Genomic DNA, 121,142 nt, shown 5'->3' with positions numbered 1-121,142 from the left:
AGTTAATGGGGTTCCATTTGGGCACTATGATGGGGATAGGGTTCCATTTGGGCACTATGAAGGGGATAGGGTTCCATTTTGGCACTGTGAAGTTAATGGGGTTCCATTTGGGCACTGTGAAGGTGATAGGGTTCCATTTGGGCACTATGAAGGTAATGGGGTTCCATTTGGGCACTGTGAAGGTGATAGGGTTCCATTTGGGCACTGTGAAGGTGATAGGGTTCCATTTGGGCACTGAAGGTAGTAGGGTTCCGTTTGGGCACTGTGAAGGTAGTAGGGTTCATTTTGGGCACTGTGAAGGTAGTAGGGTTCATTTTGGGCACTGTGAAGGTAGTAGGGTTCATTTTGGGCACTGTGAAGGTAGTAGGGTTCCGTTTGGGCACTATGAAGTTAATGGTGTTCCATTTGGGCAATATGATGGGGATAGGGTTCCATTTGGGCACTATGAAGGTAGTAGGGTTCCATTTGGGCACTATGAAGGTAGTAGGGTTCCATTTGGGCACTATGAAGGTGATGGGGTTCCATTTGGGCACTATGAAGGTGTTAGGGTTCCATTTGGGCACTATGAAGGTAGTGGGGTTCCATTTGGGCACTATGAAGGTAGTAGGGTTCCATTTGGGCACTATGAAGGTGATGGGGTTCCATTTGGGCACTATGAAGGTGATGGGGTTCCATTTGGCACTATGAAGGGGATGGGGTTCCATTTGGGCACTATGAAGGTAATGGGTTCCGTTTGGGCACTATGAAGGTAGTAGGGTTCCATTTGGGCACTATGAAGGGGATAGGGTTCCATTTGGGCACTATGAAGGGAATGGGGTTCCATTTGGGCACTATGAAGGTAATGGGTTCCGTTTGGGCACTATGAAGGTAGTAGGGTTCCATTTGGGCACTATGAAGGGGATAGGGTTCCATTTGGGCACTATGAAGGGAATGGGGTTCCATTTGGGCACTATGAAGGTGATGGGGTTCCATTGGGCACTATGAAGGTGATGGGGTTCCATTTGGGCACTATGAAGGTGATGGGGTTCCATTTGGGCACTATGAAGGTAGTAGGGTTCCATTTGGGCACTATGAAGGTGATGGGGTTCCATTTGGGCACTATGAAGGTGATGGGGTTCCATTTGGGCACTATGAACGTGATGGGGTTCCATTTGGGCACAATGAAGATAATGGGGTTCCATTTGGGCACAATGAAGATAATGGGGTTCCATTTGGGCACAATGAAGATAATGGGGTTCCATTTGGGCACTGTGAAGGTAGTAGGGTTCCATTTGGGCACTATGAAGGTGATGGGGTTCCATTTGGGCACTGTGAAGGTGATAGGGTTCCATTTGGGCACTGTGAAGGTGATAGGGTTCCATTTGGGCACTGTGAAGGTGATAGGGTTCCATTTGGGCACTGTGAAGGTGATAGGGTTCAATTTGGGCACTGTGAAGGTGATAGGGTTCCATTTGGGCACTGTGAAGGTGATAGGGTTCCATTTGGGCACTGAAGGTAGTAGGGTTCAGTTTGGGCACTGTGAAGGTAGTAGGGTTCCGTTTGGGCACTGTGAAGGTAATGGGGTTCCATTTGGGCACTATGAAGTTAATGGTGTTCCATTTGGGCAATATGATGGGGATAGGGTTCCATTTGGGCACTATGAAGGTAATGGGGTTCCATTTGGGCACTGTGAAGGTGATAGGGTTCCATTTGGGCACTGTGAAGGTGATAGGGTTCCATTTGGGCACTGAAGGTAGTAGGGTTCCGTTTGGGCACTGTGAAGGTAGTAGGGTTCTGTTTGGGCACTGTGAAGGTAGTAGGGTTCATTTTGGGCACTGTGAAGGTAGTAGGGTTCCGTTTGGGCACTATGAAGTTAATGGTGTTCCATTTGGGCAATATGATGGGGATAGGGTTCCATTTGGGCACTATGAAGGTAGTAGGGTTCCATTTGGGCACTATGAAGGTAGTAGGGTTCCATTTGGGCACTATGAAGGTGATGGGGTTCCATTTGGGCACTATGAAGGCGATGGAGTTCCATTTGGGCACTATGAAGGTAGTAGAGTTCCATTTCGGCACTATGAAGGTGATGGGGTTCCATTTGGGCACTATGAAGGTGTTAGGGTTCCATTTGGGCACTATGAAGGTAGTGGGGTTCCATTTGGGCACTATGAAGGTAGTAGGGTTCCATTTGGGCACTATGAAGGTGATGGGGTTCCATTTGGGCACTATGAAGGTGATGGGGTTCCATTTGGCACTATGAAGGGGATGGGGTTCCATTTGGGCACTATGAAGGTAATGGGTTCCGTTTGGGCACTATGAAGGTAGTAGGGTTCCATTTGGGCACTATGAAGGGGATAGGGTTCCATTTGGGCACTATGAAGGGAATGGGGTTCCATTTGGGCACTATGAAGGTGATGGGGTTCCATTGGGCACTATGAAGGTGATGGGGTTCCATTTGGGCACTATGAAGGTGATGGGGTTCCATTTGGGCACTATGAAGGTAGTAGGGTTCCATTTGGGCACTATGAAGGTGATGGGGTTCCATTTGGGCACTATGAAGGTGATGGGGTTCCATTGGGCACTATGAAGGTGATGGGGTTCCATTTGGGCACTATGAAGGTGATGGGGTTCCATTTGGGCACTATGAAGGTAGTAGGGTTCCATTTGGGCACTATGAAGGTGATGGGGTTCCATTTGGGCACTATGAACGTGATGGGGTTCCATTTGGGCACAATGAAGATAATGGGGTTCCATTTGGGCACAATGAAGATAATGGGGTTCCATTTGGGCGCAATGAACATAATGGGGTTCCATTTGGGCACTGTGAAGGTAGTAGGGTTCCATTTGGGCACTATGAAGGTGATGGGGTTCCATTTGGGCACTGTGAAGGTGATAGGGTTCCATTTGGGCACTGTGAAGGTGATAGGGTTCCATTTGGGCACTGTGAAGGTGATAGGGTTCCATTTGGGCACTGAAGGTAGTAGGGTTCAGTTTGGGCACTGTGAAGGTAGTAGGGTTCCGTTTGGGCACTGTGAAGGTAATGGGGTTCCATTTGGGCACTATGAAGTTAATGGTGTTCCATTTGGGCAATATGATGGGGATAGGGTTCCATTTGGGCACTATGAAGGTAGTAGTGTTCCATTTGGGCACTATGAAGGTAGTAGGGTTCCATTTGGGCACTATGAAGGTGATGGGGTTCCATTTGGGCACTATGAAGGTAATGGGGTTCCATTTGGGCACTATGAAGGTGATGGGGTTCCATTTGGGCACTATGAAGGTGATGGGGTTCCATTTGGGCACTATGAAGGTGATGGGGTTCCATTTGGGCACTATGAAGGTGATGGGGTTCCATTTGGGCACTATGAAGGTGATGGGGTTCCATTTGGGCACTATGAAGGTGATGGGGTTCCATTTGGGCACTATGAAGGGGATAGGGTTCCATTTGGGCACTATGAAGGGGATAGGGTTCCATTTGGGCACTATGAATGTAATGGGGTTCCATTTGGGCACTATGAAGGTGATGGGGTTCCATTTGGGCACTATGAAGGTGATGGGGTTCCATTTGGGCACTATGAAGGTAGTAGGGTTCCATTTGGGCACTATGAAGGTAGTAGGGTTCCATTTGGGCACTATGAAGGTAGTAGGGTTCCATTTGGGCACTATGAACGTGATGGGGTTCCATTTGGGCACTATGAACGTGATGGGGTTCCATTTGGGCACTATGAACGTGATGGGGTTCCATTTGGGCACTATGACGATGATGGGGTTCCATTTGGGCACTGTGAAGGTAATGGGGTTCCATTTGGGCACTGTGAAGGTGATAGGGTTCCATTTGAGCACTGTGAAGGTGATAGGGTTCCATTTGGGCACTGTGAAGGTTATAGGGTTCCATTTGGGCACTGTGAAGGTTATAGTGTTCCATTTGGGCACTGTGAAGGTGATAGGGTTCCATTTGGGCACTGTGAAGGTGATAGGGTTCCATTTGGGCACTGTGAAGGTGATAGGGTTCCATTTGGGCACTGAAGGTAGTAGGGTTCAGTTTGGGCACTGTGAAGGTAGTAGGGTTCCGTTTGGGCACTGTGAAGGTAATGGGGTTCCATTTGGGCACTATGAAGTTAATGGTGTTCCATTTGGGCAATATGATGGGGATAGGGTTCCATTTGGGCACTATGAAGGTAGTAGGGTTCCATTTGGGCACTATGAAGGTAGTAGGGTTCCATTTGGGCACTATGAAGGTAGTAGGGTTCCATTTGGGCACTATGAAGGTGATGGGGTTCCATTTGGGCACTATGAAGGTGATGGGGTTCCATTTGGGCACTATGAAGGTGATGGGGTTCCATTTGGGCACTATGAAGGTGATGGGGTTCCATTTGGGCACTATGAAGGGGATAGGGTTCCATTTGGGCACTATGAAGGGGATAGGGTTCCATTTGGGCACTATGAAGGTAATGGGGTTCCATTTGGGCACTATGAAGGTGATGGGGTTCCATTGGGCACTATGAAGGTGATGGGGTTCCATTGGGCACTATGAAGGTGATGGGGTTCCATTTGGGCACTATGAAGGTGATGGGGTTCCATTTGGGCACTATGAAGGTGATGGGGTTCCATTTGGGCACTATGAAGGTAGTAGGGTTCCATTTGGGCACTATGAAGGTAGTAGGGTTCCATTTGGGCACTATGAAGGTAGTAGGGTTCCATTTGGGCACTATGAACGTGATGGGGTTCCATTTGGGCACTATGAACGTGATGGGGTTCCATTTGGGCACTATGAACGTGATGGGGTTCCATTTGGGCACTATGACGATGATGGGGTTCCATTTGGGCACTATGAAGGTAATGGGGTTCCATTTGGTCACTGTGAAGGTGATAGGGTTCCATTTGAGCACTGTGAAGGTGATAGGGTTCCATTTGGGCACTGTGAAGGTAATGGGGTTCCATTTGGGCACTATGATGGGGATAGGGTTCCATTTGGGCACTATGATGGGGATAGGGTTCCATTTGGGCACTATGAAGGTAGTAGGGTTCCATTTGGGCACTGTGAAGTTAATGGGGTTCCATTTGGGCACTGTGAAGGTGATTGGGTTCCATTTGGGCACTATGAAGGTAATGGGGTTCCATTTGAGCACTGTGAAGGTGATAGGGTTCCATTTGGGCACTGTGAAGGTGAGGGGTTCCATTTGGGCACTGTGAAGGTGATAGGGTTCCATTTGGGCACTGTGAAGGTAATAGGGTTCCATTTAGGCACTGTGAAGGTAATAGGGTTCCATTTGGGCACTATGAAGGTAGTAGGGTTCCATGATGTTATGCAGGAGGTGGCAATCTTTATATGAGAAGAAATCATTAGAATGCTCTTCCTGTGGCCACTCCTATGTTCTCTATTCTTTAAACAAGGTCACTGCAGTACAGTAGACACATCATTTGGACAGATTATTATTATTCATTTTCATTATCACTCCTACTTGGAATAACGTCTCTGATCTCTCAAACAACAGAATAGAGAAGTGACTTTGCTGTGGGCACTGGGAAAAGGAGACTGGGGCCTTACTTGAACATGAGAGTGCTCATTGAAGCTGTCAGAAGAGAGGCTTTCAAAAGAGGAAGGGAGACTGCAGAGAGTTGGAGCACCTTTGCAGATGTTTGTCTTGAAAATAAATCTCCAAGCGTGTGTGTGTTTAAGGACGTGACCGTATTCTAATGAGTCCTGCGTTGTTCTGCAGAGCTCTTGAAGTGTGTCAGTGAAGCTGGGGAACAGATGTCCCCTGGGATTCCTCCACTGCCTCTCCCCTGAGCCGCCAGCAACACAAGTAAGGGCCTCCACTTTCTTCTCCCTGTTGGGCTATTCTATTGCATAGAGTTTTGGCACACAATACAATGTACAGGGACTATATATAACCCTTTAAATATTATTGCAGTTGTGCATCCTTTAACCTTTATGAAATGCAGACAGTATTTAGCATAATTACAGACAGATGATGAATCTTTTTGTAGGGAGGATCGTGTAACATGCAAGGTTGCCATAGAACACAACTAACTGTCAGATTTGAAACCAGCCCAGTTAGATACCCATGTTCACCCCATCCAATCTGTCTTTTCACTTTTCCACCATAGTGGGGGTTTAACTGCCTATACCCTATGAATTGAGAATGCTTTTGAATGCGCACTGATGTTTGCTGTCCTATCACTGAAGGCAAGTTTGAGGGAGGTAGTCGTTGAATTCCATGAGAGAGGCCCTTTTGAAAGCCCTCAGTCGAGGTAGAACACGAAGGTGTAATTTACACCTTTAGAAATGTGGTTGTACACTGATGGTTAATTAGCCCATGAACTAACATGTTTTTTATTGCTAATTTTGTTTAGCGGCCAGCTATCTAAACTTGTTATCATGGTCGAATTACTGTCTGGGGGGCCCCATTGATTAATGTTAGGCAGTCTCACTCAGATATATTAAAAACTGGAAACATTTCTCGGAGTTGTTGCAGGAAATCATCTGTAAAACAGTTCATTTTCCTCATTTTCCGCCCCATGCAAATTAGTAGAATTGCATGAAATGAGTTATAAAATTGCTAAATATTCTCTGCACCCCATGGCAAAACTCTACACCCCCCCCCCAAGTTGCCCATCCCTGAGATTAAAAAGTAGCTATAGTGTGTTTGGGGATAATGTGCACAGTAAAATGGAATCACAATCAGGAATGTAAAAAACAATGGCATCTGAATGTTGTTTACAATTCAGGAGCTTAATAATGTATTTGATAAGCAGATAAAAGTGATAAAAGATGGCATGCTCACTACAATTTCCATTTTGCCTAATGTATTATTAGTCAAATGTCGCCATCTAGTGGTTAATTGTAATACAGTGACGGGTACTGCACACATTCTGTGGTCATAGGTCATACGGTCATTGTCATTTGTTTATGACAGTGTTATACAGGATTTAGGACGGGAGATTCATGAAAAATGTTGTGATAATGGGAAACTAACCATTGCCTTGTTTTGCTATGACAAAACTGCTTGTTTTGTCAACACGTATTTTTGTTATTTTAGGGTGTATAAATCATTGTGACAAGTAAACTAGTTGCGTTCCTTTCATTGCCAAACAATTATTTTTTTATGACAAATCCCACCCAATTGTTGTGGTTTTTAACAATGCCGCTCGCACAACAATTTAAATTGTTCCCAAACATTCCATGACGGTTTGTTTATCGTAACAACCAACAATCAATCAGTAGTTTTTTGGGGGGTTGATGTCTACCACAAAGGTTTTCTCTCAAATTGAGCTAGCTTGGTAATATTCGCAACAATGGATAAGCATCCCAAGCGAAGAGCTCAAATGACATTCAAGAAAAGTGAACAAAGTAAAAACAAAGATGACAGTAAGAAAAATGCCAGTCAAAGCAAGGGCCCTGCATCTTCAGCAGTGAAGCATCGAGGTGATGGAGAACAGAAGAGACCGGTGGGTAGGCCTAAAGGCAGTGGGAGTTCTGGAAATAGTGAAGCGCTTCAGGTCAGGCCTAAAGTTATTTCCAAAGCTGATAAATGAGTGGGTGATGGGTATCTAATGCCCACAAGTTCAACACACCTCAAGGAAGACATTCAAGGTCGACCAGTTACATTTGAAAAGGAGAGGGCATCATCATCAGTCATTAAACAGAGTAAAGCCAAATCTGATCATCCCATGAACTCTCAAGTGCAGGTCATCAAGGGGGAGATCCTCACACCTGCTCCAGGTCAGGCCAAGCTAAAAGTTGTTTGAGAACCAACAACGCATTGTCAAGGATGTCCACCTGCGGCTCCCACTGTAGACTTTTCCAAACGGATCCATGTTGTCCACGAAAATGGGATGACCTTCACAGTATTGGATGGCAAAGCCATAACGCTCAGCAAAGTTCCATATGAGTGTTCGTTCATGTGAGTGTTCCACCACCTCCAGTAAAGAAGGTGAACAATAGAGGGATGGATCTCACCATGCCACTATCAGACACAGGTATGAATACGAACTTACCTAAGTTATACATACGGATGTTTTATACTTTTCAGCACATCATTGTCACCTATTGAGTTCATTCACAAACCAATAATCTATGTGAACATTTTCCTTCTAGAAAATCTGGAAGTAACATGGAGAATAGACAGAAATGGCTATATCAAGAGGCCTATGAATGTGTTCATGGTCTGGGTGAGAATCCACAGGCCTGTCCAAGTCCAACCCAACAGCCAACAATGCAGACATCAGTGTGCAGCTAGGAGCAGAGTGGAGCAAGCTCACTGAGGAAGAGAAGAGGCCCTACTATGAGAGAGCACGTCAACATAGGGCAGGCTGTCTACTTACTCACACCATTCAAGTCCATTTAAACATGTAGAATTATTGTTTCATATATTTATCATATTTCAAAATTCATATAACTGACCTTTACTTACATCTGAATTGTGTATTCCCAATCTTCACCCATAATCATCACAGGTTGGATCTATCAGCCCAGACCTGGGAAAGGAAAGTGCTACGCTTCTGTGATGTCCTTCACCCCTCAACCGTCCTGCTGCTCTGCAGGGACAAGTGTTCCTGGGGCGGAGTCTTGTCCCATGACCGTGATGACAATGGTCACCAATACCACCAGCTCCTCTGTTGCATACACATGGGCTGCAGATAAAGCAATAGCTCACTGTCTGGCTATCCCTCAGCAGACACACTTTCATTTAGTGCACAAGTATAAAAAAACATAAACGTACAGATTTTAGTCTCTCCATACAACTTACACAGACTACAAAAACACACTTTTATCAACATGACAAATCTAAAACTACAGTTCATGTTTTAATAGAGATGGATGGCATTATTTTAAAAATAAACATTTTGTTGGACCTTTATTTAACTAGGCAAGTCAGTTAATAACATTGTTATTACCCCAGACGATGCTGGGCCAATTGTGTGCCACCCTATGGGACTCCCAAACACGGCAGGATGTGATACAGCCTTGATTTGAACCAGGGACTGTAATCACACCTCTTGCACTGAGATGCAGTGCTTTAGACCGCTGCGCCACTCAGGAGCCACAGTAGCTGCTATAACAGTAAACTGGAATAATACATTGCAGTATGAAGCTTAATACAGTAGTTGTTTTGGTTTGGTCTTCCCCCAGGCTCTAATGTCCAGGGTGATACAGCAGCAGCCTCTCAGAGTACTAGCCCAGTCTCCATATTCTTCCAGACTACCGCCTGCCCACATCCCCACCCAACAGCCACTACCTCTGGTGGTAAGCCTGGAGAACGCAAGCGTGAAGCCAGACACTCTGGCAGCAACCTTGAAGAAGCTCTCAAACCCAGGAAAATCAGCAATTCTGCCAGTGTGATTCCCTCTACAATCATGCCATCCAGCTCCAGATGTCTCCAAATACCACTCTCTAACCCGGCTTACCCAGACATGTATCCTCCATCTCCCATGCCACATCCGGTGGGCCTCTTCCCCACCCCTCGCTTCCCATTTGCTCTGCCCTACTTCATGTCTGGACCCCAGTTTTATCCACCAGGGTAAGCAGTGCATGCTGTTTCATGTTGAATACTAATTAAGTACTACAGTATGTAAGTATGCTGTTTGATGTTTTATAATTGTGCAGGTTAGTGGTGAAAATTGAACTATGGTCATTTGAAACGCCATCATCCCGAGATTCTTTTTTCTTCCAGATCTTACCCACATGGCCCACACGACCCACATGGCCCACTCGACCCACACGGCCCATACTCCTACCCAGTTCTCCAACCCCAGGAGTTCTCAAACCCCATGACTAATCCTATGTCTACTCTGGGCTACCCCTATGATGACAACTACGATCAGCATGAGTCCACGTTCTCCCTTCCCAACAGAGACTAACCGTTTCGGCAGAGAGGGGAGGGGGGGTAGAGAGGTCAAGGGTACGCCCCCACTACCTCTGAGTTCCTGGGTTAGGTCCCACCACTGGATGTGCATGACCTGGAGAACGTCTTCACCAATTCTGCGCCAGAGAACCCTGCCAGTGTCTAAGAGGTCCAAGTCACCAATGACGAGGAAGAAGTACGCGTGATGAGATTCTCTAGGATCAAACCAAAGTGACATCCTTTAGTAAAATCCCTGATAGAGACGATTTGTTGATTCAGTGAATCAGTACTTTGTGTTGTATATAAACACCCAAAAAAGTTTTGATCTAAAAATAAATTAATAGTTACTGTCATTGTTTTTTAAAGATAAATACTGTTTTATGAGATCGATCTCTACTCTGTACAAAATTACATATTGCAGTATTTTAAGATGTTTGATAGGAAGTCTTTATTTATGCCTGTTTTGTTCTACAAATACCTAGTTTATAAGGAGAAAGGGGTGCTTTGCTGGTTTTATGCAGACTGAGAGTCCAGGCATAAACATAGGTACTACTGGCCTATTCGGAGTACTGCGCTCTTTGTATAGAAATCAGATACAAATGCCAATGAGCCAATAATACATGCTGAGTGGTCATTTTTACACAAGTACAGCAAATACTGTACATCCAATGTTGTTAATAACTTTCATGTAACTATGCAATGATGTATTTTTCTTAGTAAATGTAAATGAGGTTATGGTACAGTTGCCTGTCTGGCCATCTGTTTTGAAATTGTTGACCATGAATAGTTAGGAAAGTCCTAACTGAACAAAGACATCACAGTTGGCTGGACGGGGAGCCCTCTGGGCAGACGATGGCGACTATTTTGTCATCCAATCAGATGTTCTAAATGACGGGCGTATAGTATGATCGACAGGGCATTTGGCCAATGTTGTGTAAAAGTTTGTGTGCGGAGGCGTTTCCAGGAAGAGTCGTTTCATTTTTCTGTAATGGCGGACCACGGAGACGGTGAAAGTATTGTGTTTAACGACAACAGGTGAGGTGATAGCGAATAAAGCCAAGTGAATCATATTTTTCAGAAGTACTGTTTTCTACGGTTGTTAGTTAGTTTGACATGAATGTGAACGTGTCCTCCCAATGTCTGATTTGTTACATTCGGTGCTGACTATTCAATGTGGCCACGCTAGCAGCTAACATTAGCTAGACTCCCCCCTGACTCGTGGATTTTTCTAAACTATGATGCTATTTAGCTAGCTGCGCGTCGATTTTAAATTGCATAACATTAGCAGCCTAGCTAGTTATCATTACTAGCGTTACATTAGGGAGCTAACTAACTAGTGTACACATTCGCTAGCTACCCTTACTGTGTTTATGTGCGTATTACCAGTACACATTTGCTAACTACGGTTAGTGTGTTCATGTGGGTATTAGCAGTTTATGTAGGTAGCTAGCTAAAGTTAGTCAGTGAGACTGTCAAATTGAACTAACTTAGGATCATAACTTCCTTGCATCGTTTGATCCCAACAAGTAATGTATAGCTAGTTAGACTGTAACATCATTTAGCTAGCTAACGTTAGCCTGATAACATGAATCATGATTTTGTGTGGGGTCGCTAACGTTATCCTGTGTTGCAAACAATCAGCTGGGAACGGGGAAGATAGCAAGCGAGTAGATATAGCAACTAGATGTTGTGTAGTTCGATCGTTATTTTGATTTGGTTCATGAGCCAGGTCCATTTGTTTTGTTTCTAGGATGGCGCAGCAGCAAACGCTGCGTTTCCGCGGCCCTGCTCCTCCTCCAACCCCAGTGATGCGTGGTCCACCCCCACTGCTCAGACCCCCACCTCCCCCCTTCGGTATGATGAGAGGGCCTCCACCACGGGGGCCACTGTTTGGGCGTCCGCCGTTTGACCCCAGCATGCCACCCATACCCCCACCAGGAGGCATGCCTCCACCACTCGGACCTCCTCACCTACAGGTACACCTGTCAGAGATGAAAGGAATCATTTCTGCTATTGGATCCATCCATCTTTTCTATAGAATGCGACTGTTAGACATTTGGTTTGTCAGAGGTATGAATGCATTGAGAGCCTGAAACTCTTAGACTGCATTGCAAGTATTAAAGGCTTGGTATTTGAATGCATTTTTTTTTTGTATTTCAGAGACCTCCTTTTATGCCCCCGCCGATGGGCAGCATGCCCCCACCCCCAGGGATGCTATTCCCCCCTGGGATGCCCCCAGTTCCTGCGGCTGGAGCTCATACTCTGCCGCCTACTGAGGAGATCTGGGTGGAGAACAAGACACCTGAGGGAAAGGTAGAGAATGGCCTCTTACTTAAAGAAAAGATTGACCCATTTGAATGTTATATTGTTTTTGTGCATCTCCTAGTGATTTCATGTTTTCATGTGTATTGGAGCTATTGCCGTTCAAGCAAGCCCGTATGTCTAGTTTTGCATCCCGGCTGTATTTCTGCCTGCTTGAACGGCCAATAGATAATCACTTAGAGATGCACAGAAACTATATAACATTCACAATGGGTTCATTTTTCCTTTAATTGAGATGTTACGGTAGTTCTCTATTCGAACCTATCTGAATGAATATTTTCCTGTTTCCCCCTAGGCGTACTACTACAACGCCAGGACTCGAGAGTCAGCCTGGAGCAAACCTGAAGGGGTGAAGGTGATACAGCAGTCAGAACTCAACCCTATGATGGTGACCCCGGCTGGAACAGGAGCCTCCTCCAATAGCAGCACTGCAGCCAGCACTACAGCTGCCACACCCTCCCCAGTGTCCACACAGGCACCTTCCCAGTCCCATACCATGAGTACCAGCCCAGACACCAACACCACCTCTTCTTTGTCCCAGACCATCACTAGTGAGTACAGCACTGGGAAAGGGACATCTGGGTCTTGTTTTAGTTCTCTGGACAGGTCTGATGGTTAGAAATCCTCATGGTATGACAATATAAGACTGATTTAGTGAAGATCACAAAGTTGGAAATTAGTCGTTTTCTGCTTGTCTATTGTTAGTTTTACTATATGTCCAGACTATGTTGTAACACTCCGCTGGTCTTTGTCCAGCTTCTGCTGCTACAGATCTGCAGCCTGTGGCTTCCGTCCCCTCGAGTGTTGGAGTGACCCCGATGGCAGTGGTCAGTGTAACCACAGTGCCATCCTCAGTGACACCAGTCCAGACTATGTCCCTGTTGCCCCAAAGTCTCCCGACTGGCCTGCCCCACCACACCATGTCGCAGCCTCACACCACGGCCACTATCCCAGGCTTCCCCCCAGGGGTCATGCACCCCTTCAGGGTGCCTCTACCAGGCATGCATATCCCACTGCCCGGTAAGACATGGTCTGCTCTCTCCTCATCCCAAACCTCTGTACCTCCCTTAACATTACTGACCCTCCACCCCTTTTCATACTGTCATTAGTCATCTCTTCGTTTGTTTGTCATCTTAACGTTAGGTCTCTTATTTTTATTCCCTGTACATTTGATATTTTAGTCATTTAGCAGACACTCTTATCCAGAGCGACTTACAGTAGTGAGTGCATTCAGTTGAATCTATTAAAAGTAATAGATTAAACTAATCATTGTAGAGGTAGAATGGTCTCGGTCATGGTTGGAGAGAGAAATAAGCAAATCAGTTGAACTTGTATTATTTTATGTTTTCTTAACTTATTCCACACAACTCCACATTCAGCTCTTTGACATTTTGTTTATTATTGCACTGTAGTTATTGGAGAAACAAGTCACTTTTAGTCCTGTAGATAGATGGCAGTATTGCCCATGTTCAGAAAAGGGTCAGCTCATCTTCTGGAGAAAACAAAATGCAGGAGAAAATTAAAATGCCTTTGAGACGCTGTCCTATAAAGAAAGAGGACGTTTTTGTTGACTCACTTGCAGTTTTTATTAATTTAAAGGTGCACTATGCAGAAAACCCTCCCGCCATTTCCTGGTTGCTAAAATTCTAATAGTTTGCCTAATTTCAGTTTGTGACAAAACAAGCAATGTATAGTTCAGAGTCAATGTTTTTTATTTCACCTTTATTTAACCAGGTAGGCAAGTTGAGAACAAGTTCTCATTTACAATTGCGACCTGGTCAAGATAAAGCAAAGCAGTTCGACACATTCAACAACACAGAGTTACACATGGAGTAAAACAAACATACAGTCAATAATACAGTAGAAAAATAAGTCTGTATACAATGTGAGCAAATGTACCATCTAAACACTGAAATGTCTTTTCAGTAACCCAAAATATTGTATTTTCAGCTGTTTGAAACTGGTGTTCAAAAGTAAAAGGCGCAAAAACCAAACTTAAGAACGGGAAGCATAGAAATAGCACACAGAACAGATCTACTGCTTCTTTGACTTGCTTTCAATGAGAATTTTAGATCTATATCTCACATTTCTATGAATTTGGTTGGGTCGTCCAAAAAGTTACATATTGCAGCTTTAAATGTTTCGTATATAATATATATTATTTTAATTCAGTACTCTGCACATCTACATAACCTAATCAGCACTTTATTCATCCATCTGGTTGTTACCAGGAAGATAATACTACATGTTATCAAAGTGATAGTGGTTGTGGGCCTAGTTTTAATGTGTTGTTGATCTGTGTCTGATCTGCCCTGGCAGCTTGCACCTCTCTCCTCCTGTGTCCAACACAATGCTTGCTTGTCCGTTCTTGCAGGTGTAGCAATGATGCAGATAGTAGGCGGTCCCTATATAAAGACAGTCTCCCCCAACCATAACGGTAATTCTTTCAAACATCTCCACTCAGTATTCTGTTAGATGACATGTTCAATTCTGCTTAGAATTTTTTGGCCTCTTTTGGCACTGCCAAACAATGTGGAGTATTACTGTTGATTTTTTTTCATAGTTTTATTTCTTCAACATTAGTGAGTTAGACATTTTAGGACTTTCTGTCTTGTGTTAAATGCTTTTTTTAAAGAGGAGATTTGGGAAGGAGGCATTTTGGTCCTTGTATAGTGTTGAACAACCAATAGCTGTTTGGACATAACCGTAATGTGGACATAACCGTAATGTGGACATAACCGTAATGTGGACTTGCGTCAGTACTGTCTCCGTTATACTGTTTTTAGCTAGTTTACTTTTTGCAGGGTTCGATTTTTGAGTGGTAATTTAGTCACTGGTGTATATAGGTCCTTGTTTTGACAGGCAACACACCTATTTTAGGTTAGGTTATTTTCCCTTTAGTACAGGAAATTCACATTTTATTAATGTTGTATGGTCATTTGATAATCATTTTCTTCTTGTGGCATGCCTTGGTGTGTTTTTGTTAACATCTCAGTGGCTCAGTTTTAGATGTTACTTGTGTACTCATGGCTAAGCAGAGAAGGCCCTTGATTTACAATTTGAAAATTAGGTCTAACTGTTGGAACTAAGACCTTTATAGTTCAGGTGAATTGTTATGGGCTCTAAACTACATACAGCGCATTCTGAAAGTATTCAGACCCCTTTTACTTTAACACATTTTGTTACATTACAGCCTTATTCTAAAATGTATACAAAAAAATAATTCCTCAATCTACACACACTACCCCATAATGACAAACAAAAACAGGTTTTCAGAAAATATTGCTTAAAGGAAATATCACATTTACACATCATGCTACAAGCTTGTCACACCTGTATTTGGGAAGTTTCTCCCATTCTTCTCTGCAGATCCTCTCAAGCTCTGTCAGGTTGGATGGGAAGCGTTGCCGCACAGCTATTTTCAGGTCTCTCCGGAGATGTTCGATCCGGCTCAAGTCCGGGCTCTGGCCGGGCTACTCAAGGACATTGAGACTTGTCCTGAAGCCACTCCTGTGTTGTCTTAGCTGTGTGCCTAGGGTCGTTGTCCTGTTGGAAGGTGAACCTTCACCCCAGTCTGAGGTCCTGATTGCTCTGGAGCAGGTTTTCATCAAGGATCTCTCTGTACTTTGCTCTGTTCATCTTTCCCTCGATCCTGACTAGTCTCCCAGTCCCTGCCACTGAAAACATCCCCACAGCATGATGCTGCCACCACCATGCTTCACCGTAGGGATGGTGCCAGGTTTCCTCCAGATGTGACACTTGGCATTCAGGCCAAAGAGTTCAATCTTGGTTTCATCAGACCAGAGAATCTTGTTTCTCATGGTCTGAGCATCTTGAGGTGCCTTTTGGCAAACTCCAAGTGGGCTGTCATGCCTTTTACTGAGGAGTGGCTTGCATCTGATTGGTGGAGTGCTGCAGAGATGGTTTTCCTTCTGGAAGGTTTTCCCATCTCCACAGAGGAACTCTGGAGCTTTGTCAGAGTGACCATGGGGTTCTTGGTCACCTCCCTGACCAAGGCCCGTCTCCCCTGATTGCTCAGTTTGGCCGGGCGGCCAGCTCTAGGAAGAGTCTTGGTGGTTCTAAACTTCTTCTATTTAAGAATGATGGAGGCCACTGTGTTCTTGGGAATCTTCAACACCGAAGAAATGTTTTGGTACCCTTCCCCAGATCTGTGCCTCGACACAATCCTGTCTCGGAGCTCTACGGACAATTTCTTCGACCTCATGGTTTGTTTCTTGCGCTGACATGCAACTGTGGGACTATATATAGACAGGTGTGCCTTTCCAAATAATGTCCAATCAATTGAATTTACCACAGGTGGACTCCCAAGTTGTAGAAACATCTCAAGGAGGATTAATGGAAACAGGATGCACCTGAGCTCAATTTCAGTTCTCATAACAGTGTCTGAATACTTATGTAAATAATGTCATTTGCAAACATTTCTTAACCTGTTTTCACTTTGTCATTATGGGGTATTGTGTGTAGATTGCAAAAAAAAAAAAAAAAAAAAATATATATATATATATATATTAAATACATTTTAGAATAAGACTAACGTAACAAAATGTGGAAAAAGTCAAGGGGTCTGAATACTTTCTGATGGCACTGTACATCCTCAGGACTTTAAAAAACGAGAGACACAAGCTCTAGAAAAAGTGTCAACACAGCATCTTTTTCCTTTTGGACCCTTTTACCCAAATGGAAGTAGATGCCCTGCCCGTCCCCTGCTTCATGGCTGGCTTTGGTTACATGTGCAGTAGAATGGCTTTATCAGACAGGAATGTGTCTTAAGAAGTATTCTGTGTGTATTTCACCTTCCACAGGTATGCTGCCTGGCATGGGCCCTCCTCTTGTTCCCATGATGCACCACCCTCAGTTGGCCCTGGCGGCACCCGCCTTGTCAGGCCTCCAGTTCCCGGAGTGGTCTGAGTACAAAACGGCCGACGGGAAAACCTACTACTACAACAACCGCACACTGGAGTCCACCTGGGACAAACCCCAGGAACTACGGGACAAAGGTTGTTCTACTTAAAGCTTTGGATCTCTCCAACCAGCTAGCATTCATGCTCGACTGGTTAAGTGAGGTTTTAGATGTTGCATATCTAATATGTGTGAATTTTTCCTCTCCGGTAGAGAAAGAGGCAGAGAAGGCCAAAGAGAGACAGCAGGCCCTGGAGGAGGAGGCTATGGAGATGGAGGATGAACAGCCTAAAATAGAGCTTCCTAAGGAGGTGAAGGAGGTGAGAGGAGAGCTGGGGCCGTCTACTAGTCACATCATTCTGGCCTGCATTTTATCATTTGAAACGGTGTATTATTAATGTCATCTACCTTAATAAAAGTTGTGTTCCTTTCATTGAGCAGGTTAAGGAGGAGGAGATGACTGAAGAGGAGAAAGCAGCACAGAAAGCCAAGCCTGTGGCCACTAACCCAATACCTGGCACTCCCTGGTATGTAACAGAAAACTAATCCCATGGCCACTAACCCAATACCTGGCACTCCCTGGTATGTAACAGAAAGCTAATCCCATGGCCACTAACCCAATACCTGGCACTCCCTGGTATGTAACAGAAAACTAATCCCATGGCCACTAACCCAATACCTGGTACTCCCTGGTATGTAACAGAAAGCTAATCCCATGGCCACTAACCCAATACCTGGTACTCCCTGGTATGTAACAGAAAGCTAATCCCATGGCCACTAACCCAATACCTGGCACTCCCTGGTATGTAACAGAAAGCTAATCCCATGGCTACTAACCCAATACCTGGTACTCCCTGGTATGTAACAGAAAGCTAATCCCGTGGCCACTAACCCAATACCTGGTACTCCCTGGTATGTAACAGAAAGCTAATCCCGTGGCTACTAACCCAATACCTGGTACTCCCTGGTATGTGCCACTGATGGTAACAGAGCTATGTGCCACTGATGGTAACAGAGCTATGTGCCACTGATGGTAACAGAGCTATGTGCCACTGATGGTAACAGAGCTATGTGCCACTGATGGTAACAGAGCTATGTGCCACTGATGGTAACAGAGCTATGTGCCACTGATGGTAACAGAGCTATGTGCCACTGATGGTAACAGAGCTATGTGCCACTGATGGTAACAGAGCTATGTGCCACTGATGGTAACAGAGCTATGTGCCACTGATGGTAACAGAGCTATGTGCCACTGATGGTAACAGAGCTATGTGCCACTGATGGTAACAGAGCTATGTGCCACTGATGGTAACAGAGCTATGTGCCACTGATGGTAACAGAGCTATGTGCCACTGATGGTAACAGAGCTATGTGCCACTGATGGTAACAGAGCTATGTGCCACTGATGGTAACAGAGCTATGTGCCACTGATGGTAACAGAGCTATGTGCCACTGATGGTAACAGAGCTATGTGCCACTGATGGTAACAGAGCTATGTGCCACTGATGGTAACAGAGCTATGTGCTGTTGTATGGAGGCTGAACTTGCATCAGTCACGCCCTGGTGCCCTATTGAACTTGTGTGTGTGTGTGTGTGTGTAGGTGTATTGTGTGGACCGGTGACGAGCGGGTGTTCTACTACAACCCCACCACGCGTCTCTCCATGTGGGACCGGCCAGAGGAGCTGGTGGGACGGGCCGATGTTGACAAGAACATCCAGGAACCACCTCATAAGAGAGGCCTGGAGGACGCCACCAGGAAGCTGGGTACGGTCACACACAGGCACACTCTCATCCTGCCTCTGTAGGTGTTCATGACGATGGCCTCATCACTTCTCTCCCTCAGGAATCAGCAAAGAGGAGCTGGAGCAGGCAGCAGAGGAAGCTCTGGAGGATGAGCCTGTGAAGGCCAAGAAGAGGAAGTAAGTCCCCAGTCCTCTCCACCCAAGGGCCCAGCACACTTTACTAGGGGCCAGTAACAGCATGACGAGGCACTCAGTCATTCTTCATCGCCTGAACAGATAAAACAGCATGTACAAATTGAAATCAACCCATGATGTACTCTGGCTAAAAATATCTCAGTTCTTAGTTTAAGGTTAAGTTAGGTTGTTTGGTCGTGAAGCCTAAATTGCTTGATTTTTGTATTTTCCTCTGGGGGTGAAGGGACTGAGTCTTTCTGTGGGAAGTCGTTTTTAACCCAGCTTGTACTGACTTAGTAAAGCCTATGATGTCTTCACTGGTTCTGTTAAAGTGGTCAATCGATGGTCACTGTCCAGGTTACCCAATCAGTCACTGTTTCCCATCAGTGCCCTCCAAGCCTGCCTCTCCCGCTACCCTAAACACTGGTCCCGTTGCACAAGAGACTATTGTTCAGGGAAAAGGCCTGTAGAACACATGGTGATGCCAACGTGGGCCTCCAAGGTAACCCACCTTGCTTGACCTCCTTCTTCTAGAACTACTGCTTTAGGAACCCCAATGAGCAAATGAAGACGTCCACCTCCCTGCCCTGTCTCACCATAGCTATATGTGATAATGGAACACTGAATACAAATCCAACACCGTCAATATCAGTGGTCAGGTATTTGACAAATCCTCCCTCTCTCTTTGTAACCTGTAGGACCTGTGCAAGACCCAACTTATATCATTTGGAGTCCACTCATTTGGTAGAGATGGCTGATAATTGATCAGTCAAGTATAGCAGAACACCTGGGTAGAGAACATAGAAGAACACTGTATCATTCTCCCCCGGTCTATCACTAACCCTCCCCTGTGCCTGGGCCTTGACATCTTCCCTCTGCTTGCAGGAAGGAGGAAGTGATGAAAGAGGCGGACTCTGAGAAAGAGGCAGCCATGGAGGCAGAGCTGAAGGCGGCCCGAGAGCGGGCCATCGTGCCCCTGGAGAAGCGCATGACACAGTTCAGGGACATGCTGCTGAAGAGAGGGGTAAAACACTTCAATCCAACGCAATACTGTAACGTTAGACACATTAATCTGAATGGAAGCCCACCAAGGTACACTCTTAAGTTAATTCTCCTTGTCTTTGGTGTACTGTTTTATTCCTGTTCTTCCTGCCTCTATCCCTGACCTCTATCTTATGCCCAGTTGATTGACAAGTACATTTCTGCTTATGTTTTGGTAATACTTCAAAAAATACATTCATAAAAGTTAGTTAAACATGTTATGTACACATCTATAATAGTGTTGAATTGTAATGATAGACTAACAATTTAACATTTCACTATTCTATGTAGGGAAGAAATTATTTAATATCTATTTATTGTACATAATGGTGACTTTTTAAAAATGATATCTATTTGTTGAAAATGCCATATGCACATGCTGTACTGGAGTTGATCAGTGTTTGGTTTTTCCAGTACATTCATCAGATCTATATGTCTCCAGGCCTACCCTGCCAATGGCGGTCTTTATGTTCCTTGTTTACAAACTGGCATGCAGAGCTAGCTTGATGTCATTATGTTGTCATCTCCTCTAATTTGGGATCAGCTTTCATGTGTTCAGCTTCCTGTTTCTGTATTACATGAATTATGTATCAACTTCTCTATCCTAGTTGTTCAGACCCAAAAGAGGCATATTGCAACTCTGACGCATCCAAAGCAGAGATTAAAAACTAATTGGATTGTAAAATGTATTAAACTTCCCTAGCAGGGGAGTTATTGGTGCTGCCTGGCTGCTCTCTGGAGCCTTTTCCGAGAGTACCACCAGGCATGATGAAGACCTTTATTGCATTGTTCCTTTGGGTGTCACTAGTTTGAGGAGTAGAGCGTGACTCATTCCAACCCTTTTAGATTTGAGGGGGATTGATTGGGCCGACGGGGGATTATTTTCCCTCGAAGGAAATCGATTTGACTGAAAGTGTTATGTGAATGTTGTTGAAGCCCACCTTGATTGGCCTGGTCTCACGCCCTTTAACCCCATGCCCACAGGTCTCAGCATTCTCTACATGGGAGAAAGAGCTGCACAAGATAGTTTTTGATCCTCGATACCTGCTGCTTAACCCCAAAGAGAGAAAGCAGGTATTGTAAACTAACAGAAGTCATTTATCAATTAAGTTTTTATTTGTTTCCATATTCAGTTATTTTATGAGCTGTGTTTCCCTTTGAGGAAAGATCAGAGCTCTGCAATCAGGTAATATATATGTATTTCCCAAGGGGTTATCTGCCAGTCCTGTCTTTATTTATGCTAACTGTTGTTCCATGCGTGTCTGCTGATCCTGTGCAGGTGTTTGACCAGTATGTGAAGACCCGAGCTGAGGAGGAGAGGAAAGAGAAGAAGAATAAACTGATGCAGTCTAAGGACGAGTTCAGGAAGATGATGGAGGAGGCCAAGCTCACTGCCAGGTCAGACCTCACTACAAACACTAGTTAATACGTTACCAGTCAGGCGGTGTAGTTGACGCGAGGCCGGTCGGGCGGTGTAGTTGACGCGGGGCCGGTCGGGCGGTGTAGTTGACGCGGAGCCGGTCGGGCGGTGTAGTTGACGCGGGACCAGTCGGGCGGTGTAGTTGACGCGGGACCGGTCGGGCGGTGTAGTTGACGCGGGACCGGTCGGGCGGTGTAGTTGACGCGAGGCCGGTCGGGCGGTGTAGTTGACGCGAGGCCGGTCGGGCGGTGTAGTTGACGCGGGACCGGTCGGGCGGTGTAGTTGACGCGGGACCGGTCGGGCGGTGTAGTTGACGCGGGACCGGTCGGGCGGTGTAGTTGACGCGGGACCGGTCGGGCGGTGTAGTTGACGCGGGACCGGTCGGGCGGTGTAGTTGACGCGGGACCGGTCGGGCGGTGTAGTTGACGCGGGACCGGTCGGGCGGTGTAGTTGACGCGAGGCCGGTCGGGCGGTGTAGTTGACGCGGGGCCGGTCGGGCGGTGTAGTTGACGCGGGACCGGTCGGGCGGTGTAGTTGACGCGAGGCCGGTCGGGCGGTGTAGTTGACGCGGGGCCGGTCGGGCGGTGTAGTTGACGCGGGGCCGGTCGGGCGGTGTAGTTGACGCGGGGCCGGTCGGGCGGTGTAGTTGACGCGAGGCCGGTCGGGCGGTGTAGTTGACGCGAGGCCGGTCGGGCGGTGTAGTTGACGCGGGGCCGGTCGGCCGGTGTAGTTGACGCGGGGCCGGTGTAGTTGACGCGGGGCCGGTGTAGTTGACGCGGGGCCGGTCGGGCGGTGTAGTTGACGCGGGGCGGTGTAGTTGACGCGGGGCCGGTCGGGCGGTGTAGTTGGCGCGGGGACGGGTCGGGCGGTGTAGTTGACGCGGGGACGGGTCGGGCGGTGTAGTTGACGCGGGACCGGGTCGGGCGGTGTAGTTGACGCGGGGCCGGTGTAGTTGACGCGGGGCCGGTCGGGCGGTGTAGTTGACGCGGGGCCGGTGTAGTTGACGCGGGGGCGGTGTAGTTGACGCGGGGGCGGTGTAGTTGACGCGGGGGCGGTGTAGTTGACGCGGGGACGGGTCGGGCGGTGTAGTTGACGCGGGGACGGGTCGGGAGGCTAGTGTCTCTCAGGGAACTAAAAGTTGCTGTGTTTGTTTCAGGACAACGTTCAGTGAGTTTGCCTCCAAGCACGCCAAGGACCCACGGTTCAAGGCCATAGAGAAGATGAAGGACCGGGAGGCCATATTTATCGAGTTCATGACCGCTCTCAAGAAGAAAGAGAAGGAGGACTCCAAGAACAGAGGAGAGAAGGTGAGCGCTGGACTGGAAACCTCCATGGCCACTGAAAACTGGACAAGTAGCTACCTACCTGGATGGTGTGCTTAGTGAAACCTGGAAACGTTTGGAATATCTGATCGTGTCTATGTTCCTTTTGTAAACCTGGTCTCTGTTCCAGGTGAAGCAGGACTTCTTTGAGTTGCTTGGTGACCACCAGCTGGACGGAGGGCAGCGCTGGAGCAAGGTGAAGGACAGGCTGGAGGGAGACCCTCGCTACAAGGCTGTGGAGAGCTCCAACACCAGAGAGGAACTCTACAAGCAGTATGTGGACAAGCAGGCCAAGGTGGGAGGAACAGGATACTGCCCTTAAGGCTCATATACTCACTGACTCCAGCATGTCATCAGACATTTAACCCCATTCAGTGTCACGCTCTGAGATGCTGTTTAGCTTGTTGACGCGATGGGTGTCATGACGCCTGTGATGATTGCATGCCTCTGTGTATATGATGCTGCCAGAACATGTTTTTGATGGTGTCTCTCTGCTGCCAGAACATGGACTCTGATAAGGAGAAGGAGCTGGAGCGCGCCGCCAGGATAGAGGCCAGTCTGAGGGAGAGGGAGCGCGAGGTCCAGAAGGCCCGCTCTGAGCAGACCAAGGAGATCGACAGAGAACGGGAGCAGCATAAGAGGGAGGAAGCCATCCAGCACTTCAGAGCCCTCATGTCAGATATGGTGAGCTCACACCATCCGCTGAAGTTGGTTTACCCAATAAGGCACCGACAGGACTACATTTGTAGCTGAGAACTTGGGTGAATCAAACATTTATTTAGATTAAACCCAGTTTGATATGGCCACTGGAAGATCACCTCAGCCAGGCAGATCAGAGACAAGAAAGGAAACTTTGTTTTTAGATTGACCTTGTTAATGACCAGACTTGTACACTGATTTGTATTATGTGGACGAAGAACCATGTGCCAGGTCTTAATGCTGCTGGTGTTTGTTGTGATCAGGTGAGGTCGTCTGACGCGTCGTGGTCAGACACCCGGCGTAACCTGCGTAAGGACCACCGCTGGGAGTCGGCCTCTCTGTTGGAGAGAGACGAGAAGGAGAAACTGTTCAACGAACACGTTGAGGCACTCTCCAAGAAGAAGAAGGAGAACTTCAGACAGCTACTGGACGAGACCGTCATGGTGAGAGACAACGTTTGGGCTGGTGTTACGCTCTCATTACAGGGCATATATGTACACCGACACAGCTGCATTCAATGCTAACTCGCCGCAGTCCATCTGTATTAACCTGCTGCTGATATAAAGGTGGTACTGTAAACCTCAAGTCATATACTGTGTGCATGTCATTCAGAGAGCGTATTATCCTGTGATGGATTACTTGGTAGTACGTGCTTTGATTGAGTGTTCGCCACAGATCACGCTGACCACCACATGGAAGGAGGTGAAGAAGATCATTAAAGAGGATCCTCGCTGTATCAAGTTCTCCAGTAGTGACAGAGTAAGACCTTTCTCCTTTACCTTGCTGTGTTCTACTGGTTGTGTCAGACACCCATGTACTCTGTGTTCTACTGGTTGTGTCAGACACCCATGTACTCTGTGTTCTACTGGTTGTGTCAGACACCCATGTACTCTGTTAACACCAGGCAAAGACTCTGAGCGGTTCGTCTTCTTTTGGTTTGTAGAAAAAACAGAGGGAGTTTGAAGACTACATCAAAGACAAGTACATCACAGCCAAAGCTGACTTCAGAACGCTTCTGAAAGAGACCAAGTTCATCACATACAGGTGAGTACAGCAACACGGGCTGGATTGTGACATTCTCACACTGGTAGCTGGGTGAATATGTATCACAGGTTGGTTCATTTTAATGGCGTTTATACTTGTGTAAATTAGGTGTATTTAAGACTGGAGAGTTTTAAACAATTATTAGATTGATTGAGTCAGTAGGAGGTGCTATTGGTCCATCTGCATTGCCTCTTTACTGACCCCCTTCCCCCCCCCCCATGTTGTCGTCCTCTCAGGTCGCGGAAGTTGCTCCAGGAGTCTGACCAGCATCTGAAGGATGTGGAGAAGGTTCTGCAGAATGACAAGCGTTACCTGGTGCTGGACTGTGTCCCGGATGAGAGGAGAAAACTCCTCATGTTCTACATTGAGGATCTGGACCGCCGGGGTCCCCCTCCTCCCCCCACCGCCTCGGAGCCCACGCGCCGCTCCACCAAGTGACCAGAGACTGCTAGGAAACCTGAGCATGAACCAGCCCTTCACCTGTTCTAGTGCAGTATTAAACTGTAATGTCCTAATGTGGTAAACCTGGAACATCCCTGTATTAGTGGCTCTCCTCCTGCCTACAGGGCCTGATGATGTGCCACTGCTCTAACCCCTGACCTTTGGCTCAGCTGAGGTCAAAGGGATCGGCGTAGTAATACATCTGCAGCCACCTATGACATGTTAGACGACAACTGTAAATGATGAACTCTGCTGTTTCTGTGACTCAAGGCATTGCAGCCTTAGTAACTGTTTTTAGGGTGTCGTTGACATCGACCAACTCACAGTACAGTTTGAATGTTAACATTTCTTCTCAGTGGTTTCATTTTGATGCGTTGCTTTTTCTGTACATGTTTACTGGAATAAAGGCAACTTTTCTTTTTTTAACAATGCAGTCCTGTGATATGTTAATAGTTCATCTAAAATGTTTAAACTCGGTTCCTGGGATCACTGAGCCCATAATAAAGACATGAATATTTAATGGACCTATTTTTTTATTAGACATTTTGTAAAGTTCTTTAAAAAATTGGAACAAAAAGCTTGCTACATTTGTTTTAATCAATACTACCCAGTAACATCGGTTCCTCTGCATGTTTTAAAACCTTGACGAAGATAAATAATAAATGAAACGGAAGGGGCAGGAGAGGTCAAAGGGCGTCAAGCGCACACCATCTCAGTAGTGTCTAGGCATGTCATCTCAGAGATGCAAAGGTGATGAGTTGTGGAGCCAGTCTCAGTTCATCTCCCCAATGCAAAGCTTCTAAAGGAACAAAAAAGTATCATCCCTGCATTTATGTGCATAACCTTAAATTACAGCAACAACTTAGAGGGGGAACATTTTAAAATGGACAAGCAAAAATGTTGACAGCCATCGATCTTCAGTGTTCTGGATGCAACAGAAGGCAACCCTAGATTTACAACATGGATGCAAGTCTCTGAGATGGAGCGAAAAAAGAGAGCTGCAAAGCTGTCAGTGTCTCTTCACAAGTTGCAGTGCGGCCAGAGATTCCCAGGTGAGTGTGATCAGCCAGTCAGGGGGTGCTGTGCTGCTCTCCGTCCATCCATCATTAGTTGACCTTGTCTTGGAATATGTAGAGGTTGTTGGTGGCGGCCACGGCGATGATGTTCTCAGAAGGGTGCCAGGCGCTGTGCAGGATCTTCTTGCTGAAGTCCAGGCTGTCCACGCTGATCTCGTCCTTGCGTCTCTTGCCCCCTACACACACCTTCCTGGGCTTCAGGATGGCCCGGGGCTTGCTGTTCTCCCTCGACGCCTCCAGGGTCACGTCACGCTTGGTGTTGCGGTCGAACATGCGGAAGAAGTTGTTGTACGAGCCGGTCATGATCACACTGTGGAGAGAGGGGGGACACATCAATCCCATTTATCCAACCTTAGCTATTCATACATAGATGTGAACTATGAATACATCCAGTCACACCGATCCTAATACAGTGGCTGCGACTGACCTGTCAGACCCATTCCAGACACATTCAAACTTGTCGAAGATGCAGTCGTTCTCATACAGGGAGCACAGCTTACTTCTCAGGTAGTCATGAACCTGGAAGAGAAAGTCCATTGAGATGTATGTTCAGATACATATATGGTTCTGGTAGTTTCCAATGCATCATTTCTTTGGTGCCCAGCAAGAATGTGCAGAAATCATTCAAAACGATGTGATCTATGGCGTATCAAGGTCTTGGCACTTAGAGAGAAAAGTGAGGAGAGAGTCCTATACTCTACCTGGTAGGTCTCCAGAGGTTTGCTCTCCATGTTGAGATCCCACACCTTGACCGTGAGGTAGTCCCGTGTTATCAGGTAGCGCCCGCTGTGGCTGAACTTGACGTCTGAGATGGACGATATGATCTCGGAGAAGAAGGAGCGGTTACTGGGGTCCTCTGGCTCCTCGAACACTGCAGGGGGAACAGACACAGGACCAGGCCGTGTTAACATCTGGCCCAAAAACAATGGAGGAGCAACTTTCTCTGGCTTCCAGCTTCATGATGGATCACTTTCATACTGTACGCCATTGGCTGGCTCTGCTAAACAACTGCTCAATATGCAAAGTGAAAGAGAGAAATGATGGGTGTAAATAGTTGCAGAGAACCATTTCTCAGGTTAGCAGACATTTATTCCTCAGTAATAAAGTCATTAATGGTCATATTTTTCAATGCAAACACATTAATACATCATTATTCACTTATGGTAACTGATAATCCATGTTTCTTATTTACGAGTCGACCCATCCATATCCACTAGGGCCTCTCAAAAAGGCTGACGCGATAGTTGAACACACGATCTTATGGAAGATATTAAATGCAAGACATGTACCACTGAATATTTCTAATAAGGCTGTGTGTTTGTTCCCTGTATAAACCCCTGTCTGTCTATGATCTGGCAATGTGTTCAGCAGGGTGGAAAATGAGGATTTGGGGTTTAGGGACGGTGCCTTGACTGACCTTGAAACATCAATATCACTGTGGGTGTGTGTGTGTGTACCGGTGGGGATTTGGATCAACTCAGAGCCATGAAGGAATGCACACTGCCTCCTGTGGACTTTTGGTCCACCATTTAAATAGAACTAGTCCATGGAAAGATGGCAAAAACCACTGGAGGAAAAAAAATAGATCAAATCCCCCTTGGCCTTAATGCGCTCCCTGTTTCCCTCCATTTCCACCTCAACAATCTTATTTTCCAATAATGTCTTACAGAAACAAGTCCACCTGCAGCTTAATATCAGTTCAAATAAATATAACATGCAAGACATTAGGTTCCCAACCACTGTGCCAGGACTCACCTGGGTCCCATCACACACATACTCATTAGATCACTGTGAGGCAAATGACTAAGTGGAACAGTAGCAATTAAAAGAAGTAGCCCCGGGGGCTTCAGAGTCTACGATAGACCCTTAGGGCTAGGAGTTTTTCTGATCATGTGACCTGACCAGTACAGGGACAACTCGGGTCCAGAGGTGTTCCTAGTCAACTAAACACTCCTGGCTGGTAATTTTCAGTATATGAGTGGTTTGGGATGTGGCTGAAGCAGCCTTACATTTGGAGTGGTTGTCACACAGTGCTGAGGCCCTCATGTCACACAGTCGGATGGAGCCCTTGCTACTGCTGTAAACGAAGGTGTTACACTGGTTGGGTTGGAACTCTGCTGCTGTGATCACCTCTGTCAGCATCTCCATGTTAGCCGGCTTGATGTCCACGATGTCTGAGGTGTTGGGGTGAAGGAACTCAACCACATACAGGAGTACTGATGCAATTCACAGCTTACAATTTGAGACTTTAAAGTAACTATTGGACAAGAGAAGGAAAGGAGAAAAACATAGCAACCCATTAGAAGCAAAAAACGAAAGAAATTAAAACAAAACAGCTTGAGAAAAATGAACAGCAAAATACAGCGCTGGTCCGAGTGAGGGAAATGACAGCAGGTCCCTCAGTGAGACCTGAGGAGAGGCTGGTTAGCCAGCAGCACTGTGATTGATAGAGTAACGAGGCTCAGTAAATAAGAAGCTCAATATGTGCCCAGGGCCCCACAGCTCAGTCATCCAATCTGCAGTCCATAGGGCATCTCATCTGTGATCCACAGGGAACCTTAAAGTGGAAATCAATGTTGATCGATGGGGGATGTGTTCTTGTTTTAAGATGCCCTCGTTGGCGTCTGGGAGGGGATGCAGATGACAGACAGACAGACTCTTAATACGAGCTCCTTAGACATCAGTCTATGTTTGTTGAGAGAAGGATACTGAAACTTCGGTTGGTGATCTCCAGGTTCCACAGGTTAATTCTCAGGTCATCTGTGGACATGTAGGTCTCGTAGTCACTGTTCACAGAGATGGAGTTGATGTGGTACGTGTGGGCATTGGAGAATACTCGCCTGGGAGTGGCTTCCACCATCAGGTCCATGGGCTGCAGCACTGGTACCTGAGAGAGAGAGAGAGAGAGAGAGAGAGAGAGAGAGAGAGAGAGAGAGAGAGAGAGAGAGAGAGAGAGAGAGAGAGAGAGAGAGAGAGAGAGAGAGAGAGAGAGAGAGAGAGAGAGAGAGAGAGAGAGAGAGAGAGAGAGAGAGAGAGAGAGAGAGAGAGAGAGAGAGAGAGAGAGAGAGAGAGAGAGAGAGAGAGAGAGAGAGAGAGAGAGAGAGAGAGAGAGAGAGAGAGAGAGAGAGAGAGAGAGAGAGAGAGAGAGAGAGAGAGAGAGAGAGAGAGAGAGAGAGAGAGAGAGAGAGAGAGAGAGAGAGAGAGAGAGAGAGAGAGAGAGAGAGAGAGAGAGAGAGAGAGAGAGAGAGAGAGAGAGAGAAAACATCAAATCAGCCATGTATTTCAGTATGGGCTGTTCATGTCTCAGACTGAGCTCCTACAGCCACACACATGGCAGGGGCCCCCACAGAGACCCAGACGCGCAGTGCCTCGTCTGCCACACTCACACAGTTCATGGGCTCATTCCTCTACAAATGTTCCAGACTTTTCCTCGAATGCTCCTCGCAATTTAGACTAATGTAACGCCAACTCAGGGGAATCAGCAGGAGGCTTGATGCCACATGATCCTTATCTCTCTATGTGAGGACTCAACCATATACGCATCAGCAAGCACAGCTAAGGAAGTCAGTCTGTTTTGGAATACACTGGTCCTGAACATCTCTAAAACTAAGAGCATTGTATTTGGGACAAATCATTCCTTAAGTGCTAGACCTCTGGTAATGAATGGTAATGAATGGTGTGGCTGTTGAACAAGTTGAGGAGACTAAATTACTTGGTGTTACCTTAGACTGTAAACTGTCATGGTCAAAACATATAGATTCAATGGTTGTAAAGATGTGGAGAGGTCTGTTCATAATAAAGAGATGCTCTGCTTTTTTGACACCACACTCCAAAAAGCAAGTTCTGCAGGCTCTAGTTTTGTCTCATCTTGATTATTGTCCAGTCATATGGTCCAGTGCTGCAAGGAAAGTCCTAGTTAAGCTGCAGCTGGCCCAGAACAGAGCGGCACGTCTTGCTCTTAATTGTAATCAGAAGGCTGATATAAATACTATGCATGTCAGTCTCTCTTGGCTAAGAGTTGAGGAGAGACTGACTGCATCACTTCTTCTTTTCATAAGAAACATTCATGTGTTGAAAATCCCAAATTGTTTGCATAGTCAACTTACACACAGCTCTGATACACACATCTATCCCACCAGACATGCCACCAGGGGTCTTTTCATAGTCCCCAAATCCAAAACAAATTCAAGAAAGCGTACAGTATTATATAGAGCTCTTATTGCATGGAACTTCCTTCCATCTCATATTGCTCAAATAAACAGCAAATCTGGTTTAAAAAAACAGATAAAGCAACACCTCACGGCACAACGCCTCTCCCCTATTTGACCTAGATAGTTTGTGTGTATACATTGATATGTAAGCTACGTGTGCCTTTTTAAAAATATTTGTAGTTTTGTCCTTGAGCTGTTCTTGTCTATTGATGTTCTGTATTATGTCATTCTGTATTATGTTTCATGTTTTGTGTGGACCCCAGGAAGAGTAGCTGCTGCTTTTGCAACAGCTAATGGGGATCCTAATAAAACACTAAATAAAAGAGCATTAGGGTTTTCCGGTGGATGGTGATTGCAGGATATAGGAAACCTTGTGGCTGTTAACATGTTCACATTTTTTATATAGGCATGCAGCCATATCTACAGCCATATTGGCAAAAAAAACTAATCAGCTTCAAATAACTATATATACAAAAGTATGTGGACACCCCTTCAAATGAGTGGATTTGGCTATTTCAGCCACACCCGTTGCTGACAGTTACAGTTGAAGTCGAAAGTTTACATACACCTTAGCCAAATACATTTTAACTCAGTTTTTCACAATTCCTGACATTTAATCCTTGTAAAATTCCCTGTCTTAGGTCAGTTAGGATCACCACTTTATTTTAAGAATGTGAAATGTCAGAATAATAGTAGAGAGAATAATTTATTTCAGCTTTTATTTCTTCCATCACATTCCCAGTGGGTCAGAAGTTTACATACACTCAATTAGTATTTGGTAGCATTGCCTTTAAATTGTTTAACTTGGGTCAAACGTTTCATGCAGCCTTCCACAAGCTTCCCACAATAAGTTGGGTGAATTTTGGCCCATTCATCCTGACAGAGCTGGTGTAACTGAGTCAGGTTTGTAGGCCTCCTTGCTCGCAACTGTTTTTCAGTTCTGCCCACAAATGTTCTATAGGATTGAGGTCAGGGCTTTGTGATGGCCACTCCAATACCTTGACTTTGTTGTCCTTAAGCCATTTTGCCACAACTTTGGAAGTATGCTTGGGGTCATTGTCCATCTGGAAGACCCATTTGCAACCAAGCTTTAACTTCCTGTCAGATGTCTTGAGATGTTGCTTCAATATATCCACCAAATTCTCCTGCCTTATGATGCCATCTATTTTGTTAAGTGCGCCAGTCCCTCCTGCAGCAAAGCACCCCCACAACATGATGCTGCCACCCCCGTGCTTCACGGTTGGGATGGTGTTCTTCGGCTTGCAAGCCTCCCCCTTTTTCCTCCAAACATAACGATGGTCATTATGGCCAAACAGTTCTATTTTTGTTTCATCAGACCAGAGAAAATGTATCTAAAAAGTATGATCTTTGTCCCCATGTGCAGTTGCAAACCGTAGTGTATGTAACCGTAGTGTAGTGTATGTAAACGTCTTACCCACTGGAATTGTGATACAGTGAATTATAAGTGAAATAATCTGTCTGTAAACAATTGTTGGAAAAATGACTTGTGTCATGCACAAAGTAGATGTCCTAACTGACTTGCCAAAACAATAGTTTGTTAACATGAAATTTGTGGAGTAGTTGAAAAATGAGCTTTAATGACTCCAACCTAAGTGTACGTAAACTTCCGAATACAACTGTATATAAAATCGAGCACACCGCCATGCAATCTCCATATACAAACATTGTCAGTAGAATGGCCTTACTGAAGAGCTTAGTGACTTTCAACATGGCACCTTTCCAACAAGTCAGTTCATCAAATTTCTGCCCTGCTAGAGCTGCCCTGGTCAACTGTAAGTGCTATTATTGTGAAGTGGAAACGTCTAGGAGCAACAATAGCTCAGCCGCAAAGTGGCAGGCCACACAAGCTCACAGAACGGGGCCGCCGAGTGCTGAAGCGCGTACAAATCATCTGTCCTCGGGTGCAACGCTCACTAGCGAGTACCAAACTGCCTCTGGAAGCAACGTCAGCACAATAACTGTTCGTTGGGAGCTTCATAGATTGGGTTTCCATGGCCGAGCAGCTGCACACAAGCCCAAGATCACCCTGCGCAATGCCAAACGTTGGCTAGAGTGGTGTAAAACTCGCCGCCATTGGATTCTGGAGCAGTGGAAACGTGTTCTCTGGAGTGATGAATCACGCTTCACCATCTGGCAGTACGACGGACAAATCTGGGTTTGGCGGATGCCAGGAGAATGCTACCTGCCCCAATGCATAGTGCCAACTGTAAAGTTTAGTGGAGGAGGAATAATGGTCTGGGGCTGTTTTTCATGGTTCAGGCTACTTAGGTCCAGTGAAGGGAAATCTTAACATACAATCATCAAATCAAATCAAATGTATTTATATAGCCCTTCTTACATCAGCTGATATCACAAAGTGCTCTACAGAAACCCAGCCTAAAACCCTAAACAGCAAGCAATGCAGGTGTAGAAGCACGGTGGATAGGAAAAACTCCCTAGAAAGGCCAAAACCTAGGAAGAAACCTAGAGAGGAACCAGGCTATGAGGGGTGGCCAGTCCTCTTCTGACTGTGCCGGCTAGAGATTATAACAGAACATGGCCAAGATGCTCAAATGTTCATAAATGACCAACATGGTCAAATAATAATAATCACAGCAGTTGTCAAGGGTGCAACAGGTCAGCACCTCAGGAGTAAATGTCAGTTGGCTTTTCGTAGCCGATCATTGAGAGTATCTCTACCGCTCCTGCTGTCTCTAGAGAGCTGAAAGCAGCAGGTCTGGGACAGGTAGCACGTCCGGTGAACAGGTCGGGGTTCCAGCAGGTCTGGGACAGCAGGTCTGGGACAGGTAGCACGTCCGGTGAACAGGTCAGGGTTCCAGCAGGTCTGGGACAGCAGGTCTGGGACAGGTAGACGTCCGGTGAACAGGTCAGGGTTCCAGCAGGTCTGGGACAGCAGGTCTGGGACAGGTTGACGTCCGGTGACAGGTCAGGGTTCCAGCAGGTCTGGGACAGGTAGAAGTCCGGTGAACAGGTCAGGGTTCCAGCAGGTCTGGGACAGCAGGTCTGGGACAGGTAGCACGTCCGGTGACAGGTCAGGGTTCCAGCAGGTCTGGGACAGGTAGCACGTCCGGTGACAGGTCAGGGTTCCAGCAGGTCTGGGACAGCAGGTCTGGGACAGGTAGCACGTCCGGTGAACAGGTCAGGGTTCCAGCAGGTCTGGGACAGGTAGCACGTCCGGTGAACAGGTCAGGGTTCCAGCAGGTCTGGGACAGGTAGCACGTCCGGTGACAGGTCAGGGTTCCAGCAGGTCTGGGACAGGTAGCACGTCCGGTGACAGGTCAGGGTTCCAGCAGGTCTGGGACAGCAGGTCTGGGACAGGTAGCACAACCGGTGACAGGTCAGGGTTCCAGCAGGTCTGGGACAGCAGGTCTGGGACAGGTAGCACGTCCGGTGACAGGTCAGGGTTCCAGCAGGTCTGGGACAGGTAGCACGTCCGGTGAACAGGTCAGGGTTCCAGCAGGTCTGGGACAGCAGGTCTGGGACAGGTAGCACGTCCGGTGAACAGGTCAGGGTTCCAGCAGGTCTGGGACAGCAGGTCTGGGACAGGTAGACGTCCGGTGAACAGGTCAGGGTTCCAGCAGGTCTGGGACAGCAGGTCTGGGACAGGTTGACGTCCGGTGACAGGTCAGGGTTCCAGCAGGTCTGGGACAGGTAGAAGTCCCGTGAACAGGTCAGGGTTCCAGCAGGTCTGGGACAGGTAGCACGTCCGGTGACAGGTCAGGGTTCCAGCAGGTCTGGGACAGGTAGCACGTCCGGTGACAGGTCAGGGTTCCAGCAGGTCTGGGACAGCAGGTCTGGGACAGGTAGCACGTCCGGTGAACAGGTCAGGGTTCCAGCAGGTCTGGGACAGGTAGCACGTCCGGTGACAGGTCAGGGTTCCAGCAGGTCTGGGACAGGTAGCACGTCCGGTGACAGGTCAGGGTTCCAGCAGGTCTGGGACAGCAGGTCTGGGACAGGTAGCACGACCGGTGACAGGTCAGGGTTCCAGCAGGTCTGGGACAGCAGGTCTGGGACAGGTAGCACGTCCGGTGACAGGTCAGGGTTCCAGCAGGTCTGGGACAGGTAGCACGTCCGGTGACAGGTCAGGGTTCCAGCAGGTCTGGGACAGGTAGCACGTCCGGTGACAGGTCAGGGTTCCAGCAGGTCTGGGACAGCAGGTCTGGGACAGGTAGTACGTCCTGTGAACAGGTCAGGGTTCCAGCAGGTCTGGGACAGGTAGCACGTCCGGTGAACAGGTCAGGGTTCCATAGCCGCAGGCAGAACAGTTGAAACTGGAACAGCAGCACAATGACACTCTAGACGATTATGTGCTTCCACTGTGTGGCAACAGTTTGGGGAAGGCCCTTTCCTGTTTCAGCATGACAATGCCCCGTGCACAAAGCGAGTGTGGAAGAACTTGACTAGCCTGTACAGAGCCCTGACCTCAACACCATCAAACACCTTTGGGATAAATTGGAACGCCGACTACAAGCCAGGCCTAATCTCCTAACATCAGTGCCTGACCTCACTAATGCTCTTGTGGCTGAATGGAAGCAAGTCCCTGCAGCAAGGTTCCAACATCTAGTGGAAGCCTTCCCTGAAGAGTGGAGGCTGTTATAGCAGCAATGTCCCAACATCTAGTGGAAAACCTTCCCAGAAGAGTGGAGGCTGTTATAGCAGCAAAGGGGGGGACCAACTCCATATTAATACCGATGATTTAGGAATGAGATGTTCGACGAGCAGGTGTCCATATACTTTTGGTCATGTAGTGTATCTTGATACCAAAATAAGGTTTGTAATGTATACAGATCAACCAGTAGCACTGACTACTCCTTAATTTGTGTGGAGCTGGCAGGTGTTGCGTGTGTTATTGACAGAGACCCTCCCCTGTCTCTCAGTCATTCCCCTGTCTCTCTGTGATTCCCCTGTCTCTCAGTCATTCCCCTGTCTCTCTGTGATTCCCCTGTCTCTCTGTGATTCCCCTGTCTCTCTGTGATTCCCCTGTCTCTCTGTGATTCCCCTGTCTCTCTGTGATTCCCCTGTCTCTCTGTGATCCCCCTGTCTCTCTGTGATTCCCCTGTCTCTCTGTGATTCACCTGTCTCTCAGTCATTCCCCTGTCTCTCTGTGATCCCCCTGTCTCTCTGTGATTCCCCTGTCTCTCTGTGATTCCCCTGTCTCTCTGTGATTCACCTGTCTCTCAGTCATTCCCCTGTCTCTCTGTGATCCCCCTGTCTCTCTGTGATTCCCCTGTCTCTCTGTGATTCCCCTGTCTCTCTGTGATCCCCCTGTCTCTCTGTGATTCCCGTCTCTGTGATTCACCTGTCTCTCTGTGATTCACCTGTCTCTCTGTGATCCCCCTGTCTCTCTGTGATTCCCGTCTCTGTGATTCACCTGTCTCTCTGTGATTCACCTGTCTCTCTGTGATTCACATTCACCTGTCTCTCTGTGATTCACCTGTCTCTCTGTGATTCACCTGTCTCTGTGATTCCCGTCTCTGTGATTCCCCTGTCTCTCTGTGATTCACATTCACCTGTCTCTCTGTGATTCACCTGTCTCTCTGTGATTCACCTGTCTCTGTGATTCACCTGTCTCTCTGTGATTCACCTGTCTCTGTGATTCACCTGTCCGTGCTGCTAGAGCATTAGAAGCAGGGAGCTGGTAAACGACCCTCACAGAGCATACAGGAGAAGCAGCTGTAGCCTGCAGCCCCCTGCCAGGGAACCCCCACACACACCCCTACCTTCACTAAGACTGGCCCTCACACACACACACACACACACACACACACACACACACACACACACACGCACACGCACACGCACACGCACACACACGCACACGCACACGCACACGCACACGCACACACGCACACGCACACACACATTTTACACTTGGAATGAGATTTCTACAGTTCTCAGCCATAATCCCTCATTCTCTAATGGTCTATAGGCTCAGCACAGAGAAGGGGAAAGCAAAATATTCAGCGGAGAGAGAGACAGAGAGAGAGAAACAGGGAGAGAGACAGCGAGAGAGACAGAGACAGATAGAGATAGAGACAGGGAGAGAAACAGGGAGAGAGACAGCGAGGGAGACAGAGACAGAGACAGAGACAGAGAGAGAAACAGGGAGAGAGACAGCGAGAGAGACAGAGACAGATAGAGATAGAGACAGAGAGAGAAACAGGGAGAGAGACAGCGAGAGAGACAGAGACAGATAGAGATAGAGACAGGGAGAGAAACAGGGAGAGAGACAGCGAGGGAGACAGAGACAGATAGAGACAGAGAGAGAAACAGGGAGAGAGACAGAGAGACAGAGAGAGAAACAGGGAGAGAGACAGCGAGGGAGACAGAGACAGAGACAGATAGAGACAGAGAGAGAAACAGGGAGAGAGACAGCGAGAGAGACAGAGACAGATAGAGACAGAGAGAGAAACAGGGAGAGAGACAGCGAGAGAGACAGAGACAGACAGAGACAGAGACAGATAGAGACAGAGAGAGAAACAGGGAGAGAGACAGCGAGAGAGACAGAGACAGATAGAGACAGAGAGAGAAACAGGGAGAGAGACAGAGAGACAGAGAGAGAAACAGGGAGAGAGACAGCGAGAGAGACAGATAGAGATAGAGACAGATTGAGATAGAGACAGGGAGAGAGACAGCGAGAGAGACAGATAGAGATAGAGACAGAGAGAGAAACAGGGAGAGAGACAGAGACAGATAGAGATAGAGACAGAGAGAGAAACAGGAAGAGAGACAGCGAGAGAGATACAGAGATAGAGATAGACAGACAGAGAGAGATAGAGACAGAGAGAGACATAGACAGAGAGAGACATAGACAGACAGAGACAGAGAGAGAGAGAGGGAGAGAGAAGAGTGATATCTTGTGACAGAGAGGGGGAGTGGGACATGTCCACTGATTTACACTCACTGCGAGGCGAATGCTTGGCTGACCATTATCGGGTATCTGTCTGATAGGGATCACAAACCATCTGTCAACGCCCCAGACACACACACACACACACACACACACACACACACACACACACACACACACACACACACACACACACACACACACACACACACACACACACACACACACACACACACACACACACACACACACACACACACACACACACACACACACACACACACACACACACACACACACACACACACAGGCAGGGCACAGCCTGGCACAGCACAGCCAATGTGATTATCAGATATGAGTCTGCTAGCATGATGAGTGTCTCTCAGCACCACGTTCACAACATCACACAGCGGAGGTGGAGGAGGAGCATGTTGCAGAGACTGCTGAGGTCATCAACTCATACATCAATGTCTGTTCGTCAGATGAAGCAGCCAGCGCTGAGAGGAGCTGCTTCCGTCTACAATTATTACTCAATAGAAAGAACTGGACGTGAATCAAACCAAGCGGGTGATATGTTTACTTAAGGTAGGATAGGAGACGCATAGCGAACCCAGCGGCAGGTAGCCTAGTGGTTAGAGCATTGGGCCACTAACCAAAAGGTTGCTGGATCAAATCCCCGACCTGACAAGATGGAAATCTGTCGTTCTGCCCCTGTGCAAGCCAGTTAACCCATTGTTCCCCGGGTGCCGAAAATGTTGATTATGGCAGCCCCCCGTACCTCTGATTCAGAGGGGTTGGATTAAATGTGGAAGACACATTTCAGTTGAAGGCGTTCAGTTGTACAACTGACTAGGTATCCCCCTTTCCCTCAACCCAAATTGATAATAAATCCTCCTTCAAGTGTACCGTCTCACCCTAAACCCACAGTGGTTCTGAGGAAGAGGATTCACTGTGGACAGTTTCAATAACATTGATCCCGTATTGGGGTCACTTAGGGTTAAGTGTAGTCAGTAAGGTCCCCTGCAGGCCAGGGCAATGGGACAGACTGACAGTGAATTCTGCATCCTCTCTGATGGGTGACATCATGTTTTCTCTCAGTGACTGACAGCCAGGAGTCCCAATCATCTGTGAACCTGGGAGTCTCTAACTGACCAGTCCTGGAACACTGTCCCTCCCTCCCACCAGCTTGTTCCCATTCCATTATGTTTCACAATCCCATCTCTCAGGCATCATGTGATTCCTATTGATTTCCAAAGGCTGTGTTGTGTAAGGGTCAATTTGGGTCCAGAGCGGAAAATAAGAGCATGAAGAGATAAGGATGATTGGGGCGAGCCAGGGGTCCAAATATTGATATGGTTTCTGCACCGCTCACTTTTCTAAATCAATCTAATATTTACTGAGGAAGACTGAGGACTATGAGCTCTTGAACAAAGGAAAATGTGTCAATTTCATTTTTTTTTGATCTATGAGAGAGTGGTGAAGAAAAGGGAGATGATGGTTGTTCTAGGTTGTTCTTTCACGTATCACGAGGATGATGAAATGGGTAAAAAGAACAGAAAACAAGCAGCAGATATAACCTGTATGGTATCATGGTCTTATCATCTTAACGCTGTCAGTAGAGCTGATACCAACATGTAACTAACATCAGGATGGCTGTGTTTCCATGGAGATGGGGGCGATACGGCCTAAAACACATACCTTCAAGCTTATGGGCGATTCACAATATATATCTAGATTTGTTTTAATGTTTTTTTTTTCTAAATAAGCTTTGTTGTACAATTGAATGTTAAAAAAACACAGCATTTGAAAATGTCAGCAATGACCTAATGAATTCAGAGTTTGTGTAATTATACCTAGGCTGAATATGAGCCTTACACAACTATAAAACCCACTAATCATTTCATTATTCTATCAAAAATAGTTTAACCTGCTGTTTTTGCAATAATCACTGATCTGGCTTTCAGGTCTGTCTATAAAAATGCCCTTTTTGTTATAAATAGAAGCAGAACCATGAATAATCAGTAATAATGTAGCAGCCATTATAGAAAATGAACACTGGTCTCATAAACAACCTCTCAAGCACAAGCCCACGTGCTAGTGAGTAGCCAGCTAATCTTTAAATGTCAAGTTTAGCCAACTTGGATCTAGGTATAATTTCACAAGCTCTGAATTCAGTTAACAAGGCAAAACAGTTGAATTGTTATGAACACAACCTTCTGTCGGTCTCCAACTGTTTAAACAGCATGCTAGCCTGTCCACTTTGCTCAGATGTTGAAATCAAGTGGCCTACCTCAGAATGGGAACGGGTTGTCAATTCCTTATAATTGTTTTATGCTTATTGCACATTTATAAAACACATACACTAAACAGCTAGTATAACAATCTTTATTTGACTAAAATGCTGCTAGCAATACGTGGTACCATAATGCTCGCATGACAAACTGAGCATTCATTTTCCAGAATGAATATTCATTGGTGTCACGCCTACTCCCGGGACCCCGGCTTTCGACGTCACCGGTCTACTAACCACCGGTCCTGGCAATCATTATTACGCACACCTGGACCTCATCATTACGCACACCTGGTCCCCATCATTACGCACACCTGGACCTCATCATCACCTTGATTACTCTCCCTTTACTTAGCCCTCAGTAGCCTCAGTCATTTGCCAGTATTGGTTTTATTTACGTTCTGTACGCTTCTCCTGTTTTGTTTATCTTCATGCTTCTTACTATTAAACTAACCTTCTGCACCTGCTTCCTGACTACAATCGGTACATCCGTTTTAGTAGTGTCTGCTCTGCTCGAAATGTGAGGAGTTGAAACATAAACAGGGTATGGTTTGAAAGGTTAACTTCTCTAGTAAAGTAAAATAATGTCTCCATGTGTTTTGGTGTTCATATGACCCATTCTGTTGGACCAAACCACAAATGCAAATAGTGAGTTGAAGTCCTTTGTCAGAGAGGAAAAAGGGATCACTGATCTTTGTTGTTGTGAGTGCTAGGGGGAGGGGCTTGTGAGAAAGACGAGAAGCCGGAGGTTTCATTCTCACCAAAATCTGTCCAAAATAAGCCCAATGCATTTCTATGCGCTTATTTTGAACCTAAGGTTGTCGCCTGCCTTCCCGCCTTTGGGACAACAACTCCCATTGTTAGGGCGGAGACATTAGCATCTCATCATTATATACAGATCTCTGGTGTAAATGGGAAGGTGCACAGCACAGAAGGAGCGAACGAGACGAGACCAAAAAGACAATGAGAACAAGAGGACGCTCATAAAAACGAAAAATACAAAAAACAATACAGGCATTTGGAATATCACGTAAAAACATACATTTGAATGAATCAAATGTATTTGATATATCGCCCAGCCCTATATTTGACCCCATGCTGACCCCTGGGTACAAGCTGGTGTAGACAGATGGGTCACCGCAGGACCTGGCTAATGTGTGGTCAGCAGCATTGGTGCCTGGTGTCACACCCCCATCTAAGAACCCGACAACCCCCTCCCCACCCCCACACTGACAGACACGTGCATTTGGCAAGATATGAAACCAGGCCAGTTTCTTCAATCCCTCGGTGGCACTAGGAGAGATGCAGGCTTAGGCTGCCATAGGGAGTGATAATGTCACAGGTTGCCAGAGGAAGGAGAATACACGCATTCAAATTCTGTATGTAGCATTGCAAATGTGGGCACAGAGATGACCGGGCAGGCTGTGGTAACACTGTAGTGGGGGAAGGATTGGCATCTTACCCGCAGGGCGGTGATGGTGGTGGGGTCTCGGATCCTCCCTTCCTCATCCTTCAGGTTGTAGCCCTCCGGTCTCTTGTCCCGCTCACTGACCTTCCACAGCTTCACTGTTTTATCTGCAGGGAGGAGAGGAGGAGGAGGAGGAGAAAGAGGGTGGAGGAGAAGGAGGGGAGGGAGGGGTGGATGAGGGGAGAGAGGGATGAGTAACAGCAGGCTTGGGATTGGCTAAAGGAAAGGTGTGATGGCCTGGCTGGCTGGCTGGCTGGCTGGCTGGCTGGCTGGCTGGCTGGCTGGCTGGCTGGCTGGCTGGCTGGCTGGGGGAGATAGCTAGCTGTACTAAGGAGAGGAGGGGGACTCAGTAGTCTGCTGTGCTGCTACAGTATTGGAAGCAGGCCACTGCTGAGGGTTGGCATGACATAAATAGATAAGAAATATATCAGCCTCCAATTAACCTGATCAAAGTTCCTGATGCCAGCCTAGCTTGTTCTACTGATGTCCAGCCTAGCTTGTCCAGCCTAGCTTGTCCAGCCTAGCTTGTTCTACTGATGTCCAGCCTAGCTTGTCCAGCCTAGCTTGTTCTACTGATGTCCAGCCTAGCTTATCCAGCCTAGCTTGTTCTACTGATGTCCAGCCTAGCTTGTCCAGTCTAGCTTGTCCAGCCTAGCTTGTTCTACTGATATCCAGCCTAGCTTGTCCAGCCTAGCTTGTTCTACTGATGTCCAGCCTAGCTTGTCCAGCCTAGCTTGTTCTACTGATGTCCAGCCTAGCTTGTCCAGCCTAGCTTGTCCAGCCTAGCTTGTTCTACTGATGTCCAGCCTAGCTTGTCCAGCCTAGCTTGTCCAGCCTAGCTTGTTCTACTGATGTCCAGCCTAGCTTGTCCAGTCTAGCTTGTCCAGCCTAGCTTGTTCTACTGATGTCCAGCCTAGCTTATCCAGCCTAGCTTGTCCAGCCTAGCTTGTCCAGCCTAGCTTGTTCTACTGATGTCCAGGAGTCAGTCTGCTGATTCAAGTTCCCCGTCTAATACATTTACTGAAAGGCGAAAGGAAGGGTACTGCAGTATTGTAAAGGTCACTTCCTGCCTCTGGTGGCACTTAATTCAACATAAAACAGCTGCTTGGCTAACGTCAATGGGCCTTACAATACAATAAATAATGTAATGGCGGTAATGGAACCATTCAGAAACATCGACTGGTCTAGTGAGCAGTTAGACATGGTAATGTCACTAGAACAAACAGGAGTAGAAGGTGCGCCACCAACGTGAAACCAAAAAATAGTGTGAGCATTTTAGAACGAATAGGCACCACTCTGCTCACATAACGCCTGTTCCTTCCTAGATTTCACTAGGACTAGCAGTGTGGCTTGCCATTGGTGGAGAGGAGGAAGTGGCTCACCATTGGTGGAGAGAAGGAAGTAGGCAGCGTTCTGTTGAGGCAGCCACCGTATCTTGTTGATCTTCTCCTCGATCTCCAGGCTCTTCAGGTAGTCAAACTCAGGCTCGTGGCTCTGGAAGGTGCTGTAAACATTATACTCCCCTCTCCTGTGGGGCTGGTTCTTACTCTGAAACAACAACAAGCATGTTTGAGTTTGTGGAAGATGTTCTGCTATTATTCAGCTATTAAGACATGCACTGTGTGACCTAGTCACTACCCACTTTCTGTCTGTAAAAACAGTGTACATCCAGTCCATTATTACTACTACTTGTTATGTTTCACTATTTTATTGTTAATATTGTTATTGACTAATGTGTTGCATTGTTGAGGGAGCTAGTACATTTTGCTGCACCTTTTATACCTGCTGTAAACTGTATGTGACTAATACAACTTGATTAGATGTATTTGATAGGCCAGTGTTTCAGCATGAGGATACAGGGAGGGATACAGAGAGTGGGGATCGTCCTATTTGCAATGAATAGACAACATTTAGGAAACAGCAACCCAAGACTTGCACAGCAGCAAATGTGTTGATGGCCTGGTTTCTGCTTTCTACATCAAGCATACATACAGGAGGGGGCTGTCAAAATCCCAGGAACCAACAAAGCATGGGGATTGTAGTATGTGGACCAGTCACCAAAATCCGTCTCCGGTATCATACGGGTTGACATAACCGCTGACATTGTACAGCCATTTTGCCTCCACATGGTAGAAATTCAAGAACTCAGGCAAAAGCGGGTTAAATCTATTGTAAGGTTGTCAAGGTGTGTAGTCAGAGTGGTTAGAGATAGCTCAATGGGAACCCAGCAACCTAGCTTCAGCTCAGCCAACACGGCAGGTCAGAATCAATAGAGCCAAATCAGATGACCAAACAGGAGGGGAGGGTATTAATGGAAACAGATTTGCCTTCTGCGGGGGTAAAGACAGGGGAAGGGGGAAAGGAGGGGGGAGACGGGAGAAAGGAGCGCCTCTGGTGTGGGGATTAGTGGATACTATGGAGCGCCTTGAAATCAGCCGGAAAGAAAAAGAAGGGAAAGGAGGAGGAGGAAGAAAGTGGGATTCAGTCAGTCAGTCCCTGACAGGGGGATTATGTTAGTCAGTCCCTGAAAGGGGGATTCAGTCAGTCAGTCCCTGAAAGGGGGATTCAGTCAGTCCCTGAAAGGGGGATTCAGTCAGTCCCTGACAGGGGGATTCAGTCAGTCAGTCCCTGAAAGGGGGATTCAGTCAGTCCCTGAAAGGGGGATTCAGTCAGTCCCTGACAGGGGGATTCAGTCAGTCAGTCCCTGAAAGGGGGATTCAGTCAGTCCCTGAAAGGGGGATTCAGTCAGTCCCTGAAAGGGGGATTCAGTCAGTCTCTAACAGGGGGATTCAGTCAGTCCCTGAAAGTGGGATTCAGTCAGTCCCTGACAGGGGGATTCAGTCAGTCAGTCCCTGACAGGGGGATTCAGTCAGTCAGTCCCTAACAGGGGGATTCAGTCAGTCAGTCCCTGACAGGGGGATTCAGTCAGTCAGTCCCTAACAGGGGGATTCAGTCAGTCAGTCCCTGAAAGTGGGATTCAGTCAGTCCCTGAAAGGGGGATTCAGTCAGTCAGTCCCTGAAAGGGGGATTCAGTCAGTCAGTCCCTGAAAGTGGGATTCAGTCAGTCCCTGACAGGGGGATTCAGTCAGTCAGTCCCTGAAAGTGGGATTCAGTCAGTCCCTGACAGGGGGATTCAGTCAGTCAGTCCCTAACAGGGGGATTCAGTCAGTCAGTCCCTGAAAGGGGGATTCAGTCAGTCAGTCCCTGACAGGGGGATTCAGTAAGTCAGTCCCTAACAGGGGGATTCAGTCAGTCAGTCCCTGAAAGTGGGATTCAGTCAGTCCCTGAAAGGGGGATTCAGTCAGTCCCTGAAAGGGGATTCAGTCAGTCAGTCCCTGAAAGTGGGATTCAGTCAGTCCCTGACAGGGGGATTCAGTCAGTCAGTCCCTGAAAGTGGGATTCAGTCAGTCCCTGACAGGGGGATTCAGTCAGTCAGTCCCTAACAGGGGGATTCAGTCAGTCAGTCCCTGAAAGTGGGATTCAGTCAGTCCCTGACAGGGGGATTCAGTCAGTCAGTCCCTAACAGGGGGATTCAGTCAGTCAGTCCCTTACAGGGGGATTCAGTCAGTCCCTGACAGGGGGATTCAGTAAGTCAGTCCCTGACATTCATATTTTCACCACAGCCAGACAGAAGATTCAGACGCTGTCTAGTCCTTCCATCCAGCTACCACAGGAAATGCTATAGGCCTCCCAGAGTCAACCGTAATCTCTCCATAATACCTCCTACCACCACTGAATAAACATCCACAGCCTTTCAACACCACTACTACTACACAGCAACCCAGGGAATGTAACTGGAACACCATCAATGAATGGTAACGAATGTGGCGATGATGTTATGTCATTAAAGGTTCTGTATAGGTTCATTGGATGCAGGTTCATTAGCAAGATCAGTGTTTCCCAAACTCGGTCCTCAGGACCCCAAAGTGTGCACGTTGTGGTTTTTGCCCTAGCACTACATGGCTGATTCAATTGATCAAAGCTTGATGATTAATTGATTATTTGAATCAGCTGCGTAGTGTTAGGGCAAAAACCAAAACGTGCATCCCTTGGGTCCCCAGGACCAAGGGTAGCACTCCAACCCTGTTCCTGGAGAGCTACCCTCCTGTAGGTTTTAACTCCAACCCTGTTTCTGGAGAGCTACCCTCCTGTAGGTTTTAACTCCAGCTCTGTTCCTGTAGGTTTTAACTCCAACCCTGTTCCTGGAGAGATACCACCCTGTATGTTTTCACTCCAACCCTGCTCGTGGAGAGATACCACCCTGTATGTTTTCACTCCAGCCCTGTTCCTGGAGAGCTACCCTCCTGTAGGTTTTAACTCCAACCCTGTTCCTGGAGAGCTACCCTCCTGTAGGTTTTAACTCCAACCCTGTTCCTGGAGAGATACCACCCTGTATGTTTTCACTCCAACCCTGCTCGTGGAGAGCTATCCTCCTGTAGGTTTTAACTCCAGCCCTGTTCCTGGAGAGCTACCCTCCTGTAGGTTTTAACTCCAACCCTGTTCCTGGAGAGCTACCCTCCTGTAGGTTTTAACTCCAACCCTGTTCCTGGAGAGCTACCATCATGTAGGTTTTCACTCTAACCCTGTTCCTGGAGAGCTACCACCCTGTAGGTTTTAACTTCAACCCTAATCTAGCGCACCTGATTGTAATAGTTAGCTGGTTGATAAACTGAACCAGGTTAGTTACAACTGGGGTTGGAGTGACGATCTCCAAGAGGGTAGTTCTCCAGGAACAAGGTTGGAGTGACGATCTCCAAGAGGGTAGTTCTCCAGGAACAAGGTTGGAGACCCCTGAGTTAGTGACTCATAGGAAAACAGGATGTGATGTGACATGATGAGTACGGGTCTTGGCAGGTCTTACCTCCTGTTCTCTCTGGAACACCACTACTCTCCCTCCCTTGTCCCCGGTCGCCAGCAGCTCTCCTGTTGGGTTGAACTCAACCGTGGATATGATGTCAGCTGGAACAGAAAACACAAACGGAAAACAACAAGTTACCTCACTGAGATACACATTACCGACCTACTCTATGCCTGAAAGAGTCATGTTCTGTTCACTTCATCTCATTGACAACCGTGAAATCTACTTTCAAAACCCAACTATGTGAATGAAATTGAAGTGGTTAATGACTTGAAAGACGCAGAGTGGAGTGAAAAGGTCTACTTTCATGTGATCCTTAAGTCTTTGAAGACCTGCTTTCTCCCGAGCAGGAAGGCCTGCTCAGATAGCATGTCCATGGATCGAATCAATTATGTGTGCTGCTAGCCTACCTCAGGGCTGATGAAGGCCTGGACCAGCACTACAACAACCTGCAGTCTTCACAATACTACTACCCCTCGCACCCCGCTTGCTCCTCACTGTCTGTCACCAACCCATTCATATGCAAAACCCTCTCACACATCTCCCAGACACACATCAGATCTATACAATAATATGGAATGGGGAACATGGGGAATTATACACAGAGATAGCCTGCTGCTTCCCTCTGTGGCAGGGAAACGTTCACAATAGGTTGCCACAACTCAATCGCATGAGATCAGATACAAATTACATCTTTGCTTCCATACGTCGCAAACTCGGGGGCACTCCATTCTGTGGTTGACAGTGAAATTTCATGACAAAGGAGCCACCCCACACCCCCTTTCTCTCTCTACAATATTAAAGATGATAGATAAACGCTATGCTCATGTTCATATATAGGGATGGAAGATAGAGTCAGTCTTTACAGACCCCAACAGAGTGGCCAGGCAGCCTACTGTTGACAATGATCCAGAACTATTATTATTATCTGGGAGAAACATACTAGACTTCAGAGAAGCCACTAAGACAACACTAACAGACATATGTGTGTGTGTGGGACACAAACGTCTCAATTTACCCATCTCTATTTTAGGGGCTTAGAGAAATGGCAAAGGAAGCTGCTATTTTTGGCTGTCTTGCTTTGTGATGAGGCCTATCTAAACCCACAGAGGAAAGTAGAGCCCTATCTAAACCCACAGAGGAAAGTAGAGGCCTATCTAAACCCACAGAGGAAAGTAGAGGCCTATCTAAACCCACAGAGGAAAGTAGAGGTCTATCTAAACCCACAGAGGAAAGTAGAGGTCTATCTAAACCCACAGAGGAAAGTAGAGGCCTATCTAAACCCACAGAGGAAAGTAGAGGCCTATCTAAACCCACAGAGGAAAGTAGAGGCCTATCTAAACCCACAGAGGAAAGTAGAGGCCTATCTAAACCCACAGAGGAAAGTAGAGGCCTATCTAAACCCACAGAGGAAAGTAGAGGCCTATCTAAACCCACAGAGGAAAGGCGAGGACTATCTAAACCCACAGAGGAAAGTAGAGGACTATCTAAACCCACAGAGGAAAGTAGAGGCCTATCTAAACCCACAGAGGAAAGTAGAGGTCTATCTAAACCCACAGAGGAAAGTAGAGGACTATCTAAACCACAGAGGAAAGTAGAGGCCTATCTAAACCCACAGAGGAAAGTAGAGGCCTATCTAAACCCACAGAGGAAAGTAGAGGACTATCTAAACCCACAGAGGAAAGTAGAGGACTATCTAAACCACACAGCCACAGAGGAAAGTAGGACAATCTGGGATGTTTAATTAAGGCAACCCCTCACTAGGGAGTGTCGATGAGCTGCGACACTACGGAGGAATTTAGAGGCAGATGCTCTTCCGTCTGTCTGTCTGTCTGTCTGTCTGTCTGTCTGTCTGTCTGTCTGTCTGTCTGTCTGTCTGTCTGTCTGTCTGTCTGTCTGTCTGTCTGCCTGCCTGTCTAAACAACCTGCTGCCATATCAATGCCACCACTACTCCCACACAACTCACTGTTCACATGAACCTCTCTAGGAGGTGTGGGACGCTACCGTCCCACCTGGCCAACATCCGGTGAAATTGCAGAGCGCCAAATTCAAAAACAGAAATACTCATAATAAAAACTCATAAAACATACAAGTGTTATACATCGGCTTAAAGATGAACTTCTTGTTAATCCAACCGCCGTGTCAGATTTCAAAAAGGCTTTACGGCGAAAGCATACCATGCGATTATCTGAGGACAGCGCCCAGCTCACAAAACATTACATACAGTTACCAGCCAAGTAGATTAGTCACAAAAGTCAGAAATAGCAATAAAATTAATCACTTACCTTTGATGATCTTCGTATGGTTGCACTCACAAGACTCCCAGTTACACAATAAATGTTTGTTTTGTTCGATAAAGTCCCTCTTTATATCCAAAAACCTCCGTTTTGTTGGCGCGTTTTGTTCAGTAATCCAATGGCTCAAAGGCAGTCAAAACAGGCAGACGAAAAATCAAAATACTATCAGTAAAGTTCGTAGAAACATGTCAAACGATGTTTATAATCAAACCTCAGGTTGTTTTTAGTCATAATAATCGCTAATATTTCAAGCGGACAATAGCTTCGTCAATATAAAAGAAAAACAAGAAAGTTGCGCTCTCGGCTCTGGGGATTTCCCACTATCCACTGACTCAGAGTGGTCTTACTCCCTCATTTTTCAGAATACAAGCCTGAAACAATTTCTAAAGACTGTGGCATCTAGTGGAAGCCATAGGAACTGCAATCTAGGTCCTAACCATTGACATACTGTATAGGCAGGCAAGAGAAAAGCACCCACAACAAAAAAATCCCACTTCCTGGTTTTCAGGTTTTCGCCTGCCATATCAGTTCTGTTATACTCACAGACATTATTTTATTAACAGCTTTGGAAACTTTAGAGTGTTTTCTATCCAACTCTACCGATTATATGCATATCCTAGCTTCTGGGCCTGAGTAACAGGCAGTTTACTTTGGGCATGCTTTTCATCCGGAGGTGAAAATAGTGCCCCCTACCCTAGTGAGGTTAACAGCCTCTCAAGAGTCCCCGACTCCCCGCCCCTCTCTTGACTCAATGTGTAATTTACCAACCTTGAAGAAGACAAAGAGCCTTTATTGCTGTGTATACAAGTGTATGTGCTGCTGGGTGCTTGGGTATGCTGCAGCGGTAATCTCTGCTATAACAGCCAGCAGAGGGGATGTGTTTCTAAATGGAGGAGCTGTGTTTCTAGTATGCATAACCCTCCTCACCCCCAACACCCAGTCTATCAATTAACATCCTCTGTCTCCACATCTAACCCTGTAGTTTCCCGTCTGCCCATGTCACACACAACCAAAATAACCCGACACACTTAGCTACCCCACATGATCTATGGACTGAACGTACCAAAACAGTGATTCAGGTCAGGACATCCAGAACTGAGATGTATCACGTAGAATACCTTGTTCTAGCATTGTGAGGTTAAGAGAGTCCAACTGGCATGCCTAGAATGGATGGAAGTTTTTTTTTAAATGAAAAACAAAACGAGTCGATGGTGAGTTTTCCCTCAAGCAGATTGTGGTTCGATCGATTCCTGCCTTTGACACATCTTCCCTGATCTTCCTCTAGCAGATGCATCTGTTTTAGAGGCTGTGCCTGCCTGGCTACACTGTTGCTATGCAATCCTCAGAGATAACGGTTCACTCTGTCTAGTGAGCTGTGTGGAGCGGCCTCTCATTTGCAGGTTTAATTGTATTGTTCCAGCATCTCTTTAGACCTGAAGAGACTAGTCCCTCGCTCGCACATATACACGCACGCACACACGCACGCACACGCACACACAACACACACACACACACACAACACACACACACACACGCTAACAGAGTGCTAAAATGGCAAAGCTTGGTCCTGATTAAAATAATTAACATTAAAACAAACAAGACAAAGCTTTTAAATAATTATGCTTTTTTTCCAGGAGCAGCATGTCAGAAAGAGAGAGAGACAGAAAGAAAAAGAGAGAGGTGATGAAAGGAAAAGATATAGATGTGTTTTGTGTTTTTAAAAGAGAGAGAGAGAGAGAGAGAGAGAGAGAGAGACAAACAGGGTGTGAAAGAGAGGGCGGGAGAGTGAAAGATAGTGGGAGTGAAAGAGAGAGAGAAACAGAGAGTGAAAGAGAGGGAGGGAGAGTGAAAGATAGTGGGAGTGAAAGAGAGAGAGAAACAGAGAGTGAAAGAGAGGGCGGGAGAGTGAAAGAGAGAGAAGACTGGGTTGTTATATGTTTACCCTAGTGCACCTCCATGTTGTCTGCGTGTTTAGGAGATTTAAGGTTCCCATGACGACCTCCTCCTAAACTAGCAGGGGCTGAACGAGGAGGACTTTGTTCTTGGGCTTTGAATTGGCATCAGCAGACTGCATCTTCCCTTGCTACTGCTTCATATTCATATACACTATACTCCCTTCCCCTTCCACATACATACATACAGTGCTTCAGAAAGTATTTACACCCCTGGACTTTTTCCACACTTTGTTGTGTTAAAGCCTGAATTTAAAATTGATTAAATTGTGAGCTTGAAAAACCCAGCAACATTGCAGTTCTTGACACACTCAAACCGGTGCACCTGGCACCTACTACCATACCCCGTTCAAAGGCACTTAAATATTTTCTCTTGCCCTCTGAATGGCAGACAGACACAATCAATGTCTCAATTGTCTCAATGCTTAAAAATCCTTCTCTAACCTGTCTCCTCCCCTTCATCTACACTGATTGAAGTGGATTTAACAATTGACATCAATAATGGATCATAGTTTTCACCTGGATTCACCTGGTCAGTCTGGGTCATAAGCATGCTTTGTAAACCTCACTACTTCTCCCCCAAACAATACTTGAATCTGTGACATCAAGCTCCATATAAGGGCATATCGTGACATTTCTATGTAGCAGGGTTTTCCCTCACGAGGGTGCACGTGCACGTGCACAGTTGTTACCCGTCTCCGCTGCTGTGGCAGCCGACTACATAAAATAATAATAGAAAATAATTGCAAATATTTCAGGTGGAAAAGAACACAAAAGTAGCTCACTCGATCGTATGCTTTCAATAAAACAATGAATTGGTCCACAGTTTGCGGATTTGTGACTCATACATTCACTGACAATGGAGCAGAGCGAGGCTTGCATCCAGCAACGTCACGAGTCACGTGACCCGTGTTTGCAGCTGTCTCAGTTCTGCACTCCAGGGAGAGAGAGGAATAGAGGGCAACCTTCCCTGAAATAGTTTCAATGAATGGAATCACTTGGGAGTTTCTGGATTTTGGGTAAACTTCTCCTTTAACACCACTGAGGTAATACATCTGTGACCAAGTGAGCCAGACACAATCCCCACCACCTCCTCTTGTAAACCAGACTGGAGAAATATTCTGTGTCGATGATGGTAAAAGCAGGATGTGTGTCTCTGAGGTCACTGGTCACTTTAATAATGGAACACTAGTCACTTTAATAATGTTTACATACTGCTTTACTCATCTCATATGTATATACTGTATTCTATTCTACTGTATTTAGTCAATGCCACTCCAACATTGCCATCCTAATATTTATATATTTCTTAATTCCATTATTTTACTTTTAGGTTTGTGTGTATTGTTGTGAATTGTTAGATATTACTGCACTGTTGGAGCTACAGTAGGAACACAAGCATTTCGGTACAAACGCAATAACATCTGCTAAATATGTGTATGTGAACAATAACATTTGATTTGCTTTGATTTGAGATAGCTCTTGTTTGCGTGTGTTTGTGTTATCTTATTGTGTTCCAATAAGCCAAGGAGTATGATGCTGAGAGACCAACCACTAAGTGCCAATACAGACAAGACATAGAGAGGAGCTGGAAATGGAGAGCCTGATGACAGGCTGAAAGAACCCCCTTTAGCTCAGGACACAATAGTCCCCTATGTGATGCCTGTTACACAACTTGGCCAACTGACTGTCTGTATGCCAAATGGTACCATTGTTAGCTTAGCACCATGACATGAGCCATGAGTCTTCCTGATTACTGGACAAACACATCAGGCCTGTGTGTGTGCTGCTTATCCCTCACTGTGAGGTACAGCTGTCCTATGGTGTGTACCCAATGACACCCTATTTCCTATATAGTGCACTGCTTTTCACCAGGGCCCATAGGGCCGTTATATAGGGAAAAGGGTGCCATTTGAGAAGCAGCCATATAGTGTGATCGATAGAGATGTACAGTACAGACAGCGGTATGGGTATCCTGAAAATCAGGGACAGGACAGGATAGAGAAAGACAGGATAGACAGACAGGATTGAGACAGACAGGTTTGAGACAGACAGGATAGACAGACAGGATCAAGACAGACAGGACCGAGACAGGATCGAGACAGACATGATCGAGACAGACAGGATTGAGACAGACAGGTTTGAGACAGACAGGATAGACAGACAGGATCGAGACAGACAGGATCGAGACAGGATCGAGACAGACATGACCGAGACAGACAGGATTGAGACAAACAGGTTTGAGACAGACAGGATAGACAGACAGGATCAAGACAGACAGGATCGAGACAGACAGGGCTAGCCAGGACAGAAGAGCCACTGACATCTTACGTGTGGATAATCACTATGTTCTCTCCTGTCTCATTTAGCCTATTGGATCCGACACAATTTACATATGAGGACCATTATGTATCATCTCTATGTTCAAATAGGAAAGTACAGTTGAAGTCGGAAGTTTACATCCACCTTAGACAAATACATTTAAACTCAGTTTTTCACAATTCCTGACATTTAATCCAAGTAAAAATGCCCTGTCTTAGGTCAGTTAGGATCACCACTTTGTTTTAAGAATGTGAAATGTCAGAATAATAGTTGAGAGAATGATTTATTTCAGCTTTTATTTCTTTCACCACATTCCCAGTGGGTCAGAAATTTACATACACTCAATTAGTATTTGGTAGCATTGCCTTCAAATTGTTCAACTTGGGTCAAACGTTTCGGGTAGCCTTCCACAAGCTTCCCAGAATAAATTGGGTGAATTTTGGCCCATTCCACCTGACAGAGCTGGTGTAACTGAGTTGTCCTTAAGCCATTTTGCCACAACTTTGGAAGTATGCTTGGGGTCATTGTCCATTTGGAAGACCCATTTGCGACCAAGCTTTAACTTCCTGACTGATGTCTTGAGATGTTGCTTCAATATATCCACATAATTTTCCTCCCTCATGATGCCAACTATTTTGTGAAGTGCACCAGTCCCTACTGCAGCAAAGCACCCCCACAACATGATGCTGCCACCCCCGTTCTTCACGGTTGTGATGGTGTTCTTCGGCTTGCAAGCCTGCCCCTTTTTCATCCAAACATAACGATGGTCATTATGGCCAAACAGTTCTATTTTTGTTAATCAGACCAGAGGACATTTCTCCAAAAAGTACAATCTTTGTCCCCATGTGCAGTTGCAAACCGTAGTCTGGCTTTTTTATGGCGGTTTTGGAGCAGTGGCTTCTTCCTTGCTGAGCGGCCTTTCAGATTATGTCGATATAGGACTCGTTTTACTGTGTATATAGATACTTTTGTACCTGTTTCCTCCAGCATCTTAACAAGGTCCTTTCCTTTTGTTCTAGGATTGATTTGCACTTTTCGCACCAAGGTACGTTCATCTCTAGGAGACAGAACGCGTCTCCTTCCTGAGCGGTATGATGGCTGTGAGGTCCCATTGTGTTTATACTTGCGTACTATTGTTTGTACAGATGAATGTGGTACCTTCAGGCGTTTGGAAATTGGTCCCAAGGATGAACCAGACTTGTGGAGGTCTACAATTCAGTTACAGTTCTTGGCTGATTTCTTTTGATTTTCCCATGATGTCAAGCAGAGGCACTGAGTTTAAAGGTAGGCCTTGAAGTACATCCACAGGTACACCTCCAATTGACTCAAATGATGTCAATTAGCCTATCAGAAGCTTCTAAAGCCATTAAATCATTTTCTGGAATTTTCCAAGCTGTTTAAAAAGGCACAGTCGGCTTAGCGTATGTAAACTTCTGACCTACTGGAATTGTTATACAGTGAATGATAAGTGAAATAATCTGTCTGTAAACAATTGTTGGAAAAATTACTTGTGTCATGCACAAAGTAGATGTCCTAACTGACTTAACAAAACTATAGTTTGTTAACATGACATTTGTGGAGTGGTTGAAAAACAAGTTAGAGACACTCCAACTTCAAGAGTCAGGCTAGGCTACATAGAGTCAGGCTAGGCTACATAGAGTCAGGCTAGGTTACATAGAGTCAGGCTAGGCTACATAGAGTCAGGCTAGGCTACATAGAGTCAGGCTAGGCTACATAGAGTCAGGCTAGGCTACACAAAGTCAGGCTAGGCTACATAGAATCAGGCTAGGCTACATAGCTCTGCGCACTAGCTTTGTCCCCATCTCTTCTCATAGTTCCGTGCGCTAGCTTTGGCCCCATCTCTTGTCATAGCTCCACGCACTAGCTTTGTCTCCATCTCTTCTCATAGCTCAGCGTGCTAGCTTTGTCTCCATCTCTTCTCATAGCTCCGCACGCTAGCTTTGTCCCCATCTCTTTTCAAACATCTCTTTTCTCTTTGTATTTTGGTACTGCTGAAGATCCAGCCCATAGAAATACAGCAGCATCAGCTGTATCTTTACGTCCTCCGCTTGTCTTTCCCCATCATTTCAGATTCAATATCTCCCTCATATGCATCGTCGCTGAAGTGCTTGCTACACACAGCGATGCAACGTTGGCTGCAGAGAGTTTATACATCGTATTTACTATTTCAAATTGCTACTAACCATCATCTGCATCTCTTTGTAACTTTTTCACAAAAATTGTGAAAGTTGGTGACTTCTTGATAAAGGAATTTATATGTTTAAAGTAATGACTAAAGAATTCCACCCTGAAACGTATAAGACTATGTGAAATGTATTAGAATTATAAGACTATGTGAAATGTATTAGAATTATAAGACTATAATCCAATAATGTATGTGTGAGACAAGTTAAGGGTGAGAAATGTATGGTTGAGAAAACAAAGGACAATTGAACTACATGTGACCTGGTTGTAACTGAAAACTTACGACAAAAAAGAGGCCCTTTCCAAGGCCCCTCTAATCTAGGGAGGAGAGGAACGGCAAGAAACGGAGAGGCTGGTAGAAAAGTGATAAGGTGTGTGTGTGTGTGTGTAGTGTGTGTGTGTGTGTGTGTGTGTGTGTGTGTGTGTGTGTGTGTGTGTGTGTGTGTGTGTGTGTGTGTAGGTGGGGGTGGGAGTTATAAAATGACTGAGTTTGCATTTTTGACTTCAGAGCTCTCGTGAATAAAGAACAACGAACCTTATGCAGAATCTGAGACTTTGCCTAATTACAGTGAGGGAAAAAAGTATTTGATCCCCTGCTGATTTTGTACGTTTGCCCACTGACAAAGAAATGATCAGTCTATAATTTTAATGGTAGGTTTATTTGAACAGTGAGAGACAGAATAACAACAAAGAAATCCAGAAAAACACATGTCAAAAATGTTATAAATTGATTTGCATTTTAATGAGGGAAATTATAGACTGATCATTTCTTTGTCAGTGGGCAAACGTACAAAATCAGCAGGGGATCAAATACTTTTTTCTCTCACTGTATTATTAAACCCAGGGTCTTACGAACCTCGGGGATTGGTCAAAGATGAAATGATTGTTAGTTATCATCATTGGGATAGAAAACTCTCGTGACGTTTCTCTCCTTGATTTCCTGTATAAAGTACAGCCAGGGACTGAACAACAGCCATCTTTACATATCTAACTTTATCTGCGACAGGCCTATCAACTTTCGCACCAGCTCCTTCTTCCTCCAAATCAACTGAGACGTCAAGCTCCATATAAGGGCATATCGTGAGCAGGGTTTCCCCCTTGAGGGTGCTCATGCTCAGTTGTTCCCCATCTACCCTGCTGTGGCAGTCGGATACATAAAATAATGATATAAAATAATCGCAAATGTTTTCGAAAAAAAGTCAAATTTACTGACTCAAAACCGATAGTACTTTTGATAAAAATCCCTAATTCGGCCGTACGTTTTCAATAAAACAATCATACATTCACTGAAATCGGAGCACAGCGAGGCCTGCATCCAGCCACGTCACGAGTCATGTGACCTGTTGTTGCAGCTGTCTCAGATCTGCACTCCATGGAGAGAGAGGGCAAACACCACTGAACTAGTTTCAATGTATGGAATCACTTGGGAGTTTCTGGATTATAGGAACACTTCTCCTTTATAATCACATTGTTCTACACACAGTGATAAAAACAAACACAAACACCACATACCACACTGCCACACACACACACACGCACGCACGCACGCACACGCACACACACACACACACACACACACACACACACACACACACACACACACACACACACACACACACACACACACACACACACACACACACACACACACACACGGAGCAAAACAGAACAGAACTTTATTCTAAATTTCTTTGATGATTTTCTGTTTGATGAACAGATGGTGAATATCTGGCAAGATGGCACAGCCAACTTTGATGTATATCTTTTTTTGTGTTATTTCTTACTTTGCTATAACACCTGCAAATCTGTGTACGCGACCAGTAAACTTTGATTTTATTTGAATTAAAAAATGCTCACAGCAATTACATGTAGGGAGCACACACATCATACCAGTATGAAATACATGTATATTGATATTTATATTCTATAGTTGTTGTTTTATTTCACAGAACAAACAATGTGTGCATTTTGTGTTCAGCTATACCTTGTCCACAATAAATAAGCAAGCTAGAGCTTGGTTGTTAATGAGAAGAAAACAATTCACCCTCTGGCGCATCATTCCCTCTGAATCTTTAATACTATTCCATTCTCTTTGTTGGTGGAATTTTTCCACCAGGTTCTCCTCTGATGATAAGGAAAGAAACGTTGGGAAAAGGAGTTCAAAAACTGGATACTCCTGGGGCCTAATTAGGCCAGCATGTTTCCCGTCTTGGAGATATCATTTGGAATTCCGTTTCCATGTGGAATGTGAATATGATTTAGATGGTAATTATTTCTGCACCCCCCCGTTCAGTCCGCTCTGTTCTACTCTGCTTTGTGTTCTCCGATACGCCTTTTCGTCATGTAGCCTGATCAATGTATTGAGCATGATGCTCTGCCCTGACACACTGTGTGTGTGTGTCTGTGTCTGTGTGTGTGTGTGTGTGTGTGTGTGTGTGTGTGTGTGTGTGTGTGTGTGTGTGTGTGTGTGTGTGTGTGTGTGTGTGTGTGTGTGTGTGTGTGTGTGTGTGTGTGTGTGTGTGTGTGTGTTTATAACCATGAGTGTGTGGGACAATCTCACTCAGTACTGGTATGAATCGATGGGTGACATATTGGCAGACACAGTGTGATTTCAAAGGCCGATTCCTTTTTTCCATGATTAACCCATTAGATTGGAAAGCTGCCGCAGTCATCCCCCTCTTCAAAAGGGGAAACACTCTAGACCCAAACTGCTACAGACCTATATCCATCCTGCGTTTCTTTTCTAAAGTCTTCGAAAGCCAAGTTAACAGATCACCGACCATTTCGAATCCCACCGTACCTTCCCGACTATGCAGTCTGGTTTCCGAGCTGGTCATGGGTGCACTTCAGCCACACTCAGGGTCCTAAACAATATCATAACCATCATCGATAAAAGACAGTACTGTGCAGCCGTCTTCATCGACCTGGCCAAGGCTTTCGACTCTGTTAATCACCGCATTCTCATCGGCAGACTCAACAGCCTTGGTTCCTCAAATGACGGCCTTGCCTGGTTCACCAACTACTTCTCTGATAGAGTTCAGTGTGTCAAATCGGAGGCCTGTTGTCCGGACCTCTGGCAGTCTCTATGGGGGTGCCACAGGGTTCAATTCTCGGGCCGACTCTTTTCTCTGTATATATCAATGTTGTCACTCTTGCTGCTGGTGATTCTCTGATCCACCTCTACGCAGACGACGCCATTCTGTATTAATCTGGCCCTTCATTGGACACTGTGTTAACAAACCTCCAAACGAGCTTCAATGACATGCAACACTTCTTCCGTGGCCTCCAACTGATCTTAAATGGAAGTAAAACTAAATGCATGCTCTTCAACCGATCACTGCCCGCGCCAGGCCCGCCCAACTAGCATCACTACTCTGGACGGTTTTGACTTGTGGACAATATGTGGACAACTACAAATACCTAGGTATCTGGTTAGACTGTCAACTCTCCTTCCAGACTCACATTAGGCATCTCCAATCCAAAATTAAATCTAGAATCAGCTTCCTATTTCGCAACAAAGCCTCCTTCACTCATGTTGCCAAACATGCCCTCGTAAAACTGACTAACCTACCAATCCTTGACTTTGGCGATGTCTTTTACAAAATAGCCTCCAACACTCTACTCAGCAAATTGGATGCAGTCTATCACAGTGCCATCCGGTTTGTCACCAAAGCCCCATATACTACCCACCACTGCAACCTGTATGCTCTCGTTGGCTGGCCCTCGCTACATATTCGTCGCCAAACCCATTGACTCTAGGTCATCTATAAGTCTTTGTTAGGTAAAGCCCCGCCTTATCTCAGCTCACTGGTCACCATAGCAACACCCACCCATAGCATACACTCCAGCAGGTATATTTCACTGGTCATCCCCAAAGCCAACACCTCCTTTGGCCGCCTTTCCTTCCAGTTCTCTGTTGCCAATGACTGGAACGAATTGCAAAAATCACTGAAGCTGGAGAATTATATCTCCCTCACTAACTTTAAGCATCAGCTGTCAGAGCAGCTTACCGATCACTGCACCTGCACACAGCCCATCTGTAAATAGCCCACCCAACTACCTCATCCCCATACTGTCATTTTTTTTGCTCTTTTGCACCCCAGTTTCTCTACTTGCACATCATCATCTGCACATCTATAACTCCAGTGTTATTGCTAAATTGTAAATATTTCGTCACTATGGCCTATTTATTGTAGAGGTCGACCAATTAATCTGCATGGCCGATTAATTGGGGTCGATTTCAAGTTCTCATTACAATCGGTAATTGCCATTTTTGGACACCGATTACATTGCATTCCACGAGGAAACTGCGTGGCAGGCTGACCACCTGTTACGCGAGTGCAGCAAGGAGCCAAGGTAAGTTGCTAGCTAGCATTAAACTTATCTTATGAAAAACAAACAATCTTCACATAATCACTAGTTAACTACACATGGTTGATGATATTACTAGATTAACTAGCATGTCTTGCGTTGCATATAATCAATGCGGTGCCTGTTCATTTATCATCGAATCACAGCCTACTTCGCCAAACAGGGGATGATTTAACAAAAGCGCATTCGTGAAAAAAGCACAATCGTTGCACGAATGTACCTAACCATAAACATCAATGCCTTTCTTAAAATCAATACACAGAAATATATATTTTTTTAAACCTGCATATTTAGTTAAAAGAAATTCATGTTAGCAGACAATATTAACTAGGGAAATTGTGCCAGTTCTCTAGCGTTCATTGCACGCAGTCAGGGTATATGCAACAGTTTGGGCCGCCTGGCTCGTTGCGAACTAATTTGCCAGAATTTTACATAATTATGACATAACATTGAAGGTTTTGCAATGTAACAGCAATATTTAGACTTAGGGTTGCCGCCCGTTCGATAAAATACGGAACGGTTCCGTATTTCACTGACAGAATAAACGTTTTGTTTTCGAAATTATAGTTTCCGGATTTGACCATATTAATGACCAACGGCTCATATTTCTGTGTTTATTATATTATAATTAAGTCTATGATTTGATATTTGATAGAGCAGTCTGACTGAGCGGTGGTAGGCAGCAGCAGGCTCGTAAGCATTCATTCAAACTTTACTGCGTTTGCCAGCAGCTCTTAGAAATGCTTGCTTCACAGTGCTGTTTATGACTTCAAGCCTATCAACTCCTGAGATTAGGCTGGCAATACTAAAGTGTCTAGTAGAACATCCAATAATCAAAGGTATATGAAATACAAATGGTATAGAGAGAAATAGTCCTATAATTCCTATAATAACTACAACCTAAAACTTCTTAACTGGGAATATTGAAGAACTGGGAATATTGAACCAGCAGCTTTCATATGTTCTCATGTTCTGAGCAAGGAACTTAAACGTTAGCTTTTTTACATGGCAAATATTGCACTTTTACTGTCTTCTCAAACACTGTGTTAGTGCATTATTTAAACCAAATTGAGCATGTTTCATTATTTATTTGAGACTAAATACATTTTATTCATGGTTAAATAAATAATGGTGAAATATTTTTTATTCATTTTTTACCGTAGCTCCTCATTACCGTAGCTCCTCATTACCGTAGCTCCTCATTACTGTAGCTCTTCATTACTGTAGCTCCTCATTACTGTGGCTCCTCATTACCGTAGCTCCTCATTACCGTAGCTCCTCATTACTGTAGCTCCTCATTACTGTAGGTCCTCATTACCGTAGCTCCTCATTACCGTAGCTCCTCATTACCGTAGCTCCTCATTACCGTAGCTCCTCATCACCGTAGCTCCTCATTACTGTAGCTCCTCATTACCGTAGCTCCTCATTACCGTAGCTCCTCATTACCGTACCTCCTCATTACTGTAGCTCCTCATTACCGTACCTCCTCATTACCGTACCTCCTCATTACTGTACCTCCTCATTACTGTAGCTCCTCATTACCGTAGCTCCTCATTACCGTAGCTCCTCATTACCGTAGCTCCTCATTACCGTAGCTCCTCATTACTGTAGCTCCTCATTACCGTAGCTCCTCATTACTGTAGCTCCTCATTACTGTAGCTCCTCATTACCGTAGCTCCTCATTACCGTAGCTCCTCATTACCGTAGCTCCTCATTACCGTACCTCCTCATTACCGTAGCTCATTACCGTAGCCCCTGATTACCGTAGCTCCTCATTACTGTAGCTCCTCATTACTGTAGCTCCTCATTACCGTACCTCCTCATTACCGTAGCTCATTACCGTAGCCCCTGATTACCGTAGCTCCTCATTACCGTAGCTCCTCATTACCGTAGCTCCTCATTACTGTAGCTCCTCATTACTGTAGCTCCTCATTACTGTAGCTCCTCATTACCGTAGCTCCTCATTACTGTAGCTCCTCATTACTGCAGCTCCTCATTACTGTAGCTCCTCATTACCGTAGCTCCTCATTACCGTAGCTCCTCATTACCGTAGCTCCTCATTACCGTAGCTCCTCATTACCGTAGCTCCTCATTACTGTAGCTCCTCATTACTGTAGCTCCTCATTACCGTACCTCCTCATTACCGTAGCTCCTCATTACCGTACCTCCTCATTACTGCAGCTCCTCATTACCGTAGCTCCTCATTACTGTAGCTCCTCATTACCGTAGCTCCTCATTACCGTAGCTCCTCATTACCGTAGCTCCTCATTACTGCAGCTCCTCATTACCGTAGCTCCTCATTACTGTAGCTCCTCATTACTGTAGCTCCTCATTACTGTAGCTCCTCATTACCGTAGCTCCTCATTACCGTAGCTCATTACCGTAGCCCCTGATTACCGTAGCTCCTCATTACCGTAGCTCCTCATTACCGTAGCTCCTCATTACTGTAGCTCCTCATTACCGTAGCTCCTCATTACCGTAGCTCCTCATTACTGTAGCTCCTCATTACCGTAGCTCCTCATTACCGTAGCTCCTCATTACCGTAGCTCATTACCGTAGCCCCTGATTACCGTAGCTCCTCATTACCGTAGCTCATTACCGTAGCCCCTGATTACCGTAGCTCCTCATTACCATAGCTCCTCATTACCGTACCTCCTCATTACCGTAGCTCCTCATTACCATAGCTCCTCATTACTGTAGCTCCTGATTACCGTAGCTCCTCATTACCATAGCTCCTCATTACCGTACCTCCTCATTACCGTACCTCCTCATTACCGTAGCTCCTCTGAACAGAGAGAAGCTCAGCTGCTTTGTTCTCTGATCAAGGCCTGACAAGACAGACAGACAGACAGACAGACAGACAGACAGACAGACAGACAGACAGACAGACAGACAGACAGACAGACAGACAGACAGACAGACAGACAGACAACGACACACACTAGTACTAAATGAATCACCAGACAGGTGTTCTACATACTGCATATAGAGAATGAATCACCAGACAGGTGTTCTACATACTGCATACAGAGAACTACAGCACTGGATCTTCCAGTTAACATAAACCTGCTATCAAACAAACATTAACAATATTGTGATTGACCAAAGGCTGACGTTTCAGAAAACTGAAAAGCTGTGTTGATATGAGCCAGTGTGAGTAACTGGACTGTGAGGAGTCCGTTCTGAAGAGGTCTTCATCCCAACATCTGAGTGATGTTTTGATCACTGATCAGGTTTGAACATCTGACCATGTGGAGCTCTGTCTGATGAATCAACTGTCTGATGAATCAGCTCTGTCTGATGAATCAACTCTGTCTGATGAATCAGCTCTGTCTGATTAATCAACTCTGTCTGATGAATCAACTCTGTCTGATGAATCAGCTCTGTCTGATGAAGAGAGAGAAGGCGAGAGAGAGAAAGAGAGAGCGCGAGAGAGAGAGACAGGGAGAGACAGGGAGAGAGCGGGAGAGAGAGAGTGAGAGAGTGAGAGAGAGAAAGAGCAAGAGAGAGCAAGAGAAAGTGAGACAGGGAGAGTGAGAGAGAGAGAGAGAGAGCGAAAGAGAGAGAGCGCGAGAGAGAGTGAGAGACAGGGAGAGAGCGAGAGTGAGACAGGGAGAGAGAGAGAGAGAGAGAGAGCGAGAAAGAGAGAGCGAGAGAGAGAAAAAGTGAGACAGGGAGAGGGAGACAGGGAGAGAGCGAGCGAGAGAGAGAGAGAAAGAGGAAGAGAGAGCAAGAGAGAGAAAGTGAGACAGGGAGAGTGAGAGAGAGAGAGTGAGAAAGAGAGAGAGCGCAAGAGAGAGAGTGAGAGACGGATAGAGCGAGAGTGAGACAGGGAGAGAGAGAGAGAGAGAGAGAGAGAGAGAGAGAGAGAGAGAGACAGGGAAAGAGAGACAGGGAGAGAGAGAGAGAGAGGGAGACAGGGAGAGGGAGACAGGGAGAGAGAGAGAGAGAGAGAGAGACAGGGAGAGGGAGACAGGGAGAGAGAGAGAGAGAGTGAGAGACAGGGAGAGAGTGAGAGAGAGAGAGTGAGATGGAGAGACCGAGAAAGAGAGAGCGAGAGAGAGAGAGAGAGTGAGAGACAGGGAGAAAGCGAGAGTGAGACAGGGAGAGAGAGAGAGAGAGAGAAAGCGAGAGAGAGAAAGAGAGAGCGCGAGAGAGCGAGAGAGAGAGACAGGGAGAGAGCGGGAGAGAGAGAGTGAGAGAGCGAGAGAGAGAAAGAGCAAGAGAGAGCGAGAGAAAGTGAGACAGGGAGAGTGAGAGAGAGAGAGAGAGAGCGAAAGAGAGAGCGCGCGAGAGAGAGTGAGAGACAGGGAGAGAGCGAGAGTGAGACAGGGAGAGAGAGAGAGAGCGAGAAAGAGAGAGCGAGAGAGAGAAAAAGTGAGACAGGGAGAGGGAGACAGGGAGAGAGAGAGCGAGAGAGAGAGAGAAAGAGGAAGAGAGAGCAAGAGAGAGAAAGTGAGACAGGGAGAGTGAGAGAGAGAGAGTGAGAAAGAGAGAGAGCGCGAGAGAGAGAGTGAGAGACGGATAGAGCGAGAGTGAGACAGGGAGAGAGAGAGAGAGACAGGGAGAGAAAGAGAGAGCGAGAGAGAGAGAAAGTGAGACAGGGAGAGGGAGACAGGGAGAGAGAGAGAGAGAGAGAGGGAGACAGGGAGAGGGAGACAGGGAGAGAGAGACAGGGAGAGGGAGACAGGGAGAGAGAGAGAGACAGGGAAAGAGAGACAGGGAGAGAGAGAGAGAGAGAGAGAGACAGGGAGACAGGGAGAGAGAGAGAGAGAGAGAGACAGGGAGAGGGAGACAGGGAGAGAGAGAGAGACAGAGAGAGAGAGAGAGACAGGGAGAGAGAGAGACAGGGAGAGAGAGAGAGAGACAGGGAGAGAGAGAGAGACAGGGAGAGAGAGACAGGGAGAGAGAGAGAGCCAGGGAGAGAGAGAGAGAGACAGACAGAGAGAGAGAGATACAGAGAGAGAGAGAGAGAGAGAGAGAGAGAGAGAGAGAGAGAGAGAGAGAGACAGGGAAAGAGAGAGAGAGACAGGGAGAGAGAGAGAGCGAGAGTGAGACAGGGAAAGAGAGAGAGAGACAGGGGAGAGAGAGAGAGAGAGAGACAGGGAGAGAGAGAGAGAGAGAGAGAGACAGAGAGAGAGAGAGAGAGAGAGAGAGAGAGAGAGAGACAGGGAGAGAGAGAGAGAGAGACAGGGAGAGAGAGAGAGAGAGAGAGAGAGAGAGAGAGAGAGAGAGAGAGAGAGAGACGGAGAGAGAGAGGGAGAGAGAGAGAGAGAGAGAGAGAGAGAGACAGAGAGAGAGACAGAGAGAGAGAGACAGGGAGAGAGAGCGAGAGTGAGACAGGGAGAGAGAGAGAGAGAGAGAGAGAGAGAGAGACAGGGAGAGAGAGAGAGACAGAGAGAGAGAGTGACAGACAGAGAGAGAGAGAGACAGAGAGAGAGAGAGAGAGAGAGAGAGAGAGAGAGAGAGAGACAGGGAGAGAGCTTTCAAACGCAAGGGGTCAGGGTCATGGTGCTGCATGAGAGCCCAGCCGCCCTGATAACACAAACCCATCTTTGGTAATAATGTTAGAGCGGCACCGTGGAAGGAGACATGAGCTGAGTTTATCACTGCCCCCCAACCATGCATTTCACGCACATCTACACACACACACACACACACACACACACACACACACACACACACACACACACACACACACACACACACACACACACACACACACACACACACACACACACATCCTTCCACCTATAATATTAAACGTGTGCCACAGAATGCGTATTAGAGGTACCATGGTCGTGCACCCTCGCTCCTGATGCCTGGTGGTGATTGTAAAGGAGATTGGATCCCAAAGTCTACCTCCACCACGCACATCAGTCCCAGATGACTGACAAGCTTAAATCAGAAAGAATGTAGATAGCAGTCCATCCAGATCTGGGACGCTGAAATTGAGGTGCAGAGGGCAGCAGGGACGACGCCAGAGAGGAATGAGGGTTTTTTATTATCAAATGTCTGATGTCAATGTGCTGGAGGCACAGAGGCACTGTGGATCAGGTATAAACAACATCAGTTATCCTCCCCTCTAGAGTACATTCTGTTCTCATTCCCAGACCTTGTTTTTCTCAACGCTCAAACAACTAACAATGTACACTGAGTAGACAAAACATTAAGAACACCTGCTCTTTCCATGACGTAGACTGACCAGGTGAATCCAGGTGAAGTCTATGATCCCTTATTGATGTCACTTGTTAAATCCACTTCAATCAGTGTAGATGAAGGGGAGGAGACAGGTTAAAGAAGGATTTTTAAGCCTTGAGACAATTGAGACATGGGTGGTGTATGTGTGCCATTCAGAGGGTGAATGGGCAATGCAAAATATTTAAGTGCCTTTGAACGGGGTATGGTGGTAGGTGCCAGGCGCACTGGTTTGTGTCAAGAACTGCAACACTGCTGGGTTTTTCACGCTCAACAGTTTCCTGTTTGCATCAGAAATGGTCCACCACCCAAAGGACATCCAGCCAACTTGACAACTGTGGGAAGCATTGTAGTCAACATGGGCCAGCATCCCTGTGGAACGCTTTCAACACCTTATAGAGTCCATGTCCTGACGAACTGAGGCTGTTCTGAGGGCAAAAGGGAGTGCAAGTCAATATTAGGAAGGTATTCCTAATGTCTGGTATGCTCAGTGGGAACAGACATAACTTTACATAACGAGGAAACTAATATACACTGACCGTACAATCAGCTTTAGTCAAGAACCAGACAGGAAGTAGTTAGCCAGCAGCATACCACCCCACATCCTGCTGCTGGTTTGCTTCTGAAGCTAAGCAGGGTTGGTCCTGGTCAGGCCCTGGATGGGAGACCAGATGCTGCTGGAAGTGGTGTTGGAGGGCCAGTAGGAGGCACTCTGTCCTCTGATCTAAAAAAAATATCCCAATGTCCCAGGGCAGTGATTGGGGACATTGCCCTGTGCAGGGTGCTGTCTTTCGGATGGGATGTTATATGGGTGTCCTGACTCTCTGAGGTCATTAAAGATCCCATGGCACTTATTGTAAGAGTAGGGGTGTTAACCTTGGTGTCCTGGCTAAATTCCCAAGCTGTCTCTCATACCATCACGGCCACCTAAATATCCCCAGCTTACAATTGGCTCATTCATCCCCTGTAACTATTCCTGAGGTTGTTGCTGTAAATGAGAATGTGTTCTCAGTCAACTTACTGGTAAAATAAGGATAAAAAACAAGCTGTCAGAGAACAGTATGTTACATGGACAGAGAGCAAAGTAGAGACAGGTCCTATGCTGCTCTGTCCAGTGCAAAAGCTCAGACAGACTACATGCTGTAAAGTGCATCATGGTTGGGAGGGACCTAAAACTGCTGCTGTAACTCTGCCCAGAGCAAGTTGCATAAGAGTAAATCCATCTGAATGTAATCCCTTTCTGACTGCACCCCTTGGAATGTTTCCTGGTGTAAGTGGGGAGTTTCCCATCCATCCTTCCCTGTTCTGTAGCCTAAGTATACTTGCAGCACTAAGTGGCTTTGACAGGCCTGCTAATCCTATATTGTGTCCACACACAGCCATAAATCTCTCTGAGGACTAATAATAAACCAACCAACCTGCCACTTCATTTGACCCCTGTCTCTCTCTCAGAATATCTAGACTGAACTGAATTCTCTACTGCTGAAGCGCAGCCCAGGAACAGATCACAGGAGCTACAGAGAGAGATAGAGCTCTGAGGAGATCTGGTCATACGGTGTCTCTCTGATTGGCCGGATCACACACTGTCTCTCTGATTGGCTGGATCACACACTGCTCTGTCATTTCCCCATGGACACCAGCAGCTCCCTCAAAACACGACATCATCACAGAGTCTGCTGTCAAGGTAGAATCCGAGGCCAGTTTAGTGTGTCACACACACACACACCACACACACACACACACACACCACACACCTTTCACATCCATTAAAAGAGGCCCTCTGTAGTGTTCCATTTCTGTCCTGTTCTGTTCAGAGCATCTCATTGGGTATAGAGGTTCTCAGGGAATGTGTTTATTCCTGGTCCAATTCCCTTTGAAGATCAGCAATTTGAGACCATAAAGAGGCCACATCATTAAATCTACATCCTCCAACCATTTCAATAAGATTTGGATCCAAAGGTTGATCTTAAAATATCATCAGAGATTTCATGCAGCCATCTCCTGGTGTTGTTGTGAAAGGCCAGAGGCAGGTGGTCATTAGACTATGCCCTGAAGCTCCACCCTCATGGCCATGCAAATGCTCTTTTGTCACAAAATAGATGGATCCTATGCTAATGGAGACAATAAAAACAGCAGAATATCTAAATATCTAAATAATCCAAACTGTTCCTCCCCCTGTCTCCTCCTCCACTGTACCAGGGCCAGAATGCTCTGAGGATTTTCTTTGGAAATAATGAATGTGCCCCCAGGGCTGCTGAAATATTTCTTTTCATGAATAAATCGGGGAGACCTGGGGCGCGGGTCTGTTTGTCTTGGCACAGGCAGCTTACTGCAGCTCAGTTATTAACAGGCAGCCCCCCAGCCCCCAGCTCAGCCCACCAGACCCCAGCTCAGCCCCCCAGCCCCCAGTTCAGCCCCCCAGCCCCCAGCTCAGCCCACCAGACCCCAGCTCAGCCCACCAGACCCTAGCTCAGCCCACCAGACCCCAGCTCAGCCCACCAGACCCCAGCTCAGCCAACCAGCCCCCAGCTCAGCCAACCAGCCCCCAGCTCAGCCCACCAGACCCCAGCTCAGCCCACCAGACCACAGCTCAGCCCCCCAGCCCCCAGCTCAGCCCACCAGACCCCAGCTCAGCCCACCAGACCCCAGCTCAGCCCCCAGCTCAGCCCACCAGACCCCAGTTCAGCCCCCCAGACCCCAGCTCAGCCCCCAGCTCAGCCCCCAGCTCAGCCTCCCAGACCCCAATGTGCAGAAATACGGTGAAAGTTGAGTTAATATGTAGCCTACATGTAGGCAGGGGTAAAAAGTGACTAGGCAGCAGGATAAATAATAAATAGCAGTAGCATTAAATGTGGTGAAAAGTGTGTGTGGGGGGGGGGCAGTATGTGGGGGGGGTCAGTATGTGTGTGGGGTCAGTATGTGTGTGGGGTCAGTATGTGTGGGGGGGTCAGTATGTGTGGGGGGGTCAGTATGTGTGGGGGGGTCAGTATGTGTGGGGGGTCAGTATGTGTGTGGGGTCAGTATGTGTGGGGGGTCAGTATGTGTGTGGGGTCAGTATGTGTGGGGGGTCAGTATGTGTGTGGGGTCAGTATGTGTGTGTGTGTGTGTGGGGGGGGAATATAAGCCGCACCCACAGAATTAAAAAAAATATATTATTTTGAACATAAATAAGCCGCACATGTCTATAAGCTGCAGGTGCCTACCGGTACATTGAAACAAATGAACTTTACACAGGCTTTAACGAAACACGGCTTGTAACTAAAATAAATAGGCTTTAACGAAACACGGCTTGTAACAAAAATAAATAGGCTTTAACGAAACACGGCTTGTAACAAAAATAAATAGGCTTTAACGACACACGGCTTGTAACAAAAATAAATAGGCTTTAACGAAACACGGCTTGTAACAAAAATAAATAGGCTTTAACGAAACACGGCTTGTAACAAAAATAAATAGGCTTTAACGAAACACGGCTTGTAACAAAAATAAATAGGCTTTAACGAAACACGGCTTGTAACAAAAAATTGAAAATTGAAAATTAGCAGTAAGCTTTACCGGTAGTTGTCTTTTTGCACTGAGTCAATTCCTCACGCTGCTGTTTCCAACGTCTTATCATCGACTCATTAAGACCAAGCTCCCGTGCAGCGGGGGGGGCTCAGTATGTGTGTGTGTGTGTGTGTGGGGGGGGGGTGTTCCAGTGTACTGTATTGGTTTGTCCCAGAGGCGGCTAGTGGCACCTTAACTGGGGAGGACAGCTCATAGTAATGACTGGAACGGAGTAAATGGAATGGTATCAAACACATGGTTTATATGTGTTTCAATACTTTTACATTTTTTTATTGAACCTTTATTTAACGAAGCAAGTCAGTTAAGAACAAATTCTTATTTTACAATGACGGCCTACTCCGGCCAAAACCTCCCCTACCCCTAACAACACTGGGCCAATTGTGCGATCACCCGATCACTGCCGGTTGTGATATAGCCAGTGGTTGAACCAGGGACTGTAGTGACACCTCTAGTACTGAGATGCAGTGCTTTAGACTGTTGTGCCACTCAGGAGCCTTAAATAACACCATTCCATTTACCACTTCAGATACTATTATGAGCTATCCTCCCCTCACCAGCCTCCTGTGATTTACAGACTAGGGCTGCAAAGCTACCAGTAGTTTACCAAAGTAACCGGAATCTTCAGGCCACACAGAGGGCCACACCTGTCACGTGTGCTCTCTCTCCGACCTCTAGGTCAACAGGCTGCTCGTTATGGGCCACACCTGTCACGTGTGCTCTCTCTCCGACCTCTAGGTCAACAGGCTGCTCGTTATGGGCCACACCTGTCACGTGTGCTCTCTCTCCGACCTCTAGGTCAACAGGCTGCTCGTTATGGGCCACACCTGTCACGTGTGCTCTCTCTCCGACCTCTAGGTCAACAGGCTGCTCGTTATGGGCCACACCTGTCACGTGTGCTCTCTCTCCGACCTCTAGGTCAACAGGCTGCTCGTTATGGGCCACACCTGTCACGTGTGCACTCTCTCCGACCTCTAGGTCAACAGGCTGCTCGTTACGGGCCACACCTGTCACTTGTGCACTCTCTCCGACCTCTAGGTCAACAGGCTGCTCGTTATGGGCCACACCTGTCACGTGTGCACTCTCTCCGACCTCTAGGTCAACAGGCTGCTCGTTACGGGCCACACCTGTCACGTGTGCACTCTCTCCGACCTCTAGGTCAACAGGCTGCTCGTTACGGGCCACACCTGTCACGTGTGCACTCTCTCCGACCTCTAGGTCAACAGGCTGCTCGTTACGGGCCACACCTGTCACGTGTGCTCCCTCTCCGACCTCTAGGTCAACAGGCTGCTCGTTATGGGCCACACCTGTCACGTGTGCACTCTCTCCGACCTCTAGGTCAACAGGCTGCTCGTTATGGGCCACACCTGTCACGTGTGCTCTCTCTCCGACCTCTAGGTCAACAGGCTGCTCGTTACGGGCCACAGCTGTCACGTGTGCACTCTCTCCGACCTCTAGGTCAACAGGCTGCTCGTTACGGGCCACACCTGTCACGTGTGCACTCTCTCCGACCTCTAGGTCAACAGGCTGCTCGTTACGGGCCACACCTGTCACGTGTGCACTCTCTCCGACCTCTAGGTCAACAGGCTGCTCGTTATGGGCCACACCTGTCACGTGTGCACTCTCTCCGACCTCTAGGTCAACAGGCTGCTCGTTATGGGCCACACCTGTCACGTGTGCTCCCTCTCCGACCTCTAGGTCAACAGGCTGCTCGTTACGGGCCACACCTGTCACGTGTGCACTCTCTCCGACCTCTAGGTCAACAGGCTGCTCGTTACGGGCCACACCTGTCACGTGTGCACTCTCTCCGACCTCTAGGTCAACAGGCTGCTCGTTACGGGCCACACCTGTCACGTGTGCACTCTCTCCGACCTCTAGGTCAACAGGCTGCTCGTTACGGGCCACACCTGTCACGTGTGCACTCTCTCCGACCTCTAGGTCAACAGGCTGCTCGTTACGGGCCACACCTGTCACGTGTGCACTCTCTCCGACCTCTAGGTCAACAGGCTGCTCGTTACGGGCCACACCTGTCACGTGTGCTCCCTCTCCGACCTCTAGGTCAACAGGCTGCTCGTTACGGGCCACACCTGTCACGTGTGCTCCCTCTCCGACCTCTAGGTCAACATTCTGCTCGTTATGGGCCACACCTGTCACGTGTGCACTCTCTCCGACCTCTAGGTCAACAGGCTGCTCGTTATGGGCCACACCTGTCACGTGTGCACTCTCTCCGACCTCTAGGTCAACAGGCTGCTCGTTATGGGCCACACCTGTCACGTGTGCACTCTCTCCGACCTCTAGGTCAACAGGCTGCTCGTTACGGGCCACACCTGTCACGTGTGCACTCTCTCCGACCTCTAGGTCAACAGGCTGCTCGTTATGGGCCACACCTGTCACGTGTGCTCCCTCTCCGACCTCTAGGTCAACAGGCTGCTCGTTATGGGCCACACCTGTCACCATCGTTACGCACATCAGCGCATTATGACACTCACCTGGACTCCATCATCTCCCTGATAACCTGCCCTATATATGTCACTCCCTTTGGTTCCTTCACTATATCTGTCACTCCCCTTTGGTTCCTTCCCTATATCTGTCACTCCCCTTTGGTTCCTTCCCTATATCTGTCACTCCCCTTTGGTTCCTTCCCTATATCTGTCACTCCCCTTTGGTTCCTTCCCTATATCTGTCACTCCCCTTTGGTTCCTTCCCTATATCTGTCACTCCCCTTTGGTTCCTTCCCTATATCTGTCACTCCCCTTTGGTTCCTTCCCTATATATGTCACTCCCTTTGGTTCCTTCCCTATATCTGTCACTCCCCTTGGTTCCTTCCCTATATCTGTCACTCCCCTTGGTTCCTTCCCTATATCTGTCACTCCCCTTGGTTCCTTCCCTATATCTGTCACTCCCCTTGGTTCCTTCCCTATATCTGTCACTCCCCTTGGTTCCTTCCCTATATCTGTCACTCCCCTTGGTTCCTTCCCTATATCTGTCACTCCCCTTGGTTCCTTCCCTATATCTGTCACTCCCCTTGGTTCCTTCCCTATATCTGTCACTCCCCTTGGTTCCTTCCCTATATCTGTCACTCCCCTTGGTTCCTTCCCTATATCTGTCACTCCCCTTGGTTCCTTCCCTATATCTGTCACTCCCCTTGGTTCCTTCCCTATATCTGTCACTCCCCTTGGTTCCTTCCCTATATCTGTCACTCCCCTTGGTTCCTTCCCTATATCTGTCACTCCCCTTTGGTTCCTTCCCTATATCTGTCACTCCCCTTGGTTCCTTCCCTATATCTGTCACTCCCCTTGGTTCCTTCCCTATATCTGTCACTCCCCTTGGTTCCTTCCCTATATCTGTCACTCCCCTTGGTTCCTTCCCTATATCTGTCACTCCCCTTGGTTCCTTCCCTATATCTGTCACTCCCCTTGGTTCCTTCCCTATATCTGTCACTCCCCTTGGTTCCTTCCCTATATCTGTCACTCCCCTTGGTTCCTTCCCTATATCTGTCACTCCCCTTGGTTCCTTCCCTATATCTGTCACTCCCCTTGGTTCCTTCCCTATATCTGTCACTCCCCTTGGTTCCTTCCCTATATCTGTCACTCCCCTTGGTTCCTTCCCTATATCTGTCACTCCCCTTGGTTCCTTCCCTAGGCGTTATTGTTTCTGTTTCATGTCTGTGCGTTGTTCGTGGTTCTTGTTTTGTATTATGTTTAATTTATTGTTTAAATGATGCTCTCCCTGAACTTGCTTCCCGACTCTCAGCGCACACGTTACACAGAGATAATTACAGACACCTGCGATAGATTACATAAAATCCTTGAAAGATACCAAAATCTGTCAGTTTACTGGTAAACTTCAGTTTACTAGTATGCACCTATATGTAGGTCTATAAACATTATCCCAGTCTGTATGACTGTGTACTGAACGTCAGTATGTGAGGGACTTTTGCTGCAATGCAGATTGGCCAGCTGTTACAGTCCCAAGGCAGCCTTAGAGCCATAAATCACTGATGGGATTGACTGAAGCTGGGGCTGACTTTGGGGCTGCATGGGTTCAGAGTACCAAGGCCGGGGCTGGGGCCACAGTCACAGAGACATCCAGAGCCACGGGGCTAACTCCTGCTGTCCTCTACTCTTCTACTGGAGAATAGTCTTTGGGCTCTGGACTCCAGCAGCACTAACAGGCCTCTCACTGACTCCCCACTGCTCGTTGTCTTTGGTTAGCTGCCAGGGCCTGAGCAGACAGTTTTCCTACCTTGGGTATTGGCTGTGGATGCTGACGGTGGGGATTCCTGTGTGTCAATAAAGGCTACTGTATCTGTAGCTCTCTGTTTTAGCAGCAGAACAGGAGAGGAGGAAAGGAGAGGAGAGGAAAGGAGAGGAGGAATGGAGAGGAGTGGTGGAGGATGAGAGGAAAAGAGAAGAGAAGGAGGGGGAGAAGAGAATGAGAGGATAGGAGAGAGGAGAGAGGAGGGGGAGAAGAGGAGGAGAGAGGAGGAGGAGAGGGGAGAGAGGAGAGATGAGAGAGGAGAGGAGGAAGAGAAGAGAGGAGGAGAGGGAGAATAGGAAAAGAGGAGAGGAGAGAGGAGAGGCGGAAGAGAAGAGAGGAGGAGAGGAGAGAGGCCTCTGGCTCTATAGTAAGGTGACTGGACATGCTTGGTGAAGCTCCTCCATTATCACTAACAGACACTATAACAGCCATGATCTAATGGAACACACGAGACAATCATACTGATCTATAACAGCCATGATCTAATGGAACACACGAGACAATCATACTGATCTATAACAGCCATGATCTAATGGAACACACGAGACAATCATACTGATAATGATACCAATGATACTAGCCAATATAAATAGTTATTAACATATCAACAGTCAGGGGCTGTCATTACACTACAGCGGCAGCTATTACAGTCAGACAACATGTTTGCATCTTTGATTCTGTCCATTTAGCTGTAGTTAGTGAAGTTGGCAGGACCCAAGAGCAAGAAGGCAGTATCACTCCCTGGCTGGGAATCGAACGTGAAACCTAGACACATTTCTCTGCTTAATCATGCTGCTCTGAGCTTTCTCTCGCTCCATTCTCCTCAACCTCTGCCGTCTGCTCAAATGAAGATTGAGGTCACCAGTTGACTGTACAGCATGAGGGTCTGTATCTACATTTAGAACAATTTCACAGGAAAGAGAGAGAGAGGGAGACAGACAGACATCTGGTCTATGATAATGAGCTCAAATGTAATCTCTGCAGCAGGAAGCCCCTCATATAAGCAGCTATCCCAGCATCATCATCATCACACACACACACCTGGTCTAAATTGGCCCTACACATGAACATTGGTCTTCATTAAAGCAGCATCTGGGACCCTCTGCCTATAATACAGGGTTAATTGCTAACATACGCAACTGGTTAGAGTGTGTGTGTGTGTGTGTGTGTGTGTGTGTGTGTGTGTGTGTGTGTGTGTGTGTGTGTGTGTGTGTGTGTGTGTGTGTGTGTGTGTGTGTGTGTGTGTGTGTGTGTGTGTGTGTGTGTGTGTGTGTGTGTGTTGCGATAAAGCTGTGTGGCACTGGCAGAGCCGCGGAGGAAACAGAGGTGTCTCTGAGCCGGCTGTAAGACAGATCACAGCGATCCCCTAGTGACTATGGCAGGATGTCACCGCTGTGCCAGCTGCTGTAACCAGCCTGCCCATACCAGTCACCGTGGCACAGTAGGGGACCATGGTTATCAGTACAACAGCAGTTTTAGGCCAGAACTGTTCGCTCCCTAGATTTGTTTGGGTTGAAACGTTCAACCGGTAAAGATATGTATCTGGAGCATGTGAGTGTGCAGAGCTGCAGAGCTACCTTACAGCAGATGGACTCATCCATTCCAGCACCATATTAACAGTAATGTGCCTTTGATTTCATATGCAATTGGGTTAACTAGCTACCAAACCATCTCCACTACATCCACAGGGAGAGAAAAACATTACTTGTCTGTCAAGATCGAGACAACAACAATAATTCTCCAGTCTATTTCAAATTGGACATGGTGACACAACTTTATAAGTCTCATGCCCTGAGGATCTGCAGCAATATAACCCAATAACATAGGCTACTAACAGTCCAGGGTAATGGGTACCCAACAACATAGGCTACTAACAGTCCTGGGGAATGGATACCCAACAACATAGGCTACTAACAGTCCAGGGTAATGGGTACCCAACAACATAGGCTACTAACAGTCCTGGGGAATGGATACCCAACAACATAGGCTACTAACAGTCCTGGGGAATGGATACCCAACAACATAGGCTACTAACAGTCCTAGGGAATGGGTACCCAACAACATAGGCTACTAACAGTCCTGGGGAATGGGTACCCAACAACATAGGCTACTAACAGTCCTGGGGAATGGGTACCCAACAACATAGGCTACTAACAGTCCTGGGGAATGGATACCCAACAACATAGGCTACTAACAGTCCTAGGGAATGGGTACCCAACAACATAGGCTACTAACAGTCCTGGGGAATGGGTACCCAACAACATAGGCTACTAACAGTCCTGGGGAATGGGTACCCAACAACATAGGCTACTAACAGTCCTGGGGAATGGGTACCCAACAACATAGGCTATTAACAGTCCTGGGGAATGGGTACCCAACAACATAGGCTATTAACAGTTCTGGGGAATGGGTACCCAACAACATAGGCTACTAACAGTCCTAGGGAATGGGTACCCAACAACATAGGCTACTAACAGTTCTGGGGAATGGGTACCCAACAACATAGGCTACTAACAGTCCAGGGTAATGGGTACCCAACAACATAGGCTACTAACAGTCCAGGGTAATGGGTACCCAACAACATAGGCTACTAACAGTCCTGGGGAATGGGTACCCAACAACATAGGCTACTAACAGTCCTGGGGAATGGGTACCCAACAACATAGGCTACTAACAGTCCTGGGGAATGGATACCCAACAACATAGGCTACTAACAGTCCTGGGGAATGGGTACCCAACAACATAGGCTATTAACAGTCCTGGGGAATGGGTACCCAACAACATAGGCTACTAACAGTCCTAGGGAATGGGTACCCAACAACATAGGCTATTAACAGTCCTAGGGAATGGGTACCCAACAACATCGGCTACTAACAGTCCTGGGGAATGGGTACCCAACAACATAGGCTATTAACAGTTCTGGGGAATGGGTACCCAACAACATAGGCTACTAACAGTCCTGGGGAATGGGTACCCAACAACATAGGCTACTAACAGTCCTGGGGAATGGGTACCCAACAACATAGGCTACTAACAGTCCTGGGGAATGGGTACCCAACAACATAGGCTACTAACAGTCCTAGGGAATGGGTACCCAACAACATAGGCTACTAACAGTCCTAGGGAATGGGTACCCAACAACATAGGCTATTAACAGTCCTGGGGAATGGGTACCCAACAACATAGGCTACTAACAGTCCTGGGGAATGGGTACCCAACAACATAGGCTACTAACAGTCCTGGGGAATGGGTACCCAACAACATAGGCTATTAACAGTTCTGGGGAATGGGTACCCAACAACATAGGCTACTAACATTCCTAGGGAATGGGTACCCAACAACATAGGCTATTAACAGTCCTAGGGAATGGGTACCCAACAACATAGGCTATTAACAGTCCTGGGGAATGGGTACCCAACAACATAGGCTATTAACAGTTCTGGGGAATGGGTACCCAACAACATAGGCTACTAACAGTCCTGGGGAATGGGTACCCAACAACATAGGCTACTAACAGTCCTAGGGAATGGATACCCAACAACATAGGCTACTAACAGTCCTAGGGAATGGGTACCCAACAACATAGGCTACTAACAGTCCTGGGGAATGGGTACCCAACAACATAGGCTACTAACAGTCCTAGGGAATGGGTACCCAACAACATAGGCTATTAACAGTTCTGGGGAATGGGTACCCAACAACATAGGCTATTAACAGTCCTAGGGAATGGGTACCCAACAACATAGGCTATTAACAGTCCTGGGGAATGGGTACCCAACAACATAGGCTACTAACAGTCCTGGGGAATGAGTACCCAACAACATAGGCTACTAACAGTCCTGGGGAATGGGTACCCAACAACATAGGCTACTAACAGTCCTAGGGAATGGGTACCCAACAACATAGGCTACTAACAGTCCTAGGGAATGGGTTGGAATGACTTGTTAATAGAGGGAAGAGACTCCATGGAGAGAGAGACAGTAATACTTGTCTCCATATGATCTACGGCACCTTTTTACGCTAGCATTCCCGTCTGCCTGGCTCACACTACCCTGGCTTTATTGTCTCTGGGACCTGGGTTGACTGCTGTTGGGACTCCGGGTGCATTAACACGGGAAATGAAATAAGAGGGAGAGCGATGCCGTGCTGTTCCCGCAGTGTCCTGGGAACACTTGGCTGTTGGAGCAGAACTGCTGACTAGGTACTGAGGTAATAGGAAGAATCCAGTCAAATGTAGCACATTATGTTTAATTAATTACTGGCCACGTTACAGTCTCTCTGTGTTCCTCTTTCATTTCCTGTTCATAATGACTTCATCTGAAATCTCCAATGATGGGTGATCTAATCCTGTCAGCAAGGGTTATATTCAGCAACACAGCTGGCTGTCAGAGAATGACTAGTGTGAGGGGACACAGATTTGTTGATGTAAATGTCTGCACCTGGGTTTAACAATAATACTTTAACCACATCAACACTCAGGGTGTTCAGACACAATACTGAAGTAGTAACAGACTGTCTAGTGTCGTATCTAAACAGAAAAGGTCAACTGAACCATATCATGCAAAAGGTCAGCAAATATCACAGTGTCAAAAGGGCTGAGCATTAAAGCTGATTTCTCTACTGTGTTAATGGGCCAGAGCCGATTCTCTCTGTGTGAGCCTTTCACACCCATAAAACACAGACGTATTAATGTGGCTGTTATAACCACTCAACCATATACCATGGGCACAATGGGAGAGGCACCATATAGCTTCTACTGCCTTTATGAGATGTGTGTATGGGTGCGCGCATGTGTGTATGTGTGTGTGTGTGTGTGTGTGTGTGTGTGTGTGTGTGTGTGTGCGCGCACGTGCGTGCGTGTGGGTGTGTGTGTGTGTGCATGTATGTATTATGAGCCAGTTCCTGAGAGAGAGAGCTGCCTCAGAGACCTGATACCAGGACCAGTCATCTATGACTCTATGTATTTATGTATTTATGTGGAAGCAACAGCACTCTCTATTTTCCCAGTCAAATTCCCCATCAGGGACAATAAAGTATATCATATCAACAACAGCACTGCCTGCAGAGTCTGGGTTTCATTTCTACAATCCACTGCTGAGGAATGATTCCACTCTGGAATTGGTCCATAAGCAGAGGGTTTCATCACCTGGCAATAACACGTTTAAAATAATTGATGAAAACGATCCATGGAAAATGTGGTGATGAAATTGGTGTGGTGTAATTCACATAGATTACTTGTTACATTTATTTTATTATTCTTATTCATTCTTATTCATAATTCTTTTTTAAACTGCATTGTTTGTTAAAGGCTTGTAAGTAAGCATTTCACTGTTGTATTGGGTGCATGTGACTAATAACATTTGATTTGAAGTATGTTTTCAAGCTTGTCCAGGCCAGGCAATTTGAATGGAAAACCTGCGTCAGCAGCAGTCAACAAGTCGGCTGTCCGCTGAGTCTGGCAGACAAACTAATCTTGACAAGCCACCCTAACTTGGTATGCTCCTCTATTATAATTCAACAGTTCAGGATACATTCAATCTTCTGGTTTCACAAACCTCCACCACAGCCATGCATTCAGCTTGGCTTTTCCTTTGTGACTGGGCTCAGGCAGAGTTACATACTCTGGCCCTTACCCATAGCCTGGCTTTGGTCAGGTAGCTGAGCTGAGCTGAGTACATTATTTCTGTGTTCTAAGGGTTTGAGTTTGGGTGTGTATATTACGTGCCTATGAGCCTTTCCATCCCACACTGTGTAAGAAAGGGAGATTATAGAGGTTATGAATAGCCTCAGTATTACTTACTTATATCTCTGGGAACTAAGTGAAGGTCTGGAGCACGACAGTTTCTTGAAGATATACAGTATAAACAGCCAACAGGGTTTGGGCTCAGGTGGCAATTACAGCAGGTCCCAACCAATTAGAAATTACAGCAGGTCCCAACCAATTAGCAATTACAGCAGGTCCCAACCAATTAGCAATTAAAGCAGGTCCCAACCTATTAGAAATTACAGCAGGTCCCAACCTATTGGCAATTACAGCAGGTCCCAACCAATTAGCAATTACAGCAGGTCCCAACCAATTAGCAATTACAGCAGGTCCCAACCAATTAGAAATTACAGCAGGTCCCAACCAATTAGCAATTACAGCAGGTCCCAACCTATTGGCAATTACAGCAGGTCCCAACCTATTGGCAATTACAGCAGGTCCCAACCAATTAGCAATTACAGCAGGTCCCAACCAATTAGCAATTACAGCAGGTCCCAACCTATTAGAAATTACAGCAGGTCCCAACCTATTGGCAATTACAGCAGGTCCCAATCAATTAGCAATTACAGCAGGTCCCAACCAATTAGCAATTACAGCAGGTCCCAACCAATTAGAAATTACAACAGGTCCCAACCAATTAGCAATTACAGCAGGTCCCAACCTATTGGCAATTACAGCAGGTCCCAACCTATTGGCAATTACAGCAGGTCCCAACCAATTAGCAATTACAGCAGGTCCCAACCAATTAGCAATTACAGCAGGTCCCAACCTATTACAAATTACAGCAGGTCCCAACCAATTAGCAATTACAGCAGGTCCCAACCAATTAGCAATTACAGCAGGTCCCAACCTATTAGCAATCACAGCGGGTCCCAACCTATTGGCAATTACAGCAGCTCCCAACCAATTAGCAATTACAGCAGGTCCCAACCAATTAGCAATTACAGCAGGTCCCAACCAATTAGCAATTACAGCAGGTCCCAACCAATTAGCAATTACAGCAGGTCCCAACCTATTACAAATTACAGCAGGTCCCAACCAATTAGCAATTACAGCAGGTCCCAACCAATTAGCAATTACAGCAGGTCCCAACCAATTAGCAATTACAGCAGGTCCCAACCTATTAGAAATTACAGCAGGTCCCAACCAATTAGCAATTACAGCAGGTCCCAACCAATTAGCAATTACAGCAGGTCCCAACCTATTAGAAATTACAGCAGGTCCCAACCTATTACAAATTACAGCAGGTCCCAACCAATTAGCAATTACAGCAGGTCCCAACCAATTAGCAATTACAGCAGGTCCCAACCAATTAGCAATTACAGCAGGTCCCAACCTATTACAAATTACAGCAGGTCCCAACCTATTGGCAATTACAGCAGGTCCCAACCAATTAGCAATTACAGCAGGTCCCAACCTATTGGCAATTACAGCAGCTCCCAACCTATTAGCAATTACAGCAGGTCCCAACCTATTAGCAATTACAGCAGGTCCCAACCTATTGGCAATTACTGCAGGTCCCAACCTATTGGCAATTACAGCAGCTCCCAACCTATTGGCAATTACAGCAGGTCCCAACCAATTAGCAATTACAGCAGGTCCCAACCAATTAGCAATTACAGCAGGTCCCAACCTATTACAAATTACAGCAGGTCCCAACCTATTGGCAATTACAGCAGGTCCCAACCAATTAGCAATTACAGCAGGTCCCAACCTATTGGCAATTACAGCAGCTCCCAACCTATTGGCAATTACAGCAGGTCCCAACCAATTAGCAATTACAGCAGGTCCCAACCTATTACAAATTACAGCAGGTCCCAACCAATTAGCAATTACAGCAGGTCCCAACCAATTAGCAATTACAGCAGGTCCCAACCTATTAGCAATTACAGCAGGTCCCAACCAATTAGCAATTACAGCAGGTCCCAACCAATTAGCAATTACAGCAGGTTCCAACCTATTAGAAATTACAGCAGGTCCCAACCAATTAGCAATTACAGCAGGTCCCAACTAATTAGCAATTACAGCAGGTCCCAACCAATTAGCAATTACAGCAGGTCCCAACCTATTAGAAATTACAGCAGGTCCCAACCTATTGGCAATTACAGCAGGTCCCAACCTATAAGCAATTACAGCAGGTCCCAACCTATTGGCAATTACAGCAGGTCCCAACCAATTAGCAATTACAGCAGGTCCCAACCTATTAGAAATTACAGCAGGTCCCAACCTATTGGCAATTACAGCAGCTCCCAACCTATTAGAAATTACAGCAGGTCCCAACCTATTAGAAATTACAGCAGGTCCCAACCTATTGGCAATTACAGCAGGTCCCAACCTATAAGCAATTACAGCAGGTCCCAACCTATTGGCAATTACAGCAGGTCCCAACCTATTGGCAATTACAGCAGGTCCCAACCTATAAGCAATTACAGCAGGTCCCAACCTATTGGCAATTACAGCAGGTCCCAACCAATTAGCAATTACAGCAGGTCCCAACCTATTAGAAATTACAGCAGGTCCCAACCTATTGGCAATTACAGCAGCTCCCAACCTATTAGAAATTACAGCAGGTCCCAACCTATTAGAAATTACAGCAGGTCCCAACCTATTGGCAATTACAGCAGGTCCCAACCTATAAGCAATTACAGCAGGTCCCAACCTATTGGCAATTACAGCAGGTCCCAACCAATTAGCAATTACAGCAGGTCCCAACCTATTGGCAATTACAGCAGGTCCCAACCTATTAGCATCCCACCAGCCTGGTTGAGAGATAAACATATTGTTGTATCAGTTGATGTCCACTGGGGCTGCCCCTGGCCGTCATGCTGTTTGGAGGACAGGCAGGAAGGCAGGCAGGCAGCCAGGAAGTAAGGCAGGCAGGCAGGCAGGCAGGCAGGCAGGCAGGAAGGAAGGAAGGAAGGAAGGAAGGAAGGAAGGAAGGAAGGAAGGAAGGAAGGAAGGAAGGAAGGAAGGAAGGAAGGAAGGAAGGGGGAGGGAGGATGAGAGGGGGAGAGGGAGGGGGGGAGGGAGGATAGAGGGGGGAGAGGGAGGGGGGATAGAGGGGGAGAGGGAGGGAGGATAGAGGGGGAGAGGGAGGGGGAGGGAGGATAGAGGGGGGAGAGGGAGGGGGGATAGAGGGGGAGAGGGAGGGAGGATAGAAGGGGAGAGGGAGGGGGGAGGGAGGATAGAGGGGGAGAGGGAGGGGGAGGGGGGGATAGAGGGGGAGAGGGAGGGGGGAGGGAGGATAGAGGGGGAGAGGGAGGGAGGATAGAGGAGGAGAGGGAGGGGGAGGGAGGATAGAGGGGGGAGAGGGAGGGGGATAGAGGGGGAGAGGGAGGGAGGATAGAGGGGGGAGAGGGAGGGGGGGAGGGAGGATAGAGGGGGAGAGGGAGGGGGGAGGGGGGATAGAGGGGGAGAGGTAGGGGTGAGGGGGGATAGAGGGGGGAGAGGGAGGGGGAGGGAGGATAGAGGGGGAGAGGGAGGGGGGAGGGAGGATAGAGGGGGAGAGGGAGGGGGGAGGGAGGATAGAGGGGGAGAGGGAGGGGGAGGGAGGATAGAGGGGGAGAGGGAGGGGGGATAGAGGGGGAGAGGGAGGGGGAGGGGGGATAGAGGGGGAGAGGGAGGGGGATAGAGGGGGAGAGGTAGGGGTGAGGGGGGATAGAGGGGGAGAGGGAGGGGGAGGGAGGATAGAGGGGGAGAGGGAGGGGGGAGGGAGGATAGAGGGGGAGAGGGAGGGGGAGGGAGGATAGAGGGGGGAGAGGGAGGGGGGAGGGAGGATAGAGGGGGGAGAGGGAGGGGGAGGGGGGATAGAGGGGGAGAGGGAGGGGGGATAGAGGGGGAGAGGGAGGGGGATAGAGGGGGAGAGGGAGGGGGAGGGGGGATAGAGGGGGAGAGGTAGGGGTGAGGGGGGATAGAGGGGGAGAGGGAGGGGTGAGGGGGGATGGAGGGGGAGAGGGAGGGGAGATAGAGGGGGAGAGGGAGGGGGATAGAGGGGGAGAGGGAGGGGGGAGGGAGGATAGAGGGGGAGAGGGAGGGGGGAGGGAGGATAGAGGGGGACAGGGAGGGGTGATAGAGGGGGAGAGGGAGGGGGGATGGAGGGAGGATAGAGGGGGGAGAGGGAGGGGGGATAGAGGGGGAGAGGGAGGGAGGATAGAGGGGGAGAGGGAGGGGGGATAGAGGGGGAGAGGGAGGGAGGATAGAGGGGGAGAGGGAGGGAGGATAGAGGGGGAGAGGGAGGGAGGATAGAGGGGGAGAGGGAGGGAGGATAGAGGGGGAGAGGGAGGGAGGATAGAGGGGGAGAGGGAGGGAGGATAGAGGGGGAGAGGGAGGGGGGATAGAGGGGGAGAGGGAGGGAGGATAGAGGGGGGAGAGGGAGGGGGGGATAGAGGGGGGAGAGGGAGGGAGGATAGAGGGGGAGAGGGAGGGAGGATAGAGGGGGAGAGGGAGGGAGGATAGAGGGGGAGAGGGAGGGAGGATAGAGGGGGAGAGGGAGGGGGGATAGAGGGGGAGAGGGAGGGAGGATAGAGGGGGAGAGGGAGGGGGATAGAGGGGGAGAGGGAGGGAGGATAGAGGGGGAGAGGGAGGGAGGATAGAGGGGGAGAGGGAGGGAGGATAGAGGGGGAGAGGGAGGGAGTTGGAACCAGAAAAAGAAGCATCAGCAATCTACATTTAATGAACTACAAGAGAGGGAGGTGGTCCCTCTGTCAGGATCCCTGGTCCCCCTCCACTCTCCTCCACCCCTCCACTCTCCTCCACCCCTCCACTCCTCAGTCCCTCCTCTCCTCCACCCCTCCATCCCTCCACTCTCCTCCACTCCTCCGTCCCTCCACTCTCCTCCACCCCTCTACTCCTATGTCCCTCCAATCTCCTCCACCCCTCCACTCCTCTGTCCCTCCAATCTCCTCCACCCCTCCACTCCTCCGTCCCTCCACTCTCCTCCACCCCTCTACTCCTATGTCCCTCCAATCTCCTCCACCCCTCCACTCCTCTGTCCCTCCAATCTCCTCCACCCCTCTACTCCTCAGTCCCTCCTCTCCTCCACCCCTTCACTCTCCTCCACTCCTCTGTCCCTCCACTCTCCTCCACCCCTCCACTCCTCAGTCCCTCCTCTCTTCCACCCCTCCACTCTCCTCCACTCCTTTGTCCCTCCACTCTCCTCCACCCCTCCACTCCTCAGTCCCTCCTCTCCTCCACTCCTCTGTCCCTCCACTCTCCTCCACGCCTCCACTCCTCAGTCCCTCCTCTCCCCCACCCCTCTACTCCTCAGTCCCTCCTCTCTTCCACCCCTCCACTCTCCTCCACTCCTCTGTCCCTCCACTCCCCTCCACCCCTCCACTCCTCACTCCCTCCTCTCCTCCACCCCTCCATCCCTCCACTCTCCTCCACTCCTCCGTCCCTCCACTCTCCTCCACGCCAACACTCCTCAGTCCCTCCTCTCCTCCACTCCTCCACTCCTCAGTCCCTCCTCTCCTCCACCCCTCCATCCCTCCACTCTCCTCCACTCCTCCGTCCCTCCACTCTCCTCCACGCCTCCACTTCTCAGTCCCTCCTCTCCTCCACCCCTCCACTCCTCAGTCCCTCCTCTCCTCCACCCCTCCACTCCTCAGTCCCTCCTCTCCCCCACCCCTCCATCCCTCCACTCTCCTCCACCCCTCCACTCCTCTGTCCCTCCACTCTCCTCCGCCTCTCCAGTCCTCCATCCCTCCACACTCCTCCATCCCTCCGTCCCAGCCCCTTGTTTTGTTCTGCGACGCTGTTGTTAGACTAACTCAGAGTCAGGGGGTCTTCAGGGGGAGATCCAGCCTCGCTGCCAGAGAGGTAATCAGTGGAAACGGGTACTGAACACTCTCATCCTCTTACATACACACACACAGACAGACAGACAGACAGACAGACAGACAGACAGACAGACAACTTTTTATTTTTTTATTTCACCTTTATTTAACCAGGTAGGCTGGTTGAGAACAAGTTCTCATTTACAACTGCGACCTGGCCAAGATAAAGTAAAGCAGTGCAACACAAACAACAACACAGAGTTACACATGGAATAAACAAACATACAGTCAATAACACAATAGAGAAAAAGTCTATATACAGTGTGTGTAAATGAGGTAAGATAAAGGAGGTAAGCAATTTAGCAATTTAGCAATTAAACACTGGAGTGATAGATGTGCAGAAGATGAATGTGCAAGTAGAGATACTGGGGTGCAAAGAAGCACTAAAAAATAATAATAACAGTATGGGGATGAGGTAGTTGGATGGGCTATTTACAGATGGGCTATGTTTGGGGGAAGTGATCTGTGAGCTGCTCTGACAGCTGGTGCTTAAAGTTAGTGAGGGAGATATGGGTCTCCAGCTTCAGTGATTTTTGCAATTTGTTCCAGTCATTGGCAGCAGAGAACTGGAAGGAAAGGCGGCCGAAGGAGGAATTGGCTTTGGGGATGACCAGTGAAATATACCTGCTGGAGCGCGTGCTACGGGTGGGTGCTGCTATGGTGACCAGTGAGCTGAGATAAGGCGGGGCTTTACCTAGCAAAGACTTATAGATGACCTGGAGCCAGTGGGTTTGGCGACGAATATGAAGCGAGGGCCAGCCAAAGAGATCGCAGTGGTGGGTAGTATCTGGGGCTTTGGTGACAAAACGGATGGCACTGTGATGGACTGCATCTAATTTGTTGAGTAGAGTGTTGGAGGCTATTTTGTAAATGACATCGCCAAAGTCGAGGATCGGTAGGATGGTCAGTTTTACGAGGGTATGTTTGGCAGCATGAGTGAAGGGTGCTTTGTTGTGAAATAGGAAGCCAATTCTAGATTTAATTTTGCATTGGAGATGCTTAATGTGAGTCTGGAAGGAGAGTTTACAGTCTAACCAGACACCTAGGTATTTGTAGTTGTCCACATATTCTAAGTCAGATCCGTACAGAGTAGTGATGCTGGATGGGCGGGCAGGTGCGGGCAGCGATCGTTTGAAGAGCATGCATTTAGTTTTACTTGCATTTAAGAGCAGTTGGAGGTCACGGAAGGAGAGTTGTATGGCATTGAAGCTCATCTGGAGGTTAGTTAACAGTGTCCAAAGAAGAGCCAGATGTATACAGAATGGTGTCGTCTGCGTAGAGGTGGATCAGAGAATCACCAGAAGCAAGAGTGACATCATTGATGTATACAGAGAAAAGAGTCGGCCCGAGAATTGAACCCTGTGGCACCCCCATAGAGACTGCCAGACGTCCGGACAACAGGCCTCCGATTTGACACACTGAACTCTGTCTGAGAAGTAGTTGGCGAACCAGGCGAGGCAGTCATTTGAGAAACCAAGGCTGTTGAGTCTGCCGATAAGAATGTGGCGATTGACAGAGTCGAAAGCCTTGGCCAGGTCGATGAATACAGCTGCACAGTATTATCTTTTATCGATGGCGGTTATGATATCTGACACCTGGAACCCCACCTCTTTAAGGAATACCTGGGATAGGATAAAGTAATCCTTTTAACCCCCCCCCCCAAAAAAAGAAATAGATGTACTATTGTAAAGTGGTTGTTCCACTGGATATCATAAGGTGAATGCACCAATTTGTAAGTCGCTCTGGATAAGAGCGTCTTGCTAAATGACGTAAATGTAAAATGTAAAAAATATTGTTTAGGACCTTGAGCGTGGCTGAGGTGCACCCATGACCAGCTTGGAAACCAGATTGCATAGCGGAGAAGGTACGGTGGGATTCGAAATGGTCGGTGATCCGCTTGTTAACTTGGCTTTCGAAGACCTTAGAAAGGAAGGGTAGGATAGATATAGGTCTGTAACAGTTTGGGTCTAGAGTGTCTCCCCCTTTGAAGAGGGGGGATGACCGCAGCAGCTTTCCAATCTCTAGGGATCTCAGACGATACGAAAGAGAGGATGAACAGGCTAGTAATAGGGGTTGCAACAATTTCGGCTGGTCATTTTAGAAAGAGAGGGTCCAGATTGTCTAGCCCTGCTGATTTGTAGGGGTCCAGATTTTGCAGCTCTTTCAGAACATCAGCTATCTGGATTTGGGTGAAGGAGAAATGGGGGAGGCTTGGGCAAGTTGCTGTGGGGGGTTGTTGACCAGGGTAGGGGTGGCCAGGTGGAAAGCATGGCCAACCATAGATAAATATAATTGCACACACACACACTGGACCCCAGGAAGAGTAGCCTTGGCAGCAGCTAATCCATAATAAATACAAATACACACACTGTACATTTGGCCCTGTTAGACTCCATTGGGGGGGGTAGAGGATGGCACTCTGCTAGAACAACAGCATTCAATTACACTGCATCAATATGGAAATGTTGCCCATTAGTGCAAATAGTCATGGCCACATTTGGGCATATCAAAAATGATGTCATTGCAAAATACTGTGCAACACATTTCTATGCCAATGCCTGGTTGTACCGCTTCCAGTTCCAAAAATAGAAAGAAAATCATATTCAATCCCTTGTTTTCCGATGCCATTGCACGCAACTATTTCAAATTCAAAGACACGCCATTCATGTGTCTCTTACACAATCACATCCTCAGAGTTTTCAAATCACAACCGCCATCTTGTTTTTGGAGCAGAGGTGAGGTCACGCTATATGAGCCAGATTAGCTATACGTACCAGATTAGCGTTTAGAGGAGATTTTGTGGAGTTTTTGCTGGTCCTCATCAGAGATGAACTGGAAGCGGTACAACCAGGCATTGGCATAGAAATGTGTTGCACAGTATTTTGCAATGACATCATTTTTGATATGACCAAATGTGGCCATGACTATTTGCACTAATGGGCAACATTTCCATATTGATGCAGTGTAATTGAATGCTGTTGTTCTAGCAGGGTGCCATCCTCTACCCCAGGGCAGAGGAACAGACAGCAGGCAGCATGGCTTTTAACCAGCACTCCTCTTCTCTCACAGATAAGACAGACAAATCAAATCAAATCGTATCAGTCACATGTGCCGAATACAACAGACCTTACAGTGAAATTTTTACTTACGAGCCCCTAACCAACAATGCAGTCTTAAAAAAAGACAGATAAGAAATAAAAGTAACAAGTAATTAAAGAGCAGCGGTAAAATAACAATAGTGAGACTATATACGAGGGATACCGGTACATAGTCAATGTGCGGAGGCACCGGTTACACCGGTTAGTTGAGGTATTATGTACATGTAAGTAGAGTTATTAAAGTGACGATGCATAGATGATAACAACAGAGAGTAGCAGCGGTGTAAAAGAGGGGGGGCAATGCAAATAGCCTGGGTAGCCATTTGATTAAGTGTTCAGGAGTCTTATGGCTTGGGGGTAGAAGCTGTTAATAAGCCTCTTGGACCTAGACTTGGTGCTCCGGTACCGCTTGCCATGCGGTAGCAGAGAGAACACTCTATGACTAGGGTGGCTGGAGTCTTTGACCATTTTATGGGCCTTCCTCTGACACCACCTGGTATAGAGGTCCTGTATGGCAGGAAGCTTGGCCCCAGTGATGTACTGGGCCGTTCGCACTACCCTCTGTAGTGCCTTGCGGTCGGATGCCGAGCAATTGCCGTACCAAGCAGTGATGCAACCAGTCAGGATGCTCTCGATGGTGCAGCTGTAGAACCTTTTGAGGATCTGAGGACCCATGCCAAATCTTTTCAGTCTCCTGAGGGGGAATAGGTTTTGTCGTGCCCTCTTCACGACTGTCTTGGTGTGCTTGGACCATGTTAGTTTGTTGGTGATGTGGACACCGAGGAACTTGAAGCTCTCTACCTGCTCCACTGCAGCCCCGTCGATGAGAATGGGGGCATGCTCTGTCCTCTTTTTCCTGTAGTCCACAATCAGCTCCTTTGTCTTGATCACGTTGAGGGAGAGGTTGTTGTCCTTGCACCACACAGCCAGGTCTCTGACCTCCCCCCTATAGGCTGTCTCGTCATTGTCGGTGATCAGGCTGTTGTGTCATCGGCAAACTAAATGATGGTGTTGGAGTCGTGCCTGGCCATGCAGTCATGAGTGAACAGGGAGTACAGGAGAGGACTGAGCACGCACTCCTGAGGGGCCCCTGTGTTGAGGATCAGCGTGGGGGATGTGTTGTTACCTATCCAAATTGGAGTGGGTCTAGGGTTTCTGGGATAATGGTGTTGATGTGAGCCATGGATCAGCCTTTCAAAGCACTTCATGGCTACAGACGTGAGTGCTACGGGTCAGTAGTCATTTAGGCAGGTTATCTTTGTGTTCTAGGGCACAGGCACTGTTGTGGTCTGCTTATTGTTAGCAATTAATGTTATTCTTCAATAACACAAACTCCAAAGCAAATCAGGCAGAGAAAAATAGGTTTATTCAGAGAGGACAAATCAAGATTGGGGCAGCAGGTAGCCTAGTGGTTAGAGCGTTGGACTAGTAACCAAAAGATTGCAAGATTGAATCCCCGAGCTGACAAGTTAAAAATCGGTTGTTCTGCCCCTGAACAAAGCAGTTAACAAACTGTTCCTAGGCCATCATTGAAAATAAGAATTTGTTCTTAACTGACTTGCCTAGTTAAATAACGGTTAAAAAAAGTTTAGAAAAAGATATGTTATGGTGGGAGTCAGATGTTCAGTCTCCCCCTGTCCTCAGCTTTTCTCCTCAGAACAAAGGACAGGATGCCACTTATAACCCCCCATCCTAGCCTGGGGTTGACCAATCAGAAGTCCTTGAAGGACAACTTGGCCAATGGCCAAATAACAAGTATCCCACTCCAGACTCAATGTACAGACCAATGAAAACATGGCCCACGTAGCACACATAGCTCTGAATTCATGACTGACATCCCTCAGATCCTAAACAGATGTTGAACTGAAACCCAACTCCTGTTTACAATTCACTATTGACCATTAGTACTCTCGTTTGTAGTCCTTTCAAACTCTCAAACTCTGCGTTGCGTATTTATCTTCAAAATATTCTTACAGTATTACAGACTCAGACAGAGAGAGGTTAAAAATGTCAGTGAAAACACTTGCCAGTTGGTCAGCGCATGCTCACAGTACACGTCCTGGTAATCCATCTGGCCCTGTGGCCTTGTGAATGTTGACCTGTTTAAAGGTCTTACTCACATCGGCCAAGGAGAGCGTGATCACAGTCTTCCGGAACAGCTGGTGCTCTCATGCATGTTTCAGTGTTATTTGCCTCAAAGCGAGCATAGAAGTAGTTTAGCTTGTCTGGTGACAGACAATAGACAGACATCAAATCAAATGTTATTGGTCACATGTGCCGAATACAACATGTGTAGACTTTACTGTGAAATGCTTACTTACGAACCCATTCTCGACAGTGCAAGGTTAAAAAGTAAGACAAATATTTGCTAACTATAGCTAAACATGCACAGACTCAGCAGCATTTAATGGCAGTCCTGTAGTCCATCACTTCTTGATCAATTGTAACGGTTGTTGCAAGGAGAGGACCAAGGTGCAGCGTGGTACATATTCATCATGTTTATTAGTTCTGAACACTGAATCAAAAACAAAGTGGAACAAAGCGCAACAGCTCTTTCAGGTGAAAAACACAAGACAGAAAACAACTACCCACAAAACCCTGTGGGAAAAGGCTACCTAAGTATGGCTCCCAATCAGAGACAACGATAGACAGCTGTCCCTGATTGAGAGCCATACCCGGCCAAAACAAAGAAATAAACACAACATAGAAAACGGAACATAGAATGCCTACCCTAGTCACACCCTGGCTTAACCAAAATAGAGAACTAAAATCTCTCTATGGCCAGGGCGTGACATCAATAATATCCCCTTAAAGAGACAAGAAGGGATGGCATTAATATCGCTCTTAATAACATTTTCTTTGTGAGCAGCTTGGATATTGAGGTATCTATAATTCTGGTCACATCCATCTTGGAATACTCAGCAAACCGTAAAGGTGCTAAGGTTTCTATTGTTTCCCCAAGATGCCACACAATCCATAGCGTCTGACAGGTAGCATTGTCTTCATTTCACAATAGAGGTCATGCCATCTAAACTCTAGTGATTGGTATGCAGTATGCACAGATGCTGGTGGGTTGTGGGTCGATAGACTGACGCAGAAGAACAGTATAGCATTGTTTAGCCAGTCTATATCACATGTCCTCTGGGACCTGGTTATGAAGCCTGCCTGGGGACTGGAGAGCTGATCTCCTTCCTCTGGACAAACACCAGGCATGTCAATAGACTCCTGACCATCCACTACTACCACAGTCTACCTGTACCACAGTCCACCTCTACCACAGTCCACCTGTACCACAGTCCACCACTACCACAGTCCACCTGTACCACAGTCCACTTCTACCACAGTCCACCACTACCACAGTCCACCACTACCACAGTCCACCTCTACCACAGTCCACCACTACCACAGTCCACCTCTACCACAGTCCACCTCTACCACAGTCCACCTCTACCATACCACCTGTACCACAGTCCACCACTACCACAGTCCACTACTTCCACAGTCTACCTGTACCACAGTCCACCACTACCACAGTCTACCTGTACCACAGTCCACCACTACCACAGTCTACCTGTACCACAGTCCACCACTACCACAGTCTACCTGTACCACAGTCCACCTCTACCACAGTCTACCTCTACCACAGTCCACCACTACCACAGTCCACCACAGTCCACTACTACCACAGTCTACCTGTACCACAGTCTATCTGTACCACAGTCCACCACTACCACAGTCCACCTGTACCACAGTCCACCTCTACCACGGTCCACCTGTACCACAGTCCACCTCTACCACAGTCCACCTGTACCACAGTCCACCTGTACCACAGTCCACCACTACCACAGTCCACCTGTACCACAGTCCACCTCTACCACAGTCCACCTGTACCACAGTCCACCTCTACCACAGTCCACCTGTACCACAGTCCACCTCTACCACAGTCCACCTCTACCACAGTCCACCTGTACCACAGTCCACCTGTACCACAGTCCACCTGTACCACAGTCCACTACTACCACAGTCTACCTGTACCACAGTCCACCTGTACCACAGTCCACCTATACCACAGTCCACCACTACCACAGTCCACTACTACCACAGTCCACTACTACCACAGTCCACCTCAACCACAGTCCACCACTACCACAGTCCCCCTGTACCACAGTCCACCACTACCACAGTCCACCACTACCACAGTCCACTACTACCACAGTCCACCACTACCACAGTCCACCACTACCACAGTCTATCACTACCACAGTCCACCTGTACCACAGTCCACCTCTACCACAGTCCACCTCTACCACAGTCCACCTCTACCACAGTCCACCACTACCACAGTCCACCACTACCACAGTCTACCACTACCACAGTCCACCTCTACCACAGTCCACCACTACCACAGTCTACCTGTACCACGGTCCACCATTACCAGAGTCCACCAGTCCCAGAGTCCACCACAGTCCACCACTACCTCAGTGCACCACTACCACAGTCCACCTCTACCACAGTCCACCTCTACCACAGTCCACCTCTACCACAGTCCATCACTAGCTCAGTTCACCACTAGCTCAGTCCACCACTAGCTCAGTTCACCACTAGCTCAGTCCAACACTACCACAGTCCACCACTACCACAGTCCACTACTACCACAGTCTACCTCTACCACAGTCCACCTGTACCACAGTCCACCTCTACCACAGTCCACCTGTACCACAGACCACCTCTACCACAGTCCACCTGTACCACAGTCCACCACTACCACAGTCCACCACTACCACAGTCTATCACTACCACAGTCCACCTCTACCACAGTCCACCTCTACCACAGTCCACCTCTACCAGAGTCCACCTCTACCACAGTCCACCTCTACCACAGTCCACCTGTACCACAGTCCATCTCTACCACAGTCCACCTGTACCACAGTCCACCACTACCACAGTCCACCACTACCACAGTCTATCACTACCACAGTCCACCTGTACCACAGTCCACCTCTACCACAGTCCACCTCTACCAGAGTCCACCTCTACCACAGTCCACCTCTACCACAGTCCACCACTACCACAGTCCACCACTACCACAGTCCACCTGTACCACAGTCCACCTCTACCACAGTCCACCTCTACCACAGTCCACCACTACCACAGTCTACCTGTACCACGGTCCACCATTACCAGAGTCCACCAGTCCCAGAGTCCACCACAGTCCACCACTACCTCAGTGCACCACTACCACAGTCCACCTCTACCACAGTCCACCTCTACCACAGTCCACCTCTACCACAGTCCATCACTAGCTCAGTTCACCACTAGCTCAGTCCACCACTAGCTCAGTTCACCACTAGCTCAGTCCACCACTACCACAGTCCACCACTACCACAGTCCACCACTACCACAGTCCACCACTACTAAACCCCTCAAAGGCTAACACTGAGGTTCCAATCAGGACTGACTAGGTGGGTGGAGGAGTGGAGAGGTAGTAGGAGGGACTTTTCGCTGGGCAACACAGCGCATACGGAGGGTGGATGTCCCGTGGTCGCTGCTCGGGTTTGTCCTTGCTTCCTCACTATTGTTTACACAAAAAGCCTCTTAATAGGACAGCAGTGCCAGGGTAGAGGCTGCAGCAGCAGCAAAACAATACCCCATCGATTGAAAACAGCATAGCAAAAACAGATGTGTATTTAACAGAACCACCAAACAAGACAAACAAGCTGCAGGCAACAAGACAGGTTCACAGAATGAGTGGAATTCTGTTGTTGGAGAATTAGACCTGATCTATTCTAAAGAGAGCTGTTGGAGTGTTATTCCTGATCTATTCTAAAGAGAGCTGTTGGAGTGTTATTCCTGATCTATTATAAAGAGAGCTGTTGGAGTGTTATTCCTGATCTATTCTAAAGAGAGCTGTTGGAGTGTTATTCCTGATCTATTATAAAGAGAGCTGTTGGAGTGTTATTCCTGATCTATTCTAAAGAGAGCTGTTGGAGTGTTATTCCTGATCTATTCTAAAGAGAGCTGTTGGAGTGTTATTCCTGATCTATTCTAAAGAGAGCTGTTGGAGTGTTATTCCTGATCTATTATAAAGAGAGCTGTTGGAGTGTTATTCCTGATCTATTCTAAAGAGAGCTGTTGGAGTGTTATTCCTGATCTATTCTAAAGAGAGCTGTTGGAGTGTTATTCCTGATCTATTCTAAAGAGAGCTGTTGGAGTGTTATTCCTGATCTATTCTAAAGAGAGCTGTTGGAGTGTTATTCCTGATCTATTATAAAGAGAGCTGTTGGAGTGTTATTCCTGATCTATTCTAAAGAGAGCTGTTGGAGTGTTATTCCTGATCTATTATAAAGAGAGCTGTTGGAGTGTTATTCCTGATCTATTCTAAAGAGAGCTGTTGGAGTGTTATTCCTGATCTATTATAAAGAGAGCTGTTGGAGTGTTATTCCTGATCTATTATAAAGAGAGCTGTTGGAGTGTTATTCCTGATCTATTATAAAGAGAGCTGTTGGAGTGTTATTCCTGATCTATTCTAAAGAGAGCTGTTGGAGTGTTATTCCTGATCTATTATAAAGAGAGCTGTTGGAGTGTTATTCCTGATCTATTCTAAAGAGAGCTGTTGGAGTGTTATTCCTGATCTATTCTAAAGAGAGCTGTTGGAGTGTTATTCCTGATCTATTATAAAGAGAGCTGTTGGAGTGTTATTCCTGATCTATTATAAAGAGAGCTGTTGGAGTGTTATTCCTGATCTATTATAAAGAGAGCTGTTGGAGTGTTATTCCTGATCTATTATAAAGAGAGCTGTTGGAGTGTTATTCCTGATCTATTGTAAAGAGAGCTATTGGAGTGTTATTCCTGATCTATTCTAAAGAGAGCTATTGGAGTGTTATTCCTGATCTATTATAAAGAGAGCTGTTGGAGTGTTATTCCTGATCTATTCTAAAGAGAGCTGTTGGAGTGTTATTCCTGATCTATTATAAAGAGAGCTGTTGGAGTGTTATTCCTGATCTATTATAAAGAGAGCTGTTGGAGTGTTATTCCTGATCTATTATAAAGAGAGCTGTTGGAGTGTTATTCCTGATCTATTCTAAAGAGAGCTGTTGGAGTGTTATTCCTGATCTATTATAAAGAGAGCTGTTGGAGTGTTATTCCTGATCTATTCTAAAGAGAGCTGTTGGAGTGTTATTCCTGATCTATTATAAAGAGAGCTGTTGGAGTGTTATTCCTGATCTATTGTAAAGAGAGCTGTTGGAGTGTTATTCCTGATCTATTATAAAGAGAGCTGTTGGAGTGTTATTCCTGATCTATTCTAAAGAGAGCTGTTGGAGTGTTATTCCTGATCTATTCTAAAGAGAGCTGTTGGAGTATTATTCCTGATCTATTGTAAAGAGAGCTGTTGGAGTGTTATTCCTGATCTATTATAAAGAGAGCTGTTGGAGTGTTATTCCTGATCTATTATAAAGAGAGCTGTTGGAGTGTTATTCCTGATCTATTGTAAAGAGAGCTGTTGGAGTGTTATTCCTGATCTATTCTAAAGAGAGCTGTTGGAGTGTTATTCCTGATCTATTCTAAAGAGAGCTGTTGGAGTGTTATTCCTGATCTATTATAAAGAGAGCTGTTGGAGTGTTATTCCTGATCTATTCTAAAGAGAGCTGTTGGAGTGTTATTCCTGATCTATTCTAAAGAGAGCTGTTGGAGTGTTATTCCTGATCTATTATAAAGAGAGCTGTTGGAGTGTTATTCCTGATCTATTATAAAGAGAGCTGTTGGAGTGTTATTCCTGATCTATTCTAAAGAGAGCTGTTGGAGTGTTATTCCTGATCTATTCTAAAGAGAGCTGTTGGAGTGTTATTCCTGATCTATTGTAAAGAGAGCTGTTGGAGTGTTATTCCTGATCTATTATAAAGAGAGCTGTTGGAGTGTTATTCCTGATCTATTCTAAAGAGAGCTGTTGGAGTGTTATTCCTGATCTATTCTAAAGAGAGCTGTTGGAGTGTTATTCCTGATCTATTCTAAAGAGAGCGGTTGGAGTGTTATTCCTGATCTATTATAAAGAGAGACCCAAAAGGAATGCAACGCAAATCTTAGAAGTACCAGGTCATACACATTAACAGTAAAATACCAATTCTGTCCACAGGTACAGGGGCACTGCAGGGCTGGAGTGGATAATATTAGGAACCAATCAGGTGACAGAATGAGCCCAGTGCTTCAACCTTTATATTCTGGGCTGATGACACTGCATGGATGGCAAACATGGCTGCTGACCCATGTGGTTTAATCCACACACCTCCACAGAGGCACACAAACAGCCAGCCCTAAATTAGTGTCATCATAATGCAAAGGCAGACTCCCTCTGCTGCACACAAAGGGATTCCAGTGGGATTGGGAAGCTCACAAAGGCATGCTCACAGAAGGTGTTACCAGGATGGGGAGTCGACACACATGTGACTGCTCCATAACATATAAATATTCAGAGCATCATTCCAACTCATCCAGGCCTAATCAAACCCAGGCATCAAACACATTGGCATCTGTGATTTTAATCCTGGGAAATGCCATACATGCTCATTCATTTCAAATCCATTTGTGCCTAATATATCAACAATCCATCTGATTTTAATTTACTGCAGTTCCTTTGAGCGATAGTAATATATTGATGTGTAGCTCCAAAAAACATCTGCTCACAATTCTAGGTCAGCCAGCTCCAAGCTTTATTTATCCACCTAACCCCCGCCTCCCTCCATCTCATTGCATCTCTCTCTCCTTCTCTGTTTCATGTGAACTCCCAGCCCATCCATAAGGCAGAAGGCTCATTTGAGAGTACAGCATCCGTCACAACAGCCTTGCAATGTTACCTCCTCTGGCCCCAGAGTAGAGAGAGAGATGTGACTCCTCCATTATGTCTCTACCTGACTACTTACTGCTCACACTGAATGGGAAATGAGTTGCCTGACTTGGCCCTGGGCCGGGCCATAAACCCAAGAGGATGGTGACAGAAACACTGCATGATGTTCCTCGTGAGTTATACTGAAATTACTGTTCATTCTAGATGTTTACATGTTTACTGAATGTTCCTTTCAAACAATATTTTAAACAGGCCTTTTATCTACAGGCACAGATACACGAAGACTCTAAAACCCAGTAGTATTTGCTCATCATAAATCATGAACCAATCCAGTGGCAACCCGTCATTCAGAGCCCCACCTATTTTGAGCGCCACCTGTTTAACAAAAAAAGACATATATATTTTTTTGTGTGCCTGTTTTGCATATCACATATCAGTTTGCAAACAATGTAAAAAAGAATAATAATTGAGTTAATAAAGCCACATACAAACATGGTGTATTTATTGTTTTCTTGAGTAAGGCAGCTCCAAAATGAAGGTGTTTCAGCCTAGCTCAGTGCTTTCTGTGGTGGTCGGGCAGCCAGCGGCAAATACAGAGCGTAGGGGTTGGTAATGTTCTCTAGTTGCGCCGTGATTGGCTCAGTGTTCTGTCACTCATGGGGACACTACGTCACCGCAAAATCTAAGGGGAGAGCTCGAAAATTCAAGCCCCTTGGGTGCTGCCATAGATTTACATTAGAAGTGCCCATTCAAGAAGGCTCAAGGTCATTGGCCACAGATAAAATGACGTCACATCACGTTATATCCACCGTAGCTTTGATTGGACTGATCATGTCAACATCATACTTTCAAAATCTTAGCTAGCAAGCTAGACAAGCAGTCATCATCAATCTAGTCGACGATCTACTGGCAAAATCCTTTTCAATCCTTGTCATATGAAGAGAAATTATAGATAAAACGTATCGGTGCTCATCGGCCATTGGACATAAACATTACACAACAAGTGGTAAATCTCAAATTCAACAATGAGTGGTTTGGAAGGAATAAATGGCTAACTGCAAGTGTTGCAAAGCAATCACTAGCCACTATTCAGTGGAGAGAGAGTGTGGTTCAAGTCTGGGTTTAAGGGTCTCTTTTCCAAGCTTAAAACGATAAATGTTCACATGCAACATCATGGGCCAGAAAAGGTTGAATACATTAGCCATGCTGGCAATCCAGCATGACTTCTGCCACGTTCAAAACAACTGGAACTCGGAACTGGGAAATCTCAGACTTTAGTGAGTTCAAGACAACTGGGAACTCTGAAAAAATGAGCTGGGAAAATACGTTTTTAACGATCATCCAACTCAGAATTCCAAGTCGGGAACTCTGGCCTCTTTCTAGAGCTCTGACCTGAAGATCACTGACGTCATGATTCAACCTTGTTTTTTCCGAGTTCCTAGTTGTCTTGAAAGCACCATAAATCCAGAGAATGCTAGACTTTGATGACAAAATTTGCCCACAAGAAGGACCACCGCGACACCTTCCTGTTCAAGTGAGCACAGCACAACAAGATGAGTCCAAAAATGTCTTGTATTCTGCTGCATAAATGATGTAATATGCCAGGGAGATATGTATACTGTAGTTAAGAAAGTAATACTAAGTGTATGTTGTGTTAGTAGCCCCTGTGTTAGTAGCCCCTGTGTTAGCAACCCCTGTGCCTCACCCTAATAATATGGTTCCTTTCCCCCTCATAACTTAGCCTACTGTTTTGACTTGGTAGTGCACATGTAGCCTATAGCCTGTTTTAGAGAAATATCATCATCGAATATTGTAAGAGCTTTCATTATCTGCTTATATGCCTCCTTTATTTATCGTTTGGTTCTGACTTGGTGTACAGGGAGAATACTGTAAGAATTGCCCATGTTCTGAATTCTGTCGCTGTACATTTCAAAAGTGCTGAACAAATAGTTATATTGACTATGTCCGTCTGAGCTAGCTCATTAATGTCTTCATCAAAATGATCGATTGCCTCTTATCAACTCATTGTTTTCTTATGCCATAGTTTGTACATATTAATTGTCATTAGAAACCACATTTGTTTAAACAAGTCAGCCATATCAGTTACGTTTTTTAAAAGGCAGTAAATGAGGCTGAATGAACTGTGTCGCTGCCAGACAAGGCTCCGCTGATAGCCAGGTGTAGCGGTGGTAAGGATTCACTCCATTGTGCTGGAAAGAAAGCTCTGCTGTTGTGAAAGCTTTATGTAGGCCCTAACAGTTTGTGGGCACTGCTTGTCGCCATTATAGTGTAATTAATGTATTGTTTAGTGCTGTGGTTTTGCTGGCATGCCCAACCAAGTTTGACCTGCTAAAATCACCACTGAACCAAAGGCAGGTGGTACAAAAGAACACTGTAGGATTTATGTTACATATTGACTTTAGTAACTTTCTCCTCTCTGGTTTGGTGCATATAATCTGCTTGTAAAGCCGTCACTCAAGCAGTCAATATATTTCCTGAGAGTAGTTTGTAGGATCTGTTGAAAGGCCATAAACAGAGGCCTCTCAGTTTGAGTAGCAAATATACAGGGCAATTCCATTTAGTGCTTCCCCCTTAGTCTGATGTAACTGCTTACATGGCAGTTCACTCCTTATTTAGCTTCGTACAACTTTTAACATGTCTAATCATTTCCAACATAGTCATGGGTTATGACATAATGTCAAATGAATGTCAAAGGCTTTGAATACTATAATGTGTATTTTGGGATAAGTGCACAGGAAATATTACAAAGTGGGCAGTCACAGAGTGATGATTGATGGGCTTGTGCTAAAAGATCTTCAGACAGAGCTTCATTCTTACAACCTGTCATTTCAGAAAGGCCAATGTGCCAGTCCCTGGAACGGTAGTCAGTCTCCCGGCTCTCTTCCCTCTACCACCCTACCCGTATCCATTTTGTGTGAATTGGGAGGTCCATGAATCTCTGTCCCTGTCAGGGAGGGGGTCGGCTGGGAGGCTAGAGGATGAGCCCTCTAAGAGGCTGAGATCTGATTACAGAGGACACAATCACAACGTGACACCACCTCTCTCTCTCTCTCCACACACACACACACACACACACACACACACACACACACACACACACACTTCTCACCCAGGGTGTGCATTCAATCAGGACTAATCCACACCACCTCTCAGCAGGCAGATCCTCTCTCCCAAAGGTTTTCTGAGTGGAAACAGCTCCCGGTGGAGCTTTGGTATTCCCTCCTTGACACACACCATAGGGTCACCATGGGGTGGCAGGTAGACACAATAGGGTCACCATGGGGCGGCAGGTAGACACCATGGGGCGGCAGGTAGACACCATGGGGCGGCAGGTAGACACCATGGGGTGGCAGGTAGACACCATGGGGCGGCAGGTAGACACCATAGGGTCACCATGGGGTGGCAGGTAGACACCATAGGGTCACCATGGGGCGGCAGGTAGACACCATGGGGCGGCAGGTAGACACCATGGGGTGGCAGGTAGACACCATGGGGCGGCAGGTAGACACCATGGGGTGGCAGGTAGACACCATGGGGTGGCAGGTAGACACCATAGGGTCACCGTGGGGCGGCAGGTAGACACCATAGGGTCACCATGGGGCGGCAGGTAGATACCATGGGGCGGCAGGTAGACACCATAGGGTCACCATGGGGCGGCAGGTAGACACCATGGGGTGGCAGGTAGACACCATGGGGCGGCAATTAGACACCATAGGGTCACCATGGGGCGGCAGGTAGACACCATGTGGCGGCAGGTAGACACCATAAGGTCACCATGGGGCGGCAGGTAGATACCGTGGGGCGGCAGGTAGACGCCATCGGGTGGCAGGTAGACACCATGGGGCGGCAGGTAGACACCATAGGGTCACCATGGGACGGCAGGTAGACACCATGGGGCGGCAGGTAGACACCATGGGGCGGCAGGTAGACACCATAGGGTCACCATGGGGCAGCAGGTAGTCACCATGGGGCAGAAGGTAGACACCATGGGGCGGCAGGTAGTCACCATAGGGTCACCATGGGGCAGCAGGTAGTCACCATGGGGCGGCAGGTAGATACCATGGGGCGGCAGGTAGTCACCATAGGGTCACCATGGGGCGGCAGGTAGATACCATGGGGCGGCAGGTAGTCACCATAGGGTCACCATGGGGCGGCAGGTAGATACCATGGGGCGGCAGGTAGTCACCATAGGGTCACCATGGGGCGGCAGGTAGATACCATGGGGTGGCAGGTAGACACCATGGGGCGGCAGGTAGACACCATGGGGCGGCAGGTAGTCGCCATAGGGTCACCATGGGGCGGCAGGTAGATACCATGGGGTGGCAGGTAGACACCATAGGGTCACCGTGGGGCGGCAGGTAGACACCATGGGGAGGCAGGTAGACACCATGGGGTGCCAGGTAGACACCATGGGGCAGCATGTAGACACCATGGGGCAGCAGGTAGACACCATGGGGCGGCAGGTAGACACCATGGGGCAGCAGGTAGACACCATGGGGCGGCAGGTAGACACCATAGGGCGGCAGGTAGACACCATGGGGCGGCAGGTAGACACCATAGGGTCACCGTGGGGCGGCAGGTAGACACCATGGGGCGGTAGGTAGACACCATGGGGTGGCAGGTAGACACCATAGGGTCACCATGGGGCAGCAAGTAGACACCATGGGGCAGCAGGTAGACACCATGGGGCGGCAGGTAGACACCATGGGGCGGCAGGTAGACACCATGGGGCAGAAGGTAGACACCATAGGGTCACCGTGGGGCGGCAGGTAGTCACCATGGGGCAGCAGGTAGTCACCATTGGGCAGCAGGTAGACACCATGGGGCGGCAGGTAGTCACCATGGGGCAGCAGGTAGACACCATGGGGCGGCAGGTAGTCACCATGGGGCGGCAGGTGGTCACCATTGGGCAGCAGGTAGACACCATGGGGCAGCAGGTAGTCACCATGGGGCGGCAGGTAGTCACCATGGGGCGGCAGGTAGTCACCATGGGGCGGCAGGTAGTCACCATGGGGCAGCAGGCAGACACCATGGGGCGGCAGGTAGTCACCATGGGGCGGCAGGTAGACACCATGGGGCAGCAGGCAGACACCATGGGGCGGCAGGTAGTCACCATGGGGCAGCAGGTAGTCACCATGGGGCGGCAGGTAGACACCATGGGGCAGCAGGTAGACACCATGGGGCGGCAGGTAGTCACCATGGGGCGGCAGGTAGTCACCATGGGGCGGCAGGTAGACATCATAGGGTCACCATGGGGCGGCAGGTAGTCACCATGGGGCAGCAGGTAGACATCATAGGGTCACCATGGGGCGGCAGGTAGTCACCATGGGGCAGCAGGTAGCCAAGTGGTTAGAGTGTTGGGCCAGTAACCGAAAGGTTGCCTGATCAAATCCCCAAGCTGACAAGGTACAAAGCTGTCGTTCTGCCCCTGAACAAGGCAGTAAACCCACTGTTTCTAGGCTAACATTGTAAATAAGGATTTGTTCTTAACTGACTTAACGGACTAATTACTGCCCTGGTCTAATAACTACTCTGGTCTAATAACATCTCTGGTCTAATTACTACTCTGGTCTAATTACTGCCCTGGTCTAATAACTACTCTGGTCTAATAACATCTCTGGTCTAATTACTACTCTGGTCTAATTACTGCCCTGGTCTAATAACTACTCTGGTCTAATTACTACCCTGGTCTAATTACTACCCTGGTCTAATAACTACTCTGGTCTAATAACTACTCTGGTCTAATTACTGCCCTGCCCTGGTCTAATAACTACCCTGGTCTAATTACTACCCTGGTCTAATAACTACTCTGGTCTAATAACTACTCTGGTCTAATAACTACTCTGGTCTAATTACTACCCTGGTCTAATTACTACTCTGGTCTAATAACTACTCTGGTCTAATAACTACTCTGGTCTAATTACTACTCTGGTCTAATTACTGCCCTGCCCTGGTCTAATAACTACTCTGGTCTAATTACTACCCTGGTCTAATAACTACTCTGGTCTAATTACTGCCCTGCCCTGGTCTAATTACTGCCCTGCCCTGGTCTAATAACTACTCTGGTCTAATAACTACTCTGGTCTAATAACTACTCTGGTCTAATTACTGCCCTGCCCTGGTCTAATTACTACCCTGGTCTAATTACTACCCAGGTCTAATAACTACTCTGGTCTAATAACTACTCTGGTCTAATAACTACTCTGGTCTAATTACTACTCTGGTCTAATAACTACTCTGGTCTAATAACTACTCTGGTCTAATTACTGCCCTGCCCTGGTCTAATAACTACCCTGGTCTAATTACTACCCTGGTCTAATAACTACCCTGGTCTAATTACTGCCCTGCCCTGGTCTAATTACTACCCTGGTCTAATAACTACCCTGGTCTAATTACTGCCCTGCCCTGGTCTAATTACTACCCTGGTCTAATAACTACTCTGGTCTAATAACTACTCTGGTCTAATAACTACTCTGGTCTAATTACTACCCTGGTCTAATTACTACTCTGGTCTAATAACTACTCTGGTCTAATAACTACTCTGGTCTAATTACTACTCTGGTCTAATTACTGCCCTGCCCTGGTCTAATAACTACTCTGGTCTAATTACTACCCTGGTCTAATTACTACTCTGGTCTAATAACTACTCTGGTCTAATAACTACTCTGGTCTAATAACTACTCTGGTGTAATTACTGCCCTGCCCTGGTCTAATTACTACCCTGGTCTAATTACTACCCAGGTCTAATAACTACTCTGGTCTAATAACTACTCTGGTCTAATAACTACTCTGGTCTAATTACTACTCTGGTCTAATAACTACTCTGGTCTAATAACTACTCTGGTCTAATTACTGCCCTGCCCTGGTCTAATAACTACTCTGGTCTAATTACTACTCTTTTCTAATAACTACTCTGGTCTAATTACTGCCCTGGTCTAATAACTACTCTGGTCTAATAACTACTCTGGTCTAATAACTACTCTGGTCTAATTACTGCCCTGGTCTAATAACTACTCTGGTCTAATAACTACTCTGGTCTAATTACTACTCTTTTCTAATAACTACTCTGGTCTAATTACTGCCCTGGTCTAATAACTACTCTGGTCTAATAACTACTCTGGTCTAATAACTACTCTGGTCTAATAACTACTCTGGTCTAATAACTACTCTGGTCTAATTACTGCCCTGGTCTAATAACTACTCTGGTCTAATTACTGCCCTGCCCTGGTCTAATTACTGCCCTGCCCTGGTCTAATTACTGCTCTGGTCTAATTACTACCCTGGTCTAATAACTACTCTGGTCTAATTACTGCCCTGCCCTGGTCTAATTAATGCCCTGCCCTGGTCTAATTACTGCCCTGCCCTGGTCTAATTACTACCCTGGTCTAATTACTACCCTGGTCTAATAACTACTCTGGTCTAATAACTACTCTGGTCTAATAACTACTCTGGTCTAATTACTACCCTGGTCTAATAACTACTCTGGTCTAATAACTACTCTGGTCTAATAACTACTCTGGTCTAATTACTGCCCTGCCCTGGTCTAATAACTACTCTGGTCTAATTACTGCCCTGGTCTAATAACTACTCTGGTCTAATTACTACTCTTTTCTAATAACTACTCTGGTCTAATAACTACTCTGGTCTAATAACTACTCTGGTCTAATAACTACTCTGGTCTAATAACTGCTCTGGTCTAATTACTACTCTGGTCTAATAACTGCTCTGGTCTAATTACTGCCCTGGTCTAATTACTACTCTGGTCTAATTACTACTCTGGTCTAATTACTGCCCTGGTCTAATTACTGCCCTGCCCTGGTCTAATAACTACTCTGGTCTAATAACTACTCTGGTCTAATAACTACTCTGGTCTAATAACTACTCTGGTCTAATTACTGCCCTGCCCTGGTCTAATTACTACCCTGGTCTAATTACTACCCTGGTCTAATAACTACTCTGGTCTAATAACTACTCTGGTCTAATAACTACTCTGGTCTAATTACTACCCTGGTCTAATAACTACTCTGGTCTAATAACTACTCTGGTCTAATAACTACTCTGGTCTAATTACTGCCCTGCCCTGGTCTAATAACTACTCTGGTCTAATAACTACTCTGGTCTAATAACTACTCTGGTCTAATTACTGCTCTGGTCTAATAACTACTCTTGTCTAATAACTACTCTGGTCTAATAACTACTCTGGTCTAATTACTGCTCTGCTTTCACGCTCATGTCATCAGTCAAGATAACACCATGGGTTTTTCTCTTGTCTGTTCAAATTCTATCAAATGTATTTTATAATTCCCTTTTTAAAATCGTCAGTTGTCAGAAAGTGCTTTACAGTAACCCAGCTTAGACCCCAGAGAGCAAGCAAAGAAAATGTGAGGGGATTGGGGACTAAAATGGTGATATGCAAATACATGATGTTGCTATGGTATCATACAATAGGTTAAAAGTGGCCAGTCTACGTTTAGTATTTTCTTCTAGTGGAGAAAGTTACCACAGTAACAGGCAGAAGGAAACACAACACACATTAAAATGTCTTTAAAAATGTATGAGTCATCATTTATTAATCTGGTTGTCAAACCAGAAGCATCAGATCATCATAAGGAGAACAAGTTTACCCCTGGTCATTTATATGGGTTCTTCCTGAATCCTAACAACATATTCCCTGCTCTAACTTCCACGGACAGTACACGGCAAAAAAAGGTCATTTCTCTCCTAGTCAATTATTCACCCCCCCCCTCCCAAGGTAACGGTAATGAAATAGCATGAATAACATTGTTGTTGTGATTCAAAGCATCGGACTCTTAAAGGAAAGCTCAGGAAAACATCAGGGACAATCACAATGCAATAATTGTGTATGATCTTCTATGTAGAGTTCTAACAAGTCCTGTGCGGCTTTGTGAGCGTCGTAGACAAAAACATGTTTGTGAGAGTCTCGGCTTTTCAGAATGGGGTCATCATAGTTTGTAGCTCAAACCGTTCGGACTTCAGAGACGTTTTCATGAAAAGGACCGTTCAGTATCCTCTCATCTCACAAACATCGCTCTAGCTCAGCCCCCGTCTAATGGTTGACATCGGCGGAATCAGTGAATTTAGAAGTGTACAATGCAAGAAGTACGCCGACCCGGAAGTCTCTCGCTCAAACATATAACTTTTAAGGGGGTTTAGAAGCACTAAAAAGGTCGGCACTGAACTGGTTGTATCCCCAACATTTTTTTAACGTTGTCTGCTCCTAAACACATCTCCCATAGAGAATGTTAACGTTGTCTGCTCCTAAACACATCTCCCATAGAGAATGTTAACGTTGTCTGCTCCTAAACACATCTCCCATAGAGAATGTTAACGTTGTCTGCTCCTAAACACATCTCCCATAGAGAATGTTAACGTTGTCTGCTCCTAAACACATCTCCCATAGAGAATGTTAACGTTGTCTGCTCCTAAACACATCTCCCATAGAGAATGTTAACGTTGTCTGCTCCTAAACACATCTCCCATAGAGAATGTTAACGTTGTCTGCTCCTAAACACATCTCCCATAGAGAATGTTAACGTTGTCTGCTCCTAAACACATCTCCCATAGAGAATGTTAACGTTGTCTGCTCCTAAACACATCTCCCATAGAGAATGTTAACGTTGTCTGCTCCTAAACACATCTCCCATAGAGAAATCTAGATCCTCCCAGACACACAAACAGAGTAGATGACAGACACCTATTTCCATGTCAACTACCTCTACATAGACTGAGATTATATGTTGTCTTTATAGAGGTATAGAGGTGATGTATGTGTTTGTGTTTTAGTAGTAATGGTGAGATGGAGACAGCAGTCTGGTTGCCTTGACAGCCTCTCATCTCCTCTCCCTCACAAACAAATGTAGGACATAGCTAACCTTACATTAGGACAGTCAGAGACAGCAGACTGGGACGAAGGAGGGAGAAGGAATGATGGGGAGGGGGTTAGGATCAGGAGAGAGGGATTGGTGGGGATGCTAAGCTCCTGGCGAAGAGGGTAGTCTGTAGGTCAGTGGGTGAGGATCGGGGGGGGGGGAAATCAGGAGGGGGGGGTCCTAAGCTCCCGGTGAGGAGGGTAGTCTGTAGGTCAGTGGGTGAGGATCAGGAGGGGGGGGGGGATCAGGAGGGGTGGATTGGGGGGGTCCTAAGCTCCTGGCAAAGAGGGTAGTCTGTAGGTCAGTGGGTGAGGCCGGGTTGTTCTCTTGGAAACAGGCTTAACCTGGTCTCTTAGTGATGGAGGAGGGGGAGAGGAAACAGGCTTAACCTGGTCTCTTAGTGATGGAGGAGGGGGAGAGGAAACAGGCTTAACCTGGTCTCTTAGTGATGGAGGAGGGGGAGAGGAAACAGGCTTAACCTGGTCTCTTAGTGATGGAGGAGGGGGAGAGGAAACAGGCTTAACCTGGTCTCTTAGTGATGGAGGAGGGGGAGAGGAAACAGGCTTAACCTGGTCTCTTAGTGATGGAGGAGGGGGGAGAGGGGTTACTGGCAGCCTAAAGCCCCCTCCAGCCCTGGAGAAGGTGCTGGAGACAGTGATGATAGTAATGGGTTTTTATGGAGGAGAGGTGGGGGAGGGGAGAACGTCATTTGTCTACATTGTGTTGTCTCAGAAGTGTAATGATTTACTGATTATTCTCATCATATTGTGAGGGGTATGAAGAGACTATAATAAGGAAAATCTCTTCACAATTCATCAATTGACACATTTGTTGGGAATCACAAATAAAGTATATTGAAAATATATCCAAGTAAAGCTAGGTTGGCTGTTATGAACAACAGATTAACTCCTGCTGCTCACTTTTACCCCGGACATTACCCCGGACATTACCCTGGACATTACCCTGGACATTACCCTGGACATTACCCCGGACATTACCCCGGACATTACCCTGGACATTACCCCGGACATTACCCTGGACATTACCCCGGACATAACCCCGGACATTACCCTGGACATTACCCTGGACATTACCCCGGACATTACCCTGGACATTACCCTGGACATTACCTCGGACTTTACCCCGGACATTACCCTGGACATTACCCCGGACATAACCCTGGACATTACCCTGGACATTACCTCGGACATTACCCCGGACATTACCTTGGACATAACCCTGGACATTACCTCGGACTTTACCCCGGACATTACCCTGGACATAACCCCGGACATTACCCTGGACATTACCCTGGACATTACCCCGCACATAACCCTGGACATTACCCTGGACATTACCTCGGACATTACCCCGGACATTACCCTGGACATTACCCTGGACATTACCTCGGACTTTACCCCGGACATTACCCTGGACATTACCCCGGACATTACCCTGGACATTACCCCGGACATTACCCCGGGCTCCTATCTTCACCCTAGTGACTTCACACATACAGTAGAGAAACCAGAAGAGCTGTACAGCTCAGAGCCTGTAACACGTATGACATGGAAAAACTGTCCTGCCAGCGATGTAGCACTGGAAGACTGCAGAACCCTACAGTATAGACCTTACAGTTACCCATACACCCCAGGGGCAACTCCGCGCTAACAGAATGACGCTGACATTCAGATTTTTCATTTTAAAAGTATGTCCCCCCCCCCCCCAAAAAAACATTGATTGCAAAGTTAAACAAACCATAGAACTTTATGCACAAAGACTACTTTTAACAATTTCCACTGAACATGTTACAAAAAGCTATGATGTAAGATGTTACCGGAATGACATCATGGCTCCCTGATCTGTACTATAGAGAAATGCATAATTATTCATGTTATTCTCTTCATGGTGATGTATCCTGAATAGGTACACATTTGCATATTTGGGTATTATTCTACACAATCGCTATTATTGTAATGAGCTCCGCCCCAAACAAGACCAAATTTGGTTGGTCGGGACCTTACCAAATCTGTTCCAATCATAGACGTCTATGTTCCACAAGTTTGGACATCACAGCAGAGCACAATAAGAGTACAGCACAGCAGAGAAGAGTTCTGAACAATAGAGTAAATACGACTGTACTCTAGTGTGCTCTACTGTACTGTACTGCACTAAATTGTACTGTGCAGTACTGTACTAAATTATACTGTACAGTACTGTACTGCACTAAATTATACTGTACAGTACTGTACTGCACTAAATTATACTGTACAGTACAGTACTGCACTAAATTATACTGTACAGTACTGTACTAAATTATACTGTACAGTACAGTACTGCACTAAATTATACTGTACAGTACTGTACTGCACTAAATTATACTGTACAGTACTGTACTGCACTAAATGATACTGTACAGTACAGTACTGCACTAAATTATACTGTACAGTACTGTTCTGCACTAAATTATACTGTACAGTACTGCACTAAATTATACTGTACAGTACTGTACTGCACTAAATTATACAGTACTGTACTGCACTAAATTATACTGTACAGTACTGCACTAAATTATTGTGTACAGTACAGCACTGCACTAAATTATACTGTACTGTACAGTACTGCACTAAATTATACTGTACAGTACTGCACTAAATTCTACTGTACTGCACTAAATGATACTGTACTGCACTGTATTGTACTGACCTATACCCTACTCTACATTTCTTTACTGTACTGTAGTGTCCAAACTTGTGAAACAGACATCTATGATTAGTTCACATTTTGACTGACCAAATTTCAACTACTTTCAACTTCCATGGATGTTATTGTCTGTCGGTGCTCAGTAGATCAGAGAGCTGGTTACAGAAGATGGAAAGAGGGGGGGCTCGTGGCTAGGTCAATCAATAACATTTATTTATAAAGCCCTTTTTACATCAGCAGTTGTGACAAAGTGCCTTACAGATACCCAGCCTAAAACCCCAAACAGCAAGCAATGTAGAGAGAGAGAGAGAGAGAGAGAGAGAGAGAGAGAGAGAGAGAGAGAGAGAAAAGAGAGAGGTTTTCCAGATTGTTGCTTTGACCACCAGAAGACAGAAAGAGAAAGAAAATAACAATGAGATGAACATAACAGTATGCCAGTGGAAAGGAGGACAGTAGCAGGAGACTATGAGATGAACATAACAGTATGCCAGTGGAAAGGAGGACAGTAGCAGGAGACTATGAGATGAACATAACAGTATGCCAGTGGAAAGCAGGACAGTAGCAGGAGACTATGAGATGAACATAACAGTATGCCAGTGGAAAGGAGGACAGTAGCAGGAGACTATGAGATGAACATAACAGTATGCCAGTGGAAAGGAGGACAGTAGCAGGAGACTATGAGATGAACATAACAGTATGCCAGTGGAAAGGAGGACAGTAGCAGGAGACTATGAGATGAACATAACAGTATGCCAGTGGAAAGGAGGACAGTAGCAGGAGACTATGAGATGAACATAACAGTATGCCAGTGGAAAGGAGGACAGTAGCAGGAGACTATGAGATGAACATAACAGTATGCCAGTGGAAAGCAGGACAGTAGCAGGAGACTATGAGATGAACATAACAGTATGCCAGTGGAAAGGAGGACAGTAGCAGGAGACTATGAGATGAACATAACAGTATGCCAGTGGAAAGGAGGACAGTAGCAGGAGACTATGAGATGAACATAACAGTATGCCAGTGGAAAGCAGGACAGTAGCAGGAGACTATGAGATGAACATAACAGTATGCCAGTGGAAAGGAGGACAGTAGCAGGAGACTATGAGATGAACATAACAGTATGCCAGTGGAAAGCAGGACAGTAGCAGGAGACTACGAGATGAACATAACAGTATGCCAGTGGAAAGCAGGACAGTAGCAGGAGACTATGAGATGAACATAACAGTATGCCAGTGGAAAGGAGGACAGTAGCAGGAGACTATGAGATGAACATAACAGTATGCCAGTGGAAAGGAGGACAGTAGCAGGAGACTATGAGATGAACATAACAGTATGCCAGTGGAAAGGAGGACAGTAGCAGGAGACTATGAGATGAACATAACAGTATGCCAGTGGAAAGCAGGACAGTAGCAGGAGACTACGAGATGAACATAACAGTATGTCAGTGGAAAGGAGGACAGTAGCAGGAGACTATGAGATGAACATAACAGTATGCCAGTGGAAAGCAGGACAGTAGCAGGAGACTATGAGATGAACATAACAGTATGCCAGTGGAAAGCAGGACAGTAGCAGGAGACTACGAGATGAACATAACAGTATGTCAGTGGAAAGGAGGACAGTAGCAGGAGACTATGAGATGAACATAACAGTATGCCAGTGGAAAGCAGGACAGTAGCAGGAGACTATGAGATGAACATAACAGTATGCCAGTGGAAAGCAGGACAGTAGCAGGAGACTATGAGATGAACATAACAGTATGCCAGTGGAAAGGAGGACAGTAGCAGGAGACTATGAGATGAACATAACAGTATGCCAGTGGAAAGGAGGACAGTAGCAGGAGACTATGAGATGAACATAACAGTATGCCAGTGGAAAGCAGGACAGTAGCAGGAGACTATGAGATGAACATAACAGTATGCCAGTGGAAAGGAGGACAGTAGCAGGAGACTATGAGATGAACATAACAGTATGCCAGTGGAAAGGAGGACAGTAGCAGGAGACTATGAGATGAACATAACAGTATGCCAGTGGAAAGGAGGACAGTAGCAGGAGACTATGAGATGAACATAACAGTATGCCAGTGGAAAGGAGGACAGTAGCAGGAGACTATGAGATGAACATAACAGTATGCCAGTGGAAAGCAGGACAGTAGCAGGAGACTACGAGATGAACATAACAGTATGCCAGTGGAAAGGAGGACAGTAGCAGGAGACTATGAGATGAACATAACAGTATGCCAGTGGAAAGCAGGACAGTAGCAGGAGACTATGAGATGAACATAACAGTATGCCAGTGGAAAGCAGGACAGTAGCAGGAGACTATGAGATGAACATAACAGTATGCCAGTGGAAAGGAGGACAGTAGCAGGAGACTATGAGATGAACATAACAGTATGCCAGTGGAAAGGAGGACAGTAGCAGGAGACTATGAGATGAACATAACAGTATGCCAGTGGAAAGCAGGACAGTAGCAGGAGACTATGAGATGAACATAACAGTATGCCAGTGGAAAGCAGGACAGTAGCAGGAGACTATGAGATGAACATAACAGTATGCCAGTGGAAAGGAGGACAGTAGCAGGAGACTATGAGATGAACATAACAGTATGCCAGTGGAAAGCAGGACAGTAGCAGGAGACTATGAGATGAACATAACACTATGCCAGTGGAAAGGAGGACAGTAGCAGGAGACTATGAGATGAACATAACAGTATGCCAGTGGAAAGGAGGACAGTAGCAGGAGACTATGGGATGAACATAACAGTATGCCAGTGGAAAGCAGGACAGTAGCAGGAGACTACGAGATGAACATAACAGTATGCCAGTGGAAAGGAGGACAGTAGCAGGAGACTATGAGATGAACATAACAGTATGCCAGTGGAAAGGAGGACAGTAGCAGGAGACTATGAGATGAACATAACAGTATGCCAGTGGAAAGGAGGACAGTAGCAGGAGACTATGGGATGAACATAACAGTATGCCAGTGGAAAGCAGGACAGTAGCAGGAGACTACGAGATGAACATAACAGTATGCCAGTGGAAAGGAGGACAGTAGCAGGAGACTACGAGATGAACATAACAGTATGCCAGTGGAAAGGAGGACAGTAGCAGGAGACTATGAGATGAACATAACAGTATGCCAGTGGAAAGCAGGACAGTAGCAGGAGACTATGAGATGAACATAACAGTATGCCAGTGGAAAGGAGGACAGTAGCAGGAGACTATGAGATGAACATAACAGTATGCCAGTGGAAAGGAGGACAGTAGCAGGAGACTACGAGATGAACATAACAGTATGCCAGTGGAAAGGAGGACAGTAGCAGGAGACTATGAGATGAACATAACAGTATGCCAGTGGAAAGCAGGACAGTAGCAGGAGACTACGAGATGAACATAACAGTATGCCAGGGGAAAGCAGGACAGTAGCAGGAGACTACGAGATGAACATAACAGTATGCCAGTGGAAAGCAGGACAGTAGCAGGTCATTCTGGGTATTGGTAATTCTGTTAACGACTTGGTGTTTTCATCACTTAATAAACCATAAACCAAACTGTTATCAGTAAAAACACTATATCTAATTGGTAGATCTACCTTTACTTGTTACTTCTGTGAACTTTCATTATCCTGCCTCCTCATGGAGAGAAATTTGAAAATATCTTTAAGACATGTGGGTTTTTGATATCAGAATGACAAGACGCTAGGCAATATTTCTTAAACTTTCAGAAGGCAAATTATTTCAGCAAAACTACATATCAATATTGGGGTATTCAACATTCTATAAATACTTATATGAGATGGCAGGGATATTCAACATTATATAGATATTTATATGAGATGGCAGGGATATTCAACATTATATAGATATTTATATGAGATGGCAGGGATATTCAACATTGTCACGTCCTGACAATGGTAAGCTGTTATTTTCTATGGTAGAGTAGGTCAGGGCGTGACAGGGGGGTTTTCTAGTTAAGTTTTTCTATGTTGTTGTCACGTCCTGGCCAGTATAAGGGTTAATTGTTATTGTAGTTTGGTCAGGACGTGGCAGAGGGTATTTGGTTTATGTGGTTCGGGGTGGTGTTTTTTCTAAAAGGGCATTTGATTTATGTATTCCGGGGTTTTTGGGCACTGTTCCTGTTTATGTAATTCTATGTTTAGTCTAGGTAATCTGTTTCTATGTTGAGTTAATTGGGGTGGACTTCCAATTGAAGGCAGCTGTGTGGTGTTGCCTTTGATTGGAAGTCCTATATTAGTTGGGTGTGTTTGTCTGTGTATTTGTGGGAGATTGTTTCTTGTCTAGCATGTATGAGCCTGAGAAGACTGTCGGTATATCGTGTTCATTTTGATTTAATAAATGTTCAAAATGAACAAACACAGTCCTGCTGCATTTTGGTCCTCCTTCACCGACGATAACTGTGACAGTTGTTATGTTCTAGTTTTGTATTTCTATGTTGGGTTGTTCTAGTATTGTATTTCTATGTTGGGCTGTGTTTGGGATGATCTCCAATTAAAGGCAGCTGGTCATCGTTGTCTCTAATTGGAGGTCATATTTAAGTTGGTGTTTGTCCCACCTGGGTTTGTGGGAGATTAATTTTGAGTAGTATATGGCTCACCTCTGTGTCATGGTTTGTTGTTTTTTGTCATTCAGTTTATTTATGTATTGCATAGTTTCGCAGTATAAATAAAATGTGGAACGACACACACGCTGCGCTTTGGTCCGCTCATTCCTACGACAACTGTGACAAACATCTTATAAATATTGCTATGAGATGGCAGGGGTATTCAACATTATTGTGTTTTGATGTATTTCTAAAATCTTGTAAGACTTTTCTGGTCGATGTCACTACTGTAAGAGATAAGAGCGTCTGCTAAATGACTAAAACGTAAAATGTAAATGTGTTTTATAGACACTTAGCTTTCATGTGCCATCAAATGTGATGTGCTACTAGGAACTTCATGTGTTAGAGCTTATGGGGCTTTTAACATGGAAATGCCCTAAAGCACCCGAGTATGCCTCCGTCAGAGACAATGCAACAACACTTTCAGTAGGAAAGAAGGACACAGGTTTAGCTCTCCTGGAAAGTGCAGTAGCTAGGCAGTTTAGCGACGAGGGTGACTACAGAGGGGAGAGACTGGGCGAGAGAAATGACAGTTAAGCGTGTGTTATGTGTCGTAGCTGTATGAAGCCAGTGGCATCTGCCTGTCTGCTGGTTCAGCTTTTATGGGTATTTCAGCTCGTTTTCTCGTTTCTCATCTCACTGGCTGGGCTGCTCAGTATGATTTATCAGTATGATTTATCTGCTTTCTGTTGATATAGCCCTGAATCAATCAAAGCCATGTGCAAGATGGAAATCAAAATGGGAAAGACCAGCATTCTCTTTGTGCTATCTTGCATATTTCAGGATTGACATTAAGAAAAGACAAAATGTTTAGAAAACTAAACTTGAATTCTGAATAGCAAAAATCGGATTGTCTCATGTTCCATCTTGAAATACTTTGTTGTACCCTGCACTACTCTGACACCTGCAAAACTCGGCCCATAAATCTGTTACTGCACACGCAAGGAGTTGTTCCACTGCTACAAACAGCATAACCAGCCATTAAGAAAGCGGGTGGAATCCCAATAGTTTATAGACAATGTTTGCCGATTAAAATGCTGATACTATTACTAATAATAATAAGTAACCTGATCAATCACTCTCTAAATGAATTATTGCGTATCGATCAATATTTACTCGTGTGGTTGATATGGAATGGTCATCCTAATGCTGTTCGTGATCTCTTGTTGTTTAAGTTGACCAGGAGGATAAGCCTATTTCCCTGTGGGAATTGTGTCACCGACTCCACTCTGGAATTAAAGACCCGCGCTTCTAAAGCAGCTGGATGTGCGTAGCTTCTGTGACTTATTCCGGATAGATAGAAATGAACATATCCATAACTGCATTGTGCGTTCTCTAATATATGAACATCTCGATAATGCCACACCACTGGCACACTACAGTACAGGTTAACGCAAGACATTCCTTCTATTCTACTCTCTTTTCTGAGAGACTGCAGACCTACAGTAATTAGTATTGACCAACAGTTATTGTCATTTCAACCATATGACTAGTCAGTAACACACCAGTTGTCCCTAAAAAGCCATGCACCGCAACCCCAAAACGGTGTACTAAATTTGAACAATTCCGATGATAGCCGATATGGCGCCGGTGGAACACCGGTTCGCATTCTATAGCCTAGATTTTCTTTAAAGCGATATATGTATTAATTCAATATGGATAGATACCTTCAGTTGCATAGTTGTGGTCCCGGAGGAAGCTGTTGTTGATTTTGCGGGTGTCAATTTCTTCATCCATTTGTGCTTTTATTTTGTAAACCAGAAACAGAGAAACAGGTATCCATGGTCCTGAAACATCGCTTCAGCACAGGGTCGGTGCGAGCTGCACGCTGTTCGTCATGATTCGACCCTTTCCAGAAATAAGAACGTGAAAAAGAGGCAGAAACCTCACCGTTCGTATCAATGTGGTAGGAGGGAAATGCCTGTCCCTTCGAGACGTTGGAAGGTGTGGCGTTGGATGTCAGGCACGATTAAAGTGTGAGAAAACGAACTCTAAAACCAACAGAAAGATTATAGCTGCGCATTTTCCTCTCCATTGCCAGATGCGCCATAAATCAGTGCAGGCAGAGCAGGGTGTGTGAGCAGGTCGTTATTTAGCCTCAGTCCGCTTGCATAGCGGGGTCAGTTTCCTCTTGTCGTCTAGGATCACTGGGTTTCGCCTCGATGTGTGACTTTGCCGCCAAACCGTACCGGGTGCTCCACTGCTGCCTGCAAGGGTCTCTCTCTGCCTGTCAGTCACTCCCTCTCACAGAGACACCATCTTGGCTCCCTGTGCTCCACTGCTGCCTGCAAGGGTCTCTCTCTGTCTGTCAGTCACTCCCTCTCACAGAGACACCATCTTGGCTCCCTGTGACCCACTGCTGCCTGCAAGGGCCTCTCTCTGTCTGTCAGTCACTCCCTCTCACAGCGACGCCATCTTGGCTCCCTGTGACCCACTGCTTCCTGCAAGGGTCTCTCTCTGTCAGTCACTTCCTCTCACAGCGACGCCATCTTGGCTCCCTGTGCTCCCTGCAAGGTTCTCTCTCTGTATGTCAGTCACTCCCTCTCACAGCGACACCATCTTGGCTCCCTGTGCTCCCTGCAAGGTTCTCTCTCTGTGTCAGTCACTCCCTCTCACAGCGACGCCATCTTGGCTCCCTGTGCTCCCTGCAAGGTTCTCTCTCTGTGTCAGTCACTCCCTCTCACAGCGACGCCATCTTGGCTCCCTGTGCTCCCTGCAAGGTTCTCTCTCTGTGTCAGTCACTCCCTCTCACAGCGACGCCATCTTGGCTCCCTGTGCTCCCTGCAAGGTTCTCTCTCTGTATGTCAGTCACTTCCTCTCACAGCGACGCCATCTTGGCTCCCTGTGCTCCCTGCAAGGTTCTCTCTCTGTATGTCAGTCACTCCCTCTCACAGCGACGCCATCTTGGCTCCCTGTGCTCCACTGCTGCAACTGCTCCACTTGTGCATTGCGTTATTGGCTCCTCCCCGACAGGTTGCCTCTTTCGACCTGCGTCAGCATCACAGGGATATTTGCGAACATGCGGGGAGAGTGTGCACGGATGCACCCTTCATATCAGGGGGACATGGTGGTCAAACTTCAACAGATTCGCTCAATTTGATCTCCAAAAACATCAAAACAAAAAGGATAGCTTCCTAATCCTTCCTGATAATTGTTGCCCCAAAAAGTGTGTGTGTCTGTGTCTGTGTGTTTTCTCATTTGTGTTCTCTCACAAACCCAATTTCCAATTACATTTCCCCTGGTTGAATTTGGACAAGGTGGTTAGGGTGGGTGTCTGTCTGAGATGTTCCCCTGCCAATCCTGCCCCTACATGTTGAAACATTCTGCTATAGCAAAGGTTATTTAACAGCCCACTACCCTTCAGCTAGGTCGGAATAAATCACCTTCATTATCTACATCCCCCAATAATGAGGGTCACTCATGCATACAATGAATAGAAGTTCAATCCACACCAAAACCTGTGACCAGTTGAATATCCCAATGTGATTGTCCCCTCACCATGACAAACATATACCCTCAACCCCTAATCCTTTTAGGAGGTAGTTCTCATCAGCCCATGAATCATCTGTATTCACATTCACTCTAAATGCCATAGAATCTGTCTTTGCCTTCATGCTGGGCTTAACTAACTATTATGATCATTCTATTTGGGTGCTGAAGCATATATGGAAAAGGGAGAGAGAATTAAAAAGGCATTGATTTCCAGAATCACCACACATTGATGTGCTCTGTAAGGGGGAGACTGAGAGACTGGGACACTGGGAGACTGGGAGACTGGGAGTCTGGGAGACTGGGAGTCTGGGAGACTGGAAGACTGGGAGACTGGGAGTCTGGGAGACTGGGAGTCTGGGAGACTGGGAGACTGAGAGACTGGGAGTCTGGGAGACTGGGAGTCTGGGAGACTGGGAAACTGGGAGACTGAGAGACTGGGAGTCTGGGAATCTGGGAGTCTGGGAGACTGGGAGACTGGGAGTCTGGGAGTCTGGGAGACTGGGAGACTGGGAGTCTGGGAGTCTGGGAGACTGGGAGACTGAGAGACTGGGAGTCTGGGAGTCTGGGAGACTGGGAGACTGGGAGTCTGGGAGACTGAGAGACTGGGAGACTGGAAGTCTGGGAGACTGAGAGACTGGGAGACTGGGAGACTGGGAGACGGAGAGACGGGGAGACTGGGAGACTGGGAGACTGGGGGTCTGGGAGACTGAGAGACTGGGAGACTGGGCGACTGGGAGTCTGGGAGACTGAGAGACTGGGAGACTGGGAGACTGGGAGACTGGGAGACTGGGAGACAGAGACTGGGAGACTGGGAGATTGAGAGACTGAGACTGGGAGACTGGGAGACTGGGAGATTGAGAGACTGGGAGACTGGGAGTCTGGGAGACTGGGAGACAGAGAATGGGAGACTGAGACTGGGAGACTGGGAGACTGAGAGACTGAGAGACTGGGAGACTGGGAGACTGGGAGACTGGGAGACTGAGAGACTGGGAGACTGGGAGACAGAGAATGGGAGACTGAGACTGGGAGACTGGGAGACTGAGAGACTGGGAGTCTGGGAGACTGGGAGACTGAGACTGGGAGACTGGGAGACTGAGAGACTGAGAGACTGGGAGACTGGGAGACTGGGAGACTGAGAGACTGGGAGACTGGGAGACTGGGAGACAGAATGGGAGACTGAGACTGGGAGACTGGGAGACTGAGAGACTGGGAGTCTGGGAGTCTGGGAGACTGGGAGACTGGGAGTCTGAGAGACTGGGAGTCTGGGAGACGGGGAGACTGGGAGAATGGGAGACTGGGAGTCTGGGAGTCTGGGAGACTGAGAGACTGGGAGACTGGGAGTCTGGGAGACTGAGAGACTGGGAGACTGGGAGTCTGGGAGACTGGGAGACTGGGAGTCTGGGAGTCTGGGAGACTGGGAGACTGGGAGTCTGGGAGACTGGGAGACTGGGAGACTGAGAGACTGGGAGACTGGGAGTCTGGGAGTCTGAGAGACTGGGAGTCTGGGGGACTGGTAGACTGGGAGACTGGGAGACAGAGACTGGGAGACTGGGAGACTGGGAGCTTGGGAGACTGGGAGACTGGGAGATTGAGAGACTGGGAGACTGGGAGACTGGGAGACTGGGAGTCTGGGAGTCTGGGAGTCTGGAAGTCTGGGAGACTGGGAGACTGGGAGACTGGGAGACAGAGACTGGGAGACTGGGAGATTGAGAGACTGGGAGACTGGGAGAATGGGAGTCTGGGAGTCTGGGAGTCTGGGAGACTGTGAGACTGGGAGACTGGGAGACTGAGAGACTGGGAGACTGGGAGAATGGGAGTCTGGGAGTCTGGGAGTCTGGGAGTCTGGGAGACTGGGAGACTGGGAGACTGGGAGACTGAGAGAGTGGGAGACTGGGAGAATGGGAGTCTGGGGAGTCTGGGGAGTCTGGGAGTCTGGGAGACTGGGAGACTGGGAGACTGGGAGACTGAGAGACTGGGAGACTGGGAGACAGAGAATGGGAGACTGAGACTGGGAGACTGGGAGACAGAGAGACTGAGAGACTGGGAGACTGGGAGACTGGGAGACTGAGAGACTGGGAGACTGGGAGACTGGGAGACAGACAATGGGAGACTGAGACTGGGAGACTGGGAGACTGAGAGACTGAGAGACTGGGAGACTGGGAGACTGAGAGACTGGGAGACTGGGAGACAGAGAATGGGAGACTGGGAGACAGAGACTGGGAGACTGAGAGACTGAGAGACTGGGAGTCTGGGAGACTGGGAGACTGGGAGTCTGGGAGACTGGGAGTCTGGGAGACGGGGAGACTGGGAGAATGGGAGACTGGGAGTCTGGGAGTCTGGGAGACTGAGAGACTGGGAGACTGGGAGTCTGGGAGACTGAGAGACTGGGAGACTGGGAGTCTGGGAGACTGGGAGACTGGGAGTCTGGGAGTCTGGGAGACTGGGAGACTGGGAGTCTGGGAGACTGGGAGACTGGGAGACTGAGAGACTGGGAGACTGGGAGTCTGGGAGTCTGAGAGACTGGGAGTCTGGGGGACTGGTAGACTGGGAGACTGGGAGACAGAGACTGGGAGACTGGGAGACTGGGAGCTTGGGAGACTGGGAGACTGGGAGATTGAGAGACTGGGAGACTGGGAGACTGGGAGACTGGGAGTCTGGGAGTCTGGGAGTCTGGAAGTCTGGGAGACTGGGAGACTGGGAGACTGGGAGACAGAGACTGGGAGACTGGGAGATTGAGAGACTGGGAGACTGGGAGAATGGGAGTCTGGGAGTCTGGGAGTCTGGGAGACTGTGAGACTGGGAGACTGGGAGACTGAGAGACTGGGAGACTGGGAGAATGGGAGTCTGGGAGTCTGGGAGTCTGGGAGTCTGGGAGACTGGGAGACTGGGAGACTGGGAGACTGAGAGAGTGGGAGACTGGGAGAATGGGAGTCTGGGAGTCTGGGAGTCTGGGAGTCTGGGAGACTGGGAGACTGGGAGACTGGGAGACTGAGAGACTGGGAGACTGGGAGACAGAGAATGGGAGACTGAGACTGGGAGACTGGGAGACAGAGAGACTGAGAGACTGGGAGACTGGGAGACTGGGAGACTGAGAGACTGGGAGACTGGGAGACTGGGAGACAGACAATGGGAGACTGAGACTGGGAGACTGGGAGACTGAGAGACTGAGAGACTGGGAGACTGGGAGACTGAGAGACTGGGAGACTGGGAGACAGAGAATGGGAGACTGGGAGACAGAGACTGGGAGACTGAGAGACTGAGAGACTGGGAGTCTGGGAGACTGGGCTGGGAGACTGGGAGACTGGGAGTCTGGGAGACTGGGAGACTGGGAGACTGAGAGACTGGGAGACTGGGAGTCTGGGAGTCTGGGAGACTGGGAGACTGAGAGAGTGGGAGTCTGGGAGACTGGGAGACTGGGAGACTGGGAGACAGAGACTGGGAGTCTGGGAGACTGGGAGCTTGGGAGACTGGGAGACTGGGAGACTGGGAGACTGGGAGTCTGGGAGTCTGGAAGTCTGGGGGACTGGGAGACTGGGAGACTGGAAGACAGAGACTGGGAGACTGGGAGATTGAGAGACTGGGAGACTGGGAGAATGGGAGTCTGGGAGTCTGGGAGTCTGGGAGTCTGGGAGACTGGGAGACTGGGAGACTGGGAGATTGAGAGACTGGGAGACTGGGAGAATGGGAGTCTGGGAGTCTGGGAGTCTGGGAGTCTGGGAGACTGGGAGACTGGGAGACTGGGAGACTGAGAGACTGGGAGACTGGGAGACTGGGAGACAGAGAATGGGAGACTGAGACTGGGAGACTGGGAGACTGAGAGACTGAGAGACTGGGAGACTGGGAGACTGGGAGTCTGGGAGTCTGGGAGTCTGGAAGTCTGGGAGTCTGGAAGTCTGGGAGACTGGGAGACTGGGAGACTGGGAGACTGGGAGATTGAGAGACTGGGAGACTGGGAGTCTGGGAGTCTGGGAGTCTGGGAGACTGGGAGA

At 47.1% G+C, this 121,142-nt stretch overlaps 2 protein-coding genes across 2 annotated transcripts; one reads left to right on the top strand and one right to left on the bottom strand.

Moving 5' to 3' along the window:
• Window positions 1-10,746: 10,746 nt before the first annotated feature.
• LOC106603877 (transcription elongation regulator 1) lies at window positions 10,747-25,376 on the top strand. Its single transcript, XM_014198089.2, has 21 exons — window positions 10,747-10,859; window positions 11,575-11,800; window positions 11,985-12,137; window positions 12,442-12,697; window positions 12,903-13,166; window positions 14,521-14,583; window positions 16,970-17,164; window positions 17,280-17,386; window positions 17,508-17,593; window positions 18,668-18,831; window positions 18,911-18,986; window positions 19,869-20,007; window positions 21,009-21,098; window positions 21,304-21,422; window positions 22,601-22,751; window positions 22,897-23,061; window positions 23,268-23,450; window positions 23,729-23,908; window positions 24,141-24,224; window positions 24,409-24,509; window positions 24,746-25,376. The coding sequence occupies exons 1-21, from the start codon at window positions 10,813-10,815 to the stop codon at window positions 24,945-24,947; spliced, it is 3,051 nt and encodes a 1,016-aa protein (XP_014053564.1). The 5' UTR covers window positions 10,747-10,812; the 3' UTR covers window positions 24,948-25,376.
• Window positions 25,377-25,465: 89 nt separating this feature from the next.
• LOC106603879 (serine/threonine-protein phosphatase 2A 55 kDa regulatory subunit B beta isoform) lies at window positions 25,466-116,562 on the bottom strand. Its single transcript, XM_014198091.2, has 9 exons — window positions 115,329-116,562; window positions 45,728-45,825; window positions 42,249-42,414; window positions 40,861-40,973; window positions 28,736-28,913; window positions 28,036-28,200; window positions 26,728-26,897; window positions 26,454-26,545; window positions 25,466-26,336 (listed from the first exon to the last, which is right to left on the bottom strand). The coding sequence occupies exons 1-9, from the start codon at window positions 115,396-115,398 to the stop codon at window positions 26,057-26,059; spliced, it is 1,332 nt and encodes a 443-aa protein (XP_014053566.1). The 5' UTR covers window positions 115,399-116,562; the 3' UTR covers window positions 25,466-26,056.
• Window positions 116,563-121,142: the final 4,580 nt, after the last annotated feature.

This window comes from Salmo salar, chromosome ssa04 (genome assembly GCF_905237065.1).
Source record: "Salmo salar chromosome ssa04, Ssal_v3.1, whole genome shotgun sequence".
In the NCBI taxonomy this organism is placed as follows: domain Eukaryota; kingdom Metazoa; phylum Chordata; class Actinopteri; order Salmoniformes; family Salmonidae; genus Salmo; species Salmo salar.
The sequence above is the reverse complement of the archived record's forward strand: the minus strand, read 5'-3'. Positions and strand labels throughout refer to the sequence as shown.

Excerpts from the sequence above, each read along its gene's own strand:
- LOC106603877 (XM_014198089.2), top strand. The coding sequence starts at position 10,813 with ATGGCGGACCACGGAGACGGTGAAAGTATTGTGTTTAACGACAACAG. Across the intron at positions 11,801-11,984 it reads TCGGACCTCCTCACCTACAG|AGACCTCCTTTTATGCCCCC; the intron begins GTACACCTGTCA and ends TTTGTATTTCAG. Across the intron at positions 13,167-14,520 it reads CATGCATATCCCACTGCCCG|GTGTAGCAATGATGCAGATA; the intron begins GTAAGACATGGT and ends CCGTTCTTGCAG.
- LOC106603879 (XM_014198091.2), bottom strand. The coding sequence starts at position 115,398 with ATGGATGAAGAAATTGACACCCGCAAAATCAACAACAGCTTCCTCCGG. Across the intron at positions 26,898-28,035 it reads GTGTGACAACCACTCCAAAT|TGTTCGAGGAGCCAGAGGAC; the intron begins GTAAGGCTGCTT and ends TTCCCCCTGCAG. Across the intron at positions 26,337-26,453 it reads GTCTGGAATGGGTCTGACAG|TGTGATCATGACCGGCTCGT; the intron begins GTCAGTCGCAGC and ends CTCTCTCCACAG.